At 45.1% G+C, this 111275-nt stretch overlaps 6 protein-coding genes and 1 long non-coding RNA gene across 10 annotated transcripts; 3 read left to right on the top strand and 4 right to left on the bottom strand.

The window, feature by feature from the left end:
• Positions 1–9675: 9675 nt before the first annotated feature.
• LOC135991698 (tubulin alpha-3 chain-like) lies at positions 9676–12596 on the top strand. Its single transcript, XM_065640504.1, has 4 exons — positions 9676–9811; positions 10340–10488; positions 11382–12062; positions 12291–12596. Exons 1-4 carry the CDS (start codon positions 9691–9693, stop codon positions 12594–12596), a joined length of 1257 nt encoding a protein of 418 aa, XP_065496576.1. The 5' UTR covers positions 9676–9690.
• A 1328-nt stretch (positions 12597–13924) lies between these two features.
• Positions 13925–31385, top strand: HPS3 (HPS3 biogenesis of lysosomal organelles complex 2 subunit 1). 3 transcript variants are annotated; one of them, XM_065640537.1, is made up of 17 exons: positions 13925–14186; positions 15165–15659; positions 16913–17099; positions 18360–18445; positions 19619–19811; positions 20041–20122; positions 20983–21137; positions 22579–22687; positions 22893–23074; positions 23423–23600; positions 24189–24419; positions 25977–26162; positions 26537–26725; positions 27255–27362; positions 27717–27947; positions 29203–29293; positions 30367–31385. In XM_065640537.1, exons 1-17 carry the CDS (start codon positions 13964–13966, stop codon positions 30492–30494), a joined length of 3054 nt encoding a protein of 1017 aa, XP_065496609.1. In that variant the 5' UTR covers positions 13925–13963; the 3' UTR covers positions 30495–31385. The 3 variants fall into 3 exon arrangements, with proteins under 3 accessions (XP_065496609.1, XP_065496610.1, XP_065496612.1); XM_065640538.1 differs by lacking the exon at positions 27717–27947; XM_065640540.1 differs by lacking the exons at positions 27717–27947; positions 29203–29293; positions 30367–31385 and having other exon boundaries at positions 26816–27310.
• LOC135991731 (uncharacterized) lies at positions 24291–27749 on the bottom strand. Its single transcript, XR_010606544.1, has 4 exons — positions 26407–27749; positions 26153–26321; positions 25956–26066; positions 24291–24752 (listed from the first exon to the last, which is right to left on the bottom strand). It is a non-coding gene; the product is annotated as an uncharacterized LOC135991731 (long non-coding RNA).
• On the bottom strand, positions 30996–52626 carry CP (ceruloplasmin). The gene is made up of 19 exons (XM_065640536.1): positions 52398–52626; positions 46490–46734; positions 45079–45291; positions 44400–44573; positions 43557–43811; positions 42126–42291; positions 41001–41140; positions 40303–40443; positions 39977–40188; positions 39241–39391; positions 38519–38731; positions 37945–38152; positions 37139–37278; positions 36569–36697; positions 35899–36005; positions 35241–35457; positions 34495–34634; positions 33867–34029; positions 30996–32822 (listed from the first exon to the last, which is right to left on the bottom strand). Exons 1-19 carry the CDS (start codon positions 52550–52552, stop codon positions 32752–32754), a joined length of 3240 nt encoding a protein of 1079 aa, XP_065496608.1. The 5' UTR covers positions 52553–52626; the 3' UTR covers positions 30996–32751.
• A 2324-nt stretch (positions 52627–54950) lies between these two features.
• Positions 54951–61610, bottom strand: TM4SF18 (transmembrane 4 L six family member 18). 2 transcript variants are annotated; one of them, XM_065640160.1, is made up of 5 exons: positions 61204–61610; positions 59632–59721; positions 58888–59030; positions 57252–57432; positions 54954–57096 (listed from the first exon to the last, which is right to left on the bottom strand). In XM_065640160.1, exons 1-5 carry the CDS (start codon positions 61366–61368, stop codon positions 57082–57084), a joined length of 594 nt encoding a protein of 197 aa, XP_065496232.1. In that variant the 5' UTR covers positions 61369–61610; the 3' UTR covers positions 54954–57081. The 2 variants fall into 2 exon arrangements, with proteins under 2 accessions (XP_065496233.1, XP_065496232.1); XM_065640161.1 differs by lacking the exon at positions 59632–59721 and having other exon boundaries at positions 54951–57096.
• A 3504-nt stretch (positions 61611–65114) lies between these two features.
• Positions 65115–69611, bottom strand: LOC135991284 (transmembrane 4 L6 family member 1-like). The gene is made up of 5 exons (XM_065639748.1): positions 69435–69611; positions 68255–68344; positions 68018–68166; positions 66479–66659; positions 65115–65548 (listed from the first exon to the last, which is right to left on the bottom strand). The coding sequence occupies exons 1-5, from the start codon at positions 69609–69611 to the stop codon at positions 65534–65536; spliced, it is 612 nt and encodes a 203-aa protein (XP_065495820.1). The 3' UTR covers positions 65115–65533.
• A 33270-nt stretch (positions 69612–102881) lies between these two features.
• TM4SF4 (transmembrane 4 L six family member 4) lies at positions 102882–107601 on the top strand. Its single transcript, XM_065639749.1, has 5 exons — positions 102882–103055; positions 103321–103410; positions 105383–105516; positions 107076–107265; positions 107559–107601. Exons 1-5 carry the CDS (start codon positions 102882–102884, stop codon positions 107565–107567), a joined length of 597 nt encoding a protein of 198 aa, XP_065495821.1. The 3' UTR covers positions 107568–107601.
• Positions 107602–111275: the final 3674 nt, after the last annotated feature.

Raw genomic sequence — 111275 nt, 5'->3', positions numbered from 1 at the left:
CTGTTAGATGGATTTTTGACAGAATTTTCTTCAATGTGAATATATAATTTCTCCTCTTTAGATTTATATAGATATTGCCATGGTCCTAGATAATTTTGACTGACTTCTTCCATCTTTTAGAAGCCAATTTCAACTTCTGTCTACAGACATCTTTCAAACAAAAGTGTCGGCAAGACCCTCTTTTTCATTAAATTGACACATTCTCACGGATTTGGTGGTTCAAGACAGTTTAAAAACCTGTCTGTGTACCTGTTTTGGTCAGTGCAAGTTTGCAGGTCACAAATACCAAAATAAAACCTCTAATAGTTTTAACAATTCAAGCTATATACTTACAAGGAAAAGTACAATAAGATAGGATGCTAGGAAACTATTAGACTTTTTTTGGAGAGAAAAAGATAAACGTTCTCCCATAAGGACCTGTACATTCATCAAAACCAAAAATGACGAAGATTTTATTTACAGTAATTTTCCACCAGAAGCTCTTTGGCAAACTGGACCGGTTCCCACATGCCCCCCAACCTCCCACAAAGCAGGTGGCCGGCGAAGGGTGTCCCTGGGCAAGGGGTCTGAGCCTCAGCAGCTGGAGACCCCCAGAACGCCCCGCAGCCCCCAGTGCTGGGACACTCCCAGTTCACTGCTCTCTCCCCTTCATGTGTAACTCTGATATTTAGCATAGCCACATATTTGAACAGGAACAACTTTAAATATCAAAAGTCCTTCAGAAATAAATACTTCATTCATTTATTCCGTTTATTACCCCCATACTTTTATACTCCCTCCCACCTGTAATTTTGCTTCTTTCATACAAAGCTTGCAAGATTTTTGTTATCTTCTCTTGAATATACCAGAAACACGGCCTTAGTAATCTAGAAAATCACAGCCTATTCCAGTCTGCTTGTTTTCCAGTCTGATACGACCACCAGGGCTAAGACCACAACCATCAGCACACACCATATCCTATAGCAGGTGAAGTACAGCAGCTTGTGTCCTGCCTGTGTTTTCAGAAGGGCTGTATTTTGTTCATCAGGAGTTAAGTATCTACAGACAAAACATCCAGCAGTGATGGAACAGCAAGTCCTTTCAGATTTTTTTTAAACTGTCATTTCTCTTGAAGAATACATGAAAGAGGCTGAATACACAGTTCCTCTTAGAGGCTCTATACTACAGCTGATATTTTTGAGAAGTGACTTTTTCTGAGTCATTTTCTAAACTGAAAGGGATGGTCTGCAATGATGCCTCCTCTCAATTCTCCCTTAGTTGACGCTAAATGTTTTTTCCATCATTACCAGAAGGTGGCAATGCCGCATAGGCCTGTTTTTTCTGCATCACAGTCATTGCTCTATGCGTAGAGTAACAGCCTTTTAATAAAGATTTATGTCCATGAAGAGTCAAGGTGAAAAAACCTCTTGAGCTCACATGACCTGTCAGGCTACACTGGTTAAGATGTACAAGAAATTGTGTACCTAAAAGTATATAAAGGAGTTTTACATGTGTAAAAGGATAGTAGGAAGAGTTAAACACAGTCAAGTCAGTCAGTGGTAAATTGATAATTTAATAGTTTAAATTCAAATGCTATCTTGGCATGTATCTGCAAAACTCTTTCCAGCAGATAGTAGAATTAAAGTCCTCACAAAAATTTTGCCAGTAGAACATGGAATATAGCTTTGTGCAGAATTCTGAACATCAAAGCTAATGAGAATTAAATTTGATCAGCTTTAGTTAGGCAGCAATAAGGAATTAAAAAGTGCATTATGAGAGGCCTAAAAGAGCTTGGCTTACTTAGTGTACTAAGACAATGTCTGAGAAACAGGATAGGATTCATTTTTATACACATATCAACAGAGCAAACTACTGAGAGAAGTAAAGGATTATGTAACCTACCCAAAATTGTTCAGACAAGCACAAATGGTTGTACCTACTCATACATACATTTAGATCAGAAATAAATGGAAAAGATACTAACATGAATAGTTGGGTTCTAGGTAACTGTTCCAGAAGGAATGAGACCAAAATAAATTGCTATCTTTGAGATCCATTTATAGCAGGAATTCACCATCAGTGACATACCAGTGAAAGTAAGAAAATTAGTAAATCCGCATAATTTGGCACTCTCAGCAAGCCAGTGGCCTAAAAATGCAGGAAGGAACATACCTGGAGTCTTGAGATACAGAGAGACATCGATCTACAGGTCACTATGAGAGAAAACAGCAGCAATCCCAGGAGTGCAGTGGACCTCAAGGAGCCCAGATCATGCTGCAGACGAGCTTTTCTCTGCTCTGCTGACAGGATGAGTCCAGAGCAATGGGCTCACATGAGGTGCTCCAGGGAGCTGTGTAAGGTGTGTCGAATGGACATGGTCCCTGTCCTGCCACAGTTCGGACCGGCTCCAACTGTTGTCATGTTGGGCAGGAATTCGAGGAGCACACAGCAGATTCACCTGGCAATAATTCAACACTAACATACTCATGCAGCCCTAAGGACAGGAAAAAAAACCCCCACCAAATTATTTTAAGGGACTTAGTTAACGAGCTAATCTCCCTTTATGAAATTATAAAGGTGGAAGTGTTCATCTTCACATGCCTTCCACTTAGCTTAGCAAAACTCAAAGCACTGCGATTAGAAACACACCAGCTTAGGTTAGGCTCACGCTTAACATGAACTAAGCATCACTCCACTGGCTTCAATGAATTAATAGCAATTTCTTCATCTTACTTTTCACTTTTCTTATTAGTAACAGCAAATCTGTCATTTGCTTTTCTTTAGGGCTTTTGCTGTTGGTTGGTTAGGGTTTTTTGTTTGCCTTTTTTTTTTTGAGAGAGGAAAATAAAAGGTAAACTGCTATATCACTTTTGGTGAAAAGAACAACAGATTGATGTTAGATACTTCGCTTCGGAAATGTGTTATATTTATTCTAGGTGGAACCTCATTTGAAGTAGTCTCTACAAAGCCTGTTTTATTCTAAATCATGCTATAATTTTATACAGCTTAAAAAGAACAATATATGAAAAGCATCGGGTTTAGTCCAATTTCACTTCTGTTTTAATTACTATTTCTGGTAAAAATGAAAGAGAGGTAATCACATTGTTCTCCTTGCTTAACAGTAAAATATACATATACACGCACGTGTATAGACATGTGTGTGTGTATACACGTATACATATGGAGAAATTAATTGATGATCATCTTCATAAATATCCTAAAATCATTACAGGGTGGGCTTCTTTGTTTGTCTGAAGGTTTGATTTTTTTTTTCCCCCAGTTTTACACTTAACACGGGAAATACCATTAGTTACTGCAGAGTACCTTGTTTTAGCTGCCAGCTACAAAAGTGTAATATAAGGAAAGGTCTAGAAATTAATAAATTAATGTAAACTATACAAGTAACCTTAACGATACTTTAATTGCTATACTTCCACTGTAAGAGGGAATATGTTTTAAAAAAGAAGTTAATATTGTACTCTTCTTGATGCAGCTGAGATTAAATGAGAATAGCAATTTTCTTATAAAAAAATGCTACACTACAAAGGAACAGATAACGAGTATTAGATCTTAAGGGTCATTATTTATTAGTATAGCTCATATGGTAAGAAAGTTTGATGAATCAACAACAGGTACCGATCAATGGAACCCCACCATGCTATCAGATCTACTGGCATTTTGTAGCCTCACAAGGAAGATGTGTAACCTCTCCACTGCAAACCACTATAACCTTCAAAACCACCTTCTTCAGTAATTGCATTTGTGGCTTCTTTACTAGGTGTGCTAGCTTATAGTATTTTTATACTGTCCACGTGTTTGTAAATTTTCTAGGTTTCTAATATTTACTAGTGAATTATAATAATTCTTTAAATCTCTCTGCCAATTAAGGCATACTCTATTTAGAATCATAGAATCATTCAGCTGGAAGAGACCTTTAAGATCATGGAGTCCAGCCATAACCTAACCAACTCTAGCACTAACCCATGTCCCTGAGAACCTCGTCTAAACGCCTTTTAAACCCCTCCAGGGATGGCGGCTCCAGCACTGCCCTGGGCAGCCTGTTCCAATGCCTGACAGCCCTTTCTGGGAATAATTTTTTCCTAATACCCAATCTAAACCTCCCCTGGCACAACCTGAGGCCATTTCATCTTGTCCTGTCACTTGCTACTTGGGACAAGAGACCAACACCTTCCGTTCTCCAACCTCCTTTCAAGCAGTTGGAGAAAGCAACAGGGTCTCCCCTCAGCTCCTGTTCTCCAGGCTGAACCCCCCAGCTCCCTCAGCCACTCGCATCACACTTCTGCTCCAGCCCCTCACCAGCTTTATCACCTCCTTTGAACTCTCTCTAGTGCCTCAACATCCTTCTTATGATGAGGGGCCCAAAATTGATCACAGGATTCAAGGTGGGGCCTCACCAGCACCGAGAACAGTGGCACAATCACTTCTCTAGTCCTGCTGGCCACACTATTCCTGGTACCAGCCAGGATGCTGGTGGCCTTTTTAGCCACCTGGGCACACGCTGGCTCATGTCCAGCTGCTGTCACCAACACCCCCAGGTCCTCTTCCTCCAGGCACTTTCCAGCTGCTCTTCCCCAGCCTGCAGCGTTCATGGGGTTGGTGTGACCCAAGTGCAGGACCCGGCACTTGGCCTTGTTGAACCTCAGACAATTGGCCTCAACCCAACAATCCAGCCGGTCCAGATCCCTCTGTACAGCCTTCCTACCCTCGAGCAGATCCACACTCCCACCCAACTTGGTGTCATCTGCAAACTTACTAGTGGTGCACTCGATCCCCTCACCCAGACCATCGATAAAGAGATAAACAGAACTGACAGCAGTACTGAGCCCTGGGGACACCACTCGTGACCAGCCAACAACTGGATTTGGCTCCACTCACCACGACTCTTTGTCTTGGCCCTCCAGCCAGTTCTTTACCCATCACAGATACGCCTGTCCAGGCCATGAGCTGCAGCTTCTCCAGGAGAATGTTGTGGGATATGGTACCAAAAGCCTTACTGAAGTCTGAGTACACAACATCCACAGCCTTTCCCTCATCCACTAAGTAATTTATGAGTAACTATATGTTTCTCCAAACAAGATGCTCAGCACTCGAATGATACTAAAGAGTTTTCATAAGGAGGAGGGGTCCAAGCAATGTCTTGCCTAAAGTTATATTAAAATGCATTAGGCATATTGATGAAAAATTAAGAATTACACACTCATAAGCATTGTCACTAGCTAGGAAGTGACTGGAAATAACAATAACCCATGAACGATGGAGTGCTAAAACTGATGTCATGGCCACATTTGCCCTCCCGAATTTTAACCCCTATCCCATCTTGGCCTGTACCCAAAGTCCCATTTTACTGCAGGAAAGTAAAAAATAAGCCCTTATGATTGGCTCCAAATAACCAGCTAATGGTTTACAGCAGTATAGGTATCATTTAGAGATTAAATAGTAAGAAAATTAAAATGTATGAAAAGAAGTTTAAAAGAAATGCAAAAGGACTTGCAATAGGAAATGGGAGGGAGCAAGGAAAAAAAGAAAAAAATTCTTAACCAAAATATCGGAGGACCCTCAATGAAATAAGAGATGCAATAAGGACATAAAGTTTTATTCTAATACATAGTCTGTCAACCTTTACTACTCCAGTATACTTCAGGATTGAAACGGACAAACACAGGTACAATTCAGATGCAAGCATGCACTGAGCACATCTCTGTCAGATACAATTTGCACAAGGAAAATTCAAACACTGAAGTCAAGGACACTATCACTTTCAGAAACTTACATGTATTGCCTTGGTTATTTCTATTACCTTAAAACAATGTTGTCTAAACAAAACTAAAGGTATAGTCCCTTCCAAGCTGGTTTTCTGCCCTGCATGCACTGAGGGGCTGGTCCAAAAATGGCCACCTTTTAAATATTACCCATCTGTCACTTCCCAGCACTGTCAGCAATATATCATTTTCCCTGCATCCCTTCCAGAAAAACAAAAGGGAGGGAAGAGGGACAAACAGCAGCAGTGACAAGCCCAGGAGACTCGGGCGACCTGCTCCCAAGGAAAGATGATTCCAGGCAAATGTGCAAACACTGTTGCTGCAGGTGGTACCACCTTTTTCTCAGAAACGGCTTCTGCCCAATAGCTGATTCTTCCCAGTCTGGTTTTCCAGGCTTTGTATTACCGAAGCACGGACTTTACACAATCAAGTGCCTATACTTAGAGCTAGCCCTTCTAATGCAATGTTCCTGTAAAATAATTCAAACACAGATTTTTTTTTTTAACTTTCATTAGATATTTTACCAACTTTTGTACTTCAAAATGGAGTTACAGCTCCCACAATAAAAAGCAATGATTGTGTGGATGTAAATCAGCATAAAGAACTGGACACAATGAAGTGTCTGGCATCTTTAAAAATGAACACAATAAATTAAAAAAAAAAAAGGCAAATGTGGCCTATTTTCAAATTCCTTTCGTGTTTCTAAACCCGCATCTTAAAGGGCCTCCTTACACACGCTGCTGAAGGTGAGATTCAGGGTGGATGAAGCACCAACACCCTTGACAGAATTACATTTTCTTTTATCATGGCAATCTTTGTTATAGGCCTATGACTTTCAGAATCAAGCTGTACATCTACCTCTTAAAACTCTCCTGTCCTGGGCTTTAAATTAACTCTAAGGTCAAACTCAAATTTCAACCATAAACTAGGCCATCTTTACTGCACAGTGAATTTGTCTTTGTAAGACTGTTCTGCAAAACGGGCTTGAAAGGCTCCATTATAAAGGAGCCTTCAGCCTTTGGTATCTGACTTCGAATACAATGTCACGACTAACACCAGTCTCAACTGTGGATACGACTGTATGTATGCGAGGGTTACCTTATTTGCTCACACCTGTCCTCTATGTATTGAAGAACTTGGCAATAAACCAGCCTAATCCACAGCCTAACCAGAGATACAGACACACATATATTTAGATTATGTACAAAATATTGTGTGTAACTGAAAGCAAGTCATGCCATAGAGCTCCTTCAGCTCAATATTCCACAGCAGTATTGACCTTACAAAGCTAACGGAAACTTAACATAGTAAAAATCTTACAGTTTAGGTTCTTGAGTACATCAGGGAAAAATCCATTTTGTAAGAATGTGGCCATATTTGCATCAGTTAGCAGCTATGAACTGCTTTTCTAAAAAGGCTTGTTAGAAAAAAACAAAAAAAAAGGCAGGAACTGGGCATTAATTTGTTTTAAATTGCTCCCTCAGATGTAGCTTTAAACGCAAGTGGCTGGAAGTTATGAAAAACCTCATACAAAGTTGCACAAAGCTTGCATTGAAACAACTGAAATCTCACAGAAAAATCCTCTAGCTCCAATCTTAAACAAAAAAACCCCAAACAACATCACCAAAACACTACTGTTGTAGTTCCTTTTGTAGGGTTGTATTTTCTCCTACAACCACAGATAGATAGTTTGCATATTGTACAGAAGCAGAAATTTACCCCAATAACCTGAAATCGAGTCTTGTGGGCAGACCTATGAAACAGAGTTTATTTTGCTCAGCACAGCACCTTTTTTAATACAGAGCAAGGATATAATTCACAGGGAAAGAATATGTTGACATTTACAGGAACACCAACCAGGAAAAACCTCCCCGTAGGAATGGTACATGGGGAGCATTACAGGAGATATGCTGACCGCTGGAAAATAAGTTTTGACAGAAAGGAAAGGGAGAAAGAGGGAAAAAATCCCACCTGCATCATGGCTGTTACTCCAGAAAGCAACTATGTGCTCACCTCAACTCGGCACCTGCCCGACTACTGGGCTTTTTCTGCTAAAGGGATTCCTGAGCGCAGCCGCCCACATCGAGCCCGCGCCGGTCGCTCACCGCGGCCTCCTCAGGCCCGCTCCCCGCCGGCCTCCTCACCACAGCCCGCTCCCCGCCGGTCTGCTCCCCGCCGGCCTCCTCACCACGGCCCGCTCCCGCCGGTCTGCTCCCCGCCGGCCTCCTCACCACGGCCCGCTCCCGCCGGCCTCCTCACCACGGCCTCCTCACCACGGCCCACTCCCGCCGGTCTGCTCTCCGCCAGGCCCGCTCCCCGCCGGTCTCCTCACCACGGCCCGCTCCCGCCGGTCTGCTCCCCGCCAGGCCCGCTCCCCGCCGGCCTCCTCACCACAGCCCGCTCCCACCGCTCTGCTTCCCGCCGGCCTCCTCACCACGGCCCGCTCCCGCCGGTCTGCTCCCCGCCAGGCCCGCTCCCCGCCGGTCTCCTCACCACAGCCCGCTCCCCGCCGGGCCCTTTGCTGCCTCGAGCCGCCGCCCGCGCCCAGCGCGGCTCAGGCCCCGCCCTCTGCGGTCACCTCGCCTCGCGCGCTTTCAGGACAGCATGTGGCAATCATGGCCCCACGTGGGGAGAAGAGCGCCCTCAGCTAATCAGCGGTCTAGGCCGCCCGGGTGACAGCCAATGAGGAGGCAGCGCGCGCGGGCGGGGCGCTGCGGCGGTTAGCGGCCGGCAGTTGGTGCCCTCAGACAGCCGGCGGCGGACGCGCTGTGGCCAGCCGGAGCTCCGCAGCTTAGCAAGGCATCATGGTGGGGAACGGGGTCCTCGCGGCTGGGGAGAGGAAGGGTATCGGGGAGTACTTCTCCTGCCGCAGTCCGGGCAGTTTGTGGCTGCATTTGCTCCGGCAGAACTTGCAGGCAGTCTCTGCGTGAGGTCTCCGCGGCAGCAGTAATGCAGAAGGGCTGGGGAGAAGGGGAGAAATTGGTGTAAGAGTCAATAATTCAAGGGAGTTGAGGCAAAACAACTGGCTAGTGAGACGGGACTGGTAGGAAAGCAACGGGAGTCTGTCCGTAGCGGGCGCGTAGGGGTGACGGGCCGACTGAAACCTGGCCCCGGCGGGCGGGAAACGGCGGGAAAGGAGCGCACAGCGCGCGGGTCGCTCACTGCTCCGGGGCGGGCGGCTTGCGAAGCCGAGGGCTTGCGCCTGGCCAATCAGCGGCGAGGAGCGTGAGCGGCAGCCAACGGCGTGCGACCGCGTGCTGCGGCCGGCGGCGGTTGCCGCGAGCTGCACGCGGCTGCGGGCGCGCCGGGGCGGCCGCGCGCCGGGGGCTGGGCGGCGGGAACGCGGGGGGGATTAGAACACGGAAACGACGGCAGAAGTCTTGATGAAGCTGTGAAGTGGTACTGTGCAGGAAGTATTTTTGCAACAGGTGCCCTATATATGACTTGGCAATAAATCAAGGAAATTTGGTGATATTATATAAATAAATTTTGCAAAAATAAAGGAAAGTGAAAAAGATATATTAAAGATATAATATACATGCCACGTGGTAAGGAATAGTGAATCTATATTCACCTTATGTGTTCATAGAGATTATGTTGTCTTTAAGATTGCCTAGTATCTAAGGTGATATATTCCAGTACAACTAAGGTGAGTAGAGTCTTGCTAGCAGCAGACAATTTGATCAGTGAAATTGCCACTCAGGAGCAACCAGGGAGTACTGCAGAGAAATATCATGAAAAGATACAACCCACAGATAGGTAGTTATTAAGAGAATAAACTCGAGAAGACAGCTCCACATCTCATTATCGTTCCGTTTTTAATTTGCAGCGTGAATGCATATCCATCCACGTCGGTCAGGCTGGTGTTCAGATTGGCAATGCGTGTTGGGAATTGTATTGTCTTGAACACGGGATCCAGCCTGATGGTCAAATGCCCAGTGATAAAACTAGCGGAGGTGGAGATGATTCATTTAACACTTTCTTCAGCGAGACAGGAGCTGGCAAACATGTTCCCAGAGCAGTGTTTGTGGACCTAGAGCCGACTGTGGTTGGTACGTACCCAACATTAAAGATCTAAAGCGTAAAAGTGAAGATCCCTTACAGATTCTCTACCATCTTTTTTGTTTGTTCAGAACACTATAGATCTTAAAAGATGTGTGTCTGGGTGCTGTTTGGACAGCTGAGGTCATTGTTATTCGAAAGAAATGAAATAATGGTCTACAGGTAACAGCATTTGGAAAACACCACCACTTTTTTACAGTCTGGATAATCTTTCTAGACTGCGGCACTGCATCCAGAGTTTTGTTTAATTGCTGTCTGGAATCTTGCCTGTACCTGTCACGTAGTTTTCTGCATGACCTCTGTGTTCTCGGGTACGAATACTGCTGTGTGAGTGCCTGATGTTTTCCCCTCAACAAAGAGGCTGCATTCATGCCAACTTTTTAGGTGTCAGACAAGCTGTGTATGGTCAGGGACGCTGTCTGCGTGTTGTGACACATGTGCTCAGTGTGTAGGCACCAGGCAGCACACATAAAACCAAACAGATCCGACTTATATTGTGGTATTTTGTTTCTTTGTAGATGAAGTACGTACAGGCACATATAGGCAGTTATTCCATCCTGAGCAGCTCATTACTGGGAAAGAAGATGCAGCCAATAATTATGCTAGAGGCCATTATACCATTGGAAAAGAGATTGTTGATCTAGTGCTAGATCGCATTCGCAAACTGGTAAGAATTCATGCTGCAAGTCAGTATTTAAAATAATTTGTGCAGCTCTAGAGCCAATTATAATGCTAGCTTGCTGTGTTTTTTCCCTAATAATTTTGTACATAGTTGATTGTTCAAAACAAAACAAAAACTTTTATATCCTTGCTCCCTTTACCCCACTTAAATAAAAATTCAGTCAGTAAAACTTAAAATTCTTTAGGCTCTGAAATACCGTTATTTGAAAGTATTTTAAGGATACCTCAGAAATATTATAAAAGCCTTAAACAAGTGTAACAATGGTGTTATACTTTTTTGTTTGTTTGCTATTTTCAGTTTGAGTCGTGCCATTTTGTGTCACACAAAATATTTACAGTACCCTGAAGCTCAGGTTTTGGTTGAATGCTTGCAATTTTAATTACTTCTCCAGGTTTTTTTATCTTGACATTGCAGTGTCAGAAACTCATGTACGCTGATATGATTCAAAGTGAAACAGTGATTGTCTATTTAAAATTACAAAAACTTAAAAAATGTTTTCAACATCTATTTGATAATTACTGAAAGCTAGAATGAGAACAAAAACACATTCCAAAGCTGTAACTCTGCTGTAGCTTATAACAACTTGTCACAGTGGTGCACACTTGTGCTTACAGCAGTATTAAAATGGCATCAAAGACAAAGCGATTTTTAAATATTAAAATACTCCTATTCAGAAAAAAGTTATGTAGAGGAACTGGTACTTTTGAGTAGAAAACATGCAAGAAAAAAGGAAAACCACCTTTCAAGAATGCTGGTTTTATGTTATAACAACGTAAAACTAAAAAACTTAAGAAATAGTTTTGAATGATTCTTTTAATACTGCTTTCTCTGAAATCATTAATAACTTTTTCTCCCACTCTTTCCCCACCCCATTACAGGCTGATCTGTGCACAGGGCTGCAAGGTTTCCTTATCTTTCATAGTTTTGGAGGAGGCACCGGTTCAGGGTTTGCATCTCTGCTCATGGAAAGGCTGTCAGTTGACTATGGCAAAAAATCTAAACTAGAGTTTGCGATTTATCCAGCACCACAAGTTTCCACGGCAGTAGTGGAGCCTTACAACACAATCCTAACTACCCACACAACCCTAGAGCACTCTGACTGTGCCTTCATGGTAGATAACGAGGCCATTTATGATATATGTCGTCGTAACCTTGACATTGAACGTCCCACTTACACCAATTTAAACCGACTAATTGGGCAAATTGTTTCATCCATCACAGCTTCACTGCGCTTTGATGGAGCCCTCAATGTAGATCTGACAGAATTTCAAACTAACCTTGTCCCATACCCACGAATCCATTTCCCTCTGGTAACATACGCCCCTGTGATCTCAGCTGAGAAAGCCTATCACGAGCAGTTATCGGTGGCTGAAATCACCAACGCGTGTTTTGAACCAGCCAACCAGATGGTGAAATGCGACCCTCGCCACGGCAAATACATGGCCTGCTGCATGTTGTACCGAGGCGACGTGGTTCCTAAAGACGTCAATGCAGCTATCGCTACCATCAAGACTAAGCGCACCATTCAGTTTGTGGATTGGTGCCCAACTGGATTCAAGGTACTTGCACAGCTTTTTAAGTGCTTGATGTTTGAGTTATTAGAAATGGCATAGTATTCAGAGCCAACAGTCAGTGTACAATATTGTAACGTCCCTGTTAAATATTTGGATAAAGTGCAAAATAACTGTAAGCTATTTTACTTGTTCATAACCATAGCTTTTTAATTGTTAACAGAAATGTCTAAGCCTTAGCGCTCCTGAGGGAGGTTTTCGTTTGTTCTCTTGCAGGTGGGCATTAACTACCAGCCTCCCACCGTGGTGCCGGGTGGTGACCTCGCCAAGGTGCAGCGGGCCGTCTGCATGTTGAGCAACACCACTGCCATTGCTGAGGCGTGGGCTCGCCTCGACCACAAGTTCGATCTCATGTACGCCAAGCGTGCCTTTGTGCACTGGTATGTTGGGGAAGGAATGGAGGAAGGAGAGTTTTCCGAAGCCCGTGAAGATCTGGCTGCCCTTGAGAAAGATTATGAAGAAGTTGGTGTAGATGCAGTAGAAGCAGAGGCTGAAGAAGGAGATGAATATTTAGAAAACTAAAGTCTGAGAAAAAAAATATTAAAAACCAAAAAAGGAATTGCAGAACCCTGTTCACTTGTTTGATTGTTTTCAAATAAAGTTTCAAAGATTCTACTCTCTATCTTAACTATTTGTGTGTGTACTTTCCAAGTGAGGACCATTTGCGATTGCAGGTTTTGGTAGCATCTAGTGCAAATTACAGAGGAAATCAGGATGTTGTGTGCACTTTCCTGTGATCCCAACACATTCTGAGACATCCCCTCTCTGATTTTTGGTTTCTCGCAAGAAGGAAACTGCTTCTACTACAAGCTGTTATAGTACTAATACCACCATTACTATTCCAAGCCTGTCTACACAATACAAAGGAACCTCACGTTTCCTCAAGACGTTTCCCAGGGAGGCTGGTGTCACAGCGTGTGCAGATCTCCAGAGTTAACTGAGGAATGCTGTGCTCGAGGGATTCACCTGACTCGTTATGGCCCCCGCTGTTCACGGTTCTGAAGAGGACCAGCACTTAGAACAGCTCAAACACAGACCTGATACTTGGAAAAAAACAAGGATGTGACGTTTTGCAGAGGAAGATGTAAAATTTTACAATCAGTGCACCCCCCTGCATTTGATTCAGGCAAAGTAATAGAGCAGATCTGTTACCTGCTTTAAAAAGAGTTTTGGGGTTTGACATTCCTAGATTGGCCTAGTAAAAAAAAAAAAAATCCTTTAACAGTAAGTTCAAATGAATGAAGCTTTATAGACACTTGGAAACAGTTAAATTGTAGGACACTCAGGCAAGAACTGCTCACCCACTTATTTTTTAGTCCTGGATCCCAAAAAGGAGAAAAAAAAAACTTAAGAGGTGTGGGGGGGGTTGCGTGTTGTGGTTTTTTTTTTTTCTTTACCCCCTTCCCTGCATGTTCCACAAAACCAGGAAGGAGAAAAGGGGCTACATCTGCTAAAGACGCCCAAAGATTTTCAGAAGTACCTGTAATTAATACCTGTAAAGCATGCTCTGTATCCACAATTCATGGAGTTCTAAAGAAAAATTGCTGTATTTAAAACCAAAAATTCATTTGCTTTTGCATCCAGGAGACTGAAAGAAGCGCGACTACAGCAGCCTGATGAGCGACGCGGCTGCTGCACCTCCCGCCTCCGGGTGCGCTCTGGCTGCACCTCCGCGCCACCCGCCCGGGGAAGTGGCTCCGCACACGCGGCCCCGCGCCCGCGCCGCGCTGCTGGTTCCCGCGCCCGCGCCGCGCTGCTGGTTCCCGAGCCGCCACAGCGGTGACGTCACGCTGACGGGCCCGCGCAGAGCGCCCCGCAGCGGCACGAGGCGTGTCCCGGCGCGAGGCCGCCCCGCGGAAGTGCCGGTGGGCGCGGGAGGCCGCGGGGCCATGGTGCAGCTGTACAACCTGCACCCGTTCGGCTCGCAGCGAGTGGTGCCCTGCAGGCAGGAGCCGGCGCACTTCTGCTGCGGCCGCGATGTGCTGTTCGTGGCCAGCGCGGCGGGCAGCTGCAGGGTGGAGGCGTTCGCGGTGCGCGAGCAGGGCCGCTGCGAGCCGCTGGGCGCCTTCGCCACGCTGGGGCCCGTGCGGCGCATGGCGCACAGCCGGGCAGGTGGGTGCCGCCGGGGCCGGGAGCGTGAGGCCGGGACGGGCCCGTCTCGGCTGCGCGGGGAGGCCCAAGGGCCCCGCCGGGCGGGGGGGTGCGGAGCGGAGGCGCTGGGGCCCCCGGGCAGGCGGCGGCTTCGCCGCGGGCCTGGCGCTGCCCCGCGCGCCGCTGCCCCGCTCCTCTGCGCGCCGCTGCCCCGCGCACCGCTGCCCCGCTCCCCTGCTCGCCGCTGCCCCGCTCCTCTGCGCGCCGCTGCCCCGCGCACCGCTCCCCCGCTCCCCTGCTCGCCGCTCCCCCGCTCCCCTGCTCGCCGCTGCCCCGCTCCCCTGCTCGCCGCTGCCCCGCGCACCGCTGCCCCGCTCCCCTGCTCGCCGCTCCCCCGCTCCCCTGCTCGCCGCTGCCCCGCTCCCCTGCTCGCCGCTGCCCCGCGCGCCGCTGCCCCGCTGCCCCGCTCACCGCTCCCCGGGCGCGTCTGCCTGGAGCCGCCGGGCCGGGCGGGGGGCGCCGCGCAGCGCGTCGCTTTTCCTGCCGTTTTCCTGCGGCCCGGTCGGGGTCTGTGCCCCTGCCCCGGGCAGCTGCTTCAGAGCACGGGGCGGGCGGTCGCTGCAGGCGGTCCTGCAGGTCTGCGTGGGTCTGTGGCTCTTCCGGATCTTTAGAGAAAAAAACAGTTTCTCGTTAATGGGGATCCTGAGGGGAAACACCTTTTCTGCAATCTCAACTCGCAAAGTGGATTCACTTGGGAGTTAGTCTGAAACTAAATCTATAAGCCCTTTATAAGTCCTTTTATTTTTTTTTAAGGGTATGTTGAAGTGTGTTCCACCCAGCAAATAAATTTGTGCTTTGAATTTCATTACGGAAAAACTGATTAAAACTGGTTTTGGAATTCTACGTAGGAGTTGTGAATTTCATATGTTTGTAGCGGGCTACAGCTGGTGAAGAGCTCAAAACTGGTGTCATGTGTTCTTACCGCTGCTTTCTTTTAAGGAGACTATCTGGTGACAATTGAAGAAAAAGGCAAAGCGACTTTCCTAAGAGCGTATATGAACTGGAGATGCATGTCTGCAGGGAGTTCTCGTGTCTGTGTTCGGATGGTTGGTCACAAGATGGAAGAGTCATACAGAGAAACCTTAAAAGAACAGATGTCAATTGTGGAAATGCCACTTTCGGATCCTCCGCTCTGCATTTCATGCTGCCCTGTAAGTGGAGATCTTCTTGTGGGCTGCAAAAATAAACTAGTCATGTTCTGCTTGAAGTATGTGGTCATAAACCAGAATTTGACTGTGTTAGACTTTGAACACTCCTTAATTTTACACATCGATAACCTGATTCCCGCTGAAGTCGCGTTTTGTGCCAGACACATAGCCATAACAACAGAGCTGGATGTTCTGATCCTGAAACTGGAGCTGGTGCAGCAAAGCGCAGACAGGACAGAGCGATGTGCACATAGGGGCAGTGCACTAGAAAAGCCTGTGGATGCAGGTACGTACAGAATTTTGGGTTTTTTTCTCTCCAAGAATTTGCTGGTTCCTGTTATTCTCAAAGTAGGCTCAAATGAGATCATTGCCCTTCAGAAAACATTTCCAGATCATTGTAGGACTATTTAATATTCTAGTGCATGAAAAGTTGCACCACCTGCAGTTGGAGGTAACACTTAAATGTGCCGTCATTCTGCAGACACTTTCAGGATAGTGCAGCCTCTACAGACGCGGAATTAGGTCCCTCTTTTGGGGTGCCGCCACAGGCCAAATCAAAGCAGTAGTAGTTCTGTGTGCTGTGTTCAGAAAAAACCATCCCGTCAGTGCCAGTGCCCAAATAACGGTGTCTGTTCTAAGGGACAGGTGCGAGGCCAAATGGAAGAGGCATCTTGTGAACCCTGAAATGGGCCATGCGTACCGGCTTGCACATTTAGGAATGCTCCTGTGACGATGCGTATGCACTTCTGTATCTGTTAGTAGGCTCAGAACCTGCATAAACAAGGTGTCAGCAAATTCTCCTTTTTCAGTCTTTTGTCTTCTTATTCAGGGGCTTGCCTTAGAATCCTAGAGATCCCAGAAATAGACTTACTCAGTAGGTTCCTTTCCCACGTATTACAAGAAATCAATCCATATCTAATCAACTCCCACCTTCCCAAAATTATCAGTTGAACACCAACAAACCATAGGAAAATCCTTCATTTATAATTGAAGGAACTTAAAAGAGAAAAGGATGGTCTTTTAGAAATGGAAACTGTACCTAGAAAAAATTTAAAGACAAGTAAGACTTGTCAGGGAAAATATAAACTGGAATTTTCTTCAGTGAGTGAAGATGGATCTCAACTCAGATAATGGCATCCTGCCCCTAGTTGTTTTTATTGCTAAAATCTAAAAAGAAAAGTTGAGATTACTTTCTGAGTCCTCTTAGGATTTCCTTTCCAGAATTTGAGTTTAAGATAATACAGCTTTCTATCACAGCTGCCTTTTCGTTCTTACAACCTCTCCAACCAAATGACATTTTTGATGGCCAGCCATTTGCAGCACAGTTTTCCTTGGGCTTACCTTATAATGAGCAGTTTACCTGTTCTTTCAGAAATCTTGACTCTTCAGTATTCAGACTGTTGAGGCTTAAATGAAGGATTGTTCTCAGTGCTAGCTAGGTACCTGTAATTGGAGTATTTAATTGTTATTGGGTCATATAATTTTCTTACTGCTAAATGGAATGGTTTGAACAAATAATAAAGCATTTCCATTGTTAAGGTGTGAAAGATGAAGGCCCTTCAACACACGCTTTGCAGCTTGAATTAGATGAGTTCATCATATGTCAGAAGCCAGTGGAGCTGCTTGGGGAAGAGAGCGAGCGATGTGAGATCCCCGTCACGCTGGAGTCCACCGAGTTACCCACCGAACACACAGAGCGCTTCCAAGTACGCTACCTGCTTTTCAGGTATTACAAATGTATTTTCCCATTTATGGGTTAAATTACTACAAGAAACCCAAATGAGCTGTGGCTCACATTTGTTGAAAGAGAAATCCTGGTATGTTGACTTCTGAGGTTTTTAAAAGGGGGTTGGTTGATTGGTTGTTTTTCCCGCACTAAGGAAATAATGTGATACCAAAGAAAGCCCATTTTTAAATAGAATATTTCAGTTGGACCTGCAACGATCATCGAGTCCCACCGCCTGACCACTTCAGGGCTGACCAAAAGTTAAGGCGTGTTACTAAGGGCATTGTCCAAATGCCCCTCGAACGCTGGCCGGCTTGGGGCGTTGACCGCCTCTCTAGGAAGCCTGTTCCAGTGTTTGAACTCTCTCTCGGCAAACAAAAGTTTCCTAATGTCAAGTCTGAACCCCCCTGATGCAGCTTTGATGCAGCTTCTCAAGCGGGGTCGGCTGGAACAGGTTTTCCAGGATCCTGACCGCTCATGTTTTGAATATCTTCACAGATTGAGACTCCACCACCTCTGTGGGCAACCCGTTCCATTGTCTGACCACCCACAGTTTTTATACTTTCATGCTGAATTGGCAAAAACAAGTTCTACACACCTTATTGTGAAGCAGCATGTGTCAAATTCTGTTAGTTTAGAGAAGCCCACTTTGAAGGATTACACTGGTCATCAGTCCAGTCTGTGTGACCTTCATCACGGTGCTGCCGTCTGGCTTGGTTATTCTGCAGCTTTCATCAACTCCAGGTGACGCGATACTTCTTTGAGTACCTCTAAAAACCCCATATTCTCACTTTCTCCAGCCAGCAAAGGGCATTTACCAAGTCATCCTGAGCACTAAGAAACTATTCTGTTTGTTCGCAATCAAAGCCATTAAACTTCTATGCAAAACTGAAGAAGAATTGATGTCACAGTCCAGCAGTGAATTCCGAAGCCAAACAGGAAAAAGGATGACACATAATAGGAAAGAAAAGTGGGATTGGAGATGGCACCGTGTTACATATAGCTCAGTTGAACAAAGAGAGAGGAAAAGAATAAGGTTAAATTGAGGTTCAAATCAATTGCAGCATGGCTTCCAGTGATCCTAAACTTTGACACGTCTTGTAGAGAAGCAGAGAAAGAGGATTTTTTTGGTTGCAAGAACTCAGCGGTCCCTGGCTGTGCCTGTTACAGGTGGTGCTGTTTACTTGTCCAAAGTAGCTCTGAATAATTTCTCGCTGAGGTGCCATGTTGCTGGTTTGTTGTTGTGGTTTTTTTTTCTAGACGTTTTACACCGGACCAGTCACCTTTTGGGTTTTGTGAAGAGACAAAGCTGCACTCCCTTCAGCTGCTTCCTGTGTACCAGAGAGGTATACGGATATGCGTGGATGCGTTCTGGCCTGTATTACAGGGGCCTGGGAAAGGAAGGAGCTGCTTTGTATATTCTGTTTTGTACACTGTTTCTGTATGATTTGTTTTTAAAGTAAGGTTTTTCTTTCCTTTTCAATGATTTAAACTGAACTGCTATTAACAAAAAAGTCTTTAAGTTTCTCCAAGTTCTCCATAAACCTTGAACTAAAATATCAATTCACCACACCAAAGGAGGAAGACTAATTCAGCTTTTATGAGTTCTCTACTGATTAATTTTACATCATGAAACATTCACTCCTTACATTGTGTTAATAACATTATCCTCAGTGTTATAAGACACTAGGCTGCCCTTCATTAGTCAACAGTGGAAATCAGAGTAGTAAACCTTGGTAGTCATTAAGATACAGGTTACCTTTCTGGCAGGCTCTAATTAAAACTGCAAGGGGTGAGTGCAGATTTTAGGGCTTCACTAACAGACACTAGCTCAAGCCCCAGCAGACCAAGAGAAGAATTTGATGCTGTACATTATCAGTCGGCTTTACCAAACACTCACCCAGGTTGGGGTTGTTGTCTGTCTGCTACATAGCAAAGCCTCATTTAAGTTGGTGCTGACTCAAGAGAATGAGCTGCTTGCCACTTAACTCCAGCTACGTTATGTTCTCTTGCAATTTACAGTCTTTGACAGGAGGGTCTGTAGCACCTGAACGCAGCAAGTGGCTTTATGAACAGGTCCTGCCTTATAAGCCTCTTTGCCTTAACTGAGGAGATGTATTTAGGTGCACAGCAGCTGCAGGTCTGGAGGAGCGTCCACCCAGTTCACAAGCAGTTGTCTAAGATCAGGCGAAGATCCATGGATGTTTAGTTGCGATGAACCTGCCAGGACTCTCAAATGCTGCTACATCTGTAGAATTTCTTCGCTCGGTGTTATAGCCACGCTTTTGTTAAAGATGCCTCCAAATGACATTACGTGACCTACAAATTTTTGACCTGTGCACTGGTCCAGCCTGTACACTGATCTTCGTGGAGTTCTTTTTCTCTTCACTAGTTACTTACAAAACCAGTCTGCAACCTGAGCAGGTTTGATAGTATCTTTTAGGCATCAGGCTTGCAATGGAATTACCAGATTTTGGTTTATGAGGTACATAAAATGCCTTTCTTATTGTTACATCTAGGAAGTTCTGGGACAGCCCAAGAGGAAGCTGAGAACAAGAGAGAACTACTGAGTCTCTTTTGCTTTTTCTCTTTACCTCACGCTGGATATCTCTACTCCGTTGGGAAGTCAGTGGAACTGATTTCTACTTACCAATATTCAGAGAAGTCAGAGCAGGCGGTTCTCACTCCACAGTTCCTGCACGTCATTACAAGGTACGTTTCTGATTTTGCTGGTGGCGTTGCTGTGTTTCTGCGGCTGCCTCCCCTGTGCCCCGACGTGTCCCGCACGGCTCCCGGGGTGGAGCAGCACGCTCTCCTGCTTGGGCTTCAGAGCCCCTTTCTGTGAAGGAAAACGATCCGATTTGCTGTAGTCCTGGCTACTTGATTTTTGTAAGTCTTCATTTTTTTCCTTCCCTCGCTGCATTTTCTTGTTTCCCTCCAGTGAGAGCCTGCAGTGTTTCACCGTGCGGTGCAGTGCAGCAGCAGCTCGTGATGAGGATCCATATATCGATACGACCGTGAAGGTGCAGCTCTTGTTATCTCACTGAAAGGATGGGGGCAGTAGTATGGCACACACTTTCCTTATGTTTACTTCTGAAATCCTGTTTGTTTTCATTGGCTGAACCAATAAAATAACATCCAAAATTAATATTTTACTTTAGTCTATGGCATACTGTATTTTAATGGTCGACAGATATCTCAATGAAACAATCTATTATTGTTTAAGATTCTAGACCATTAATAGCATGTTTTCAAAAACATCAAAAGCTCTAAAATCACTTACATTCTAAACTAAATTCTGTGCTTTCCTGTATCAATCTGAATGGCGTAGTTTTCCCTTATTGCAGCTGATGATGTTTCTCTCTCACAGGTGTCCTTGAAAAAACAGTTTTTGTAAGAACAACTCTGCTGCCAGATCCTTGGTGCATTAAATTGCTTATGAGTAAAAATCCATTGAATTGTAAAGATTGGGATGTATGTTAATAAAAATACCAGGAAAGGTAGATAGAAGTGTATTTTAAGTTAGCATTTAAGGGTTTATTTTGAGCATAGAGACAGCAGACATAAAGAAACCACAGGACAGTAGAAGTATTATCAAATTTTCAGGAGCCAAACACGTATTCTCTGGTCTCCACACAGGTACTGAGATAATACAGACACGTGTCACAATCTGTCCTGTCCCTTCTCCAGTCTCAGCTTTCCGTGTGTTCTCTGGGGGTTTCGTTCAGTCTCTCACAATTCCTCCGGTCAGGCACTCAGAGTTAGGAAAGCCAGTGAATGTTTTTAGAGTCAGATCACTGGACAAATATTAACCTTTTTTTTTCATATAAAGACTCAAAGTACATACTAACTGAAATTACAAAGCAATCGCTTTCCTTTGCAGGCTTGTCCACCCGTTGCCCTGGATGTCTGCACATTAAGAATGCAGCTTTTTATAGGACCAAGAGCTATCTGTCATTTCAAAAACCATATTATTCTCTTGACTAAAGCAGACACGGAAGATATTACTGAAAGAAGAAAGCCTGCAAGAAGGATGCTGTAAGGATTTGTGTCTTGGGGAGATGGTATTTCTAGCTCTGTGTACAGTGCTGAATTTGTTGCTGTTGGAGAAGAGGGGTTCCTCTGTGGAAAAACTGTTTGGAAGTAATTCCCTACTTGGTGCATGAGAACAGAAATCAAGCATGCATTTTTTTCAATTCTACTGTATTAAGTGACATAGAAGAAATGAGGTTAGGGTCACAAATGCTTGAAATCAACAAGTTACTCAAGATTGTAAAAAAGTTAACTTTTACAAGTAACAAAGTAATGTTAAAATAACTTTACTAATTAATGTTAAAATAACAATGTAATTTTAAATGTTAATGTTAAAATAACATTACTAAGAACATATCTGCTATTGAGAAGGAAAAACATTTATCTTGTGAAACAAGAATATGTAGGAATACTGAAGCTACAGGCCAACAAAACGTGTTGTAGCACAAAATGAAAATCTCTTGCATTTGGCTAAGGGTTCTTTCCAAGAAAAGCTACAAACATGCCTACAGAAATCCATGACAAGAGAAGGATCAGACTTTGGCCCAGGATTCTCATGTACCACGTATGTAGCCAGAGGCATTTGTGAGAACTGCTATTCCAGTTCTTTTTTGAGGGCTTTTCATAAAACAGAAATCACATTTATTAAAGTCAGCTCATTAACACAAGTGAGACAGGTATAGTTGATTGAAGAGTTATTTGAACCAGTATTTCTTAAAGCCTGGAACAGACATTATTCGGAAGATGAAGGTAAGCCCATCAAGGAGAGTGGTAATTCAGAATACTGTGGGTTTCTTTGTATAAAGCACAGTTTCTTTTGCAAATTGTTTTGTTTCAAAGATTATAGTTGGCATTTGAGGAAGATACGCTTTTTGCCTTCTGTAAAGAACATAAGTTTAACAAATACTAGTCTATTTAACACCATCATTTCAAAATAAAGATGTAAATATCCCAGAACAGTTAAAACCAACCAACCAGACAAACAACCCCAGAACAAAAACTGTGTTTTCCTGCAGTGTTTTAGCCTTAGGGCATTTCAGACCCAGCCAATATGTTCAATGTGAGTACAAGCGTTCAAATGTTGGGTTTTTGCGCCATGTCTCAGCAGCAGAGCTGCAGGGGCAAACAGTAAGTGCCGTAAGTCCTTACAGAAAGCAAGCAAACATCTTAGCTCATCTGAATTACTTCATGTAAGGATCTGATACTACGTGGTGTTAAGCCCAGGAGAAGATGTAGTAGATGGTTTTGGTGATGTTCCTGGTGTATGAACATGCCTATTCCCGTTTTGTTATTAGCCATTGTGACTTAAATTCACAACTTAACTCTCAGGTATTTATTAGCCTGCAAACTTACCTATTTATGCATGTAAATTATCAAGGGAGTGGGTTTTTTGGCTGCATAGTGTTTATTTGTACACTGACAACTCAATTCTTTTCCTTCTCTCTAGTCCCAGAAAGACTGACAGCATCAAATCCAGGACAAATTCTGAGTCAGAGCCTGGCTGGAATTTATATATTATAAACACTGTTTCAACCATTCAGCTTTACAGAGAAATGGTATTGCCCAACTCCTGCTTTTGTCGTTTGGTGACTAAACATAAGTACTGTTAAATAATCTCCAATGCATGTCGTTGCTGAATATAATGTATTTCTCATGAACAGCCCGTAGTCCTGTCTCAAATGGCTGCAGCCCTCATTAGAATTGTTCCTGTATATTCTTAATTTTTGCCAGCAGCCTAAGTATATCTTGTGTCTGTTCTAGGTAGATTATAGTAGAACTTACGAAAATGTAAAAACTGAGAGCTGCATCCATCTGCTAAGTGAGGCTCACTTACTGGTCAGAGCAGCTATAATGGAGCCCAGTTTCCTTCAACCAGATGAGAAAGAAGAACTTTTAAGAGCATTCAGAGAAAGTTGTGCCTTCTTAGGAGACTGCTACAGCAGGTATGTTTTAGATGTCATAGTGATATAGGTGAGCTTTCGTTTACAATAATGGAACCTTAACATGAAAACCATCATTCTTTGCTGTTTTGCTTCAGTATTGCACATATAGTATAAATCTTTATGTTCTACGAAAATAGCTTAATCTAGTTACGTCTTCAGTATCTGGTTGTCTTCATTGGCACTGAACACAAAATACAACGTTCCATTGAATACCCACTGTGTATTTGCAGGTACTGCTGTGTCTGCAACTTCATTTGCTGTACCACTCCAGTTCTTACAAACGGTGGTGCCAGAAGTGTTGCCCTTAGCTGTTTTGTTCCTTTTTTCCTTCCTCTCTGTTGCTCTCAGGTTTGACACAAAGGATTACCACCTTGCTTTGCCATACTACAGGATGTCAGGTTTATCCATGGCTGAAGTTTTAAAGAGAATAGTTTCAGAAGGTGATGAAGTGCAGACATACGAGAGAGGATTCATATTTTACTTAACTCACTCTCTTAACGAAGACTTAAATGAAGAATTGACTAAGGTAGAAACAAGTTTGTATGTTTTGTTTTTCTTAATATATTGACTTAGTTCTGATTTTAGTGTATTGGTTTTAAATTAAATTCTCTTTGAAAATGCTGAGCTGCTTATTTAGTTTTATAGTTGTTCTTTTTCACTTTTTTTCCCCCGCTTTTGTTGACAAAATAGTAAGCAGCACCTGTGATGCTTTGGGCTGCTTTCAGACAACATATTATGGGTTTGGCTATCATGATGCATGCTGCTAACGATCTGGTTCCCACTTGCAGACGAGACCCTTCCATTTTAGGAGAACTCTGCCTCAAATTTCTTTCATCTCCCTTTTCTGTAAAAAACCAAAGTTTCTTTGAACACTGCCAAACTGTACAATTCGCTGTGGTGGTGGGTGTTCTCCTTGCACCTCAGAATATATCACTGCCAGTTAGAGATCCTTTGCTTTTGCCAGTGGGCTGGAAAGAGACAGGAAAGGCACTGTGATTTGATAGCTATGCTGTGCTTGTCTGGTTTATTTTAAAAAAAGGCAATACTTTCATATGCCATAGAAGACTGTAAATCCAGAAAGGTCCAAACTGTCAAATTACTTTTATTTTAATAGGAATCAGCAAATAAAGTTCTCCAGATATTCTGTCTTGCTGACCCTGTGCAGCTGCCTCATATCCTCTGCAGCCCCTGCATGAGAAATGTGTGTCCTTTGACAGCGGTGAAGTATCTCCAGCAAGTAGAAAAGATGATGCCATCAGTGGTCCTGACACTCACCAAGGCTTCCATGGCTCTGAAAATGGGAGACCTGATGATGTATGAACATGAGATGGACTCCTATAAGGAGGTAAAGTCTGCTGAAAGCATGAGCTGTTCACGCTTTGCAAAGCCCAAGTCAGTAGGTTTGGCTTGTAGTTGTATTTTACAGTAAAAGAAACTTTGGGTCGCTCCTCTTCCTCCTGGCACGGTCTGGGCTCTGCCGGCTGCAGCGGCTGCAGCGCCGCAGGCTGGCGGACACGCTGCGGGGGGGCTGGCCTTCTGGCAAAGCGCAAGTCCTGAAGGTGTTTGTTCTGGATACATTCAGTGCTGTTTCCGGGGCGTAACGAGCTTTGCAGAGCCAGTGCTCTTCAGCAGTATGGCAGGCTTGTGTAGCAGCATTTTTACAGCCCTCTGCCTGTAACTGATATGCGATATGCCCGTGAAAACACCATCTGTACGCAAACAGCCCTTATAAAATTGCTCTTGAAGCAGCATGTCCATGGTGCACACAAATTATAGTTTCTGTACACAATTTCCCATCTTATGTGGAATCAAAGCACTTAACCCTTATTAAGGTCAGATCAGAACCTACTTCAGTGCTATCCAAGCAAAAATACACATCAATGGGGGAAAAATTTTAGTGGAGCAGTCTCTGCCATAGATGCACATGTGGTTTGAGACTGAGATTACTGTAAATTACTTCTTGTTAAGGCCGATCAGGACTATTGAATATTCTAAGGTGACAGAGCTTGAAATACAGACTCTGAGAGTGAGATATTAGAGATCTAAAAACTTTTAAAATAAACTTATAGCTGTTCCAAAGTTAGATATCATGCTTTGGTAGAGGTCCTGGAGAGCTTTCCAAGTTAGCAGTTATTGAATTCTAAGCGGGAACTGCGCAGAGCTGTTTCAACAATGATATTCAGCACCGCCTGCTTTCTGATCATTTGGAGCACGATCAAGTGAAATTGCCATATTGTGAGCAAACATGCACATTCCACTGCACGGATGTTATCTAGAGAATAAGGTGACTGGGGTTTGTTTGTTTTTAATCTGACCTATTCAAAAAATGTTCCATTGCACCTCACCTTTAAAAAGCATTTTGTGGCAAAGTAGAAAAAATAACACTTTCAGAAAGATAAAGAAAGGAAACAGTTTGTATGCATAGTGGGGTGAAATCTGAGTTTTCCTCCTAGGTCTACCTAGGTCTTTAAAGTGGAAGTAGTATCTTGTCAGGTTTACCTTCAAAAGCACTCGGATATCCAGAAACAACTTATTGTTGCACATCATGCAGAACATTTTTATCATCCTTTCAGGAGTATTTTCAAAATTAAAATCATACTTTAGCAACGTAGTCTACTGAAATTTAGCAAAACAGTCTATTGAAATTTCAGCCAGCGTGTACTGAATGTCTTGGATTTCTTAGTGAAACCCGTCTTTCTTATGTGCACAGTAACTCCTAATTTCAAAAGCAGGTCAGTGTCAGGCAAATGGCCTGTTGCTCAGGAGTAGAAATAATTTGTTTCCTTCCCCTGACTTTCCTTCATTTCCTCTGTCTAAACTTCACTGCCTTAGGAAATACTGAATTTGCTGAGTTGAACCATATGTGGATTGAATTCTTTACCTGATCTGTATCTGTTTGTAGACAATACTGGCTTGCGGCTTCATTGGGCAACCCAAACTCCTGAGACAGCATAAGGACGGCGTTGTTGTTCCAACGGAGTTCGCTGTTCGCCTGAAAGAGACGCAGCCGGGGTTACTGGTGGCAGCCACGGTGGCTTTACACGAGAACAGTAAAATGGAACTGGAAGAAGCAGACACCTTTTTCAAGGTTGGCCTACGATAATTTTTTGCTTCTACTTTTCTCATAGTGGTGTTGTTACGGGTAAGCGAAGCAGCCTTGGTTGCTCCTTCACTCACATTTCAGCATTTCTTCAGAAAGAGGGCGCTGAGGGTCGTCAGAGATGGCTACAGTCAGAAACTGGAGCTTCTGGAAAGAAATAGTGGTTCAATCAAGCAAAAAAATAATTCCATTAAGTTCTTTGTTTTGACCCTTTCATTTGAATGGAGCATACCCTGATCTCAGAGATCTTTCAGTGGCTTCCTGAGGCTACTGAAATTTAACTCCTGGCTCTTCTGACTTCTGCTACTAATAATTACGGTGGTCTGTGCTAACTTGCTGTCTTCTAACGTTTTTGTTCTTAGATGTTGTGTAGCGACAGTGAAAACACTGTTCCTCAGCTCTTGGTGGATTTCTGGGAAGCTCTTCTCGTAGTGTGCTCTCAGGAAGAAATACTTCAGCAGCTTTTATTGAGGGTTATTTCTCAGTATGTGTGGAGAATATCAAAGCGGCAACTTCCTGAGACTAAGCCACTGAAAACAACAGAGGATCTGGTAAGTAAACCTCTCAGAGGAAGTTTTACGACGGCGTTGTCCCTCCAAAATCTACCCAAATACTATCCTTAGCATTTTAATTCTGGACAGTTTATCTCTTAAAAGAAGACTGAAAGGAAATAAGGCAGCGTGCAGTCACCAGAAGGTGTTGCTGGCTCTGGGGAGTCCTGCTCTTTGGGACATCTGCAAACGTGCTTCCAACAGGAATCTCAGCTCTGGACAGAAAAAAAGGCTAAAATGAAACAATGAGAGTTTGTCAGGTAGAGTGGCTGCAATTCTACAAAGCTGACTAAATGACAAAAATGCACAAATGATGAATTATAAAGGATTCTGAATGGGAAATCTGAAATACAGAATCAAATAAGTGTTTCCAGTTTATTCGTTACTAGATTGTATGAATCAGAAGAAAGAGTAGCTGCTATCCTACATTATGCTTTTTGAGAGTAGTTTTCAACTGTGGTAGGTTTCACATGGAATTGTCACTAACAAAAATATTTATTTTATTGCAACTTGATTCTTTCTTCTATAGATAAACTCCTGTAATCATTTTGGGTTGATTTTCCCATGGGTAACTTCCATAATGTCAGTGGGATCTCCATCTGATAAAGATTACCATGAGGATATCTCAAAACTACAGGTATGAAACCCTTAAGTCTTACAGCTTGGATCCATTCTGTAGATGTTCGTGTTTGCATGAACAACTCTCTCTAGTGGCCTCCCCTCCTCCTTCCCCACCACGGTACACAAGTTGAAATAAAAGACCCACTGAAATGGTGGAAGAAAAAAACCACTGAAAAGATATGTCAATAACAATGATATTTACATTTGCAGTCCAGTCTAAAACTTGCTTTCTCAGATTTCAGTAACACATATTAAAGAAAATATTATTTCAAAATTATTCTCATCAGAGCTTCTGTTCTAAGGTTATAGTTAGCATTTTTTGGTGAAGTTTGCCTTAAATCCAACCAATGCTTTTTCCCCGTGTCCCCAGTCTCTGCTGTGCGGCCCGTCGGTCGATGTGGCCGCGGTTCTGCCGGCGCTGGAGCCGCTGGTTGGCAGCGCCGGGGTTGGCAGCGCCGGGGTTGGCAGCGCCGGGCTCGCCGTCCGCGTCCTCTGCTGCAGCCGCCGGGGCCAGCACGGGGCGGCCGCGGAGCAGCTGCTGCAGAGCTGCCCCCGCGCAGCCGTGCTGTACGCGCAGCACGAGCTCAGCGGTGACACTCGGGTGAGCCAGTCATTAAACCTGCTCGGTAATTAAAATGCTATTGTGTACAGATGGACTCTGCATGGATCAAATGGCCCAGCTTTTGGACAGAGTTAATATCGCTTACCTGGCCTTGAACCTCGTGCTTGGCATTTACGTTCTGTATCTCAGTCTGCTAATGTTAATGGAATATTTTTTCCCGGGTTTCTTCTGTGGCTTCTCGTATTCGTTCTAGTACATTTAAAACATAGTCCTTTCAGATGGCAGAGTACCCCAGAAAAAGGAGAGTAATATGTTTTTCTCCAATGTAAATGAAAAACGACCTAGTTTCTCTCTAATTAGTGTCCTAAATTGTTTGACACTGTTGTATAATGTTTAGTGATAAGCTAACTGATAGGGTAACATAGTCCTTCAACTAAAATCACACTTAAATATGTTCTTCCTGCATTCTAGTGCCATCTTCTCACCTTGTAACATCACAATGGTACCGGTGCGCGAGTGGAAAGCTTATGTTCTTTATGTCCCATTTTCCCCTTAGGCCTCTATACAGTTTTAATTTTGGAACTGATTTTATTCCAGTGTTCCAGGAGCACAGGAGTTTACTTCCATTGCCCATCACAGCTGCTCCGTCAATTATACCCAGTTTTGCTGGCCAGAGTCAGCAATGGTGATCCTCTACCAGATGGATGTACCAGACCTCTGTTCAAAAACAGATCTGTGCTTTTTATTCAGATCTGAAAATCTTTTTTTTGATTGTTTCCACTTTGGTTGTAGAGCTGAATGTAAAAGTTACCACGTTTAAAAAAGAAGGAAAGAAATCCCTTCCCCTCTCTCCATTCTTATCAACAAAATTATTATACACAAACCACAATTCACTACTCCAGCTGTTGTAAGCAGACAGATCAGGTTGCGGTCAGAGCCGTGTTCTTAGGTATTGCTGTTCACCTCTTTGCAGGGAAAAACCTGAATCTTCTGACTGCATCAGTCTTGCTAATCATGGGACTTTTTTCTCCACAAGAGAAAATCCAGTCTACAGAGGCACCGGCGGCATTGTGTAGAAATGTTCAAGTATCAAAAGATGGCACTGAAAACTGAAAATACAACCTGTGCAAAAACACTGCATTTCAAAGCATTATAAATTAATTATTGGGTTAATCGTAACCTACCTGAATTTGTACACATCTGAGCTTAGTTCAGTGTATTTTTAGCAGGTCTTTCATACTCTTAATTGCAGTCCTCATTAATTTACACTTTTGCGGTGGGTTTTGCGGGTTAGACTGTGTGGTGGAACAAGCTGCTTCCTGAACTTTGCAAGAGAACCAGACTCGCTGGAAATGACTGCCCTGCTCTGATTTCATCACTAAAAGGTACATCCGTTGATTGCAACTCAACTCCAGAAGCCTTTTACATCATCTGACATTCTAAATACTGTTCAGGCTAGGGAATACTGATGTGATAACTTTGGAAAAAAAAAAAAAGGAGACATTTTTCAACAGCTGAAGATAATAGAGCTCAGCAGGATTTTGAGTCACTAGCACAGGATTCTGCAATGTGCAGTGTATTGCCTCATATAAAACCCATGGGGTTCATTTTATATTTGAAAACAGTTAAACTGTGGGAATTGTATTGTTTCTATGTAGGTCTAGAATAGACACCATAAAAAAAACCCTTACTAAATAGAACTAACTAATAGATAGTATTTTTTTTTTCCTAGGCTAAGTGGTTCTGAGCAGTGACAGCTAACAGGCTACTCTTGATAACCCCGTGGGTGTTTAAGTGTGTATTGAGGATCAGGTCATAGACTGAAAAACACAGCATGTGCTACTGCTAGAAGTAGAGAAACCAGCCCTGGTAGTTGATGTAGTCCTATTGTTACATGTTTGTACAAAGTCAACAATATTGTGTATACTGCTAATGTAATGCCTGAAGGCAGAAAACCAGCATCACGGTGTTGAATTTTGCAGCACAGGTTGCCATGTTCTATCATAAAGTTCTAGCTTCCAGTGCTAGTGGTTTTTCCTTTGAAATATTGTTTTCATGCAGTAATTGTGCTGTAAGAACATATGTTAAACAGCCTGGCGTGAGAAGCTGCTTGCAGAACATCCCATTTTACAGGTATGGCCGAGTTAGGGCACTACTATAGATTTCTAGGGCTTCCTTTGCATTTGATACCAACCACATGATGCACTAGATCAGACTTGCATCAGCATTAGTGCATCCTGTAAACTGGATGAGTCAAGATAGAGGTATGGTTTTAATCTAAGACATAATTTCAGTTTGCTTTTGAGATTGGTGTGTCTCAAATTTAATTCCAGTTGCACTGTTTAGATAATTTGATGCCTTCAATTAGTAACTACATTGTTAATTGTTAATGTTGTTTTACTTTCTTTGTTCAAAAACCAAAATACCTAAACAAGATTTTCTTCTCTGCTCCGAGCAGAAACTTTGTCGGTTGTTGCAGTGGAACTGGAGCTCAGGGATTTCCTCAGTCTCCTACCAGAGGATGGAACTGCAGCATTTTTCCTGCCACATCTTCTTCACTGCAGCCAGAAGCAGCTGCTGACCTAAAACCGTGAAAGTCTGATGTGCACTCAAATACCAAGAATGTGCTGGAATAAAAAAGTAAATGAAACAAACAGTAGAACTATGTAGAAGGTATTGCGGGACTCCCCTCGCATAACTCACCTTATTTCTCAGTTGAAACCTTATGACGGCTGTTGTCCGAGGCAGAGCATCTGTTTTGAAGCTAATACTGTTACATGCCCATGTCAGCAAACCAGAATTGTGCCAGGTGGAGCTGAGGGGTGTTGGACTGGTGAAAACAGCCCTTCAGCTGTTGGGCAGGATCATCTCAGTGAGGATGAACTTATGGCCAAGCCAGCTAGAAAATAGAGACTGTACACCTGGAAATACAGAGTTCACTGAGAGTGAAGTCAGCCTTAATTCTGTGTTAGTTGGATCACAGACCTAGGGAGGAGTTTAAGCTCAGGCACGGGTCTGAGTACGAGTAAGTGCCTTACTCTTCAAAGTGGAATCGGGCCCCACTTCATTTTGCAACACAGACATTCCTTTGAATTCCAGCTGCCAAAACCAGTCAGCTGCTTTGTCATCTTAATTCCATACCCATGCAAGTGTTACACTGAAAATGTTTTCATTTAACAATTCACAAAGGCCATAAATCAAAGAGAAACGGAAGTGTTCCCAAGCGGAGTGAAAGACACAGCCTATCGCTTGCTTGCTGTTTTTTGTTTTCTTTCTTCTCCTGTTGCGCTCAGTCAGTAGACAAGCATTTGAAGTATCGCTAGGTCACAAATCCAGCTCTTCTGGCATTTTTGCTAAGTGTCTCAGGTACCTGTGCATGTATGTACTAATGTTTGTCCTTTCTTTGGGCAGAAAACATTGTTCTGTTCCTTCAGCTGGAATTCAGTCATAATAAACTGTCACAATATTTATGACCTACTTATGAATGCAGTTTGGATTTTTTTGAGAATCTACCGCAAATAAAACAATGACTCTATGGTCCCATAACCACTCGAAGGCCTAATTAGCTGACTTAGACACTATCAAATCTATTTTCACTGAATCTGTAATGTTACTTCAACCTCTAGAAGTGAGTCAGAAGAGATCATCTACATTGCAAATTAAATGTGTTAAAAAAAAGAAAGGAAAAAGTAGTTTAACTTATTTATGTAGCATGCCAGCTACGGCCAAAATCAATGATCTAATTCACTGGTAGGAATCATGCTGGTTTCAGTAGAATCTTTCTACCTTAAAAAAAGCAAAATCAATTTAGGTTTGTTGCAGAGAAGTGACTTCCTTTGCTCTGGTAGCTGAAAACCCAAGTGTTTTGCTTTGCCTGTCTCATGCATCATTTGATACAGGTCTAACATGGACTTGGGCTGTTAAAACACAACTGGATGCCCGAACAATACCTGCCCTGCTGCTTTCCTCTCTGAGCAGATCAGTCACACACTAATCCTGCTGCTTCCGTCTGTCAGGAATCGCTGAATTTGCCTCGGTCTGCACTACATAACTAACAGCACAAAAATTCCACCGCAGGAGTTGTTTCAGATTCATCAGAGCAAAGCTCTCAGGTATAAGCAGGACCCAAATTCTGGCCTTCACTGTTTGAATTTCATCAGGCTTATTTCAGCATGCCTTTGTGTGTCTTGTAAATATTTTCATACCAGAAAAACAAAAACATCTTGTGCAGCCGTGATCCCTCAGCCATCTTTTACATTAATTATCTTGAAAGATGCTACAGGATAAAATTAATTAAACAGAAATAATAGAACTATTTTGTTAGCCGTTCAATTATATGACAGTATGTGTATTTTAGGTGTGATTCTATGGATAAAGTGATAACCAAATTCCTACTTTCAAAGCAATAACTAATAACATTTCCGACTACTAAAATCTGACAGCAGATACCTAAAACAAATTTTGCCGTTACACAGGGTTATTTCCAAACTTAAGAAAAAAACCAAACAACAAAACCCACAACCAACCAACCAAACAACAAAACCAACAACAAAACCAGGAAAGTACATTTCATTTGGCTCTTCCATGCTCCTCAGCAGTTAAATAACATGCATTAGGCATCACTCAGAATACGTTTAGCTTGAAAGATACCATTTAGAGAAAAATATATTTATAACCTGTTATATCCGTAAGTGTCTTAGTCTATGGCCCTTTTGTCAGCCACAGGCATCAAATGAAATCTTCCAAAACATACGTGGAGATGAATTGTCCAGGAGATGGTATTTCTCAAGAAATGCTTCAATGAACGTAGACCTTGGAGAATCCCTGTGGTAAGGTGTTCTCATCACTCTGCTGTGCCTGCTGTACCTTCACACTTGAACTGGTTGAATAATCTTGAGAACAAAGACTGTTTGTCTGAAAGGGGGAAAACAGCTTTTGGTACACACGTTTCATCAAAAGAACAGTCTAAACATATGGACAGAGTACCAAATGAGAGCAGTGGATCCCAGTACCTTTTAGACATTGCGAGTTAGATTTAAAAACAGCTTTAAAATGCACCGAAGGGTACATTTTAATGCACTTTAGATGGCTGATTATGAAAAAATCCAACATACTGCTTGTACCAGTTTAAGTCTGTTTCTACATCTCTTTCTGTGTACTCTTAATATCAACTTTTTTATTACCTGTGCAAGTCTGGTATGATGTATTCTGTAAATCAGAATGGTTTATAAAATAGAACTAAATCGTGTTTAACATTCCAGTCTGTGCTTTTAGTGCAGATACACATGCACATTATATAGTTTCTCTGTCTATACATACACACATTTTGACATGTTCCTACTGTTCTCTTTCTGTCAATTAACTATAATACATACCTATTATGCTCTGTCTTTTGAGTACAGAAAGTGTTGCTTTTAAAAGAATTAACTTTGTAGAAACAAGAACTTTCAAAATTATTCAAGATTCAGTTTTTTCACAGGTTAATATTGCTAAAGCAAAGTAATAGTGCCTGTAAAGCTAAAACATGTCCTTTAGAAAGACATCATCTGTATTTTTTCAGTACTTTAACTGTTAGGTGTGACTTCAGCTTTGTTTACCAACTGTTCTTCTGTTTTAAATGAAGATGAGAGTCTGACAGTACTGGCACGTCTTAGGTACAGAAATACTCTTGTCTCATGAAGAATTATTTTTAAATAAAGATCTGTCATTTTAATTTCATTGATGGGAAGCTGAAGCAACAGCCTGTTAACACCCAGTCCTTTCGCTGCTTCTGTTTCCTGAGCAGCAGCGCTGCGGCAGGTGTGATCGGGTGGTCTGCAGCATTCTGGCCTCCAGACATCGATAATGCACCACGAAACGCGGGTGGATGCCTGTACTGGTTCCAAGCACACTGGCCTGTCTGCAAGCCCCGTTCTGCACCTCCAGCCATAGTGAACATCGCTGAGACAGGAGTCCTACCTTCCTTTGGGAGCACCGTGTAGGTCGCCTCCATGCCTGCGTGGATGTGGTCAGTGACGTGACAGTGCAGCAGCCACGTCCCAGGGTTCCGCGGGGTCATTTCCACCGTTTGAAATGTCCCAGGGAAGAGATCAAAGACATCAGCCCGGTAAACCCCTGTTTGCTTCAGGACAAAACCAACGGTTACACAGTGTGGCACTGCCAGGTGGCAGCAATTTCAGCTGCCTTTAATGCATATTCCCACTAAACCTGTTAATCACAGCTGAGTGAAGTGACATGTACTGCATGTCATTTCCACAGAAGCATCACTTTGTACATCACTTCATGCTTAAAAGATGACTAAACTATCAACTAAGTGGAAATGAAGGAAAACTGCAGCTGTTGTCTTACCACAGCCATGGAAATTCACGGCTACTTTGTCAAAGCCACTTGTGAGGTTACCGGCAGACATTCTCTGCCTCTTGTGTGTTGATCAAATACAGGTTTGGGGCATAAAAACTTTATGGTCAAATTACAAGTCCTGCTTAATATTGTAACATCTGACTTTTCACCAGGGATTACAGTACTTGGTATTTGATCCAACTCTCATTCTGCACACAGCAAGGAAGGAGTGGAAGGGACCCATTACCTTGTAGTCGAAGCTGTGGCCGTGGAAATGCGCTGTGTGAATGTCGATCTCGTTGCCCATGCCCATCAAATACCAGCTGACCTGATCTCCAACGTGCATAGTCAGCCCGTGGAGATTGCCAAACACCTTTCCATTGATGGCTAAAAGAAGGAAAGAGCAAGACAGATAAAACAAGGTTTTGTGTATCATTGTTCTCTAAACTTCAATAGAATACAAGACTTAGAAGCCGACGCCAGGCAAAAGTAGCAGCTTTGAACGATATATAAAAACAAAACAATTGGCCAGCATATTACGAATGAGTCTGATTATATTCCATATTGAACTAGAAAGTAAGACACAGTTAAAAGATCGGTTCTTTCCTGTCCACCATTGCTGATGTTGCAGTTCTGAAAGCTCTTTGTACAGGGTGACTTTGCCAGGACCTGCTGCCAGGAGGCCCCTCGCCTTTCCAGCTTAGCCAAAACAGTTGCTTGCTGACAGCAAATAAAAATTTCAAATTTCGTCTTTATTCTTTCATCAAAATTTCAACGTGGGGCCATTTTTAATAGTGGGGTTGGTTGGTTTGGTTTTGAGCCATTCAGTGCCATTAATGGTGTTTTCAAATAGTTTGAGTGAATTTTTTCAGGCCTTCTGCCCTGGAACTGGAAATTCAGAGGGGATGTGAAAGTTAAATCTATATGCAGTACTTTCAAATACACCATTTTCTAGAGTTTCCAGAGTCACATTAACTAAATTGGGAAACATACCATGCATTTTATTACTTTCAAGGAATTCCTCATCCTCTTTGTCCACAAGGTGTGGGTTGGGAGAATAGGTTTTAACGTTTTCATCCAAGTACCATGACTCATTTTCATCAAAAACCATAAAAAGAAGAGCAAATTGAACTTTCTTTTTAGTCTGAAATGATGGCAAATAATATCCGTGACACACAACGAGAGTGCCTATTAATCCACTGTAAGTGTCCTGAAATTACAAATGAGAAATCATGTAATTACAAAGCGTGACTAAGCAGAAGCACTTTCAATTGCAGACATGAATCCTCTCACTATTTTAAAGCTGTCAGTAGCTGGGAATAAAAGTAGCCCATGTCAGACAAACAAGGTTATTTCTTTGCTGTTACATGCTGCCCATGGATCCAGTTCAGTGGACTATGAGAAGTAACTGCCTCTTTCTCATGTCTTGCTAGAAATAAACATTTATTCCACTTTAATTTCTTGCTTAAGGTTTTTTTTTCCCAAATTCTTTTTAGTTTTTAGGATTTTGAGCTTGGTTCATTTCAAAGGTACGGTAATAGGGTAATGGCCTGACAGAGAAAGCAGAAACTTTCAAACCCATCTCCTTTTGCTGTAAGCATATCTGTGTTGAACTCACGAACAAACCCTTAGATTGTGATCAATAACGTACCTTAATGATGTCCACCGTTGAATGGTATGCCCATGCAATACAATGTGGATCTCCTCTCTCAGAACTAGATCTCTCTGGGATTTTCCAGACATATGTTTTTGTATCACCTGAATTAAATAAATATAAACGAATTTTAGAAGTTTTCTGTGTGCTGACCCATAAGAGGTCATCCTGAAATACGTTATCTCCATTTACAGCTTATATTTGTCTTGAACTTCCTCTTCCCAGTCACTGCCCTGGCTGGCTTATTGGTATTTCCCTTCTGCACATCCCTGACTCTTCTTGGCAACGTTTTTTGTGTGTGGCTGCACTGTCCTGTTTACCGTACTTAATAAAAACAATCGTATCTTTTGTAAAGATCACAGAGGAACTTCTGAAATAACAGCATAAGCTGTGCTCTCCCTATGGAGCCAAATTGGTTTGTGTTCATGACCAGTGCAGTCACACTGCGTCAGAAACCTCCCGAGCTATCAAGGGCTGGGGTACACAGCAATAGTTAGCAGGGCTGTTTTAATTGTAGAAATATTTGTCACAATCAGCATCAAAAATTTAAGAACCTGAGGTAAAAACAACCAATGAAACAAGACCAAAGTCTTTTCTGCTATTCTAAAATGAAAGCTTGCAAACCGTACTGGAACGCTTGATGTTCGGAGCAAGGAAGCTTTGGTACCTGGGTTAGTTACAGCAACAACAGAACTGTCTGTTTTCACTCCATGGGCGTGTATGGAATAAGGTCTTGATGCCAAGTTCTTAAAAACTATTATAATTTTATCTCCAATATTTGACATAAGCAGTGGCCCTGTTGGATTGAAAAGAAAGATTAACTTGGTTTTACAGCAACACTGGCTTATAATTCAGCTAAAAACTGTTCATAGATAATGTCATTCACTATGATATTCAACGTAAGCAGCTTAAGTTTGGCATCTAAGGAGAAGCCCAAGCCTCAAACACTGCGAGCAGCTCCTGTGCCTTTGAACCCGGTTTGGAGGTTGCTGCACAGTTTTATGCTGACTTTGAAAACACTGACCTGTGACCAGGCAGCAAACCAGAAGGGCTTGTTCCTTGTAAAGCAAGTAGGGTAATCTTGCAAGGAAAGCACCATAATAAAAGTAGCAATTCCATGCAGGTTTAGGCACTTTGTGTGGGTAGAACTATACTCAGTATTATTCAAATAGTATCTTCTTGTGGTGTTTCACTGCATTTTTACCAGTTTCAAAATGGAACTTCATGATGACTATACCTTGAATTTCCAGGTGCTGCTGCTCCTCTGCTCTGTGTTTGGGAGTGCTGAACGTCTGGTCAGTGTATTCACGATACACCACCTTTCTGTATTTTGAGCCAATGAATTTGTCATCTTTATTTAAAAATGGATTGCCAGGACTGCAGAAAAAAAATAGATATAAGAACATCTTGTACATTTCTTCATGTATGTTAAAACATCTTTTGCAGGTATGTCAATTAACCATCAAAATAAAATCCAATGCAGTGAAACAGTAATCTCATAGATCACTGCTATCTTCAACATGAAAACATTCTTATTAAGCTGGGAGGTTTCTCTTAACCTGGAGGTTAAAAAAACCCTAACACTATAAATGGGCCAAGTCTACATGGTATTTGAGAGAACACTGAGCGAGAAGAGTAGAAAAGAACCCTACTTAGAGTACAGATAAACACGAGGCAAAGACATGTTACATATTGTAAGAAATCAAATATAAGGACAAAATAGTAATTGTATCTACAACTTAATTAACATTTTAAGCTTTCCATAGCTAGGACTGTACCAACATCAGTACATAATAAATGCACATGCACCGCCCAGGATTCGTGAAAATCTGCAGCTGCCCCACAGATTTACGCTGGACCATTTTATGAATATCACGCTGTCTGGCTCACAGTTACATGGCAACATTACTGGAGAAGGACCATGAATCCAAGTGAGCCCTAAAAATCCATATGCAAAAGAAGTGTGTTTAGAAATGCCTGGAGGAAGAAAGGGTTCGGAGAAATGAGTTCCTCCTTTGCTTTTTTGCTTTTTTTCCCAAGTACCTTTCCTCATGGTATTGATGCCGCTCAAATTCCCATGTCCTGTTAGGAGAATAGTCCCATTCCACTTCCACTGCAGCAATGTAGTACGTCTTTTCATGCAAATACATAGACAGATCCACATTCCACCAGTGGCATTGTTTCACTTTGTAATTCTGTTTCATGCCCCCCGTGTAGTGATCTGTTGTCAGGCACGACACTTCAAAAACTCCTAGAGATCATACAAGAAACAGACTTGAGGACAGAAATCTGTTAGTAGTAGATATTGAGATTGTATTACCTATGCTGATTTAGTGTTTAGAGGCTGAGACACAGGGTGTTGCTCATACAATTCTTTGTGGAGTATTACTTGTAGTAATAAAATTCAGCATACGTAGGAGCTAGAAAAATTAAGGCTTTAGCATTAAGAGCTTATGTCCTATGAACGCAAGTTTGCTGCCCTTCAAACACAGCTGTTCACAGTTTTAGCACCCAAAGGATCAAAATGTCAGCTATTTAAAGCTTGTCTCTAAGCATAAAATATTCACAGGTAAACAGTTTCTAAACTAGTAACAGGATTTTTAAAGAAGACATTTACCTTCAGAATCAGGCTTCATAATGGCTGTAAGAAATGTATGTGGAAACAGATTTGCTGTATCCCTTCTTGTGCCTTTAGCTGTGAATGTGTTTTCTGAAAAGTATATCCCATGGACATCAACTTCTGAGCCCAAGCCCATCAAATGCCAGGAAACCACGCTTCCTTTACACATCTCGAGGCCAGGCTGGTTTCCGTACATATAACCATTAATAGCTGTAGAAAATTTGAGGAAGCAAAACCAACCTCGATTAACACATTACTTAACTCTGCAATACAGATTAAGTAATACATACTTCAGATGTAATGTGGTGCCTTAGACTGACAGAAATATCAATAATGCTTTGTTACATCAGCAAAACTAGAGAATCAAGTCAGGCTAAATGACTTTTAAAACCACATTTGAAAACAACTTCTAACTGTTCTCATTTTCAATGTCTAAAGCACAGGTAGCTCACTTGACTAAACCTGGCTGGAAAGGCTTGGCAAAAAAGGACCTGAGTAAATGCTCAACTGCCACACAAGACACTGAACAGCTGGCATTGTATTTTGAACTACCACGTTTGGCTGAAATGGAATTGCATTCAGACGTGGTTTTGTATCCAACGGAAGGGAATGAAATGTCTCTGTCACCGTACAGCTTCCTAGTCTCCAACATGAGATCACAAAAGTAAAAACCTTGTGGCAAAAATGAAAATTTGAGTAACTAATAATAATTTTCTTACAGTGCATTTTGTTAGACTCTTGGAAGTCTTCATCATCTTTGTCGATTTTATTAGGATTTAGCGTAAACATCAAAATATTGTCATCCAAGTACCAGCTCAGGTTCTCATCAAATACTGTGGCAAGCAGAAAAAACTCCATATTCACATTTTTCTGTTGAGAAGAAATAGCACAAAGTAAAATAGAAACAAGCGAATAGAAAATGTCAGGAAAAAATTCTGTGCGCATAATAATTTACAAGGATAATTCACAACGTAGAATAGATGCTTACACTGATACTTCATTCTGACAATCTCAGAGCTCACTATTTGCTGTATCTGGTGACTAGATATCGGCTGCTGATGCTGCTTCTAACACCAGGAACCACCTCCAGAAATGAACACGTATTTTGGTCTTTAAAGCGTCTACACTTTTCTAGTGATTTTCATCCTGAGACTCGAGTGCCAGCATTGCTCACTGCGAAGGTGGTTTGACAGCATAGTGTCTACCTGGAGCCAGACTGATTTTGCTATTTTTTAAAAAAACAACCAACCAAAAAAAAAAACCCAAACAAACAAAACTCAAGCCCACTTTCTTCATTTTATGTATTCCCCTCAGCACGCGGGTGAGAATGCGATGTGGAGAGGAGGCGGCGCTAGAGCGGTTGTCAACGCGGCCGCCCTGAGGGTGCAACTCAGGAAGAAGCAGCAGATTCAGCTACAACGATGCAGATGGTTCTGCTTTTCCTCTCTGACTGACCTGTTTCCCCGAAGGAAGCAGAGATCCTTTCCTGCACACCAGGAGAGGACCCACGAGGCCAGAGCTGGTGTCTCTGACCGCATCCACGGCTGAGTAGTACAGCCACGTTAAACAGTCTGGATCCTGGTCTGTGGGGCCCACGTCTTCTAGGACGTTCCACTCATATGTAAATGTAGCACCAGGGCTCACATGAGAGGCTGGAGAGTCAGTACCTATTAAAGAAATCAACATTAGGAATTCTGCCTAATGAACATCCTTTATTTTATCACTTTTACTACAACAACAGCCTGTTCTCTGGCGCCTGCAGGACGCCGTCCATGGCCCACCTCTGGAGGAGGCACCGTACGATGCCCCCTCGTTGCTCTTGCGGTAACTCACGCCGTGGGGCTGGATGCTAAACGGGCGGCTGGCATTGTTTCGGAAGGTCACCCTGATGGTCTCGCCCACTTCAGCCTTGATAACAGGTCCTAGAAAAGAGCACATGGTCTACTTGTGAGATGTTTCTATGAAGCGACGTACAGATCACCACGGGCTTACCGCAATCAATGGCTGACTGCATGGGGAACTGCCCCCGGGCCGGTGTGGCCACAGACCAGGTCCCTGGCACGCGGCCTGAACCACCAGTCCCAGTTCCTCATGGAGGTCCAGTGACATGCAGGACAGTTCTCTTTGGAAAGGAACCTACAGAGATCAGCACCAACCTCAGACTCAGTGCAGAGCCACGCCAGAAGCAGCCAGGTTATCAATAGGGCTAGACCTAGAGCCTGGCCTTGAAATTCAGAGCCTGACCTTCAGAGACCACGGCGTATTCCCCCAGGCAAGCTGGGGACCACCACGGCATTGCCTTTAGGAGCTTCTTACACCCTCGGGTGTCTCCTGGAGGAAGCCACAGGCAGCAGCATCTGCAGGAGGCAGGGAGAGCCGAGAGCCCTCCCTTGGAGCCGGAGGGGACTGCGGACAAGCTGGTGGAAGTGAGAATTTATTCTCATAAATCTTTGACATGAAATAATTTTAGATATCTTACCTAAGAGTCCAAGATGTGCTTCCTCTGCAAGTCTTTTTTTATGTTCAGTGAAAGAACCGTCTGTGTATTCTTTGTAAATAGCTTTTTTATAAGAGCCACCAATTCTCATTTCACTTTGTTCAAAAAATACGCGGGATTCACTGTGTAGAAGAAGTTGCAACAGATACAAACAGTTCAGGTCATAATACTCAGCTTTATAAACTCAGTCAGGACCTCAACCCTATCTTCTGAGGAATGATAGCCTGAGTTGGTCTTTTGGGTCTCCTTTCAGTCATCTGGCCACGCACTTACACGCAGCCTCGTATAAGGATGTGCAGGAATCCACTATCCTTCACTAACTTCTCTTTAAGAAAAAGACACTCTGCTGTGTTGCCTTTATAAAGCCAGCAAGCTCAGAGACTCACCAACAATGATTTCTAGTCAACATGTTGTAACCTGAAGTTTATTATTTTATTAAAAGTTATAAATAATTCAACAACAGTAGATTAAAAAAGCAAGAATATGTAACATCTAAATAAAAAGTGAGAATATTTAGTCCACACTTTTTAGTCTACACTTTTACCCTTCATAAAAGGACCTTTCAGGTTTTTACAAGCACTATTCGAACAATGAATTGTGCCCCGTCCCTTGTGGAGCAGGTAAAAGTCTTTAACCCACAGATGAAAAATCTGAGGAATCAACATACCCAGTGGATTGATCCAGATCTTAAATATCTAAATGCAGAGCAAAGGGCAAAGCCACCTCATGCAAGTTTTTCGCTAGCTGAGATGCTGTTAGCATGATTTTAATCAGCTAAGGAGATGATCATGAATTCCTGGCTTTGTTCTCTAACCCAGAATAATAAACCACCTTGAATCATCAGAGGTCACTGCCCACATAAGACATTATGATTCGTCTTCATCCCAGTGAAATCACTAATATTACAGCAAAATCTACAGTAAGACTGCAAGGAAAACAACAGATCTAATTTGGTCCGATGTTTATGCTGGCATTAATATTTAAGCAGGGGTGAGGATAATGAGAAATTCTATTTAAAAGTCAGATCTACCATATGGTTTACCTCATTTAGCACATTTATATAAATTCTGCTTGGAAAGTAAAACTTCTTTAATTAGAAGCATCTACCTGTCAGCAATCAATTCTTGTCCTGTAAAGTGGTTCATTGCAGATGGGCCATAATTCCAGATGATCTCTTCAGCAGCAATGAAGTACTGTCTTATCTTTGTACTCTCATTGTGAACTGTTGTGGATTTCCTACAATCGTTTACTTTAAAAAGGGCCTGCATACCACCTGGAAAAAATGAGGAGGTAGAGAAAACTAGGGAGAAGGAACGGCACTTTGTTTTCTCTTTCCCTGCTTCCAATAGCTCTTCTCTTCCCTGGAGAATTGCCACACCACTGATGGATATGTATGGATATGTAAATCACAAATAAGGGAGAGAAATGACATAAAGGAATGGATGGCAGCTGAACTAGGCCGCAGAAGCACAGTGAGGGTGCTGAGGGTGGGCAGACGGGTGAGGTGACGTGCACCCTGCGCCGCTGCAGCTGCCGTGGGGCTCCGGGGCCGGGCGGGTGGGAACCGCGCACCGGTGAGCGCGGCAGTCCCAGCCGGGTGCCCCGGACACACCGGCTTCTCTCGGTCTAATCAACCACCCACCTGTGAAACTCCTGCGGCTCAGCATGCAGGAGAAAGGCCTGACAGCAAATCTGCTTGCTGGAGATACAAATAATATGATCAAGAGAGCCCTTCTTACAGCTATGGATTAGGTCAATTTGTAGGATTTAAGTCTTGCCCAGAATGCTTCAACCACATCAGGATGTTGCCTGATGCGATAGCTATTTCAAGACTTGTAACCTCTGTGTAGTTGAATCTGTAGGTTAAACGTACCCCTTTTTTATCAGAATTTTCAAATCTTGAAGAATGATTTTGAGTTCTGTGTTCCTTCCCATTTGTGTGACAAATTACTTCTCTAACTCAGTTGCAGGGATATAGATCACGGAAAAGTGGTATATTGGTTGTGGAAAAGTGTGGAATTAGCTTCTAAGTATTTCATACCGTTAACAAACACTGGAAATACAGGAAGATACAGGGAAGAGAAACACAGACCATCTCTGCCTCTTGGCCAATGCACTTTCAGAACATCTCTGTCAGCAGGCTGGTTACCCTGCCCGTCCTGCGCCCCTTGCCCAAACGGGGAAATGTTGGCAAACAGAAAGTTGTGACTAATTACCTTCAGTAAGAAACAGACATCATGCAAATGTTTGTCTAAAGTTGAGGCTCGCAGAAGTGCAGCTGTGCCAATTGCTGCCAACTGACAACGATTTCCATTACAGACAAGAATTCCTTGATTTCCGTGGCTACATGCTCAAACCCTTCTAATATACTTCTAGGCATTTCAATTACTTCGAGAGTTTTGTTACCAAGAGGAGAACATCATCTGGGATATAACTGGGTCAGGAGTACTGCTGAAGTGACTCAGTAAGCTGTTAGCTCGAGCCAAAAAAAAAAAAAAAGAGAAGAAGAAATTCTGATCACTGGTATTTATTCTGTACCTTGGATATGGTCGTTCACTTGGCAGCTGAGCAGCCATTCCCCAGGAGTCCTTGGTATCATGACGGCATCAACAAATGTGGCTGGGAAGAGGTTGATGGTGTCAACTCGATGATGCCTTTCTATTAAGGTCTGTCCATGGAAGTAGGCTGAATGGATATCAGCTTCATTACCCATGCCAAAAAGATGCCATTTCACCTTATCTTCCACACACATGGTGAGGTCTGGGAGGTAACCATACATGTACCCATTGATTGCTAAAAGAAATGTTATTTATGACAGTTACTTTCACAGACCTTAGGATCTTTTCTTCAAAAGCAGGTGTCATACAACTATTGCTCTGTTCTTCAAAATAAAAAGAGAGTCAAAACAAAACTCTGCGCCTTTGAAAGGGACAGACACACACTTCAGCTGCACAACCACCTGCACGACCAGCAGCTCCTGCTATGATTCTGGATTCCAGGTTAGAGCCAAAGGTATCGTCTTTGTTGATGCTAACAGTAAAAACTGTTTTTCTAGACTGCAATACATAGTACAGAGTTCAGGACTAAGAAACAGAACAAAATAACACAACTCTGTGTAAAGAGCCTCGGAACTTATACTGGCAAATATGTTCTTGGCCCCTAAGAATTTTATATTAGAACTCCAAAGGTTTGACTGTACAATACTTGCCATCACTTTTTTGTTTTGTTTTGTTTAAATGGATCTTTTTTAAGCTTCCAAGAAAAAGCCCCACTTAAAAAAAAAAAAACAACACCCTACAGTTCATCTTTAAAAGAGATAACACATTAAAATATTACTTCACCATGCCAGTGACAAGCAACATTAATGTAACGTTCTCTCACAGTGCATTTTATTGCTTTCCTGGAAGTCCTCATCATCTTTGTCAACTTTGGAAGGCTCAGAGCAGTATGTCCTGATATTATCCTCCAGATACCAACTGAGATTTTCATCCATCACAGAAAACATGAGGATAAATTCTGCATCAAAGCGTCTATCACTGTCCTTATTCATTGTATCTGAAAAAGAAAGCAGTATATTCAGAGTCTTTGGCAAGTGCTACCTTTTCATCAGGTTTAAGTGCAGTATCAGTAGGGGTCATCACTGTTTACTTCATATTTTGCCACCTTTCTTGAGTAAGTATACACATAAACTTACAGACATGCTCAGAAAACAAAAAATGGTTTTGATAGATACTATAAAATTACTAAGAGTAAATACTGTATGCGATCAGATTTCAGTAGATCTCTTTCTCATACCGGTATTTACATAAACTTTTGCACCACTAGCATGAACACATCTCACCCATGTGGATTTGTGGACAAAGCATTCTGCAAATTATATTCGCTGTCACACCCAAAATCAAACTACTTCCTATACTATCGAAGGGCAGCTAATTGAGAAAACAAAAAGCTGCTTTTTCAAAATTAACTGTAACCTTCTCTTCTTCCAGTAAATTATTTTCCTGAAATGTATCAATAACCATTAGCAATCACCTTGCACATGCATTTATTTACGGTTTACCTTTCCTGCAAATGATTAAAGGCCCAACAAGCCCTGAGGCAACATCTCTGGGAGCGTCGATGTGGGAGTGGTACACTCTGGTTATGCAGTCTGCATCTCCCTGCGCGGGACCCTGATCCTCCGTCACCTCCCACGTGTAGGTGAACTGGCCTCCAGGCTCCACAGCATCATCTCTCTTCTGCAAACCCTTGGTGTTGTCGGGGTACAGAGCACCTGAGGAAAGCCACACAGCCACCCTGAGCACAACAGCTGCACAGTGTGGGGTCAGGGTAGCACCTGCCGTGCTTTACAGTCGACTTCATGTTGCAGTAACATGGACTGAACATCTGAATACAGGTAAAAAAAAAATATTTAAAAATTAAGGGGCCCCTTCATTTGCCTTTGAATTCCATGGGAGTGCTTCCACTTAGTGGCATATGAAATTTATTTCTTAATTTATTAGGAGAGCACTACATACTTCTGATAAAAAGACAACAACTCCAATATTTGTACACTTGTTAAATATTAATCTTGGAAACTGTTCTAAAATATTGCATATGTCCTCAAGGAATACAGGTGTTGCTGGAATGAAAGCAACAGGAAAAAAAACCCCCCCACACAAACATTGTTCCAAAAAGTGTAAGTACTGCTACATAACACACTGTTCTGCTCCCACAGAATGCATCTATATCGAGCCACGTACTAGTTGTAATGAAAAACTTCATGAAATATTAGAAGTTAGGCTGATACTTCATAAATTCTAATGAAAAATTTTTAAAGACTGCTTTTGAGACAACATCATATTCTCAACAATTCTCTGCCTGTTTTTAAGTTCCACTAATAGAACTTTCAACAGCCCCATTCTGGTGCCAGCTGGTGCAGAAAATTCCACATCACCCGCATGTGGCAAGTACAGCTATTGCAAGCGCAAATCATCACTAATCCCAACGGCACCCCTGCGATACACCTTAAAGTCCGCCAGACTTCTACCGCATTAATTTATTACTAAGCAGTAGCTGTTTCTCCATTTTAAGAATTTTCTGTGTATCTTATCTAGAATATACACAAATTTAGTGTTAAGAATTTGGAACTGTAAGTTATCCCTGTCAACAATATCTTTTTCACAACAGCATCAATTTTTTCTTTAGATATCTTCAACACCTGCATCTCTTATATATGCATTTATATACTTATTTCAGGTGAAATATACTTTAATTTCAGGGGAAATGTTGATCTAAAATGCCTTCTTTATGAATTCCGCTTTTTGCTCTTGAAAAAATTATCAAACTTCTTAGGTCCTGTTTTAAATGGACTGCAGCGTGTTTCAAACCGTTGGCTTGACTGGTCCTCTCTTTGATGAGAGAATATCACTTACACTTGGAGGAATTATTAACTTTTGATATATTCTGGCACAGAATGGAGTCAAGCTTACCTTCATTTTCCTTTGTGTATGTTACACCATGTGGATGCAGCGTGTAGTTTCTGGAAGCAAAGTTCTTCAAGTGAATAATAATGGAATCTCCAACTTCTCCCTTGATGATAGGGCCTAAAAACCCCAGCCAGGAAGGTTTGTCAACTGCCACGTCATACAGATGGTTGGTGTACTGTGTGTAGACGGCCTTCTTGTACGTGCTTCCGATCCTGTGTGGTCCTCTTTGGAGAAAGACTCCGGCCTGCCTGGAAGGAGAACGCACAAACACATCTGCAGTGTCAGCTACTCAATTTACATTTGAATGGTGTTAATTAGCAGGGTCCCAAATGAAGGCCAGGCCTCCACAGCACTGCGCACAACTACATCTGTGTTTAGGAGCAAATACGTCTCTCATCATAAAGAATTAGGCTCCCATATGGAGATTAAGTATTACGTACCAACCTGAATTTTTTCTACCTATTTTGCAGACTGAAGATATGGGTATTGATACAATTTCAGGCAAACTAGAGACCATGTGGACAAGGCAAATAATAGTCCTAATTGCTCAAAACTTTTGTACCGGTATGCCTAAATTGCTGTATAATTTTCCATGGCCTGTTAAAAATGATAATTTCCATCACCACGCTATTACATCGACTGCATAGTCCTTGCTCTGTTGCAATGAGGAGCAGACTTTTCAGCTGTAAAATATATTTAAGATGTCTGGACATGAGCAGAACTACAAGGTGCTACTAAAATCCAGTGTGTGCACGAGGGGGGCACATGCAGAGTGCTGAAATGAGGGAGACCAAGCGCTCAGCTCGCTCACCAGCCACGGATGAACAAGAATCACACCCTCAGAGCTTGATATGGATTTACTCTAATAAAGTCTCATTTTCACACATTCAGCCCAAGAATATACAAACAGGTTACATGCCAGCATTATTAATGACATTAAAATTGATTATACTAAAAATGAGAGCTTGGTTGGTGAGAAAACAGCCTAAGCCACGAGTGAAACTGAGCCTGCTGGAGATGGTATTTCCAGCCACAACAGCAAGAGAAACTGCCGGCGCTGGTTGTTCACACCGCTGATGCTGTCGGCCCAAACTGCCACAACAAACCCTGCGGTTTCTGTGCCCAGTGCAGGGGGACGAGAGGTGGGAGGAACCTGCTCCAGGAGTGGCAGCCCCGGCACACACGGCACCCAACGCTGCCCCGGCACACACGGCACCCAACGCTGCCCCGGCACACACGGCACCGCTGCCCCGGCACCCACGGCACCCAACGCTGCCCCGGCACACACGGCACCACTGCCCCAGAACACACGGCACCGCTGCCCCGGCACACATGGCACCCAACGCTGCCCCGGCACACACGGCACCACTGCCCCGGCACACACGGCACCCAACGCTGCCCCGGCACACACGGCACCGCTGCCCCGGCACACACGGCACCACTGCCCCAGCACACACGGCACCCAACGCTGCCCCGGCACACACGGCACCACTGCCCCGGCACACACGGCACCCAACGCTGCCCCAGCACACACGGCACCCAACGCTGCCCCGGCACACACGGCACCCAACGCTGCCCCGGCACACACGGCACCGCTGCCCCGGCACACACGGCACCACTGCCCCAGCACACACGGCACCCAACGCTGCCCCGGCACACACGGCACCACTGCCCCGGCACACACGGCACCCAACGCTGCCCCAGCACACACGGCACCCAACGCTGCCCCGGCACACACGGCACCCAACGCTGCCCCGGCACACACGGCACCGCTGCCCCGGCACACACGGCACCACTGCCCCAGCACACACGGCACCCAACGCTGCCCCGGCACACACGGCACCCAACGCTGCCCCGGCACACACGGCACCACTGCCCCGGCACACACAGCACCACTGCCCCGGCACACACAGCACCCAACGCTGCCCCGGCACACACAGCACCGCTGCCCCGGCACACACGGCACCCAACGCTGCCCCGGCACACACGGCACCACTGCCCCGGCACACACAGCACCGCTGCCCCGGCACACACAGCACCCAACGCTGCCCCGGCACACACAGCACCGCTGCCCCGGCACACACGGCACCCAACGCTGCCCCGGCACACACGGCACCCAACGCTGCCCCAGCACACACGGCACCCAACGCTGCCCCAGCACACACGGCACCCAATGCTGCCCCAGCACACACGGCACCGCTGCCCCGGCACACACGGCAACCAACGCTGCCCCGGCACACACGGCACCCAATGCTGCCCCGGCACACACGGCACCCAACGCTGCCCCAGCACACACGGCACCCAACACTGCCCCGGCACACACAGCACCCAGCGCTGCCCCGGCACACACGGCACCCAATGCTGCCCCGGCACACACGGCACCCAACGCTGCTCTGGCACACACGGCACCACTGCCCCGGCACACACGGCACCCAACGCTGCCCCGGCACACACGGCACCCAATGCTGCCCCGGCACACACGGCACCCAACGCTGCTCTGGCACACACGGCACCGCTGCCCCGGCGCAGCAGTCGCCCGATTTCTCATCTTGGTTTCATATTCCCAGCCCGTCACACTGTGAAGCAAGTCAATACTGCCCAAAAATGCAAAGTATTTCCCACAAGGCTGAGCATTGTTTGAGCATGTGGGGAAGGAATTGTTTGTATCTTGGCAAGCACAGAATCTGAAGTGTATTTAAAATGCCAATTCAGAGCTCCATGAAACTTCGAGAGCATGAATTTAGTTGCAAAGGCTCAGTTACCGGTAGTCTGAGTGCATGAAGCTTTTTAGTCACAAACTAAATCAAACAAATAAGTTATGGCTCTTCTAGGACTGTTCAAACCACTACCATTTAATTGTAGACTATTCCTTTCAGCAGATACACCGCGCTGTTCCCTGCCTCTATAAATATCGGTCCCTGCACAAGCACAGCCTCACAGCTGAAGGGTTCAGGAGAGGAGGAATCAGAGAAGCTGGAAATGAACGGTATGTTAAAAGGGACCAGACCCATTGCAGGCACACAAGCGCTGAAAAACTGGGATTAATTTAGCATTCTGCAGTTGTCACAGAGCAGACAAAAGCAGTGAAAGGGCAGTGAACAGTGGTGGCTTGTCTGACAACACAGCTCTGCGATTTCCAGACGAGCTGCCCTCCTTCCACACTTACCAGAACTACCAGCCTGCTGAATCACCGCAGGCTGTGTCCTGCACACTGTGTTTACGAGGAGAAAAAAAAATCGAGGGCTTCACCTCATGCCTGATGGAAGGGCAGATTATGGCTGAGACATTGTTGACTCTCACTAGAGAAAACAAACCACAGGAAATCTCCCAATCCCTCATCTACAAACTAAATAAGAACGGTATTTTTGAGATTTTTCTAATTTCTGATTTCTCTCTTCATTGTTTTTATCTTAGTATCATCTAATATTCTTTTAAAGGCACTGAAAAAAATGGAACATTTTTTCTCTCTCAAATCTTTATCTGATACCTTTTACGTTCAGGTTTTCTTTACTGATTATTCATATCTTCAGGGTGCTCCCCTCCTCCTCACTGTACGTATCCCCCCCGCATCGCCCTGACTGCACAGGACCCTCCTGGCCCTGTACCAGCCACAGGCCCTTTGGGACACAGGACCCTCCTGGCCCTGTACCAGCCGCAGGCCCTTTGGGGCACAGGACCCACAGGACCCTCCTGGCCCTGTACCAGCCGCAGGCCCTTTGGGACACAGGACCCTCCTGGCCCTGTACCAGCCGCAGGCTCCTTGGGACACAGGACCCACAGGACCCTCCTGGCCCTGTACCAGCCGCAGGCCCTTTGGGGCGCAGGACCCACAGGACCCTCCTGGCCCTGTACCAGCCGCAGGCCCTTTGGGACACAGGACCCTCCTGGCCCTGTACCAGCCGCAGGCTCCTTGGGACACAGGACCCACAGGACCCTCCTGGCCCTGTACCAGCCGCAGGCCCTTTGGGGCACAGGACCCACAGGACCCTCCTGGCCCTGTACCAGCCGCAGGCCCTTTGGGGCACAGGACCCACAGGACCCTCCTGGCCCTGTACCAGCCGCAGGCCCTTTGGGACACAGGACCCACAGGACCCTCCTGGCCCTGTACCAGCCGCAGGCCCTTTGGGACACAGGACCCACAGGACCCTCCTGGCCCTGTACCAGCCGCAGGCTCCTTGGGACACAGGACCCACAGGACCCTCCTGGCCCTGTACCAGCCGCAGGCCCTTTGGGACACAGGACCCTCCTGGCCCTGTACCAGCCGCAGGCCCTTTGGGGCGCAGGACCCACAGGACCCTCCTGGCCCTGTACCAGCCGCAGGCCCTTTGGGGCGCAGGACCCACAGGACCCTCCTGGCCCTGTACCAGCCGCAGGCCCTTTGGGACACAGGACCCACAGGACCCTCCTGGCCCTGTACCAGCCGCAGGCCCTTTGGGGCACAGGACCCACAGGACCCTCCTGGCCCTGTACCAGCCGCAGGCCCTTTGGGACACAGGACCCACAGGACCCTCCTGGCCCTGTACCAGCCGCAGGCCCTTTGGGACACAGGACCCACAGGACCCTCCTGGCCCTGTACCAGCCGCAGGCTCCTTGGGACACAGGACCCACAGGACCCTCCTGGCCCTGTACCAGCCGCAGGCCCTTTGGGACACAGGACCCTCCTGGCCCTGTACCAGCCGCAGGCCCTTTGGGGCGCAGGACCCACAGGACCCTCCTGGCCCTGTACCAGCCGCAGGCCCTTTGGGACACAGGACCCACAGGACCCTCCTGGCCCTGTACCAGCCGCAGGCCCTTTGGGGCGCAGGACCCACAGGACCCTCCTGGCCCTGTACCAGCCGCAGGCCCTTTGGGACACAGGACCCACAGGACCCTCCTGGCCCTGTACCAGCCGCAGGCCCTTTGGGGCACAGGACCCACAGGACCCTCCTGGCCCTGTACCAGCCGCAGGCCCTTTGGGACACAGGACCCACAGGACCCTCCTGGCCCTGTACCAGCCGCAGGCCCTTTGGGACACAGGACCCACAGGACCCTCCTGGCCCTGTACCAGCCGCAGGCTCCTTGGGACACAGGACCCACAGGACCCTCCTGGCCCTGTACCAGCCGCAGGCCCTTTGGGACACAGGACCCTCCTGGCCCTGTACCAGCCGCAGGCCCTTTGGGGCGCAGGACCCACAGGACCCTCCTGGCCCTGTACCAGCCGCAGGCCCTTTGGGACACAGGACCCACAGGACCCTCCTGGCCCTGTACCAGCCGCAGGCCCTTTGGGACACAGGACCCACAGGACCCTCCTGGCCCTGTACCAGCCGCAGGCTCCTTGGGACACAGGACCCACAGGACCCTCCTGGCCCTGTACCAGCCGCAGGCTCCTTGGGACACAGGACCCACAGGACCCTCCTGGCCCTGTACCAGCCGCAGGCCCTTTGGGGCGCGGGACCCAGCGGCACCTCTGGCTCCTGAGAACGGCCACTGCCAAAGGACGTCTGAACAGGAACCTGTGCCCAGCAGGAAGGGCCTACATTTGTCAAACTTCTCCACTTAAACTATAACAGCAAAACCCTTCTCTGTTCAGCACCAGTACCTTAGCCATTCACAATTAAATATCATTAGACATTCAGGGTCTTTTTCTAGTCTCTATGTAGTAAATATGTCATGCTAACAAATTCACAAAAAAACCTGCATATTCCAATGCTTTTAATCAGCAGACCATTGGAATTCAATTCTCAAGCAAGCCAGGAAAGAAAAAGGAAAAAAAAAAAAAAAAGAAAAAAAAATTCTCTTGTAAGTCTGACAGAAAAATCCCCTGACACCAACACGATTCATTTCAGTGCCTGCACCAGGTTTTCAGTCTGGTCCTGGTGTCCAAAGCAGACAACGCTGTAAAACCGAACTCAGTGTAAACTGTTTTACTTACTCTTCTTCTGCAAAGAGCTGTCCAGACACGATGTTTGTGTTGCCAGGCGCATAGTTCCACACGGTCTCTGTAATGCCGATGTAGTACTCCCTGCTCACTGCCCCGGTGCGGCAACAGCAAGAAACCAGCAAGCAGCTTAGGAAGAATTGCTTCATTTTGCATTCATGAGCCTCGTGGAAAATGTGAAATAAAAACACAAGACCGACACAAGCAATTTCCCTTTATAAGTTCTTGTATCTCCCACCTCCCACCCTCCTCACCTCCCCTCTCATGCTCATGTTTGCTTTGGTGAACACAATGAAATGTTGCACAATGTCTCTGTGTGTCAGGAGTAAACAAAAGATTCTGGTAACCTCATCAGTTCAGATAATCTTCAAATAAAATTTTTCAATTTCTGCCAAGCTTGTATCATGCAAATTACCATTTAGACCATTAGCGGATTGTAAATTCTGTACCTGCAATGAAAGTACTGTATATTTAAATGGATTTACAGACTTAAGCTTAATTACATTATTCATTATCTTTATCACTCTATGGCTTGCATACTACAGAGAAAAGAATTTCTGAGAAGTGTAGCACAAGAGCACAAGTTTTCAGTGCCCTGTGACAGGCTCTAAGTGACACCTGTTTGCTCTGGGGGATCTGCTGCTGCGCGGACGTACCCGAGTGCAGGGCCCGGCGGGGCAGACGCTGCTGCTCCCCTGACCCCAGCTCGGGGCAGACGCTGCTGCTCCCCGGAACCCCAGCTCGGAGCAGACGCTGCTGCTCCCCTGTTCCCCAGCTCGGGGCAGACGCTGCTGTTCCCTGTTCCCCAGCTCGGAGCAGACGCTGCTGCTCCCCTGTTCCCCAGCTCGGGGCAGACGCTGCTGTTCCCTGTTCCCCAGCTCGGGGCAGACGCTGCTGCTCCCCTGTTCCCCAGCTCGGGGCAGACGCTGCTGCTCCCCTGTTCCCCAGCTCGGGGCAGACGCTGCTGCTCCCCGGAACCCCAGCTCGGGGCAGACGCTGCTGCTCCCCTGACCCCAGCTCGGGGCAGACGCTGCTGCTCCCCTGTTCCCCAGCTCGGGGCAGACGCTGCTGCTCCCCTGACCCCAGCTCGGGGCAGACGCTGCTGCTCCCCTGTTACCCAGCTCGGGGCAGACGCTGCTGTTCCCTGTTCCCCAGCTCGGGGCAGACGCTGCTGCTCCCCTGTTCCCCAGCTCGGGGCAGACGCTGCTGCTCCCCTGTTCCCCAGCTCGGGGCAGATGCTGCTGCTCCCCGGAACCCCAGCTCGGGGCAGACGCTGCTGCTCCCCTGACCCCAGCTCGGGGCAGACGCTGCTGCTCCCCTGTTCCCCAGCTCGGGGCAGACGCTGCTGCTCCCCTGACCCCAGCTCGGGGCAGACGCTGCTGCTCCCCTGACCCCAGCTCGGGGCAGACGCTGCTGCTCCCCTGACCCCAGCTCGGGGCAGACGCTGCTGCTCCCCTGTTCCCCAGCTCGGGGCAGACGCTGCTGCTCCCCGGAACCCCAGCTCGGGGCAGACGCTGCTGTTCCCTGTTCCCCAGCTCGGGGCAGACGCTGCTGCTCCCCTGACCCCAGCTCGGGGCAGACGCTGCTGCTCCCCGGAACCCCAGCTCGGGGCAGACGCTGCTGCTCCCCTGACCCCAGCTCGGGGCAGATGCTGCTGTTCCCTGTTCCCCAGCTCGGGGCAGACGCTGCTGCTCCCCGGAACCCCAGCTCGGGGCAGACGCTGCTGCTCCCCGGAACCCCAGCTCGGGGCAGACGCTGCTGCTCCCCTGACCCCAGCTCGGGGCAGACGCTGCTGCTCCCCTGTTCCCCAGCTCGGGGCAGACGCTGCTGCTCCCCGGAACCCCAGCTCGGGGCAGACGCTGCTGCTCCCCTGTTCCCCAGCTCGGGGCAGACGCTGCTGCTCCCCTGTTCCCCAGCTCGGGGCAGACGCTGCTGCTCCCCTGACCCCAGCTCGGGGCAGACGCTGCTGCTCCCCGGAACCCCAGCTCGGGGCAGATGCTGCTGCTCCCCTGACCCCAGCTCGGGGCAGACGCTGCTGCTCCCCGGAACCCCAGCTCGGGGCAGATGCTGCTGCTCCCCTGTTCCCCAGCTCGGGGCAGACGCTGCTGCTCCCCGGAACCCCAGCTCGGGGCAGACGCTGCTGCTCCCCTGTTCCCCAGCTCAGGGCAGACGCTGCTGCTCCCCTGTTCCCCAGCTCGGGGCAGATGCTGCTGTTCCCCAGCGCCCGGTGCTCTGCCCCTGGTGTGACACAGGGGATGTGGGGTGTGAGGACATGGGGTCACAGCAGAGCTCACACACTGATGTGTGTGTGTGGAGAAGCTCTGCTGACCCACCACAGGCCCCCTGGAAATGTAATTTTACACGAGCGCATGCAGCTGGAGATGAAAAGGATGGATGGAGGGGGAGGATGTTTGCATCTCACCTCCAAGCAGTTTCAGTACTGACCAAATGGAACTGTCTGTGTTATCTTCCTCCCAGCCCACCACCAGACAGGATAAGCCACATTCTTCAACGATTAAAAGCACAATAGACGTGTAAAGCTCAAGATAATCTTAACTGTTACCGTTATCTAAACGTACTACCCAGTGCAGAAAGCTATACTTTTGCTTTATTCCGGTTGTGTAAACATTTTGTAACTGCTAGTTTCATTCAAAAAATAAGAACAAAATTGGACCTTAAACACGAGACATTAAAAAGCACCTAAAGTTTGCAATTGCCTTTTTGATTTTCAAGCATACAGTCACTCGAAAATTCTTAAAAAACCCTCTTCTGCACTCCGAGCACTGACACAGTCACATTAATTCTGAACGACATTTTCAGTTGTAAGGCAACTTAAAAATATCTGTAATAACCACAATATTTTTTGAAGCTATCTTCTTAATGGTCAGAAAAATTATTATTATTTTGGAATGAAGACTAAGATTCAGAACATAACTAAAGTATGACAGGTTTCCTTTAATGACGTACAAATCTAAACCTTATTTACCAGTATTGTGGTATACAGATAAATTACCCATTTTATTCACCATTCATATAAAAAATTTCAGGCACTGTCGGAATATTGAGGTTCATAATTTTACCTTTTGGAAGCTTCTACACATCTGCATTAAATGGAGGATTCTGCTTCTGTCTAAACGACTGTGGCCAAAGGCAAGTTTTCAAAATCTGACCGACTCGATGAGGAAATTCTGGAGTTTCCCAGGCTGGTGTCACATGCTCAAAATAGGGATTTTTTTTTTTCCTTTGCCATGGATGAAGGTCAGTGGTTCAGTGGAAAGATCATCTTGTACAGGATACATATGCCCTATCTGGAAGTTATTATAGAAACTAAGCAATTAAAACTTTAGATGCATTCTTCAAATCCTGCAGGAAGAAATCAGCTTTTCAAAAGAATCTGATAAACTAATATAAAGCAAAAAATCTCAATATTGTCTTGAAACAGAATTAAGTGACTGATATACTCTACGTTTTGTAAATATCTTACACACTGCTGCCACTTACTGTATCGTTTGCGGTATATTCTAACAGTGTTTAATACTAGATGCTGATGTAGCTGGATCTCACTAGTTCTGATGTAACAGGCACACGTGCATTACTGCAAGGCTGAAGTACACGTTTAACTTTCCTCTGGTGTTCATTCTCTCCAAACCACGGTGCTGAACACAGCCAGATCTTGCCCATGCATCTGCAAATGAGCCGTAAGTCCACTTTATTGTGGAGCCCTGAACTTCCTCTGGGAATTAAATAATAACTTTTGAGGAATTAAAAATACTTTTTAGCTGCTGATTTTAAACAGATTATTCTTTTTTGTTTGATTATTATTGTCAAGAATGCTAGTTTTCCATTGCAGCAAGGTCAGGGCATTTAGAAGAGTTAATTAATAAGAGCACTAGGTGCTCACAAGGTTCCCTCATATGTTCCCTCAAGTCACATAATATTTGATCAAAAAATCCCTAAAGTGTGCCTCTGACTATAAAATAAAAAGAAACCCAGTGCAGCTATTAATGCGTACTAATTAGGACGGCTGATTTCAGAGCTGTGTATCTAACCTTTCAATCAGACCCAGGTGCCTTTCTAAAAGTCTCACTGCAGGAAGACTTGACAGACTTTTTCCAGTAACTGCTTCATGCAGTTAAGAGCTTCCAAGCCCGAACGAGAAGGACAGACTGCTGCCTTTCGTGACCATCGCGGTCGGTGTGTAACTAAAATTCATCTAGAAATCCAGTGCACGAATTCTCAAGGGAGTGACACCTTCTGACATACTGGGCTATGAATCAGGCCCATTCAGAACAACAAGTGTTCCTATATTCTAAACAAAGAGAGGGGAATATAAAAGCAGTTCTATAGCAGTTTTACAGCAATTTATTCAAACAAATATGATTTCAATATAAAAGCAGTTCCATGATATTCAAACCTCCCTATTGTGAGAACAAGCTGGAAGGTAAAAAAAATGAAGAGTCACTGCCAGGGACAACCAGACAGGTGAGAAAACAACTAGAAAAATGCAGATGTCAAATAGTTCAAATAACTTTATCCAAAATAGAAAGGCTTGAGAGACAAAGGTTTAAGACAATGGTTGTCTTTGCAGCACTCAAATCTACCATCGTGAATGCTGGAGAGGCCATTTCTCTCTTTTCCTGGGGGACAGAGAGGAGCAGGGAAGATTTCCTTGCCATTTTCAGAGAATCCTGGCCTGCAAATAAAAAAAGGAAGTAATTGCCTTTTTTTTTTCAACTCAAGTCAATATGAAATTTGTTCAACCAAAAAGGTAAACCCTCAACTGAGAGAAATTGCTGAAGCTTAACGGCCTTGCAGATGGTGAAGAAATTACCTTGGATAGTTTGTTACCTGGACAAAAACAGAATAGGTCCCACAGAGTGTCCGTTTCAACTCAGCAGCCACCTTGAGAAAACAGATGATCAGCTGCAGTCCACTAAGAGCTATCAGAACCGAGACTAAAATGATGTTCCACGCCACTATGTTAGCAGGTTCCGTGCACCGAGACCAAGCAGAGTAATCTGTGAGGTACCTATTAGAGAAACAGTAACGCAAAGTAAATGTGGTGGGTGCAATTCAGTTTATATACACATTATTTTACCCATAATATATAGAAAAAAACATATTGGGCTGTCTGTGCTTCAAGTTTAGGAGCCAGACTCCGGTCTTTCACCACGCCAGCAGAACTCCTGCACAGGTTTGTCAAACCCAGCTGAGTGAAGACTTATTTTCCTCAAATACATCTGCTTCATTTGCGTCTCTGTTAGACACCCAAGTATTACAATGATTCTGCCACGTTTTCAAATGGCAGAAGCCAAGTTCCGAATGGGAATCTTCCTTTCACTGATTTAAATTCAGCTTTAGGCTAAGTCCATGCACAGAGCAGAAACACCCCAATGCCGTCATTCCAACCAGGGCATGCAGCCTGAACGGCAGAGCTCAGGTAAGCGCCACTGCGCGCCATTCCCAGCTGTTGTAGAGCCGCGATTTCCATCCCTGAAGATCAAACCATGCACACTTGATGGGCCCTTCGAACTGTGAGACATGCCGTGGCCTGGGGGTTAATTGCAAGAACCTTTGTGAGACAAACTTGCTCAGTACCAGTTGCTTTTCTTCTGGAGTGCATTACTCAGCACCTGGTCCTTTACACTGAACTAAACCTCTCGACTTTGTATTTCCATGGTAATGCTGGTGATACGCAGCAGAGATTGCAGGATGCACTTCTGTGTTTTAAATAAAGCTGACTTTGGTCAGAGAAGCCAACAGTTTAGGAACCATTCCTGTTGGGTGCTGAAGGAGCTTGTTTGTGATCCTCTGACAAATATAATAGTCTGCATTAAAATGCAGCTGGAAGAGCTGGGCATTATGTGACCTGACATATTCAAGTCTTATAAGATCTTGATCTTTTAAGGGGAGAATGTAAAATCTCATGGAAGCAGCCTCAGGTTACGGATCTAATCAAACCTTTTGTGCCAGACAACACTTTGTGCACCTCGCTTTGGTGTTTGATGAGATCCAGTGACTGTATGCAAAAATTACCAGGGATCAAACCACAGGCTTCCTTGAGCTTTAGGAGTTAAAGAGAAACCTAATGAGTTATTAAATATAAAAACCTCATCTATAATCTTTGAATCAAAACCTTGAAACCTTGAAGGAATTTGAGAGAATATTTTGAGAAAGTATCTATCCACACTCACTCTAATCTTATATTCTTTACTACACATGTGATTGTGACCACCAGAAAAAGGACACTTAGCTAGAGGGACCTCCAGGTCTGATCAGTACCAAGATTCTTATATTTAATGTTTCCTTACAAGGAGGCAAATACCTTATTTGAAGATTCTGGTGCTCATTCAAGAAGGTGAAAAACTTCACTCACCAATCTAGATCTTGTGTTTAAGAGATTGTGCCATTCTGTGTAAAACATAATGTCTGACCATTGTTTTGACGAACAGTTGCTTGCAGAAGTTACAATGATGCCTCTTACCCTCCAGCAGTGTCTTTGAAGATATAATCCCATCCATCTGATGAATTGCAGAAGGGGCCTTGGATCAGCCCCCAGGTAAAAATGATGCAACTGTATCCAGAGAAAGCAACTCCAAGCAGCGCTAGCACAATTGAAATAAAACTCTGAAGAGAGAAAAACACCACTGAGTGAGGACAGTGCCCACAGCAAACACCATCACCCAGCCTGACCAGCTGCTTCCTTGGGGCTGAATTTCACATTTGATTGTCCCAGTCTTCAATACTCAGAAAGAAAAATACCAGTTGAAGAATAGTAAGCATACACATACAAAATAAAGACAAAGAGTTTAAGACAGTTTCACAACTCTCAGCTAAGTATTGTTTGGGGATTTTTTGTAAAACTAGAAGACAACAATGCATTAAATATGTTTGCATCCTGGTTAGCATATATTGAGTAGTTCTGGAAAACATAACTTCCAAATAATAAAAGCAAAGGAATGAAGCTATTTAGCTGGGGCATTTCATTGAAACTCTCAAGCTTTCTACATCCTTATGTTATTTCACAAGGATTGTTTGTTTGTTTGCTTATTTTTTCTTTCATCAGAAGGAAGGAGCTACACTTTGTGTGACCTCTCAGGGGAATCAGGATCCCGTGTGCAGAGGGAAGCGGACTCGGGGCAGCGGGAGGGCAGGAGGATGCGCTGCAAACACAGGAAGGCACTCGGAACAAACGCTACAGAGATGCACAAAACCAGACCAGACTCACCCTGTAGGGTTTGTTACAGCTCTCGCTCTCACAGCACCGATAGAACACGCTACACTCCAGTGTTATTAGAATTACTGCCAACAGAAGGATCTGTGAGGGGACATCACAAGGTCAGTGAAATGACTGCAGACATTAAGCCAAGGCTCCTTCGCAATGGAAGGCAGGGATGCAATCTGTATGCTCAGTCGAGATTTTAAAGCTGCTCAGCAGGAAAGCGCAATTACTGCACGGAACTGGACTGTTTTGATGAGGCCGTCACTGTGCTTGTCTCTTGCACTCGGAAGACAAGAGCACAGTGTCTGCTGTCACAGCAGACTGACCGGCACGGACACAGCTGCACCAGTGACGCGGGAAGAACAAACCCAGCTCACAAGTCAAAGAATCCGTGCCAGTGAAAGGGGGGACCTGTTACCGATACCCCACACCAGCTCAACAAGGACCAGGGAATCACCTTCCTTACCAACACAGTTACCCTACAAAAAATCAGTAGTACAAGCTTTTCATTAAATACACCCGGACTTTCATTCGCTTTCTCTGTCAAGTATCTATACTGTTCTTCTCAGACTATTGGGTTAAACCTGAGACTAGAATCATTTCAATAAATAGGACTCGGACTCCAGAACCAGAAGTTGCCACTCATAGCGGCATTGGTTTGAAAGGGGAAAAGTGAAAAGGAAATATTTCTGAATCACAGCACTATCCTCTCACATGCTGCTGCCCTGTTTGAAACAGAATAATACAGATGTTTTTAATACATTGGTAATGATCTTAAGACTAAAAATGCTTCAAAATATGAATGTCATTGTTGTAGTTAACTTTTTCTCAATTTTTCAATTATGCTTTCCTGTTCAAATTCTCTGCCCAGTAGTTTTTCCTCCACCATAAAAGATCAGGTTTTTCTTCTGCTTTAGGAAGAATACACTATTTCAAAAGAATGTCTCATGCTTTAATTACTCTCCCAGTTCAGCGCCTTCATAAAAAACCTTACTCATGCAGAGGAGACCTTTTAAAATCCTGTGTGCATACACTTTGCTCACGTAACTGCTCGCTGCCCTGAGGATGCAGCTTTTTATGAACACAGCAAACAGCACGAGCAGCGGGCAGCGCCGAGTTAGTTTATCACTGCAGATGAGCATATTACAAACGTACTGGAGAAAATCCTCCTATGCCAATCGCAGTGAGACCGGCTCCTGTATCTCACCTAACGACAGCGGCACTCGATGCACTGTGAACTGTATCCAGCCCTCTAAACACCGGACTGCACACAGCTCTTAAAAATACCTGAACAGTTATGAGAAGCCATAACGCAAGCGTAAATTACACATAAACAAAAAGCCAGCAGAAAAAAAAAACAACAACCCTGCAAAATCATTTACATGCAATTAAACAGCATACATAGATGTCATTCAGTATATTCACATTTTTTCAGTTTAATCGAGTATTTCAGCCTGCAGTGTTTTTTCCAAAGTAATCCATATTCTCTTTAAAAGCACAATTGTGTTGCTGCACAGTAACCCAGTATTATTTGCAGTAGAAAGCGATTCATTAAAAAACCTTAGAATCAATACTTACCATCACACCTGAGAAACAGATCCCCTCAAAATGCCACACGTAGTTGGGCAGCTGGTAACTGGCTTTCCCATTAGGGAAGTACAATAGGATGTTAACAACTATACTCCAAAGTGCAAGAGGTATCAGCAAACAACTCAGACAGCTTCCACACGTCTCTAAAGCCATCTCTCAAGAACTTTAGAAGTTTTGCTCTCCTAAGCTAACAAAAGATTACGAGGTTTTAAATATCAAAAGTGTTTTGACCTCCTCAGTTTGATTCAGTCATTTCATATTCAGAGGAAGCAGGTGACTGGGATGTGATTCCAGAGACAGAGAAGTGCTTACAGTCAGCAGAATAATAGATTAACAGCCCTGTCTAAACTCATTGTTCTTTCTAAGCATATGTCTTTAAGTAGCAGTTTCCCTTCTAGAAGATCCTCCTTTGTGATCTGCCAAATGAAATATGTCTAGAAGTCAGACTCAGGAAGGAACTTCAGAAATCTCATTTCCTAGAGCCTGATTAGGAACACGCTCCTCCTGGGAACAGGGGTTCCGATGCAGATGTTCTGACACGGGCAGGCTGCTCAGCCTCACTGCAGCTCACACGTTTTTCTGCCTCACATGGGGAAGGGGGCTGCTCCATGACAAATACGTCCAGCCTCTGTGCAGAAGGTCACACGTCGCCTTACACCACAGACAATTAACACCAGAGCTCAGCAGGTGTGAACCCCAAGGCTGAACCGACACTTGCTAACTTGGGGCAGCCTCACAAAAACCCCAGGCTGACTCTCAGCCACTCTGCAGGGAGTACAGAAGCCCAAATTACACCAGTCAGAAACTGCCAGGCAGACTTATTGTTACACCCTATAATTAATTCCTCTTTTCTGCAGCGTTACGCAGCCGAACTGTTCCATGCACTAAGTCCTGCTCTTTCTCCAGCTGGTTTGCCCTGTGCTCACAGCTGGGTACGCGTAGCTACAGATCCCACCTACGTACATGTGACTTCTTGTACAGGACAAAAGGTCTGGCTGGTTTTGAAATGGCTGCTGTTTTGCAGTGTGCAGAGCCAAAGCCAAACACTTTCCCCGTTTTCATGTGTCATCGTTCCCCAAGCAACCAAACAACCATCGCAGCAACCCAGAGCTGTTTGAACGCTCACAGCACGACCCAAGGCCCTGTGAGTCATCAGAAAAGTAACTCAAAACTGAGCTTAGGGTTTACTCAATAGGAAAGTTGTAGTCAGAGAACAAAAAATTGGGACCCTATGGAAAGCAAGAAGGCTGTTTTAGCAGCAGTGATGTCATGGCATATTTTCCTTCTGTTTCCTCATGAGCTGTTTTAGCCTCTGTACACATGAGGCTTCTCTCATGATCTCATAAAAGCTGTTTGGGTTGCATGTTGTAATTAATTCCTTCCTATTTCTTTGAATGAGATCACTCAAGGAAATGGGCATGGTGGTATTCATGCAATTACACCATTTTTCTACCCATTCTCTGCTGTGACGCTCCCCTGTTTCCCTCTCGCCTTCTTTTTCTAAGGAGGTTTTGTGCTGAAGTCCTCAGACTTTACTGTGAGGTTCCTCCCACATTTCCTGGTTTACTCCCTAATCACTATAGACACTTTTTCCAGGCCTCGTTCTAATCAAAATTAGTGGCAAACTTCCCTTTGCAGGCTCAGAGGCATGGACAGAACCCACATCATCAACACTGCACCTTACAGCTCAGAGGAAACAGCTGAACTAAAAGCAGGCACATAACATCCTCAGGACTGGGGTTTTTTTATTACAAAACTCAGAGATCATTTTTTAAGCTGAAACATGTTTTTCTAAAAGCAAAGGCCAAAATTACTTGTGAGCAGCTTAATTTATAATCAGATTTGCTGCTACTTCCCATGGCAATCTGTTCCAATTAGAAGGAACTTACTTGGAAAATGACACCTGAAACAGTTTCCGTCCTGCATACAGCAGTCTGCATCATGACTTATTTTGTATTTAAACTGAGCTCTGCAAATATAAAATCAAGGTGTTTTTTTCTGGCACGCTGTACTGCTAGAGTAGGAAGTATCCATTTTACGCTCAGTATGAAGCAAGCCTGGCATCCAGTTTCTCAACTATCTTGCTAAGTGTTGCAAGAACTGCTTTCCCGTTGCTGTCAATATCCATGAGTTGATGACGAGCCCATTACCGAAAAGGCATGTTTACCCTGGATGAGTAACTTCTCTGCTGAGTTTAACCTAAACCAGCCGCTTCTCCAAGATGTAGCTCCCAAAACACTGTCTTATGCATCAGGTGGCAAAGGAATTCAAACGGCCTTTTTTAAAATGACAACACAAACAGTGAGCAGTAATGCTGTGCATTAGTGCTACATGGATCTGAGCTAATTTTTTAATTCTAAACTCTAGCCTGATCATTCTGTCCATTGAAATGCCCAAAACTGTTTCAGTTCTCTAATAAGTTGTGTGCACCAGAAAGGTAAGTGTCAATTACTCAAGCATAAAAGCAAAAAAAAAAAAAAATCTGTAAGTTGTGCAGGAATTATATCTCATTTCATTGAGACCCTCTTTTCCTCCTCCCCTCACTCCACACTTAGTTGAAACGTGCAGATCCTTTTGCAAACAGTGCTTCTTCACATCCAAACACACCTTACCGCACAGCAGCAAGGAGTTTGGCGTGTGTATACGCACATGCGTATTCTCCTCCCTGCCATAGCAGGGCAAGACAGGGATAAACAAAACAAGCAGAAACAGCATTAAAGACTGCTCTCAAGTATAATAATTATATGTATTTCTGTATGAAGAAATGGTATGGCAAGAAGCAGATACTCTGAGATTCTAAACACAAACTTTTCTCATCTGTGAGTTCTTTTGTTGCTGTGGATGTGTGTGCAATTCTGTTCTCACGGTTCCTTTCTTTTTTTCAGGTATATATTTGTACTGGGCAGACTTGGCTGTGAGGACAGCCCGAGATATACCTCGAGTTCCTGGCTGCCTTCAAAGACCGCCCTCCTAGTTACAAACTGTACTGAGTACGCACCGACACCCATGGGAAATTCTTTTTCTCCCATAAACAGAAACTAACCTGCCTGTTTTCAAAGACAACATTTAACTGCTAGATTCCAAAACTGAACAATCGTGGTAATCAGCCCAATTTCTTTGAAATAAATGGCATGTCACATTCTGGTTTTCACTTGACAAATACCATTGCCAGTAGCGTACTGCCCTTGCCAGCGATGTTGTCGGCAGTGTATCATTCAGATTTGCTTTACCTTGTGATAAAACATTCACTGTAATATGCTACAAGCCACGCTTCAGAGGTTCTTGCACAGCATCAGAATACTGCCTCCAGGCTGCCCACCGGTGAAGTCGAACGTTTCAGGTTAACCTATCACTGCTGACGCGAATTCGCGCTATATTTTCTGAACGCTGCTACCCCTCGGGGTCTGCTGAGTGAGGAAAAACAGGACCCAGGCCCACTCTGTGTTTTGTCTCCAGACCCTGAGTAGGCAGCGGGAGGGGAGGCCCCGTGGGGACACGAGCTGTGGTTCCACCACAGGAACCTCCCTTGGTCCTGGAGGCGCCACCAGCACCGAACTGCCCAGCCCCCACGCAGCTGTACCTGTCACTGGCTGTGGAACCGTCGTTTCCTCGCCGATGCACAATTGCCTGGCTCAGCTAAGTGATCTAAACCAGGTGGTGAAGCAGTTCCCTCTCTGACAGAGCCTGCTGGAGATGAAAAACAGGTTATAACTCGACTGCTTTATGTCCATTTTCTCATGCCACCACTGTCCCTTACTCTAAGACCAGGAAAGCAGTGTTTCAGCATGGGTAGGGAAAGAATCACTGACACCTGTGGGTATTTTTAATACAAATCTTTATTTGTTAAATATCCTGAAAAGGTTAAGTGCATGTACCTGCCCTCAATCACCCATATTTTACTGATGCTTTGGTTTTGCTCCAGCTGAGGTTTGATTTATATCCAGGCCAGACTACATTGGGTTTGTGTTAATTTCAGCATCAGAATGAAAGCGCAACTTTATTGGGAAAACAGCATAAAGTACAAAGCTGTTCTGTCAGTAGACAGGAAAAAAAAAAAGCATCTTTAGTGACATGTTCAGGCAGTTGCCTGTACTAAGATGAAACGAACCAAAGAATAGATACAGGTGGATCAGTGGAAAGCCTGCATACGACTCCAACAGCAAAGGCTGGCCCCAAGTCAGTTACACTGATGGCAACAAAACAATTCAACAACAAACAATACGCATTTTAGTACGCGTGCAATATAAAAAACAAAACCAAACCATAGAATTCTCAATACACCACACACATGCACGGACGTCAACGCATTGTCAGGTTTCTAGCAAACATAGGTCTGTGAGGGGAACAAAAAGAAACAAACACATATTAATGGGAAGAATGGTACTAATGTATCCAACTGTAAGAGCTAAAATTACCCTGACCACATTTAGACAAGCGTAGCGTGGCTCATACTGCAGTTGCAGCATGGAAGAGAGGAGAGAGAAGACAGTAAGAGCTTTGAAAGAACCCCAACCTTCAACCATGTCAATTAAAAGTGTGAAACACATTCTTAGCCATCATGTGTATATTATATAAATCATATCTGGTTCATACCTTAAGCCATTGCAATTCCAACACTACTACTGTGATACTGATTTTAACAACATGCTCCAACTGTTTAACAAGGCTAAGGAAATTTGGAGGAAATTCCCCTTCCTCACTCAAAAAAAAAAAAATCCTCCAGCTTCAAAAACCCCTTTGGATCTGTCTGCAGGTTTTGTTAGCTATGTACAATTTAATTCCTTCTCTTAATCCTGCTTCTACTGAATAAGGCCAGGATGCTGCAGTTTTCATTACATGTGGCATATTCTCAGTAGTCTGTCAGCTGCTGTGAGCAAAATACAAGGTTTAAGCAATATAGTTAGAACAAGCAACCTACCACAAAACTGCACCACACTACACAACGGTGGTTTAGGCGATGGCAAAGACCACCCCCACCAGGACACTTGTATTTCAGTTGTATCACCTGTATAGCGCCGATAACCACACGTGCCATAGGGGGAAATGCCTTCCAGCTCCTGTGCAGACTAACTTTGCTGGGACAGCCGAGGAACCAGCTGAAAGCATGTGGTCAAATGCTACACAAAAATGCTGAACACAATAGGGCTATTAAAAAGTTAATGCTTAAGAGTAGCTAAAAAATAACTGCTACTCCACAGTAGCATCAGAACAATAGTGTTACATGTTCATCTAAGAAGCACGGTTCTAACTAGAAACGTCTCACCTCCTCGTGACTGCAGCACAACCCACACAGCCCTCCAACAATGCCGTTGATGATCTGGATGAAGCACAGAATGAACTCTATTCCACCCACGACAAGCAGGATGGAAAAGAGGGTGACGTTCCACTGCACGATGTTCTGAGGTTCTTGACATTCAGACCACTTGTTATACTCAAACAAGTACCTGTACACAGCAATTAAAAGAATATTAATGTTATGGCACAGTGAGATGCTTACCATACACTAGAACCAGATTACATCTAGTCTGTAACTGCATCGAGGATAATCACTCTAACTGGGAATAGAAAATGCAATGGTTTATTCCATGCAAAGTTTTCTCTGTTTACGAACATGTTGAACTATCAACCATATATTTTAGTTAAGTCTTACTTTTTAAAAAAATATCTAAGCTACAAATGCAGGATCTCCAGTTACCAAATGAAGTGAGACACAAGCTCAAGACAGCTGAAGGAGCAAAGCTATTTCTCAAAACCACCACAGAAATTTCCAGAACTGGGCCTTTATCCTAAAGACAGCAATTACTGATCTGAAGTGAATGGGTCACCTCCTCTCTTGTGCTGCTGTCTTTCAGCCCTTCACATGCCTAGTCTGGAAGATCCAAATACAGAACAAATTTAGAGGGGTGCTACTGTATTCCAGCTGCTCCTCCTCACCCACACCTTCGGGATACCAGCACTGATGAGCCTTCAGCAGGACTGAGCTCAGCTCTGTACTCATCAAAGCTGGGGAGGAGGAATGTCCCCCCTTGGGAGAGACACAACTGAACGGTCCAACTCAAACTTTGCTGCAAAGGATCTTTATGTGGCTTCTTACTACTCCAACAGTCTCTAGTCTGGCATCAGCCATACACTGTTACCAGAAACGGCCTGAGGTTGCCAGTCACAGGGACACTGTAAAACGATGTCATGATCCAACCCAAATCCTGTTCCAACCTGCAGGATTTGTAGGGATTAATGAGGAATAGCACACAACTCAGCTACATGGGCTTGGTTTGCTGGAGAACCCCAATTAGGGATAATTAAGAGCTTTTTTACCTCCCTGTCTTGCAATGTATAAAGATTCTTATAAACTTTTTCTAGTTCCAAAGGTTCTGTGCCATTGCCAGTAATGAAGACATAATGCCGTTTTACACCAATACACAGCAACAGAAGCAAACCTCACAAAACAGAGTCTTACACAATTGCTAAGACAAATTTCGTAACAATCGCTATTCATAGTTAGTAAATCCCTCAAAGTCCTAAAACTTTGTACTTTATAGAGATGTTCACGGACATGTGGTATATAGATATTATTACCTATACATATACATGCCCAGATTCCTTTTTGTGGGACAGAGGATTTCTATTGCTTTGGTTTTAAAGTACAGCAGCTGGTGCCATCTGTTTAGTTCTTAGTGAGCGAGAGGCGTAAACTTATGGACGGACCTGGGCAACCAGTTACTGGATATTGCTGAAGGGCACTGGAACAAAGACCGTGTGTGCCTGGGGGAAGACACAACATCCTCCTGAGCAGACAACTTACCCTCCAGAGGATCCAGCGAAAGGGTAGACCCAGTTTCTTTCTAGGTGAGTAAAACAATATGGTCCATGAGACAAGCCCAGTGCTGAAATGATCACACAGTATCCAGAACCAAGGATCCCAACAAAGGCTGCCAGAACTGAGGACAGCATCTGCACAGCAAACACAGACACGACCTTTGAGCACAGCATCACCTTCTCCTGGGGCTCAGCTGGGCCCGGAGCGCACGGGCTCACTCACCGCACAGCCCTTCCCGCAGCTCCCACGGCCGCAGCACCCGCAGCAGTCGCCGTCGTGGAGCCCGATGAACACGGCAGCTGGGATGAGGACCTGGGTACAGAGCCAACAGAACACGCTGCTCCGGTTTGCTGCAGACCAGGCAGGTAAAACACGGCCCTCACCTTGCATTCACCGGTGGTGCTTCTTGGCACGGGAGCAGAGGGCAGCCTACACAGGTTATTCAGTTCTACTTAACACAGTCGGCACCTCGCCACTGGTATCAGTAGCATCAGCACCAGGACAGGTATATTTCTATTCCTGCTTTGTGTATACACAGCACTTATGTGCATAAAGAGCCTGCTGTGGTATTGCTGCAATTTAAAGCACTTCAGCTTTAAAAGTTTTTGTACACACTAAAGGCTGTATGCTGCAAATAGAATGCTTTGCAAAAAAAATGCATTCACTGTCAGCCAAATGAGGACTACAAGATAAATCTCTCATAATTATTTTGCTAAAAAGCCCCCAAACTACCATCAACATATTAGTTACTGAAGAGTAGGCATCTCTGTGGGACAAACCAGCCTAACTAGAGTAGAAAGTCTGGGAACATTTTGCCCAATTCAAGCACACATCTCATTACAGAAATCCAGCTTTTTAAAGTTTTCACAGCCAGTTTCCAGTTGTGGAAAGGCAAAGTAACTAAGCAGAAGCTACCTATAGGAAACACGAGTCATTGATACTCAGGAGCTTTTAGCATAAAATCAAGAAGGAGCAGAGTTGATTAAACAGAGTATCCCCCCCATCGGCACTAACAGGACTTCATAATAGTTTGCAATTATAAAGACTATACACCCAGGAGTATATCAGAAAACCATAAAGAACGAACATGTGGTCTGCAAACTTCACAGATTTAACCCATTACACAAACCAAGACCTGCTGAGAGGCTTGGTTCCAGTTTTGCATTTGGATTCTGCAACCTGGACTCCCTAATTTTCTCAGCTCTGAAGTGAGATACTGTTGCAGATAATCAATAGTAACTAATAACACCCATGAGGTAATACAGCTAGTTTATTTTGATACGACTCCAGAGATTCCTACTGATGAGATATTTGATCAATAAATCAATGTAACTGGTAAAGAAACAGTAATACCAAGTAGCTCCAAAATAAACTTGAAAGAAACCACTAGCTTATTACTTACCAAAATGCCTCCACCTAGAATGCCATGAAGGCACTCCACATATTTGCCGAGATGATGCTCTGAAGCAAATCTTGTTTCACCATTGGGAAAATAAAGTAAAATGTTGGCCACGATGCTGAGCAAGGCAAGGATGAGCAACTTATAACCGATACATCTAGCACGCCTTCCGAAACACATGTCCTCAGCTTTACAAATCCTTCTTTTGCGAGTCCAACCCAACCTATCTCACACCTGTCCACACCTAAAAGAAGATCAGCCTTTATTCTCACCTCCTTAAATACTCAGGGTTACCTGCCTACCTGGATGACGTTTGTACCTCGCTGTAACCACCATTCCCAATTGCAGAGCGAGGGAACAGGGATGGCAGAACGTCACCACCCTTTTGAAATGCAATAATTGTTGTCAAACCAAATGCAATCAAGGAAACATTGAATACCAGGCAATTTCACTCTAACATAGGATGTTTGGAATGATCACCAATGATGAACAACAGGCTTAAACAACAACACAAGTTCTGTTAGGAAATGAAGGAAAAATGTTTTAATTTATTAGAAGCAGCTTTGACTTTTAGGTTTATAGACTGATTCACAACAACCTGAAGCCAGGGAGAGACTCGTCTGACTTCAACAGTATTGAGTCAGAGGTTTGGGTATAAATAGAGAAAGATCTACAGCAATGAGGAGTATGTAGAGCAACCTCTTTTGCTATCCTGTTGATGGAATAAGAGCAAACCTCATCAAGAGGTCGGAAAACAAATAAAATGGACAAGTAGGCTTCTACAGAGTGTCCTTTTTCTTGCCACTATAAGACCAGCTGAATTTAGATTAACAGCCATTTGTTAAAGCTAAACCAACAAATGCTGGTGAAAAACACTGCTTCAAAAAGAGGATTACAAGATACAGCCCTTGCTCTGAAATTTCGTGTATAGAAACACACAAAAATTGAAAACCCCAAACAGAGATAAATCTATTACATCAGGAGTTTCCAAACTGTGTTACATGTACCAGTAATGTTAATTCGCATAGCAAATGGGGATACAAAGTGACCTGGAAAAATTAAGACCTAACCTTCCATCTTCTCCCTTATGCAAATTTTGCTAAAATAGCCAAAAGCTTCACTCTTCACACCCAGACAGCTCACAGGGGCACGAGCTGCCATACCCGCAGAAGGTAACTTGGACACACACATGCCCAGACCAGACCCAGGAGGTGCTGCCGCCATCACAATGCAACATAATTCTCAGAGCAAAACCAGGAGCTAGACAAACTGAGTTTGGGAATGCACAGGGTACTAGAAGACTGTAGGGAGACCTTCACTTATTTAGGGGGAAAAATACTTATTCAGGTTTTCTGGTTTGGGAGTGTGTGTATTATTTTTTTAACAGCTAAATAACACTGTAAACAGAAGTCCAAACCAAATCCATGGTATTCTTGCAAGTGCCATGAGCAACACTCAAGCTGAGAGTGCATGTGAGTGTGCAATAAGAAAAGTGCGGCTGGGGGAAGAGAGCAGTCCTGTGCAGATGTGGTTTTGTGATGTAACTTCTCCGGGTATTGTAGCTGTTGACCTTGGAGACTTCCGTCACGATGAGAAATATCCTCGAATTGTAGGAACATATGCTTAGCACTATTGTGCACTGTAGCTTTGATGACTAAAACAAAGCATTAACATCATCCTGCAAGTTTCCTCTGCAGAAGGAGATGGCTGCTCAACTGAAAACTCCCTTTATTGTGTTATGCTAAAAAAGCCAAACCACTCTCCCCAAAGAAACACCACCCAAGGCACTCCCCTCCACACCACCACACCGCACTGTGGCCTCTGGGAAGCAGATTTAAAATCTGTTCTATTTATAACCTGTGTAATTGTTTTCTAAACACTTGATTTTAAATACAATTTCACACAATCACAAACTTCCTGTATTTAAAAGCAATTCTGTACATGATCAAGTGTGCGGGGCACTGTACAGGCATCGCACTCCGCAGTTACTACCAAAACACCCTCCAACAACACAATAGTAGTTTGGATCACTTTCCTATGTAATCGTATAGGTTATAAAAATCTCGAGCTTGTTTACTTCTCATATCTGTTTGCTTCACAAATCCCAGTTTTGCATCTCGGCAAAGCGAGCAGGGGTGGATGTCTGAACGCACCGCGGGCACGCGGAGCCTCGAAGGCTGACATTGCCCCCGCCAGCGGCAGCCACACACCAGCTGCTCAGCAGCAGCAGCAGCAGCAGCAGGGCCCAAGGGGCAGCTTGTGACAGGCTCCAGCACCACCAGACAGCAGAGTTCACACTAGTGTAAACAAAACCGGAGTTGGGTTTTGAGCCTTTTAGACAAGAACCACAGTGTTTGCTCTAAAAGAGGGAACATAATTGCTGAGCACTCACAGGTGCTTCCCCACAGCCCTTGGGAAGTGCCACTGCTGCTCCGTCACAGCGTAACTCCTGTAGCTCTGATGTCCTGGACAAAGAACACACATTGAAAGGCAATCAATCACACAGTGTGATTAGAGACGATAAAAGTCTAATTCTAGGCTAAAGCCTAACTTTAGACTGTAGGTCTAGTTGTGAGCTCTGGCTGAGAAGCAGCTGCTGCAGTGGGGTGCAGGCAGGACAAGACACTCAAAGGGGCGGGGAAGCAATTTGGATAGCACGCTCCAAGGTCCAGCATGTGAAAGATTTCCATATCCTCTCCTGGAAGAAGGGGGCTGGTTTATAAACAATTGCAGCAACTGGCTCGTATCCCAAATCATTGATGCTGCAGGATAAAGTTTGCCAGCAGAACAGCACTACACGGAGCAGGACACTCATCCTTCCTGCCAGAGAAGTGGCTAAAATTAGGTGCCTTGTCTAATTACTGAGGTATCTAACACCAAGCCTGATTCCGCATGGGGTCCAGGGATCCAGCAGCCCCTCCACAAAATAAACCACTGACCTCAATAGTCATTGTTGCTTTGGCTCTTCTGTTGCAGCAGGAGAACAGAACTTTGCTTCTTACATGAAATAAAGGTGTCAGAGAGAGACCAGTGTTTGCTGATGCCAAAAAGTGGGAGATCATGAGCAGCAGCAGAGCTCCCTACGTTCAAGCTCTGAAAAGCTGAGCATTCTCCAGCTTGCTGTACCTGCTCGTCACCCAGCATGACAGCACTCACAGAAATTACTTTCTCCAGCTCAGCGGTGTATTGGAAACCCTTGCTATATTTTGGACAAGTCCTAAGTTTACCTACTGTCAAGAAAAGCAGTTTATCAAAGACTGCCCAAGTTACCACAACCTGCAAAGTTACCAAATACTTGCAGAGAGGACAAAAAAAAAAAATACAAAGCCATAGAATTTTACCAAGAAAAAGAAAACTGTAAAGCAAATTACTTCAACTACAACCACGTCCAGCACCTCCACCCTTAGCCAGATTCCCAAGGTGATTCATCATAATCAACAGAAGAAACCGAGTGGCAACAGCAATCAAAAGTTCCATACAAAAAAGGAGAACTCTGAACTCCACTAATATATTTTAATGCCCACAGTAATCCTGGGAACAACTATATCCCTCTACTAAAGAGGAAATCAAGGGGGTCGGAGGGGAAGGATATCTGTAAAACACAAAGATGGTCCGGCAGACGCAGGCGCGTCGCTCAGCCAGCAGCTCTCCAGCCCGGGGTGACGCAGCCCAGGCTCGGTCTCCCTGCCGGGACAAGGACACGCTGCCGTGCTGGATGCTGAACGGCTGCTGTGCTCTGAGGGTGCCCCAGAACCCTCCTTCCTCACCTCTCTGGCACATGGGCAGGACTGCCTGGCTGCTATTCTCTTCCTGGAAATGAGATTTTTATAGCTCAGCTATCCCAAATCCCCAGTGTTAATCTTGCTAATCCTCCCTAAACTGAAACTGCCTTGGAGCAAATAAAAGTTTTCTACTTTATAAACACTGGTCAGATGTGAATCAAGGGGCTTTACTAGTATCATTGCTATTTGGACACCCTGTTCTACAACTTCTACCAGCAAGTTTCTCGTTATATCTTTCCTTGCAAAACTTTTGGTCCCATCCACCAGTGGCAAAAGGTTAAAGGAGGGACGTGCCTGTTGTGGAAGTGCTGGCGGGGTGCGGTACCTGCAGATGAGACACAGCCTGGGAAACAATAGCACAGCTGCACAGATGTGTTTGGAAAGACCGGGCAACACAATGCCTGTGTACCAACACAGGTTATGAACTCACACTTGTACTCCCTTCTATGCTATTCTCATTTTTCTTCCCTTACTGTTTAGCAGGTTACTGCTCACAGAGGCAAACGCTAGCTCAGACAACTGCTGGGAACAGATGGGAAAAACAGTCACCCGTCAGATGAACTAAGGGAAGCCTCTGTTCAAGCACAGGTCCCAGTGACCTTAGGAACACCCATTATTTTCCTTTAATCAAATGGAGAAACGCCCATCCATGCCGCCATCCATTTCTCAATGCGCAAGTGATGCATTGCTCATGTTTTCCAGCCATCGCCACAAAAACACTGTGCTGTAGCCATAATTGTCCTTGGGCAGGCCACCTCACCAGGGCACGTCAACTGGCAACCTCTACCTGGATGGCCACAGGAGGAAACAGCTCCCGTGAAGTCCTTGGTGTCTAATGGTCTCCTGGCCACAGCCAGAAGAAAGCTTCCAGATTAGTTTTATTAATTACGTGAGCTACTTCTGAGGAGGAGCCACCACGTGCTGCCATGAGAAGAGCACGGAACACAACCCCCCACTCCTGGCAGCTGTCGCACCGACACGTGCTCGCTCGCCACTCTGCCGTCGCTTTGGGACACAAACCCGCTCTGACCCGCAGAACTCAGCTTGGAGAAGAGCTCGCACTTTTATGCAACACCACACATTGACACATACAGAGATCCAATTTTTAGTAATAATTCAGACCTAAGACGGGGTCAGCAATGATGCAACAAAAGTAGTTTTGACACTTAATCAACCAGCGTGGAGACTGGGAAGCTTGCAGCCAGGGCAGAGCTACCACTAAAGGAGTGCGCAGGAACTCCCCTCTCTGGAGAACAGCCCATAGACCTTCCTTAAGAACAACATCACTGACCCTCCACTTGCAACGCTACTGTAACATCAACCCACAATCAAATAAACCACTTCAAAACACTCTTTTCTGGTGACATAAAAACCACGATGTAGCCTGCGTTCATTACTTCTTGCAACAATGTTATTATGATAGAAGTAGGACATGAGACAAACTCTGTTTCTACTGCTGCCACAGCCTGTGTGTGTGAAACCTTGCCTATGAAAAATGACCAACAAAAGTTTGTTTCCCTTAGACTGTAGTATTTACACACAGGTCTGCATTCTGTACTTCTAGTCTATCTCTAAAATTGTGACATTCTTGCAAAAGTTAAACAAGCGTGAAGCATTGTCATTACTGTACTTTAAGCATACTCTGTTCCATATGGTGTGTATTTAATGGCTGTATGAATCAGAAAATTGGGATTATCTCAGCGTACGCCTCTGCACAGCACGATGAACAGACTGTCCCCAGGCCTGACGTCGGCCACGTTTGTGACTCCTGTCCCTGCAGCAGCGTGCACAAAACAGTCCAGGAAAACACATCCGATTCTGACACATCGGAGAACACGCAACAACAAATATCATGGTTCTGTCTGTGGCTCTTGTGGTGAAAAAGTCAATCATTACACACCTTTGTGTTTCTCATATAGTGATCCTGTGAGTAGTTTTAGAATTAGTAGTTTTGTATTCCTTTGAACTATAACTACAGCTAAAAGTATCGGTGTCACCAGTGCACCCGAACGTGGAAGCGAGTGCTGCCGAGTGACAGCGGCGCGCGCTCCGGAGCAGCGTTCCACGGCACAGCCATCTCCTCGGGGCTCGGATCCTGCCCGCAGGGCTCCCTGCAGCTGCTGGGCACACGAAGAGCCCCGACATTGCCAGCAGCTCCCTCTATTGACCAACAGGCTGCGACCGTGACCAAACCCGCTCCGGTGAGCCCGCTCATGGGCCACTGGCTCTCCAGTCTCCTACTACAGCTCATGAAACACCATCTTCAAGCGACAGACGGCCCCTGCCTTCCGCAGAAGACGAGGACGCTCGGTGGGAGCCACTGGTGGCACCGCAGCCACGCAAGGCGCTCTGCAGGAGCAGGCACCGAACCGTCGCACCCCGAGTCACATCCTGGCGGCCTCGCAGGGCTGGGTTTGGCTCAGGTGCTGGTTCAGGACGCTCTGCAGGAAGAGCAGGACTACACGGTAAGTTGAGAAAAGGAAGTAAAGCCACTTCCTTCTCTTACAGATCTTCACAGCGGACAAACAGTCCCAGTCTTTGCTCTTCACAAGCACAGGACAAAAGAAACAAACAAAAATACTAGAAGTTTCCTCTAAAGGCGAGGACAAAAAAAAAAGACAGCTGTTTCCCTAGTATCTGAGCTGAGGCGACAGTTTGCTCCTCAAAGGCCGGCACTACCTGTGAGCAACCCTGTCACCGACGGCACCTGTCACTGCGTGTGCCACTCTCCATCAGCTCCCAAGGTTTTGATCAGCTCCACTCTGCCCTAAATTGAATTCATAGGTCTCACTAAACGAGCACTGCTCAGGGGCATATAAAAGGTTGAAGGAAAATTCAAAGGTGTCCTGTGGAACCATTACAATTACGAAGCCATTACAAAGTTCTTCATATAGAGACTTTGTAAGTGGGTTGCTGATTAATCCAGCCTATGATTAATGTGCAATGAATATGAAAAGACTATCACAACAGGAAGGAGTTTCCACAGCACCTCATAGCGAGTTTATTTTATTTCAGATTATGCACTAAGCAAACGAAATACTCCTTCCCCAAGAGGCCTGAGAACAGCAGGCAAGTCAAGAGCACAGCAGCACCACCTCTGCAGGACAGACAGTGCCAGAACTGCTGGTTACGTGGTCCTCACTGTCACTTCTGCCATTGCATCTGTCCTACAACTGGAAAATCCTGGCCTGACCATTTAGTTTTCAGCATTAAATTAAGATTATACGTCTCTTGGAAGAGTTCAAACAAAGCCAGGCTGCAGCTAAGGCTTGTTGGGGATTCATCTCAAACTCCAACATATTTAATAGCACCTTAAAGAAGAATAAGCAAAGTTCTACAATGAGGTAGAATGTATATAATGCAACAAATCTCACAAAACATTTTCTGACACTTCATAGGAAGACTGCTCTTGAACATAAACTGCTCTCGTGGAAATTATTTTAAGTTCAACTTCAGAGGCCTGACTATTTTTCTTTGTAGAAGTTTAATGCAGACACCTTGATGCCTGCAAAGTCAAGGGCTTGTCAATAACTGGAAACAGAGGCTGAAGATGGAGAAATGTGCTTGCATGTCCTATATTGTCCTATTCTTGAGCCTCTGTGTTCTAATGAAAACACTTCTCTCGACTCTACAGGAAAGGCACGTGCTCATGTACGACACAACAAGAACCGTAGAAGAAAAAGGTTGTTCCTGCGGCCCTTAAGTGCGTCACAAAGGAAAGGAAACAGCAAGATGATTCCTGTAGTGAATAAAACAGATGTTCAAAAAGCAGACTAAGCTTGATCCAATTCTTCCTCATATCTGCTTTGGCTACTTTTTTTTTTTTTTTCTTAAACTCTTTGCAACCCCATGTTAGCTCTCATCTTCCATCAGCACGGACCACCAACAGGCACACTAAACTACAACAGATGCGTGACATCTAAGGAAAGCACAAAACCAGTGACAGAAGTGGTTACAGCCTCCATCTGCCAGTCTGAGGAAGGAATACAGCTCTTCAGACAGCTCTGGCTTGTCATCTCATCCATCTCTGACACTTTCTATTTATCACTAGCACATCCCACAGCAGTAACCAAACAGAATAAAAACATGCACAGATCACCAGAAAGGACTTTCCTCCTCAGACTTCCCTTTAGGAGAACAGAGCTCTTAAAGATCTGGATGTGCGATTTGCTTTCATAAGTATTTTGCAACTCTTTAATAGTATTTGCCAGCTAGATTTAGAGGCTCTCTTTTAACACCAGAAAATAAGTGAATACACTTGCAAACACAAGTCAGTGGTGTACGTGATAAAACACCAAGCCAAGGTAGGAGGGCTTGGTCCAACTGTGGGTTTCTACCTCCTGCCTGGAGAGCTAAACCTCACTCCAGAGCGCAAAGCAGCGAAACCTTCCACGTCTCAGTACACTGCCAAAAGCAAACGGTACCTGCACCCGTCCTTGTGGTTGCACGAATTCATCGAATCAGAATGTCCCGAGTTGGAAGGGACCCACAGGAGCGTAGGTACCTCAACTTCAGCGCAACATTTTTTGAAATGATGAGGAGCTGCAATTCTAGCAATCTGATAAGCACAGAGGAATTATTTACAGTTGTTACTTTCAGTCTTCCAATCCGGATAGCGCTAATACATCTATCCTTTACCTGCCATAGGCTGCCAGTGTAAACACATTCACAGAATCTGCCTTGCAAGCTGCCAAATGAACTGCCTCAAATTTTCTTCACCATGATAAACCATGACTTTCAGATGCATAGCACCTGTAATTTCTTCAGCCAAGTCACAAGTCAAATTTTTCAGAGAGAATCAATAGCTGACACTTTCTGTTCCTTCTCAAAGTTACACAACATAAATGTCACAGTTGATGTAACGCTATAATGAAATATCCTGCAACTGGACAGCGGGTATACATGCAAACATCCTTGTGGGTTGCTCTCCTATATGCTCTCTCCTTCATAATATCAGCTACATTATATTAATATTTATTGAGTGGTGAAAGCAACTCTGGCTATTTAAAAAAACCCCAAACATTTAGTTTTATTTATACTATTTAACTCTACAAATAGAGTTAAAAAAATTGCAGACCTGCTTCAAACAGTGTCAAGCCTCCCATATTTGTGATTAGTAAATATTAAAGTTTATATATTACATATATATTTTCATTCAAACTGTGCAGAAATTCTTTGGCCCACAAGAAACGACGGCTTTTACAAGTATCAACAGGAACTAGCCAGCTAATAGACAAATATAGAGAAATACATTTTGCCATTTTCTTTTTGGCAGGAAGTAATTTTCTTCACAAAAAAGACACAATTTCTTCACATAATAAGACAAATTAAGTCGGTTTAATAAATTACATTGATGCAAACAAAAATGCCTTAACAGTACACTGCTACATAACAAGATGCTATTAAAGTTTATCATTAGTAACTCAGTCTTGATATTTCAGAATTCTGAATGAATAAATGTTGCCAAGGCAGAATTCAGATTTTTTTTCTCAAGTACAAAGTTTGAGAACTTGCTGTTTATGCCAAACCTTTATTGATCTTTAACTATTGATCTTCAACAATTATTAAATTTCTGCTGCATTTAATATTTAAATGCAGCAATTTGTGCTGTATTTCACATTTAAAAAGAAACCCTACTGTTAATTATATTTGATGAAAAGAGAACCATACAACCTGCTATGCTTGAAGTTTCTGGGCTACCTCTTTAGCTGTGTAAAAGGGGAGCAAAACAAGGGAAGACAAGGGGAGGAAATACATAGAGCAAGAGAATCCTTCCAAAGAGACAAGCACAGAAACTGAGCAAGGACAAGAATTTCCCCATTGTGACAAACAAGTAACAAAGCAAATCCCATTCCCATGTGGGTGCGTAAGTGGTGCAAAGATTATAAAACAGTAATCCAAGAAACACAAAGCATTTCTATTTTTCTCTCAAAATAAAATGAAGGTCTAGAATTTACAAGCACATCTTGCAAAGAACTCATAAAGAACCTCCTTAACATTGGAAGGTGTGTTTACAAAGAGCAAAAAGAAAAGTTATCCCTGTAGGTTACACACAGAAGTTCTGTACATGCAGGTGCAGGGTAGACAGTTGTTAGGGTGACACCACCTCGCACTGCCGCTGGAGTCAGCTTCGGGTACCTTAGAATCAAGGAAGAATTTCTATCTTTCCTTGCCTTAAAGAAGAGAGCCTTGGCTATGGCCACAGCTCTCCAAGCGTCACTTCCCCGCACCACGCCTGCGCGGCTCTGCAGGACGCGGGCTGACCCGCCGCGCCGGTGACACCCGCCAGCCCGTCCCCTCCTGGACCTCACATCTGCCATGCACAGCGAGAACACAAAGAGGCTGGAACCGCACCCCTGCTCTCCTGCCGCACAAAAAACGCTTTGTGTAAAACAAAAATTAGTTCCTTTAGTCAGACAGAGCTTGAAAAGAATAGGAAATACCTATTTAAAAAAAATCTGAAAAGTAACTATCCTGTCCTTAAGAATAGTGCAGTTTGGGCTTTCTGATCATCTTCTCAAAAAGTCTTCACACATACTAGAACATGCTGCACTGGAAATATTTCCCCACTTGCACGGTAAGTCCTCCTCACCACCTGCAGCTGCGCTGGGGCAGCTCTGCCGTGACGATCCCCCACAGGCAGCTGCCTCAGTTCTGGCAGCAAGACATTTTCAGAACCGGATTTCTTACTGCTCTGAAATGCAGAAAATAATCAAGTCCAGCACACACACAAATTCTGACTCAGTTAAAAATAAACCACGGTATACCTACAAGATATAACTCACTCTGACAACAATACGATCCTAATCCATCCTTGCTTTATTGAAGCAAAGGGCTGCATTAGTCTAGACTCCTCAAACTGGTACAGAACTGGAGAAAATTTAAGGAGAATAACTCCAAACTGGTAGTATAAACCATAATCTGGAACAAACGTGACACACCAAGTTTTGGATGGACACTTTGAAATGACAGATGTTATCATATGAACAACAAAGTACTGGATGGAGCCAAAGTCCTCTTATAGCCACGTAATGCCTATATCAATATGGCATTTTAACTCTATAACTAATATTTGGTTAAGTTCAAACACAATCCTGCCAATACATTAAAGTAAACACACTTATCTAAAGTACACAAAACCAGACTAACACAGCCCGGTAGTTAAACACATGGGAATTTCTACCTGTGCATGAGTAATCGCTGTGCGCATAGGACTGTCCTCCCTTCCCTTCTGTGAGGCTGGCACTGTACAAAACATCAAGACTTTCCGCTGCAAGACCTTGTTAATCACGGACCTTACTGAATTTCACCAGACTGGAAACCCCATCAGCCTCTGATATTACATTTCTGCCTGTCAGCCACACTAATGAGACAGCCATTAAACTGAGGAGCAGCGCTGCCGAGGGGCAGGGAGCGGAGCCGCGGGGAGGGTTTGAGGGCTCTACCGCAGCGTCCACCCGCGCCCGGGCTCACCCGCGCCAGCTGCTCCGCATGCGGCCGCGGCCACGCGGAACTCTGGGCTGGGACAGAAATTCGGGGCCTGAGCACTCGCCAGGAGAGCGGCGGAGCTGCCGGGGCAGCCGCGGCCCCTCTGGCGGGAGCAGGTCCCTCCTGTCCCCTCGCACGGGCAGGGATGCTGCGACACCGCAGCGGTGCCGTGGGACACGCACCGGCACCGGAGAAACAGCCGTCGGCAGCCACAGACCCCTGCGGACACAAGGATCTGATAACTCGGGTGTGCCATCACGTCTGCACAATCCTCTCATCGCGCTGAGATTCAAAGCTTGAGCCACTTTTTTCCTCATTTTTTTCTGTTCCCTGAGTATCCAAGTAAAATTTTTAGCGTTATTCTTAGGCAAGAAGAAAATATCATACAGTCATTATGGACATTTTTGAAATTTAACATCTTAAAGCATTTTGTTTAAAATTAGGTTGACACCAATGCATCTCTGTAATTTCTATACTTAGTTTATCTAACGTCTTCAGACTGTTTGCCCTTACTGCAATTTATCAATTGTTATTTGCTCTTTTTCTACTGCCTTTTGTTTTTTTAAGTTGCACAGGGGTATACATGGACTATCGCTATAAAAACAAACCATTTTTGAGCCAAATGATTTAACAGAGGCATACTTCAAACTAAATAATTCCGAGGGAAGTCTTATCACCATCCTATGTTCCAAAGCAGATTAAAATCTACAGTAACAGAGCTCCTCCTCATCCTACAGTGTACTTGCATGCCCAATCCATAAACGCAAGGGAAGAGAAAACACAAAGTTAATTCACTGAGAACACTCCTTAACACAGGATCTGGACAGCCTGTTTTTCTAGGTACCAGGGTCAGTGCAGACTGAGGACGCGCCAGTGGAGTTGAGTTCAATGCCTTCGGTCAGCACACACAGAGCCAGCTGTGGTGTGACTGGGCTCTGAATCCAGCAACAACAAAAGTACAATTGCATTGGATTTACCATGCATTTTAAAACGTCCAGTGTCACTGCATAAGGACCATAGTGTATCCAGACATTATTCGCATAACTTATTTAAGGCATTAATTTAATCATGTCGTTCACAGTATGGCGCAGTAGCTAGCTATGAGGAATTCTGAAATGCTAGAAAGTTAATTATAAAAATCAGTTAAGTCATACTGAAAATTTTTATTTGAAGTTTATATTGTAGCTTGCAAAACATAACATTTTCGACATAAAAATGAAAACAGTTTTATACCAAGAACCTCTCTCCAATAAAAATCACATTTTATTTAGTAGTAGAAAACTATTCACTGTACAGTCTACTTGAACTGAAGCCATGCCTTCCGACTGGGCTTCAGTGAAGACTGTCCTTGAACTATAAACAGCTGAAAATGTGTACAGATCCGTTCTTCTGTGTCTGAATCACACTTTCAGAGTTGGCCCAACTCGAAAAACAAACACATGCCTCTCAAATCTCTTACTGGATATAAAAGCCATACCTTTAACATTAGAATTCTCCACAATGTTAAGGGTCAAAGCTGTGGTTCCTTCTCCACTTGGAGGTATTTCCCAAACACTCACACAGTACAGGGAGAAAAAAAAGCTTTTTGCCCTTGCTTTAAACAATAACAAAAAGAGCATTATTAGAAATTTGTATGAAAACCGGCGAAGAGTGAAGGTATTTCTTCATAACAAACACACCAACTCCGAACAGCAAGGGAGTGGCTTTCCCTACTTCCCCAACTCAGTCTTTTAGAATAAGATACAAGCATTACAAGTTAGCACAGAGCTCTGCAGCAGTAACACAATCTGCTGTCCCATTCAGTGTAACCAAGTGCTAATACTATCATTATTGCTACATAGGGGAAAATCCTGAGCCTTCACACAGATTTCAGCTGCAGATTAGTTACAGACACACATTTTTCATAATGCGCTTGAAGGTCACTTGTTACTTGATGCATTCAGGGTCAGATTGTGGCCTTCGTTTTTGCCTGGTATTCCCAATAGTCAAACAGTTCAGAATGTGTCTGCAGCATAAACCTGCCAGTCAAAAGGGTTCGTGACAAGCACATACAATTATGAAAAGCTCTTTTGCCTTCAGCACAGGATGTGTAAACCACCTGTCAAAGAATAAACGCCTAGATGGCAAATCTGCTTGCTCCTAAGAGGACATCAGTATAAGTAAGATGCCCGGTAAATCCTGCCAAATATGCATGCACCCAGATTTCTGCTTTGTCAGACAACTGGTACCACAGCGCTGACGGCCAGGCCCGGCTCCCTGGGCCGGCTCTGCTCTGCCGCAGCCCTGCGGCCCCCCAACCCCCTTGGTGCGCGGGTCGCACTAAGACAAGACCAGCCTACTCATAAGCGGTTTCACATGGAGTAAAAGATGTGGTTTAAAACGCCGTCAACCCTGTGACCTTCCTCATGTTGGGGAAATATCTTAATGACCTGTCGCTAAGAACTGGGCACCCCATCTTCTTCACGGCTGTGCTTCAAAAGCAGCGACGTTTGTTCCACTTTAAAAATATGCCTCTGCACACTCATTTGCCACAACCTCCAAAACTCCCTCTTCCATTTGACAGGATCAAGGCACGACCCGCTCCTGCTCCTGGGCAAGGGCAGACTCCAGCAGCGAGCTCTGCGGCAGCCCCGTCCCGCGGGGGAATCCCGGTGCGCGCAGCCCGGGCCGCGGCGCGGGCGTCCGGCGCAGCGCCCGTCCTGAGCCCGCCGGCAGGGCTGGACACACCTCGGCAGGCACGTGAAGCACCTCCTGCATTTCCAGCACATGGTATCCTGGCAAGCCACGCTCTGGCTCCGCAGAGCACACCTGCAAACGTACCCGATGTTACTGATCGCACACACGTGCAGAGCATTAAAGCGAACACCTACTGTAACACTGAACTAACCCAAATTATCTTGCCAAGTCTACAAAATCTTGTAAAGTTTTGTGTCTGCTTCCAAAGCTGCTATGTATCTGGATGATTTGGTTTCAGCTTCACTCAGTACATTGATTTTCCTGCTTCGAAAATAGGAAATTCAGTAGCTCAACAGGTAGCTCATTAGTCCGAAGAGTCTGTCCTCTGTTGCTCAACTTGGACATAATTCCCATTGATGTAATTAAAAAGTTTTATTGAGTAAAGCCTACAGGCGTGGGTGTACACATAGCTGGGTATTTCAAAATAGTCTTTGTGAGCCATGCTGTGGACTTCTGCTTCTTTCTAAAAATATTTCTCAATAGGCAATGGGTGTGCCACTGAATTAATGACTAATAACTTTTTCCTGTATGCCCTGGATTAGAACGAATGCTCACTCTTGGGAGTAAGAAGCATTATGGTAGCACAGGATACAATGTCTAACAGGTGGGTGTGCAGAATATGCTGACATACCTGCTGAGACAATGCAAGTATTAACATCTTCTATGGCAAGAACACAAACCTTTCCTTTTTCCACACATTTTGCAGCTTTTCTACGCATAATACTTATGAGGTATACCTATACATATGATCATATCTATACCTTTTGAGTAGAAGCACTCCAACAGAAGAATAACCTGGGAGCAAACCCTTTGTGTCATATGCTCTAGAACATTATGTAAAACTAAATATACTATCGTCTTTTTTCCCCATTATTGTTACTACATTATAACGATTGCTGCATACGTGACAGAAATGCATGTTGTCAGGGATAATGATTAGGACAGTCAAGAAAACAGAGATCACTTTTTAAGAAGTCTTTGTCTTAAATCTTCTGTATTTGTTACTTTTTATAGACTAACAACAGTTCTGAACATAGCCGTCTCCACATCCTTGCAGATATCACCAAAATGTACCACCACTAAGAAGTATTGTTTCTAGCATCCATCAGCAGTATTAAAAAGATTTCTTGTTTTCAAGCAGAATGGGGAAAATCACCACTGAGTACAGTCCATCAAGACTGGCAGCAGATTTCTCACCATTTGAACCCACGAATGGCCCGCGGTGCGTTCCCAGCGGCCGCGGTCGGGGCCGAACAGGCACAGCAACCCCTCGGTGGATGCCGCGGCCTCCACGGCGCAGCAGCCAGAGCAGGTACGCGATTCATCTGGCACATTACGGTCATCACCTGCGCGTGTCCTGAAGAGCAGCAGGATTCCTCAGAACGGGATGCAGCTTCTCCCTTAGCTCTGAGGAAGGCGGCTCTTACCGCCAGGTGAAAATGCAGCATTTTCAGAAAGAAACGGAACGCTCTGTGTGAACAGCACAGCGACTGCACAGGAACACTGAAGGAACGTGGAGCCAGGCTAAGTACCAAGAAATTACTAAAATAACTAACTGCAGAGGTAGTGGAGACAAGAGAAAGATTTCTGCTTGAGGGCTACAAGTGTATCTTGAAAAACACGTAACTGCTCTAACTGCTGTGCACACTGAAAGCTGGTTGCAGTTCACATCCCAAACCCCAAAGATTTCAATTAGCATATTAAGATATTCAGCACCTTGAAATTTAGGTCACTTACTCTGTTGCCTAAATAGAAATTATAGGTGACTAATTTTAGAAATCCCAGTTTGACAGCATTAGCCTTAAATTGTACCCAGTTATAAAGAAGGAACGCAGCCTATATCACAGAAAGGTGGGGAGATTTAATGTTTACACTACTTTGTGATACTTTGACAAACGGCATTCTATTGAATCATTTGTTAAAATACTGAGGAAAAAAATCAAGCACAGCAGTGACTTCCGTGTAAAGAAAGACAGAAAACCTAGGGAAAGTGTGCTGTTAAAACCAGGAGTTTTGAGAAAGTCCAAGTGCCGATCTGCTGTGCCGGGAGCACCCAGCTCTGCCCGCGCGCGTGACTGTGGCCCTGAGCCTGTGAAAGACGGAAGAGCTACACAACCAGAGCTGCTCCTGCTCCAGAATTCTGGAGAAATGGCAATTTTACCCCATGCACATATAAAACAGCTTAGCACATTTCAATGCTGTTGTCAAATCTACAGGATGAGCTCTACACTCAGAGACCAGTAAGTCAGTAAAAACAGCACAACACAGATATGAAAGTAGCTATAAAGACCTGATTGTATTAAGATGACACTTCCTCTAGCAGGTCAGGTAGCTTTGCGTTATTACAGATAATTATATCGCAAGAGCGCACTACTTTTACTCAGATAGGCGAGGGTGTGACAGCAGCTGAAGCACGAGCATGAGGTCACACAGTAACGACAGTCAGAGGAGCTGAGGAGAATCCCGTCGGGCCAGTTACGCACTACCTGGCACGGTACTATGACACATGCTGACAATGATCCAAAAGAACCTACTTTGCTACAACCAAACTCCAGCATTGCCTTATTACCTTAAACATAAAGTGAATACGATTGGAAAAAGTTACCTCAGTTGAAATAGCCATCCATAAAACTTTTATGTTACTGACTACTGACTAATGTTACTGCATGGAGAAGCGAATTACCACAGTGCTGACCTTCACAGTCTCAAGGTGCAATTTAATAGCTGACTTAAACTAATCTAACTGCAGATTCTTGCTGGCAATTCAGTCCTGTTCTCTTCTTGCAGCTCTATATTCCTGCTCCTTCCCTGATATTGGTCCTGGCATTCCTGTGGCCTTGCTTGGACCAGATCAGACAACTAATATGGATGAAAACTAGTCCGGAGGTGGAAATTAAACACCAGTGAATAAACAACTACTTCCAGCCTGGTCAGTCCCTTGCCACTGTGCACAGAGGAGCGAGCATTGCTGCCACCAGCCAGAGCCATGCCTGCTGCTCTCGGGTGGAGAAACCCAGGGGGACACGGCCCAGCGCTGATCTGTCCGGCGGGGAGGTGACCCCGGGCAGGGACACCGCCTGGGCAGGGACACCATGCTGGGCAGGGACACCACCCCGGGCAGGGACACCATGCTGGGCAGGGACACCACCCCGGGCAGGGACACCGCCTGGGCAGGGACACCGCCTGGGCAGGGACACCATGCTGGGCAGGGACACCGCCTGGGCAGGGACACCGCCTGGGCAGGGACACCACCCCGGGCAGGGACACCATGCTGGGCAGGGACACCATGCTAGGCAGGGACACCATGCTGGGCAGGGACACCATGCTGGGCAGGGACACCACCCCGGGCAGGGACACCATGCTGGGCAGGGACACCACCCCGGGCAGGGACACCACCCCGGAGCTGGCACCAGCCACACTGCTCTCTGCTCCTGAACTGCTAAAAACATCACAAAGGGAGAAGGGGGAGAAAATGAAGCTTAGCTAACTGCCAAACAGGAGAAGAGTCTATAAATGATTGTGGTGTTTTTCCAGATCCCTGTTTCTGCAGCACAGAGGTGCCTTCTGAAATCCTTCTCTTGGCAATGTCTCTGGCTCACAGCCACACGATGGTGTGTTGAGCCGCACGGGCACCGGTGCGGGGGACAGAGCAGGGACCGGAGAGGGGACAGAGCAGGGACCGGAGAGGGGACAGAGCAGGGAGCAGGGAGGGGGACAGAGCAGGGAGCAGGGAGGGGGACAGAGCAGGGACCGGAGAGGGGACAGAGCAGGGACCGGAGAGGGGACAGAGCAGGGACCGGAGAGGGGACAGAGCAGGGAGCAGGGAGGGGGACAGAGCAGGGACCGGTGCGGGGACAGAGCAGGGACCGGAGAGGGGACAGAGCAGGGACCGGTGCGGGGACAGAGCAGGGAGCAGGGAGGGGGACAGAGCAGGGACCGGTGCGGGGACAGAGCAGGGAGCAGGGAGGGGGACAGAGCAGGGACCGGAGAGGGGACAGAGCAGGGAGCAGGGAGGGGGACAGAGCAGGGAGCAGGGAGGGGGACAGAGCAGGGACCGGTGCGGGGACAGAGCAGGGACCGGTGCGGGGACAGAGCAGGGAGCAGGGAGGGGGACAGAGCAGGGACCGGAGAGGGGACAGAGCAGGGAGCAGGGAGGGGGACAGAGCAGGGACCGGAGAGGGGACAGAGCAGGGAGCAGGGAGGGGGACAGAGCAGGGAGCAGGGAGGGGGACAGAGCAGGGACCGGTGCGGGGACAGAGCAGGGACCGGTGCGGGGACAGAGCAGGGAGCAGGGAGGGGGACAGAGCAGGGACCGGAGAGGGGACAGAGCAGGGAGCAGGGAGGGGGACAGAGCAGGGAGCAGGGAGGGGGACAGAGCAGGGACCGGAGAGGGGACAGAGCAGGGAGCAGGGAGGGGGACAGAGCAGGGAGCAGGGAGGGGGACAGAGCAGGGACCGGTGCGGGGACAGAGCAGGGACCGGTGCGGGGACAGAGCAGGGAGCAGGGAGGGGGACAGAGCAGGGACCGGAGAGGGGACAGAGCAGGGACCGGAGAGGGGACAGAGCAGGGAGCAGGGAGGGGGACAGAGCAGGGAGCAGGGAGGGGGACAGAGCAGGGACCGGAGAGGGGACAGAGCAGGGAGCAGGGAGGGGGACAGAGCAGGGAGCAGGGAGGGGGACAGAGCAGGGACCGGAGAGGGGACAGAGCAGGGAGCAGCCGCCTCAGAGTCACGCTGGATCTCAGGCACTGGTGACAGGAGTGTAGGAAAAAGACAGCTTAAACGAGACGTGAGAAAAATGGAATATGAAATCTAAGGGCTGCTACAGTCCCTTGACTTCAGGCGAGCTTCAAAAGGGTCAGCATATTTTTCACAATGAGATACACATAACCAGAGTGATTTCAAGTTTTTTTTTCTGATCTAATTTATCTCTAACTTTTTTCTAACCACTGTGAGCAAGACCAGAATTAGGCTCTTGGAATCTTAATGTTTGCACTGGTAGGATCCATCAAAACCTTTATCAAAGATGAATGCAACAAAAGCACCAGGCTTTGAGGGCACACAGCATGCTCTACACCAGATACCTGGTATTAAGGCAGGAGACGCATTATCTCTCAAAACAATATGGGAGTGTTATGAAAGTAACAGGGTACAGCCTGGTACCATATCATTAAATATTAACACAAGCGATAACTAATCTACTCAAGGTGAGTCAACCCTGACCACAGCTTTAACCATTTACAAAAATAGAAGATTAACAAATCAAGTCTAACCACATAAATTATTGCAAGACATGCTACATTGTAGTTTTGAGAGGAAAGGCATACATGAAAAAGATCAGAATTGTATTTCACTGAAAAAAAAAAGTAGTTTTGTAACCAACCCTGAGCAGTTCTTACAGTGTTACAGAACCCAGTCTTTTGCATTCAAACTGGATTACTTCCATGTTTTCAGAAAAACAAAACCAAACCCAAACCCCATACATGATCTGTTTCTGAAATAAACGGTGTCCTGGTAAACTGCTGTCTGGGCCTTCTAATTGCATGGCAGCCAACCTGGAATTTGAAGCTGAAACAGGAGCAAGAGGGTTTTTTATACGATGGATTAACAGTTACCCGGCTCTAGCCACACTAGTAAACACAATAAAATTTCACAGCAGAAAGAAAGGAAACAAAAAAGCGATGCATTATGTTTCCTACAGCCGAGATTCTTGTATGTGCTTTTAGCACGGCTGAACTGGCACTATCAATAGGCTCTCACTCTCAATTGCCTATTTATTTTTGCTGACATTTGGTTCTCAGCAACCCGTAACGTTACATTCCCTACACAACAAGGTTAAGTGCCTATATTTATTTGTTCATGATATGGAAATTTATTGCAGTTGCGCACTTATTACTACACAGAAAGGCCTATGTTCCACTCGCTCCAGTCTTACATTTACTGAAATGAAGTTATCCAGGAAGCAGAAAGAGTTGCCATGGAAACAAAACCAATTTAACAGAGGCTGCTGCAAAACCTCCATTAATTAACCTATTTACGGTAAAACCATTTCTCCTCTCATTAGATGTAGCTGGTATCATTCCAATGACACAACAAGAAATATATAGCTGCTCTTCACTTTTGTATATTCCATGCTTCAGGAAGAAATGCATCAGCACAGTCTGGCTGCATGTTTTTATACTTCACGACAGAGCTTAAACTGAAGTGGTAAAAAGGAATTCACGATTTGTGTCAACTTCGAGCACACAAGTGAAGGTACATCGATTTGTCTTGCTTGTTTTGAAACAGAAAGGTCTGATTTAGAATATAAGTTTAAAATTTGTTTTCACTTCTGAAATGCAGACCGTCAGTTTCTTTCAGGAAAAGGTATAATGAATGTTTTCAATAACTATGTTGACAAAATGAAATGGTCCATGTCAAATTCAGGAAACAAAAGAAACTTTGAAGTATAGAGTATAATAAAAGACAAGCCTGTGGAATAGTTAACATACTCCAGCTCTGCTCCAGATAGGATACTAGTATACTATAGCTGAAAATCATACGGGCTTCCAACGAGGGAGTTACAGGTAATTCAGTTTCAAGTTGAGACAAACTTTGCCTGCAGAAACCTCCAAACGTGTAACTAAATGAAGAACAGCTAGAATATCCTTTTGTTCAGTAACAATTCAGCAATGGAGCGCTGTCTGACCGGGCCCTGCACGGTGACAATGACTAGCCCTGTGCTGTAAGGAGGCACGGAGCACACTTGGAGGCAAGATTTTCAGAGCCAAGGATCATTCCAGGTTTAATGTGGATGCTGTTACCAGCAGTATAATGCTACTCCTAGCCTGGCAAATTTGATAACAACAAATCAATAATTACCAGCCACAAACAGCACGTAACACAAAACAGTTCATATGCCTTAGACCATCTGGATGTCTATTTACAGAGCAACCAATTTGTTGCTGTACCTAATGCAAATTTCATGATTGCAAGGTGATTTGGTGGAGGGTGAGAGAGGAATATGAAGAATGTGCCAGCCCTCATGTGAATGCTCTGAACACAGAACAGGGTAAACTTCTCAAGCTGCAGCAGCAAAGGGAGAACTGAAGGGGCAAAAAGGGTGGCAGAAAGTGTGAGGGTGTCTGGTCCTCCTTCTAAAACTCTAGCCAAGAAGTCCAACCTAAAAAAAAAAGCAGTAACAGCCTGATAACAGCAATAGTGTGTCATGTCCTTGCCTCCATGGGCTTTTCTTTGGACGGCATGGGGCTGTCAACAGCATACAATAGATTTTACACATTTTCAACTGGTTCATAAAAACAACACAGAATTTCACAGAATTGGTGAGAAATTAGACTTACCATTGCATGATCTGTCTCATTTTTCAATGTATTTGTTAACTGAGAAATCAATGAACAACTACAGCAGTGCAAACTGCTCAGATCTGCTCTCCGCAGCAGCAGGGACCGGGGAATAAACCCCCTGCAGGTAAGGCCACAAACCTGTAGGCGGGTGTTGCCCATAAGGGTGAGCGCCCCAAGAGTCCGTGGAGCCCGATGCTGACAACAGAAAGTACAGTGACTGCAAAGTCAAGCCACTGGCAATTTGAGACACGCTGGGCAAAATAATGCAGTCTTAATTGTGGATGAAGAAAGGTTTTGGCAAGACAACTCAATTCTGCGTTTCTTCTCCAACAAGGCTTCCCACAGAAGTCAGTGGGAACCATGGATACATGCAGGGTATGTAACTAGATCCTTAAGGTATAACTAAAAACTAAACATTTTATTTAGTCTGGAAAAACAAAGAAAAAACTCACAATTGTGAGCTCTAGGCATCCCAAAGCTGAAAACGCAACTGCTTGCTTGCTTTAGAACTTCTTGATTCTTGCTATCAGAGGAGCTCGGTGTGGAAAAAAACACTACTTGGTCATGAAAATCTCTCTTTTGAACAGAATTCAAGCAGAGGATCATTAAACAAACAACTGAAGAGGAAATGAAGTATAAAAACGGACTCTGACCCCATCCTTAACAACCCAGTGAAATCAGCATGGGAGATGGACCAGCCAGCTGGAGGCATGTTTCTAGTTATGAGTAAGATAAAGATGAGGCATTAAGCATCCCAGTCTCACACCAAATGGATTAAAATGAATGCGGTATATATCAGCATTCTTACTGTCTGTCAATCAAAAGCTGTACAGAATCACCCCTAAGTACTTGAGACATACAGCTTGGAAAACATGATCCATGGCAACTCTTACATTTGAATAAATTCCTAGCTGTAACAGTCTTTCAAATTTGATGCAAAATGGAAACAAGAATGCTCCAGTTCTGCTTCCACAGAACAGCCTTCCTGTCTTTCTTCGGTCTGCCTCCCTACACAATCAGCAGTTTATGATCCGTAACGAGAACTACCCTCATTTCGGACAGGTGATCCGCAAGTAAACCTGGACATACCTATACTATCCAGATATTCCAAGTATCAATACCAGAAGATTAACATCTTTTACACCATAGGAGTTCTTTCCTGCAAACCAGGGTCCATTGTTTTCATCTGTGACAAACGAACCATTTCCACAAAGGGGATTTTAGAGCAAGGACATCTTTAAGGCAGACATCACTTACAGAAAGATGGGTGGGAGAAGCAAAAGAGCCAATGAGCCACAATTATGTAATTTCTGCGTAACATGTGGTCGATTCACCTGGACAACACAAATGGAGGATATGAAGCGAAGTGGCCAGGATGCAACTGGAGAGACATGTCGGTTCGACTGACGTGCAGCTCACATCTCTGCTCCACCAGAGGAGCCCACATGCTGCTGAAGGGCCAGCAGACAGGGAATGATGTTTATCACCAACACAAACAAGCAGCAGAAATTAAAAGCTACTTCTCTTGTGCTCCCATCTCCTCCAAGTCTAGAAAGAAAGACGAGAAAGAGAGACAGATGTTCTTCTCCAGGGTAAAAGCAAAGCAACTCCACATAAATTTGCAGCATTGTTCCTGCTTTACCTTTGGGGCCACTTAGGGCACAATTTGTTCCTAGGCAAAGGTGAGTTAATGAATTCACAGAGGATTGTCCTCTCAATTGCACTGGTATCTAGCAAGGGATAAGAACACTCAGGCTTTATCTCTGGAACCTGCCTTCCTTTCAGACCAGGCATTCCCTTGATGTTTGCGTCCCAGCAAAGACAGAAGCAACCTGCACCCAGCCCAGCACTGCCAGGGCAGGTGACACAGGGTGGCAACTGCGGCAGTACCAGGGCAGCACCAGGGCGGCACCAGGGCGGCACCAGGCCGGCACCAGGCCGGCACCAGGGCAGCACCAGGGCAGCACCAGGCCGGCACCAGGGCAGCACCAGGGCAGCACCAGGGCAGCACCAGGCCGGCACCAGGGCAGCACCAGGGCAGCACCAGGGCGGCACCAGGGCAGCACCAGGGCAGCACCAGGGCAGCACCAGGGCAGCACCAGGCCGGCACCAGGGCAGCACCAGGGCAGCACCAGGGCAGCACCAGGCCGGCACCAGGCCGGCACCAGGGCGGCACCAGGCCGGCACCAGGCCGGCACCAGGGCAGCACCAGGCCGGCACCAGGGCAGCACCAGGCCGGCACCAGGGCAGCACCAGGGCAGCACCAGGCCGGCACCAGGGCAGCACCAGGGCAGCACCAGGGCAGCACCAGGCCGGCACCAGGGCAGCACCAGGCCGGCACCAGGGCAGCACCAGGGCAGCACCAGGGCAGCACCAGGCCGGCACCAGGGCAGCACCAGGGCAGCACCAGGGCAGCACCAGGGCAGCACCAGGCCGGCACCAGGCCGGCACCAGGCCGGCACCAGGGCAGCACCAGGGCAGCACCAGGCCAGCACCAGGCCGGCACCAGGGCAGCACCAGGGCAGCACCAGGCCGGCACCAGGGCAGCACCAGGCCGGCACCAGGGCAGCACCAGGGCAGCACCAGGCTGGCACCAGGGCAGCACCAGGCCGGCACCAGGGCAGCACCAGGGCAGCACCAGGCCGGCACCAGGCCAGCACCAGGCCGGCACCAGGGCAGCACCAGGCCGGCACCAGGGCAGCACCAGGGCAGCACCAGGGCAGCACCAGGGCGGCACCAGGGCAGCACCAGGGCGGCACCGGGCAGTGCTGCCACTGCTCCTTCAGCACCTGCACCCGAGAGGCATCCAAACCCAGGTACAGAAAACCCGGAGGGCTGACAGCACCCAGAGACGCTGCCCTGCCAGGCAGCACCAGAGCAGCCACTGAAGAACAAAAGCATCTGGCAAAAACATGAGGCAGGTTCATCCATTTCTCGAACCCCAGGAAACTGCCATGGCTTCCCAGGCATCTCTTGCCTGTTCGCCTGCTCCTGTAGGGTCAAGAAGAAGAAAATCTAAATTATACTCAGCAAGAGAACGATGGTGCCTGACAGACAGTTGTGCACCTCAGCACTCATTGTGACAGGAAGAATGTGTAACTGTAAACTCTGCATAACCTGTGTAAATAATTCTGATATTTTTAATTTGTTGGACTTGACAAAAAACCATAGCAGACCTATAAAGTACATACACCCCTACACAGAAATAATTAAGAGGCAACCCTAAAGGAAACAGTTCCTTTGTTCTCCCATTTTGGAAAATACCTCAGGTGGAATTTAATTCTCAGTACTAATTATTAAAAGTATTTCAGCGGTGCTTAGACAGCCCGCAGCAGTATTGAAGTTCCTTTGTTTTCTGCTACAGACACTGTGGTTACCAAAAAAAGCAATTTTGATAATATGTGACAAAACACCTTTTCTGCAAAGGAACAAAAATAAATATCACGAGACACAATACATCTAACAGTAGTAAAAAGAGGCATGGCATACACATAGTTACATATTTTTTACTTACTTAAAAGCACTATAAATCAGAGAAGCGTCAGAGATTGCTTAGGGGCCACACACCTGTTTGCTACCGGTTGACCGTTACTTTTGGCTGCATGGTCAGATTATGCCTTGAGGAGAGTGAAGGAACAGGATTATTAAAACCTTAACAGAAGAGGTTCTACACAGAAAACCGCATTTGTGGGCAGGTTGGTGAATGGGCAGTGGAGGCAGGTAAAATGGAAATAACAGAACATGACTAGAGAAGAGTAAAACAGTAAAGAAGTATAAAGTTGAGTTATAGTACAGCTGTAAAAGCCCAATTAGTAAAATAAATTTCTGTGTAATTTCACTGTCTTGGTTTCGGCTGGGATAAACCACAACATTCACTTTAAATGAAAATGCCAGTAACTTAAACATTTGTCTGACACCAATGGAAATCGAAACTTCTTTTCAAGTATTTTTCTCTAATAAGAAAGGATTAGGCTGTCAGATATCAGAGTGATGTCATGGAATAAAAACTTTACTTGGAACTGGACATTAAAATCCAGGCTTCTTCATCTGACCTATTTCCATTCTCAAGAGAGGCAGAGGAATCTCCCACTCTAAGCTGGCAATTATCTATCTATAGAAGATACTCCAGAAAATACCTAATGAATCTGATATTTCTTGGAAGCTGAAGTCATATCTAAATCCCAACTATTGATAGCAGAACTGCCCATGCAGGACAGGAATCCAGGTTTGGTTCAGTTCTAACATGCCTTCCAGCCCACTTCTTTTAAACACTCTTTATCAGCAGACTTTGCTTTTCTGTATTCACAACGGTATCAATGTGCAACTTAAAATACCACCTGGGCCAAGCTACATCTGTCACGAGCTCTTATCTGAGCAGGAACGTCCGGAAGAGAACAAAGGTCTAACCAGATAGGAGGGAAACCGCGTGTGTCCCCAGTCTGCGCCCAGAGCTCGGGAGCCAGGACAGGAAAGCACCGGCACAGGGAAGCCCACGACACCTGGTTTTCTCTCACACGATTTCCCCTGCTCCGCTTCCACACGCCTCACCACCCAGCCAGCCCCAGATCTGACAGAGAAGTCCGTGAATAGCAAAGGGAATGAATTTCTCCTGTGTCAAAGCTGTGGATAAGGGTGTGGTGATGGTTTTTACGCTCACGTACACAACCCCACTGCTGCAGCCCTGCTCTTTCAGCACCTCACCCATACGCGTCCCATCGTCTACGCCTGTCACAGAGCAGTGAGCGAGAGCAGCGGGCTCCGTCCCCTGTGCGTGCCCACCTGGGTCCCCCACATCAGTATCAGGGCTGGGGGCTTCCCTGGGTTCTCCAAAGGAGAGCTTATCCCAACGCGACCCTTCACTGCAACAAGGATCGGGGTAACATGAAGGGAGACGTTCTTCAGCTCATTCCTTGCTGTCCCATCAAAGAAATGGAACTTGGTCCACAGTTTACCGGTCTCTCTCTGGTCCTCCATGGAACAGCACATCACAAGAGAAAATATAACACTGTGTTAAGTGTGTTCAGAGTGATTTTATGCAGGAACTTCCTTTTGTATTTCTTGCTTGAGATCACTGTGTCACCATATATATAAGATATACATAAATACACATACACGCGCATTTACTTGAATACAGGCTTGGACAGACCTGGTTTCAGCTATGCCCCTGTAAATCCACTCCTACCCATAAATTTGTAGCAAAATCCTCCCTGGCTTAATAGGAGGCAGGATCAATGCTGCTCACAGAAGCTTACAAAGCTCCAGATAACCAAACTACCTTTAGACTATGGAAGTGGCTACACAAGTCACAAGAGCAAGAACTCATGACCTTGGGTGATAACTCTCTAACGAGTTCAGTCATTGACACAAGAACTAATCAAGACACACCTACTGACAATTAAAAATGAATAGATAAATCAAAATACACGTTAAGCAACCTTCATCTGTCTGAACAAAATCAAGATCTGATTATCAAGATTAGCAAGAAATCCACAGCAACAAAAACCCGGAACTTCTGAGAACAGTACTGGTGGTATCTCAGGGGGCTAGCCCAGGTGCTGGGAAAAGAATGGCTAACTCCTGTGTGCCACATCCAGGATCATCTACTCTACTTTTCAGGTTACTACCTATGCTATATCTGGTTCTGTTTCAGGATCACTGCTCCTGATTATCGAGCTTTCTCATTCACAGCTCCCAGGTACCATGCACTCTGCAGGTTTATATAACGCCACAGGGCATGTAGCTGTGTTTATATTTATCCTTTGTATCTACCAAATTATCTGTAGCTGTGTTTATATTTATCCTTTGTATCTACCAAATTATCTGTTCCGGTCATTTCTCAGTCTCCGAGTAATTTGCAGATCATTGCCTGCGTTTTAAGAAACTAGACGAAGAATTGATAAAATATCATCGCTGCTTACATCCTCCTGAAACTACCAAACTATCGGAGTGGCCTTCCGTTCCTACCATTTTTCCATAGGAAAATATGTCATTTCACCTTGGTCTGCACAGCATGGAATCTGTATGACTTAGGAGGTGGAGGAAACACCCTCTCATGGCACACCAGAAAGGAATGTCTTCTGTCATGACTCCACAATTGCTAGGGAAATGCTGTTGAACAGCACAGGATGACACGACATTCAAAGACCAGCTCCACCCCGGGTACCAGCCCTCAGAGTCTCCACAGTATTTCTTCCAGGACAAGCAGTTGTGGTCCTCCTCCCGGATAGATGGCCTGAGTTGGAAAATGTGGGCTAGAACAGAAGGGAAGAATCACTTGGGAAGAACGGAGTGTGTATATCACTCAGTTTTTCCCTGGAAAAAGACCTGAGTCAATTTGAGTTTTGTTTTCCAGCTCAAGCCAGATGCCACTTCTCTCTAAGCCATGCTTGCAGACAAGTAAATGTAACTTAAATCCTCACATAAAGGCTGGCAGTATATTAAAAGGGCCATGAATAAATAAGAATATAGTTGAACAGAGGAGCCTGGCTAGCCTTCTGTGGTATTGACAGGGTTGGTGAGTGGAGTAAGAGGGAGAGAGCAGCTTGAAAGCCCAGCAAGAGCCTGGGAGAAGCATCTGCCTTTGAGCCGCTCGGGAGGAGATCAGGATAGCAGGGTGCTGGATGCAATACAATTTCAACCCTTTCCCCCTGCTGCAAGCCAGGATTCACAACTACAAAAAAGCCATGTTCTAGTCTGATAGGTAAGGAAAAAATTAAAAGTAAAATTTATGTTTCAGCTACAGCAAATATTTTCCTTATGCCTGAGTCACTATGCTGTAACTGGGAGCCAAGTTACAGATGCTGTCTACCCACTGGGGATGTCATGAAAGCCTGTTTAATGTATCAGGTGAAGGAGGAGAGTTTTCAAGTTCTGAATCCTTGCTGCAGAAGCAATAGCAGGCTGTAGAAAGCCATGAAAACCGCTTACATTGGCCTGACATCTGACTGAACAGCATGCGTAGGCTGTGCTGTCAGTCAGGACTTCTTCACTGTTTGTCTGGTTTTCTGAAGGGTAACAGCTGTCCTTCATGGCATGAAATGTTCAATTTACGAGCATGAGCCTTTCAAAATGCTCTCCTCCATGACCAGCACCTGTCCTGAGGAGGACGGGTGTCCCCAGCTCCCAGTGGCGTGTGTGTGACACACCGAGCAACAGGGAGCTTCCCGAGCCTGACAGAGTGGGACATACAGGGCCACGCTTTCCAAATGTACACCAAACAGCTTCAGTTCTTCACAGCGCCCACTGCTCCCAACAAAACAGCTGAGAGGGGAGTCACAATGACACAAGACAAACACAGCACAGCTCCCAGGAACTGTTCAGTGAGTCATTAGTGACAGGCTCCTCCAAAAACCACCTGTGCCAACAGCACCGAGCGCCCCGTGCCTGGCGGGATCTTCCAGCCCCCTGGAACCACCATGGTCACCGGCCAGGCTGTTCTGCGAGATCTGCCCCTCACATCGGCAGCCTGTGCACATCACGCGTGCTGCATTACATGCCACCTTGAGAAGCCACTCGGAATTTGTCTTACTGAACACCTGAATAAAAGCCTTTTTACAAAGTACACTAATGTGATTTTCTCAGGCACCATTAGTCTGCTCAGCACTACGGACACGTTTGTTTCGAGGAGTGGTCCTCACAAAGGAACCATCCTCTGCTCTTCTTCATACACAAAAGAATGCATATGGTGATTTCGGCAGTGGTGTCAATCGTTTCTTGCCATCCTCTATTGAATGGGCTTAAGTATACATGATGTGAAACATTCTCCTTTTAAATAAAAAACCTGCGTGCACTACTCTAAAATCTGCCATACGCCATAATTTCAGAGTACAATCTCTGGAAGATACATTCAGGTTTTGATTCATCTTTAACATATGACAGTAAAGAGAGTTACTAAAAATTAGAGCATTTCTAATTCAGTTTTTCCTGCAAACAGTCTTGTACTATGTAGCACAGCTTCCAGAAACCACATGATACAAATAAAATCAAACTTTTAATCCCAAATATATACACATACTCTGTGGCACGGTCCAATAGAAAAAGTCTGCAGGTTTCTGATCTCTGGCAAGTCATCTACACAGACTAGTCTGCCAGAGAAAAAGTCAACTAAAGAGTAAGGAGAGTCTCTAGTACCATCCCGGGGACTTCTGATGCTCTCAGGGGAAGGGAAGTTGTTTAAGTAAATTATTAGTTTCCTAGTGCCACGGGAATTCCTGGTGCCAGAGGTGTGGACCAGTGTGAATCACACCACACATCATTGCCTCTTATCTGAATGACGGGACTCACGGTGTCTTGTTGTGTGAGCAACATTCACGTGGCAACAGGAGGACACCATTGTGTCCATGGCACCTCCGGCACTGAGCAAATTGGGAGCTAGGTCCCCTTCCACACTACTAATTGGTCTGCTAACCTAATTTTACAGCGCTCAGGTGAATTGTTCAAAACTGTAGTTTAGAGGTTGCTTTTAGTGTCATTAACATTTTACACTAGTGAGAGAGAAGGTGTATGACAGGCACAGGGGGTGGTTCTGCCATCTCCTTCTCCAATATTGATCATACATCAGCAGTGTTTCTCATCCCGGATTTAAAGGTATGACATTTTATTTTTTTGTCACTTAGACAACGCAGCTTCCTTGCAGAACTAGAGAAAAGTAAAAAGAAAAATGGCAAAGGCCCTGGCAGCATAACGAATGGAATAAAAGCTGGGTTTCATTAGGACTTTTTGGATAATTGCTTACTAGTGCAATATAAGGTGGACTCCACGGTAACTTTGCTATTAGTTGTTCGTACGTAAGTCATATCCCTGTAGCTCTGTCCCTGCTGTGTCTGTACTACACCGGTACAGTTCCCTGTATAATTCTGCATAAATCTCCTGTTAAACAGCCTAATTTATTTCACCTTTATTTCTACAGGCTTAATGTCAATAGACTGTTGTTTCCCATTCTGTGGCAATCCAAGAACTTTTTCCGATTTGCAAATGTGTATCTTTAGCAGTCTACAATGTGTCACCTTTGTATCAGCTGGTTTATCTACTATTTCAATTATAGAACCATTTCATGACATGTAAGAAGAATTTGGACTATGAATATGTAATTGTAACAGAATTACCAGCTAGTTAATAACCGAAAACCCTGACAAACCCTGTCTTTATTCTCTAATATGTGTGTACCCAACAGAAAGTTGCCTCCTGCAAGACCTTTGATTCAAGTTCGTGTTAAAGGCAGAATACCGAAGGAGAGGTACTGCCACCCAACCGAGCTTAATCGCAAATCATACACACCTGCTAATACCACTGTCAGACATGAAAACTTCCACAGAATTCACAGAAAACTCCACATGCTGTAGGTGACTGAATGACACAGGCGTGTCATGTGTGTAGCTAAATGAATGATAAAATGTTCACCTCGCTTTGTCGTATGTGATTTGTAAAAGGTCTTTCATGTCCAAGTGCAGTCATCGCACAAAGTCAGCGCACAGCAGGCAGATCGTAAAACAAGAGAACACACTGCTACAAAAGTAAATAAATTCCTAACTATATGAAAGAAAAATTCCCTAAGAGCAGTTTTGAAGGGTTTGGTTTGTTCGGGTTTTTCACTTTGTGCTTTTATAGATGGGCCATCTTAACTGTGCTAGTAAGCTGAGCAAGACTGAAATACGGATCTGATGTCTTTTCACGTGAAATGCATCCCTGTGTGAACCTGCGCTATTTCAACTGAAATCTGTGCCGCAGTTCCAGAGAAGCCTGGGTGGAAAAGAGATGGATTTGACCCCATTTCTGGGTTCTCCCCTCCTGTTTTAAAAGGAGGAAGAGCTGATTTCAGCATTCTGCAACTCTAGTGATTCTAGAACTTATAGTAGTCTCCCCCTTCTGCTTCACTTATTTTTACAAATATTGTATCACCTCCCAGGCTTTTTCCATGTCTTAGATTTTTGCTGGGGTTTTGTACTTTAAGAATCAAAAATCTCAAAGCAATGCTCATGTCTAGTTTAGATATTTCTTTTTTTTTCCTACTGCCCCCACCCACCAGTTTCAGCATCTTCTGAGCAATAATGATACTTTCACCTCATCGTATTGGTTTGCAGTTATCAAATAGAACCAGTAACAGTGACGCTGAGTGACGTTGCTGCAGTATTACTGACCTTCGAGAGGACGCTCACAGGTCACGCACAGTATAGACTTTCTAAGTAACATGTTACTAGCTTCACTACAATTTTCTTAGCTCTTGAGGGCAAAGACGACTAACAGTCTATTTACTGACTACCCTGTACTTTTGCAGCTGGTTTTCCAAAGTATGGAAACAGAGTCTTCAACGGAGTATAGAACAGGAAGAGAAGTTTCAAAGATTAAATCACAGTGTGATAATTTTCTTAGTCTGACAGCAGGCTCCCTGAAGTAAACAGGAAGACCAAAAATCTAGTCTTAAGTCTGCCATGAAAATGGATTTCATAGTTTCATCTTTTAATCAAAAAAACAAGACCATGATCCTTTCTGCCTGAAGCTGGACAGAAGTTAGCTATTGAAAACAACAGGACTGTACCCGGTGCCACACTTCAATTAGTAGTAACTAATTTTCTTTAAGTTTGGTGCATATTTTACAGCAGAAACCCAAACACACCACCTGCCAGAGACAGTGCCTGTGTTCAATTCTATTGGTACCTTCAGGAAAAAAAGGCATTTGAGAGCCCTTTCCCACACAAGTTGAAAACCCTTCCAGTTGCACCTCATTAACTACAAGAATTGCAAATAAATAGGATTCCTAGTTTAGTACTGTCACCTTACAAAGATATTTGCCTAAAAACATTAGGTCTGGCCTTCCAGTCTGAGAAAACTGCTTTACATCCTTCTCTTCCTGCCAAGCAGCCCCAAGCGGACAGGCCCAGGCTCTGGTTCCAAATGCATTTCTTGCGGATCAGTGATGGCTCAAGATGTCCCTGTCCCCGCTCTGCCAGCTTCCTTCGATCCACACAATTGTTGGTGTGGCTTGTGATGAACCACATCAGGGAATCAGGCTGGATGAACCGTGACTTGGGCTTTAGAAGAAGGTTTATTTCAGATTTGAATGAAAATTTATTAAGCTTTACTCTCTGAGCAAAGCAGAAGCTGTTGTCCGTCTCAAACTACTGGAATTCTCATGTCCACACAGGGATGGCAATCGATTTGCATCTATCACCATTTGCTAGGAATGAAGACTGGTGCGGAAATCATCTGAACACAACTTCTGCAGGACAACATATCAAGGCTAAATATGAAAGAGCACATGTTAAAGAGCTGCAGAGCCTGCTTTAAAAGAGGTGCTTGCTTGAATAAAATGTTGCATGCTAAACCAGTCAGGCTCTGAGCTCAGGAGTCTGCCATGTGCAGCGTAATTTTAAGAGGAAATTTTGCCTGAGAGCAGATGAAATGCTGGGCTTTGAGGGGAGACATTATCCTTAGAGAACACAACATGACACAACATAAGGAGAAAGCCTTCTGAAACTTTTTTTTGCTCGTTTGCCTTTATTCAGCAATACCAGCTGCAAAGCACTGCCTCCATAATAATTCACTATCTATTGCAAATCTATAAATTGCCTGAGTGTTTCAAAATAACAAATGAGAGGCTCAACTTTCCCAAAGAAAATTCACTAGAACTTTTCCATTGCACACAGTTGTTATTAACATCAGCTGATTCGTTCCGTGTTTTCATGTCAGTCATTACTGTGTGAAAAAGGACTGTGTGTTGTAAAAATGATGATCCAGAACTAAGAAGGATTTCTACACATGACCTGAGCCCAGATAATGAAGTGTCTCATCCACATTAGTAAAATATTAACAGAGGTTATTGGTTGTCATAGTAAAATGAGAGCCTGCACTGAACGTAATTTCATTTATGGATGTCCAGAAAATTGACATCACGGCTGTGTGAACATATAAATAACCAGCACACTGCATTTCTGACGGGTTGCAGCAACATCTCTGAAGGAGCATTCTACAGGCTCAGCTCCTCGAAAGGCACAGCAGAAACTGGATTTTGCAAAATACATCAAGAAGCTCCTTTTTATAAAATAGTTCCGAGAACGCCTGAAAGATTTTTTCTCTGCCTTTGTGTTTGGCATTTCTTTGAACAAGCATGTGCACGGGAGGTTGTGCCAAGTGCCTGGGAATCACCCTTATTCCCCTGGCTGTGCTTTGTACCCTCGCTAACATTTTGTTGTTTTTCCCTGGAGGAAAAGTGGCTGATAACAACCAACACATTACAGATGAGGTTTGGTACTTCGGAGGCATCTTGGGATCTGGTGTATTGGTGAGTATATCAATTCAAATATTCCCACCTTTCCCCTCTCACCCACGCCATGACTTTGCATTGCTGAATTTCTTCAGTACCTGAAATGCAGGTTCCAACACCACAATTTCTTCTTTGGTAAACAAATATGTCACAAGTTATCCAACAGTTTTGCAATAAGTAACGTAATTTAGTGATTAAAAAAAAAAGGCATAGAACTATGATATTTAAAAGCAAATATAACTTGAATTAATCTCAATTCAAACTGTATTTCTGTTATTGGTAGATGATCTTTCCTGCCTTGGTATTTTTGGGCCTTAAGAACAACGATTGCTGTGGATGCTGTGGTAACGAGAGCTGTGGAAAGAGGTTTGCGGTAAGTGAGAGGAAACACGGCAAAAAAGCGAAAGCTAAATCTTACTGGTACAATCTATGCCTCTTGTGCTGGCAGTCACTGAGACACCAGACGGATGCGTCCAGAGCGCAGGACACAAAGCGCTGCCGTTTGTCCGAGTACTGGGAAGGCGCAACGGCGGGCTGTAAAACGCCTGTTATGCCTTTGATACTGTGCCACAGGTACTGCACCTATTTGCCTGGTTATATTTTGCTATCACAAGATACTTATAGTTACTATCACAACTAGAATGGATTTCTGAAAGATCTGCACTTTGTTTTGCAGAGCATAACAGTTCTCTCTTTAGTCAGTTTTTGTTGGTGGTTTTTAAAATTACTCTGACAGTTGGGCACTACATTCCCAACTCACTGCAGACCTGCAATGGGCTGTGAGTATCTCACCAGGCTGACAGGAAATTTCAGGTTGGAAGAGACCTCGAGAGGTCCCCTTATCCAACCTCCTGCCTAAAGCCGGGTAGATGAGGCCCCACTTTGAATTTGTAGCTCACCTTCACCCATGAAGTGAAAAGTTTCAAATAGATACCTAGCAAACATCTCAAGCCTTTTAGTTTAAAAAAGAGATTAGAGAAAAAAATAAATATATTTCGACTAGGAAAGTCTGTCATTTTGAAATAAATTGTTTGGCTCAAGTAGATCATTACACTTTTTAAATAAACGAACAGGCTTGCAACTGAAACAGAAAAAAGCCAACATAAAGGGAAAAACAAACTGGAGAAGAATCAGGCCTGTGAGGTTAACAAGGAGCTTTCCCTAAGTCCCCTGTCTTTGACGCTGTCTTCACGCAGTCCCACCAATGCAGGGGAGATGGAGCCACAAGTCTCTCTTCACTGCACCACGCTCGTTTTCTGTCAGCAGAGAACGTGCCCTAGCTCAGCTTGGAAACCAGCCCACCCGTGCCCACCAGAGCACCCCGTTCGCTGCCAGGCCCGCTCCCCCAGCGGGCTGAACCGTTAACAACAGCGGGGGCCCAGAGCCCCGCGTGGGGACACCCCGGGGCTGACGCCCCCGCTGGGACGTTCAGCCTCAGGGACCCAGGACACGGCCAAAACGAGTCCTGGCGGCCTCAGCAGCACGACCCGGTGCCGAGTTTGTTCCTGTGTGTTAGCAGAGACATCATTGCTATGGTATCTACGTAAACAGTGTTTGTTAGCCCCATCAGACACAGCAACAGAGTGCACGTCAGCACTCAAGGTAAGAGTCTGAACAAGAGCTCACATACCTCAAAGTACATTTATTTTTTTTCCTCCACCTATTACTTTGATTCAATGAAAGACACTACCTCTACCTACAAACTGTTACGGTTACAAGTGCTTCAGAATTCAAGCAGGGCATTAATTTTTGCCTGATTTAGTCCCATATTAGCATATATGGAAATGCTGTAATGGAAAGGCAGAAAAATAAAGACATCCTTTCCAATCCATCCCGGTTGCACTATTAGAGCTAATGATGGCAAGTACCTGCGAGGAGATACACTATATTAATGTGGAACCCAAAGGGGACACTCAGGAAGGAAAAATTTAATTACTTGGTCCAAATATGACCAAGACACAAAAGCTAACTTGTAAAAGGTACTGTAAATTTTTTGTAATGTCTTGAGTTGTCCAAGACTTCCGTCTTGCTTACAGTCTCTTGAGAAAGGCATCCAGTTCAGAGAACGCACAGGGTCCGAAGGGGAGCAGTGCCATCTACTGTGGCAGCACCCAGCCCTCTCGGCTTCAGGCAAATGCTGCTCATTCTTTTGAGGCTTCTAAATACCAGTGCACGTATGCGTTATTAATTTCTTATATAACTGCAAACTAATATATTTAAGCTGTTTAGGAGCCGACTGTTTTGACCATTAAAAAGCTGAATTTAGGGAATGAACACTCACATTAATAGAATGCACTTCACTGTTTGAATGAGAACAAAAATAACATTCTTTTTCTTTTCATCAGATGTTTTCTTCGATAATATTTGCTGCAGTTGGACTTGTGGGAGCTGGATACTGCTTTGTTGTGTCAGCAGTAGCCCTAAACAAAGGCCCTAAATGTAACACTGGAACAGAATGGACTTATCCTTTCCAGGATGGGTAAGACAAGACAATCAGGAAAAAAAAAAAAAGTGTTTAAAGTTTGTGATGTAACTTCCAAATCTGTTGTATAAAAATGGGAATTATACTGTTTGTCTAAAACACAGAAGCTCTTAGAAGAGCCGGCAAAGCACAGCAATACTAAATAAGGTACAAGAGCACGGATGTAAGGACTAGCAAGTACAATCAAAACCACTGAGTTTCAGAGAAGCTGAAGAAACTTCAGAGAAGTTTCAGACAAGAAATGCACAGCCTCCTATGTTATTCTGGGATTATAAGAAGTATACAGGGATAAATTCCAGCCAGATGAATAGCAGTGACATCTTGTATTGAAATTTGATGGTATTTAATTAGTGTCTATGTGTCATTTTATCTTGGTTATGGAATTGGGAGGTTGTCTGTTCCTCACACATCTTTGCTGCCATGTATATTTATCACTTTTAAAAAAGACGAAGCCCTGGCAATCCAGCTGCTCAGGGCTGAAGTCAGCAAAGGTCCAACTGAAAACAGGGTGCAAGGTGTCACCAAGGAGAGCAGGACAGATCAACCAGGAGCGAGCCCCCATCGCCTGAGAATCCCTGGCGCCGTCTGCAGTCTGCCTCAGCCAAGAGTGACCCAGTGGCGTTTCTGGCACGACACACCACTAAATTATGGGTCAGGTTAAAAAGAAAAAAAGAGGCATGATGTTTTATGTTACACATTATTCGTTCGTGGGCCAGTGGGGACTGGAAACCAACTGCTTTGGTCTAATTCTAGGAGTATTTGGAAAAATATGCTGTTTCAAACACAATTTTGGTTGCAGTCAAGGAATCACTTGACAAGAACACAAGCAACAAAACAGCATAAAGAAAATGCAGAGGAAAATTAGTAAGTGGTCAAGCAGTTCACAATTAAATCAAAATATGAAGGTAAAAATTGTGGAGAATACTTTTATCGAATACTGCTGTTCTTTAGACACGGCATCTAGAACAGCAAAAGTTGTTCTCTCCCACTCACTGGTCTTGCAGCACTTGATGTTTTGTTAGGAAAACTGAGTTTATTCATCTTTTATCATATTGGTTTGGTAATTCACTTTTTTTTGTTTCTATTACAATGTAATATGGCAAATTCAGACCAATATGTAGGCGTAGACACCCCCACATCCCCGGTTTCTGCCCCGGAGGCATTGCAGCACACACCGCCAGGCTCAGCACAGAGCCACGGCAGCGGCAGCAAAAACACCTTCCACGAAACACATTGGCACGGACAAACATCTGTTTGGCACGTGCTTGGCCAAGATCTCTTCTTCCCCAAATACCAGAAACTGTTCAGTTGTAGCTAACGCATCCTCGTCTCTGATTGTTCCCTTCTGATGCCTTGCCTTTTCAAATCAACTGCTTCAGTTGCTCTAGAAACTCGAAGGAGATCCCGTCCCAGATAAGCAGCAGTGCGATGGTGAGAATTCTCGCTCGCAGTGCTGAAGCCAACAGAACGCGCCGGCAGTGACAGCCTGCCAGCCGCGACAGACCCCAGGACCCCAGCTACCGCCAGCGTCTTCATCTCTGCTCTGTTTCCCCCAGGAATTACCTCAATAACCACACGCTGTGGAACATGTGTCGGTCACCCGAAAACATCGTCCCGTGGAACCTGACCCTGTTCTCCTTGCTGCTCATCATGAGTGGGATACAGGCGGTGCTCTGTGGCATCCAGGTGGTGAACGGCCTGTTCGGAACAATCTGCGGGGACTGCAAATGCTGCGGATGTTGTGGGGTGAGCAACCAACGGTTTTCTTTCATTATTCGTGCACTGATGATAGTTTGGTACACACCTGACTAGCCGACAGTCTGAAAAACTAAACTAGCCTTCACTCAGCACCATAATCATGTATTCTAAAGTACAGCTGAAACCCTACAGTGTTGCCAGGTGCTGAAAATATGATCCCAGTCTATCTTTATGGTGTTCACCTGACAGCTTCCCATAGCCACTGAGCAATAACAATGACAACCTTTGAAAGTCACAGCAAGAGCAGCCACTGAATTACCTCCATGCTTTTATTCCTCCAGGGAGACTGAACGGTCTAAAGAACACGAATAGCACAGACAGCCCTCCTTGCTGCGGGGCTGTCTTCTGCAACCGTGCCGTGAAGCAGCCCTCAGATGTACCATCTCTGGCTAAGAAGAGGAGAATGAAGGGCACTTCTCCCCACCAACGTTATAAAACCCTGACTCCCTTTCTAGCCTTCACAAAACACCTCATCATGGAATAAAATAAGTAAAATTCAACTCTCATGTTCATATTTATGTTGGTACAACAGATTCCATTTAAAAAGAGGGTATTCTCAGGCAAAATATTCTCTCTCCTGAGTCATCTTTCCAACTGGGGATCACCAAATGATGCTGATACAAGCTCAGTTGCAATGCAGTTGTATCTATTTCCTTCTGAGGTTTATCAGACAGAAATATCCCAAGCCTAACTTCTTCTGAGTACATGTTGACATTGTGTGGAAAAGTGAGGATTTCTCTCTTCCAGACCTGCTGGGGTTAAAATGCCCTCTCTAGAGTCCCTGACACAAAAGAGATTCATGACTCTGGCGACCCCACGGACGGCGCGTTGGGCAGCGCCGCTGTGCAGGGTCACACAACAGGCAGAGGAACCGAGGGCGGCGGGTCCCTGGTCTGAGGCGTTACGAGTCACCCTGCCCACCTGCCTCGCTTCAGGAATTCAGTCCGAAAGGCCAAATCTTTCACTGTAACTGATGTTCTTTCACAACCCAGTACTCACCTCGTCCTCCTGCAAGCTTGTCCTGTGGCCTTCCAGAAGCTGAACGCTGGACTTGCGACTGCAACACCGGTCACAGCTCAGTCGAGTTGAGTAGCTCGTAACTCCTCGTCTTAAAGCTTCCAATCTATACATGAGCGCAAACGCTATTTACTCATCCTTTTGCAGATGTTCAATTTAGCAGTGTTTGGCGCAGTGGTATGGAAGAGATACAAAATACTTTTTAGAAAGAACTAGTCTTTTAAAACTTAAAGAGAAAAAACTATTTCCCCCAAAAAACAAAGAGTAAATAAGAGAGACTGGAAAAGTTTGAGGGATTCAGATCAACTAATATGCTTCTTAAGAAACTCCTAAAACCAGTTTTCACAAACCAGCTTGCCAGACTAGATGTCTCAAGGCTTCTAATTCATCAGTGCAACTTGACACATCTCTTTCCTAAAATTTTGCTCCTGACCTAATGATTCTGTGGCCGGTGCTTTCTGAAAATGTATTTCATATACTCTGTATCTACACGAGAGGTATCTGAAGAAATTAAACTATTCAGAAGCACTAAAAGCTGGTGAGCAACATGCAGAAATGTTCAACAGCCAGATTTAGGTACTAAGAGTTACATTAATAAAAGCAAAGCTGCCCCAGTGATATGTTGTGCAAGATGACAAAAGAAATTATTAAAAAACCTCTTCAGGACCAGCTGTCTCTCCCACCTGTTCTACTGCATTACGAAGGAACTTGAGTCCCCTTTATATCACCACCCACTGGTGCAACCATCTCACATCTATCCTTTCATCTGTGCTCAGCAGCTGTCCCACACCTCCTCTCACATTTGTCCTGTTTTATTTATACGAAGCCTTTGGGAATGTTTCTCGTCAGCATTCAACAAAGGGACGGGTAGCTGCATAGCATACAATTTTGATATATTAATAGAGAGAATACATACATCTTCATGGGAGTAACAGGAAGCTATGATACCTAAAACCACAACCAACGGGTGCTTCGTGAGTCAGTACTTCTAAGATGCTCAACTACAGGGTGGTTTTCTAACATGAGCTAATATATAGTAGATACTGAGACAGAGCGCACACGATTCATCCTGTGATCTGGGCTGTGTCTGCACCTTGACCTTGGGCTGTATTGAACAAGTGTACATGAACTGGAACCAGCAGCTCAGCTGACCCAGCACTTTAAAGGACCAACAGCATTCCTAAATCTATTCGCTGTGGTTAAGGTCCAAGGCCCTCACCTAGCCCTTCATTTCAAGGGAATCAGTCGCACTGATCTCCACTGTCACTTCTGCAGTAATCTGAGATGGCTCGCTGTGTTTTTACCGAGCAAAGTGTCCAGTAAAATCAAGGAGAGGGACTGATCACAGACTGTTTTAACAGAAAAGATACAATGGGCCAGTGGCACTCCTGGGAGAGGAGCCACAGGTAAAGAGAAGACAGTGCCAGACAGGGACAGAAAGATGATGGCAAGAGAGGAACCACAAACAGGGAGAACTGAAAGTATTAAAACAGATCAGGAGTTCTGAGCAACTTGAACACCACACTCAGATTCAGTGTGTACAAATGTCAACATATATACACTTCTACAGATGGAGAAATCCTAGTAGCCCAAAGGAAAAATATCAGTATTGTTTGTAAAATCTCAGAGATGCATCTGTTATCTGAAGGTTCATTATTCACCCATAAAAACTGGCTGCTCAGTGACTGGTTGACTAGTGTGCTGAGAACATAGCGATTTTCACATTGCATAGCATTGTTTCAGCTGAGAATTTACATAAAAAGGAACACATAGGTTATTTAACAACTTGAGTTGTTAAACACGTGGAGTGCATGCAAATAATTTTGAGCCCACACATTTCAACTTCAGCCTGACAAAACTAGTGCCCCTGCACAGCTAAACTACATCCAGGTGGAGCTCTCTTTATTGACTGCCAATAAACAGACTGCACCAGGTGATACATCAACCACAGCACAGTATCACCTGCCAGGGAATGCGCCACTATTCAACTAGCAGCTCTGCAAGAGGGTCATTTCAAAAGTTAGGAAGTAACATACACAGAGTTAAAAGACATTTGCTCAGCCAAAAGCAAAGGATATTTCCTAAGATCATTTTAGTCCCAGTGTCCTCCACCTGCCCCAGTTCAGCGTCAGCTGCCCCTCACAGCTCCCGCGTCACTCCCAGCGTCACCAGCACCAGGGCAAACAGCAAACTCTGAACAAGCCCTCCTGCCCCATGACGGAGGGACCGACACATTCTGTGACATTGACATGGGTGGGGTCTTCACCCCAAAGAGCAGACACAGGTATCACAGTGACGGGCACAGATAAAAACACAGGTATAGCACCTCTGAAGCTTTTTCTAGCCAAATTACTTTTTCAGTGGAAGAGGACATAAAGTTTAGCTGAAATGACAAAAGCTCTGCCAATAAAATGGGACTTTCTTACAGACACTGTCATTATCCTCCACCTGTCGCCACTAATTTACTGCAGGACCCTTTGCCGCAACGCAAATGGCTCCCACGCGTGGGTGCAAACAACCCAAACCGAACAAAACCACCAGCGGGCACTGGAAAGCACACGATCTGCTGCGTGACCCTGCCGGCCCGGGGCGCCGTGCGGGCCCGGGGCGCCCAGCGCCGGGAGCTCTCCGCTGCGGCTGCCGGTGGCGGATCCCGCGGCTGCTGCATTAAACCAGGGTCCGACCGCCGCTTCCCTCCCGGGGCCGGCGGCGCCTCCGGCCGGGAGCCCACCCGGGACAGCGGCCCGCGGCTCCACGGTGCCCCCGCTGCAGCCCGGCCGAGGCGGCGGCGCCGGGAGAGGCCCCGCGGGGCTGAGCGCCGCCCGCCGCCACCTCAGCCGGCGCGACCCCGCGCAGCCCCCGGGCCGGGGAGCTCCGGGCAGGCCGAAGCCCCGCGGGAGCCCCGGCCCGGCCCAGCCCGGCCCGGCCTGCGGAGCCCCAGCCCGGCCCCGACCAGCCCTGGCCCGGCCTGGCCCGCCCCG

The sequence above is a fragment of the Caloenas nicobarica genome, chromosome 8 (genome assembly GCF_036013445.1).
Source record: "Caloenas nicobarica isolate bCalNic1 chromosome 8, bCalNic1.hap1, whole genome shotgun sequence".
Classification (NCBI taxonomy): Eukaryota; Metazoa; Chordata; class Aves; order Columbiformes; family Columbidae; genus Caloenas; species Caloenas nicobarica.
The sequence above is the reverse complement of the archived record's forward strand: the minus strand, read 5'-3'. Positions and strand labels throughout refer to the sequence as shown.

Coding starts and splice junctions, on each gene's coding strand:
- HPS3 (XM_065640537.1), top strand. CDS start 13,964: ATGGTGCAGCTGTACAACCTGCACCCGTTCGGCTCGCAGCGAGTGGTG. Junction 14,187..15,164: donor CATGGCGCACAGCCGGGCAG/GTGGGTGCCGCC, acceptor CTTTCTTTTAAG/GAGACTATCTGGTGACAATT. Junction 15,660..16,912: donor AGAAAAGCCTGTGGATGCAG/GTACGTACAGAA, acceptor TCCATTGTTAAG/GTGTGAAAGATGAAGGCCCT.
- TM4SF4 (XM_065639749.1), top strand. CDS start 102,882: ATGTGCACGGGAGGTTGTGCCAAGTGCCTGGGAATCACCCTTATTCCC. Junction 103,056..103,320: donor TCTTGGGATCTGGTGTATTG/GTGAGTATATCA, acceptor TGTTATTGGTAG/ATGATCTTTCCTGCCTTGGT. Junction 103,411..105,382: donor GCTGTGGAAAGAGGTTTGCG/GTAAGTGAGAGG, acceptor TCTTTTCATCAG/ATGTTTTCTTCGATAATATT.
- LOC135991284 (XM_065639748.1), bottom strand. CDS start 69,611: ATGTGTTTCGGAAGGCGTGCTAGATGTATCGGTTATAAGTTGCTCATC. Junction 68,167..68,254: donor GCTGCGGGAAGGGCTGTGCG/GTGAGTGAGCCC, acceptor TTTGCTGTGCAG/ATGCTGTCCTCAGTTCTGGC. Junction 66,660..68,017: donor TTCGCTGGATCCTCTGGAGG/GTAAGTTGTCTG, acceptor TGCTGTGTACAG/GTACTTGTTTGAGTATAACA.
- TM4SF18 (XM_065640160.1), bottom strand. CDS start 61,368: ATGGCTTTAGAGACGTGTGGAAGCTGTCTGAGTTGTTTGCTGATACCT. Junction 59,031..59,631: donor GCTGTAACAAACCCTACAGG/GTGAGTCTGGTC, acceptor TTCTCTCTTCAG/AGTTTTATTTCAATTGTGCT. Junction 57,433..58,887: donor TTCAAAGACACTGCTGGAGG/GTAAGAGGCATC, acceptor TTTCTCTAATAG/GTACCTCACAGATTACTCTG.
- CP (XM_065640536.1), bottom strand. CDS start 52,552: ATGAAGCAATTCTTCCTAAGCTGCTTGCTGGTTTCTTGCTGTTGCCGC. Junction 39,392..39,976: donor TGCTTCCTTCGGGGAAACAG/GTCAGTCAGAGA, acceptor TCTTCTCAACAG/AAAAATGTGAATATGGAGTT. Junction 36,698..37,138: donor GCAGCACCTGGAAATTCAAG/GTATAGTCATCA, acceptor TCAATCCAACAG/GGCCACTGCTTATGTCAAAT.
- LOC135991698 (XM_065640504.1), top strand. CDS start 9,691: ATGCCCAGTGATAAAACTAGCGGAGGTGGAGATGATTCATTTAACACT. Junction 9,812..10,339: donor CCTAGAGCCGACTGTGGTTG/GTACGTACCCAA, acceptor GTTTCTTTGTAG/ATGAAGTACGTACAGGCACA. Junction 10,489..11,381: donor TAGATCGCATTCGCAAACTG/GTAAGAATTCAT, acceptor ACCCCATTACAG/GCTGATCTGTGCACAGGGCT.